The 137,640-nt window shown below is 60.3% G+C and overlaps 6 protein-coding genes and 2 long non-coding RNA genes across 11 annotated transcripts; 3 read left to right on the plus strand and 5 right to left on the minus strand.

Moving 5' to 3' along the window:
- Window positions 1-22: 22 nt before the first annotated feature.
- NAT16 (N-acetyltransferase 16 (putative)) lies at window positions 23-10,955 on the plus strand. Of its 2 annotated transcripts, XM_084616161.1 has the most exons (5): window positions 25-201; window positions 3,966-4,172; window positions 4,253-4,459; window positions 7,583-7,807; window positions 9,345-10,955. In XM_084616161.1, the coding sequence occupies exons 3-5, from the start codon at window positions 4,268-4,270 to the stop codon at window positions 9,897-9,899; spliced, it is 972 nt and encodes a 323-aa protein (XP_084472287.1). In that variant the 5' UTR covers window positions 25-201; window positions 3,966-4,172; window positions 4,253-4,267; the 3' UTR covers window positions 9,900-10,955. The 2 variants fall into 2 exon arrangements, with proteins under 2 accessions (XP_084472288.1, XP_084472287.1); XM_084616162.1 differs by lacking the exon at window positions 3,966-4,172 and having other exon boundaries at window positions 23-201.
- Window positions 10,956-29,087: 18,132 nt separating this feature from the next.
- On the plus strand, window positions 29,088-36,121 carry VGF (VGF nerve growth factor inducible). Its single transcript, XM_084616622.1, has 2 exons — window positions 29,088-29,155; window positions 32,910-36,121. The coding sequence occupies exon 2, from the start codon at window positions 32,917-32,919 to the stop codon at window positions 34,351-34,353; it is 1,437 nt and encodes a 478-aa protein (XP_084472748.1). The 5' UTR covers window positions 29,088-29,155; window positions 32,910-32,916; the 3' UTR covers window positions 34,354-36,121.
- A 2,917-nt stretch (window positions 36,122-39,038) lies between these two features.
- On the minus strand, window positions 39,039-50,410 carry AP1S1 (adaptor related protein complex 1 subunit sigma 1). The gene is made up of 5 exons (XM_084616227.1): window positions 50,259-50,410; window positions 48,119-48,297; window positions 41,950-42,058; window positions 40,787-40,924; window positions 39,039-39,638 (listed from the first exon to the last, which is right to left on the minus strand). The coding sequence occupies exons 1-5, from the start codon at window positions 50,259-50,261 to the stop codon at window positions 39,591-39,593; spliced, it is 477 nt and encodes a 158-aa protein (XP_084472353.1). The 5' UTR covers window positions 50,262-50,410; the 3' UTR covers window positions 39,039-39,590.
- Window positions 50,411-52,296: 1,886 nt separating this feature from the next.
- LOC311513937 lies at window positions 52,297-84,347 on the plus strand. 2 transcript variants are annotated; one of them, XR_014709800.1, is made up of 3 exons: window positions 52,297-52,423; window positions 55,005-55,117; window positions 84,279-84,347. It is a non-coding gene; the product is annotated as an uncharacterized lncRNA (long non-coding RNA). The 2 variants fall into 2 exon arrangements; XR_014709801.1 differs by lacking the exon at window positions 84,279-84,347 and adding an exon at window positions 55,856-55,923.
- On the minus strand, window positions 52,807-58,050 carry SERPINE1 (serpin family E member 1). The gene is made up of 9 exons (XM_084616140.1): window positions 57,959-58,050; window positions 56,730-56,992; window positions 56,203-56,436; window positions 55,870-56,064; window positions 55,550-55,748; window positions 55,172-55,272; window positions 54,947-55,033; window positions 54,602-54,685; window positions 52,807-54,100 (listed from the first exon to the last, which is right to left on the minus strand). The coding sequence occupies exons 2-9, from the start codon at window positions 56,989-56,991 to the stop codon at window positions 54,063-54,065; spliced, it is 1,200 nt and encodes a 399-aa protein (XP_084472266.1). The 5' UTR covers window position 56,992; window positions 57,959-58,050; the 3' UTR covers window positions 52,807-54,062.
- On the minus strand, window positions 69,464-75,876 carry TRIM56 (tripartite motif containing 56; the record flags this gene model as incomplete). Its single annotated transcript, XM_084616620.1, is given in 5 exon segments — window positions 69,464-70,605; window positions 71,353-71,952; window positions 71,954-72,321; window positions 72,555-72,681; window positions 75,847-75,876. Coding segments are annotated over 5 exon segments (1,869 nt in total). The 3' UTR covers window positions 69,464-69,861.
- Window positions 76,342-105,801, minus strand: LOC311513935 (uncharacterized protein). Of its 2 annotated transcripts, XM_084616139.1 has the most exons (11): window positions 105,470-105,801; window positions 97,410-97,499; window positions 85,460-87,304; window positions 84,400-84,597; window positions 82,610-82,725; window positions 82,264-82,322; window positions 81,715-81,863; window positions 81,194-81,262; window positions 80,919-81,081; window positions 77,579-77,705; window positions 76,342-77,021 (listed from the first exon to the last, which is right to left on the minus strand). In XM_084616139.1, exons 2-11 carry the CDS (start codon window positions 97,441-97,443, stop codon window positions 76,971-76,973), a joined length of 2,811 nt encoding a protein of 936 aa, XP_084472265.1. In that variant the 5' UTR covers window positions 97,444-97,499; window positions 105,470-105,801; the 3' UTR covers window positions 76,342-76,970. The 2 variants fall into 2 exon arrangements, with proteins under 2 accessions (XP_084472265.1, XP_084472264.1); XM_084616138.1 differs by lacking the exons at window positions 97,410-97,499; window positions 105,470-105,801 and adding an exon at window positions 90,042-91,956.
- A 298-nt stretch (window positions 105,802-106,099) lies between these two features.
- LOC311514007 lies at window positions 106,100-112,065 on the minus strand. The gene is made up of 3 exons (XR_014709806.1): window positions 111,826-112,065; window positions 109,320-109,701; window positions 106,100-107,102 (listed from the first exon to the last, which is right to left on the minus strand). It is a non-coding gene; the product is annotated as an uncharacterized lncRNA (long non-coding RNA).
- Between the last annotated feature and the right edge of the window lie 25,575 nt (window positions 112,066-137,640).

Raw genomic sequence — 137,640 nt, forward strand, 5'->3', positions numbered from 1 at the left:
CGCGGGTGGGGGGGATTAGCCGGGCTCATGTGATGCCAGCGGCCCCCCCCCCGCACCTTGTCCCCTCCAGCCTGGGGGGGCGGTCGGGGGCGGGGCTTAGCGCCCCCCTTTATAGCAGCCGCGCCGCGCGGAGCGATGCTGGCGGGGAGAGGGACCGTCACAGCCCGGCCCCAGCCACCCACCCGCCGCCGGCTGCTCCCGGTAGGGACCCCCCCCACACACATGGGGGGGGCACCGTGACCTTTAGGGGTCAGGGCATGGCCTGGGGGGGATTTATTGGGGAGGGGGCGGCGCAGGGAAAGAGCGGGGAGGGGAGGGGATATTGGGGGATGTTTGAAGGAGAGGATGTGTGGGGAGGGGGTTTCTGGGAGAAGGGGGGTCTCTGGGGGGATTAGAGGGGGGCTGCTGGGGGAGGGGGTCTCTGGGGGTTACAGGGGGATGCTGGGGGAGGGGGTGTCTCTGAAGGGGAGTGGGTCTCGGGGGGCTGCTGAGGGGAGGGGGTGGCTTTGAACAGGAGGGGGGTCTCTGGGGGGGCTGCTGAGGGAGGGGGGTGTCTCTGGCTCTTTTAGTACATCCCCACTTCGTGCTAAGACCCCCCCACCAGGCTGCTGCCCCCCCTCTCCGCACCCCCGGTGTGTGTGTGGGGGATGCTCGCGACCCCTCCCCCATTGTTACCAGGGAGCCGTCGCCATTACCCGGACACCTGGGTCCCTGAGGATGCGCCCGGCCTCGACGGGGAGGGGGCGGGCGGGGCCCGATCCTCCCTCTTCCCCCCCGCCCCGTTTTCCCCTGGGGACAAAGGCTGGGGGGGAGGGGAGATTGTCACCCCCCCCCCCGCCCCGAGCCCCTGCCATGGGGAGCGGGGGGCGCATGGTAGGTGCCCCGGGGAGGGTCGCAGGGACGGATCCCGGGGTCCCTGCGCTCTCCATCAGCCTGTCCCCCTGACTCCCCCCCCCGTCCCCCCCAGCCTATGGCTGTGCCCCCCCGTTCCCTTTCCCCACCACCTTTATTATGTAACCCCGGGGTCGGGGGGGGGGGGGCTGGCCTTGTTCCTTCCCCATTTCAGCCTCTTTCCCCCCCCCCCATTCCTGCCCCTCCTGGCTGCTTCTCGGGCCCCAGGCGTGACCAGCTCGCCCCCGGAACCAGGGCACTTTCCCTGTGCCCCCCAAATTGGGCAGGGAGGGGGGGCTAGGCAGAGGGACCTGATGCAATCTGAGGTTACCCAGTGTCCCCTGCTCTGCTACTATCCCCCTCCCCCTCTCCCTGCCCCCCATCCATCCCCCTCCCCTGCAGGCAATCCTCTCCCCCCACCCTCTCCCTTCGCTGCCCCACAGTAGTGGCCAGCCCGGACCCATGTGGGGCACCCAAGGGTAACCCGCTGACGAGACCGACTTCAGGCGCGTGGGCCGCCCCCAGGGGCAGCCGTGGGGCAGCTTTTCTCTCCCCCATCACGTTTCAGCCGTGGTGGGTGCCCGGTCGCCGCACAGAGACCCACAGGGGCAGAGAGCGCCGGTGGCCGGTGCCCCACGGGGCTCTCCCTGGCGCCGGCTGGGAGCCATTCGGGCCCCTCATCCCCTGCCTGCCACCGCACCCGAGACAGCTGGGCTGGGGCGTCCGTGTGCCCAGGGCAGGCCAGGGGGACCACGGGGGGGGCCCATTTGGGGCCATGGCCAAAGGGCTCCCGTCCGGCAAGAGCAGCATCACCCCTTCCCCCCGACTGGCTGGGACCCCGGGCCGAGGGGCCTGGGGGCAGCAGACCCGGGGAGCCACGCGAGAGCCACGTCGGCACCCATGGCCCCGTTTCCGGCGCCCCTGCCATGCCCCCAACCTGGCTCCGGCCGTTTGGCGGGCTGGAGACCCTGGTTTACACTTGGCTCTGTCCTGGCAGCAGCCCCTTTGACGTAACTATTCACAGGGCCTCCCCTAACAGAGGGGATAGAGCGGGGTGCTACCTGGGGTCCCCCCCCAGCAGGGTCACAGGAGTGGACGGGGGGGTCCCCATTCAAAACCTGCTTACGGGCAGAGCTGGGGTGCACCCGGACCTCCAACTGCCCATGCGCGTGGCTAAGCCCCTGGCCTGGCTCCTGGGAACAGTGAATTAAAGGGGAGCAGGAGGGACCCCCCACTCCTCAGGGTTGAACCAGGGTTTCTACCGGCCCTGGCCAGCACCTGCCCCACTGGGCTGCAGCCGACTTCTCGCAGGGGCCCCGACCCCCTTAATATTGAATGCGAGCGGACCAGCGTCGCCAGGCCAGGTTACAGGAGCTGCCCCAGGGACCCCCAGGGACAGGCGGGGACCCCGACCCCCAGGGACAAACACCACATGGGGGACAGCGCCTGGCTCGGGGGCCCGGCCTCATCACACGTAAAAGAGCCGATGGGAAAACGCCTCCATCCTGCCAATCACCCCAAATGCGTGGCTACCGCCCAGGTCGGGCGGCCGCGGGCCCCCAGCTCGGCCCTAACCGAAGGCAAGAAAAGGCAGAACATGCCTGGCCCCACGGCAGCGAGGCCTGGGGGTCCCCGTGCCACGGCCTGGACGCCGCGGTCACCCCGGAAGCCGTTCGAACGCGACGTGACACAGGGGAAGCCCGGCAGCTCTGTCCGCCCCCCCCCCCAGATACGCCCCGGTGGGGTTTTCGAGCTGGGGGGGGCTGGCCCCCCGCATTAATAAGACCTGACGCATCCCCCTCCTCCTCATGCCCCCCCCCCCACAAGCAGATTAACACGGTCTGTTTTCAGCTGGGCGCTGAGAGATGCCGAACGCCGACTCTTCCAAAACCGACCCCCTCCCGCACGGTGTGGGGGGGGGGGCGGGGCGGGGGGGCAGGCAGGGATGCAGGGGGGGGGGTCACAGCATCTTCCCAGCTCGCCTCTCCCCCCATGTGACCCTAAGGGGCAGGCCAGGCGAAGAGGGGTACAGATTGGGCCCATCCAGCCTCGTACCCCTTCTCTCCACCCCAGTTCAGCCCCACCTGCCTGGCCTCCTCCGTATCCGCCCCCCAGCCCAAACCAGACCGGTGGGCCCAGATCCAGTGGAGTCTATGGGGCGGGGGGGTGCACAGGGGCTCTGTGAGTGTTCGCTGGGGGCTGGGCGTTTGAGGGGGGACAGGGAGGGTGAGGGGAGCTGGGTGGGAAGGAGTTTTTCCATGGAGCCCTGGGATCGCAGGCGCCAGACGCCAGGGGGTGGGCCCGGGCTAGGGTGGGGGAGGGGAACTGGCCCAACCTGTCTGTCCATGACAAGGGGACCAATGGGGAGAGGGGGTGAGCCCCCCCATCCGTCCCCCCCAGCCCTGGGGATAGGGGGAGGGAGGTCCCAGAAATGAGACCCTGCAGCAGCCCCTGCCCCGCACATGTCACACCCCCCCTCCCCCCCTCCCCCGGGTCTGCAGCCACCCCAGGGCATACGAACCCTGGGGTAGAGCAGGGACCAGCGCTGGGCCCCGGCCCCGCCCGGGCAGAACAGAGACAGGGGTGGGGACGGCTGGATACAGGGGTGAGGGGCTGGCTGGAGGGGGTGCACCAGCATGGACGTGGGCCCTGCCCCCCAAGACTCTGTCCCTCCTTAGGGGATGAATATTTCAGGGGGGGCAGTGGGTCGGGTTCCCGGGCCAGACGTTTCCGTCTCACATGGCGCAGCTGCACACCCGCCTCCCCCCGCAGGCCGCCTCGGGTTCCCTTGAATATTCATGGCCAGCTCCCGGCGCGGTGAAACCAGAGACCCCCAACCTGCCCAGGCAAGGTCCGCTCAGGGGAGACGCCTGCTCCGAGGGGGGAGGCCAGGGCTGTGGGTTGGGAGTGAGGGGCACTGGCAGAGCTGGGGGGGGGGCCAGGGCTGGGACAACACGGGGAGCTGTGGCTGACGACACACACCCAGCTTCCCTTCAGTCCCCACCCCAGTGTGTCCCCCATCAAACCTCTCTTGGACACAAAATTAATCTTCACTTCCTCTCACTGCATCTCAGCGCCGGGCAAGGGATCCCGGGGTCACCCGCTGCCCCGCCCCAGAGGTGGGCGCGTCTCAGCACCGGGCGAGGGGTCCCCGTCTCACCGGCTGCCCCGCCCCAGAGGTGGCTGTATCTCGGCGCCGGGCGAGGGGTCCCCGTGTCACCGGCCGCCCCGCCCCAGAGGTAGCCGCATCTCAGAGACTCACCTGGCTGTTAGCGGCACTGGTGAGTGCGGGGTGGGTGGGGCATCCGTGGCTGGCCCCCCCCAGCTGCGGCTGTTTCACGGCTTTGCTTTCTCCCCACAGCCCCGCTAGCCAGGCATGAAGTTGGAGCCAGGGCTGAGCAGCGACCCCCAGCTGCAGTTCGTGGTGGCAACGGAGAAGGAGTTTGAGGAGATCCTGGCCATGTCGAAGGGCATCTACGGGGGCCTGGATTATCTCCCCAGCCGCTACCACGCCTGGATCCGTGAGCCCAACCGCACCGTGGTGCTGGCCAAGAAGAACGGAGCCGTGGTGAGTGGGAAGTTGGACCCGGCGGTGCCTGCAGGGGGCAGCACCTGGGCCTGAGGGTTACTTGCTCCTGGGGCTCAGTGAGCCAGGTTAGGGGCGTCCCCCATGTAAAAAGACCCCAGCTGCCCCGCCCCAGAGGTGGCCGCATCTCAGAGCCGGGCGAGGGGTCCCCATGTAACCAGCTGCCTCGCCCCAGAGGTGGCCGCATCTCAGAGCCAGGCGAGGGGTCTCCGTGTCACCAGCCGCCCTGCCCCAGAGGTGGCCGCATCTCAGCGCTGAGCGAGGGGTCCCTGTGTCACCAGCCGCCCCGCCCCAGAGGTGGCCGCATCTCAGCGCCGAGCGAGGGGTCCCTGTGTCACCAGCCGCCCCGCCCCAGAGGTGGCCGCATTGCAGTGCTGGGTGAGGGGTCCCTGTGTAAATAGCCCCGACTGTCTACTCAGAAGTGGCTGCATGTGAAGTCTGTATTTCTGCCATCCCCGCTCACCGTGTGGTTTGCAATAGCCCCCCCACCCCGGCTGTCTGCATCCCAGCGACCCACCCCCACACCTTCCCCAGCACGGCCCCTCCCGCTGCCCCATTTCTCGTCTCCCGGCGGGCTCCCCGCTCTGACCTGCTTTGAGCTGCGGCGGGATCGACCCGTGTCCCTGGCTGTTATAGATCCGCATCACGCCTGCGTCAGAGCCAGAGGTGGGCGCATCGCCTGTGAACCCTGCTCCCTGCCCTGGGTTCGGGTCTCGCCTCCAGCCAGGGCAGCCCCCGAACTGTGAGAAACCTGAGCTGACGAGCTGGGCCCGGCTGGTCCGGGTGCAGGAACCACTTGTAATGACTCCAGGGGTCCACCAGATAAAAAGACCCCCACACCCCCATGCTACACCTCAGAGGTGGCTGCATCTCAGCATGGGCCAAGGGGTCCCTGTATAACCAGCTGCTCTGCCCCAGAGGTGGGCGCATCTCAGCGCCGGGCGAGGGGGTCCCCGTGTCACCCACCACCCCGCCCCAGAGGTGGCTGCATCTCAGCACCAGGCAAGGGGTCCCCGTGTCACCCGCCGCCCCGCCCCAGAGGTGGCTGCATCTCAGCACCAGGCAAGGGGTCCCCGTGTCACCCGCCGCCCCGCCCCAGAGGTGGCTGCATCTCAGCACCAGGCAAGGGGTCCCCGTGTCACCCGCCGCCCCGCCCCAGAGGGGGCTGCATCTCAGCGCCGGGCGAGGGGTCCCCATGTCACCCGCCGCCCCGCCCCAGAGGTGGCTGCATCTCAGCGGGTGGGGGGGGGGCAAGGGGTCCCTGTATAACCAGCTGCTCTGCCCCAGAGGGGGCTGCATCTCAGCGCCGGGCGAGGGGTCCCTGTGTATCCCGCCGCCCCGCCCCAGAGGTGGCTGAATCCTGTGACTGGGGGAAATTCATCTTCTGGTCACATATAACCTGGTAATGCCTAAAAGCCTGGCCCTGCCCAACCTATGAGTGAGATCAGGGCTCTGCCGGAAACTGGTTCTGGGGTGGGAGGCCTAGCGGTTGGGGCAGCAGCAGGAGGGAGGGAGGGAGGGTTGGGCTGGGAGCCAAGCCGGCCTGGTGCAGGATATGGGCCTGGTACCCCCTGCAGGCAGGGGAGACTCCCAGGGCCAAGTCTCCTGTGAGGCCTTTATACCTGCCCCGGGCGTCGCCAGCCCAGCCCCTGGCTGGTGGATTGGCTGGAGCCTAGCGCAGGAATGAGTCATCCCCGCATGTGGCTTAATCAGGCTGTAATTAAGGGATGACTCACCCCCTCCCCCCAGCCCCTCTTGTGCAGGTTCCACACAGACCCCTCCTGCCCCCCCCCCGAGGTCAGGGTCCCCTGTCATGCCGGGCGCTGCATAGACCCTCCGGCTGCAAGGCGGGTGGGGGGATTGATTTAAATCATCAGTTTGAACCGGCTTTTCCGTTTGGCCTGCTGGTCTTTTTCCAACGCAAGGTGCGTTCGCACGGGGTGGCTCTAGCCCAGTGGCCCTGTCCCCCTTTCAGGGGTCGGATTTGTCTTGCGTACCCCCCAGTTGCCCCTCACCGAAAAGCGACGTGCTTACGAACACCAGGCACCAAAATACAGAAGCGAGGACTGAAAAATGGCTGATTTCCTCCTTGTTACCTTCTAATTCCAGAGTAAATCAGCTGGGAATATAAATATTGTGTCGTACGCAGAGCAGCATAAAGCAGGTCTTGCTGGGAGGCCGCGAGTTACATCGGCCATTGTCCAGCAAAGTTTTCAAATTCGCCCAGGAGACAGTGAGCAGAGCGCGAGTTCCTACTCACCGGCCTCGCTTGCCAATCAGCGGTTCTCAAGCAGGGGTAAGCGTACCCCTGGGGTGCACAGAGGGCTTCCAGGGGGTCCGCCAACTCCTCTAGCGATTCGCCTAGCTTTACAACGGCGACAGAGGAAACCTTCGCGAAGTCAGGTTTCACACAGGCAAGGCCTGGTTTCTGCTGCTCTGCGGACGACACCCCGAGCGGTGAGTACAATATTTATATTCCAGCTGATTTATTTTGTAATTACAGGGTAAAGGCAATTTGTCACGAACACCGCGCTGTGACACGTCTGTGTTTTGGTGTCCGATGTTTGTAAGCATGTCGTTTTTAAGTGAGGTGAAGCTTGGGGGTAGGCAAGACAAATCAGACCCCTGGAAGGGGCACAGCTGTCGGGAAAGGCTGAGAGCTGCTGGCCCGAAATCCCGTAGGCTGATCAGCCAGGCCCTGTCCATAAAGCGTCACCTCCCCGGTGTGAGGTTTCCCCCCGATTCTCTCTTTATAGGGGAGCCGCCTTTAATGCCAAGCGTTTGCGAGAGGCTCCTGGATTCTGCCCGGCTATGTTTCATTTCAGTGTTTGAAGAGAGAATAAATAAGTTTTAGGCCTTAAAAAGATGGGGTATTAAAGTCAAATGACATTTTAAATAAGTTTTTTTTTATTTTTTTACACAAGGAAATTAATACACAGCTGAAATAATTAATTCACTAATTCCAGCAGTGGGTCTGTTCCCGCCCTGCCCACGCTCCAGCCGGTGCTAACCCGCTTCCCCCCGCCCTCGTTAGCGCCAGCGGTGGGTGGGTTCCCGCCCGGCCGGTGCTAACCCCCTGCCCCCCCCCTCCGCTTTCCTCCCCAGATCGGGCTGCAGTCGGTCTGCGTGGTGGACGCCGGAGAGACGGTGCTCGTGGAGGGGCTGCGTGTGGCCCCCTGGGAGCGGGGCAAGGGCGTGGCCGGCGTCCTGCAGCGCTTCTGCACCGAGCTGGTCAAGCAACAGCACCCCGGCGTCAAGGTGTCGCGGCTGACGCGGGACGACAAGCTGGGCCCCAAGGACTTCAAGAAATACCGTCTGATCACCAAGCAGGTAGACGCAGGAGGAGGGGATATTAAGTGAATTACGGTAGTGCCCTGGGGGCGGGTAGCGGGGGACTGAGATCGGGGCACCACAAACCCCCACACAGCGGGAGACCGGCTGACTAGGTGAAGAAACATCCTCCCCACTGATGGGGAAACTGAGGCCCAGAGCCTTGCTGTCACTTGCCAGAGGTCACACAGAGCTGGGAAAAGAACCCAGGAGTCCTAGAACCAGGAAAAGAACCCAGGGGCCCCAGAACCTGGCACAGAACCAGGCTCCCAGGTGTCACGGAGCGTGGGGGGATCAGGGCCCTGCACCCCTCCACACTTCCTGCGATTCACCGTGACTCTTGGCCAGCCAGTAAAACAGAAGGTTTATTAGACGACAGGAACAGGGTCTAACACAGAGCTTGTAGGTGCAGAGAACAGGACCCCTCAGCCGAGTCCATGTTGGGGGGCAGGGGACCTCCCTCTGTTTCCCCAGCCAGCCCCAAACCTGAAACTCCCTCCAGCCCCTCCTCGCCTTTGTCTCTTTCTGGGGCCAGGAGGCCACCTGATCTCTTTGTTCTCCAACCCCTTCAACTTGCACCTTGCAAGGGAGGGGCCCAGGCCATCAGTCCCCAGGAGACAGGGTGTCGGCCATTCTCTGTGCAGACACCATCCCACTGGCCCTCTAGGGCTCTGACACAATCACGCCCACCCCCGATCTCCCCACCTAGAGACTTAAGAATTGCCTAGGGGAAACTGAGGCACTCACACAGTATCCAGAGAACATATTAAGAACATTCCCACTTTGTGACACAAGGCACAGATCCCAGGGGCCCCAGAACCGGGCACAGATCCCAGGGGCCCCGACTCCTAGCCCAACGCATTCGCCCCCAGCCCAGCCACCCTCTCGTGAGGGGCCTGTGGTGGGCCTGCTGCACTTGGCTCTGGGCCCACCTTGGGACGCCTGGGAGGTGATGGGGGAAGGGGGGGTGATGGGGGAAGGACCCCCAGAGGGCTCAGGGCTGCAGAGCCCAGTGGGAACCCACTGCAGCAGTGCTGTCTAATTCCCCCAGAGCAGGGCGAGCCGTGGGGGTCCAGAAGCCCCTGCCTGGGGGTGGAGATGGGGGGATCTCTGTCACCCGGGGCGGGGGGTCTCTGGCAGATTTGGCTGCGCTCGGCGGCGGATGGGTCGGCTCTGGGCTGCCAGGCCTCTCTGCCTCGGGTCAGTCTGGCCATCACCCTGGTATCTGGCTCCCGGGAAGGTCGTGGCTGCTGACCCACTTTCCCCAGCCATGCGAGCCAGCTGAGCGGTGCCTGGCGGGCGCGGCGGGGGGGGGGGGGGGGAATGGGACGGTTAGTTCAATTAGTGGAAATCAGTCGTGTCATGAAATGGAGCAGCAGCCAGGGGGGCAGGCGGGGGCAGGGGGAGGAGCCAGGACTCCTGGGTTCTCTGTCCTGGAGGGGACAGGGCCCGTGCCCCATTCCCCGCCCCCCTGAGCCAGCCCATGGGGAGCTCCCCCTGTCCCCCGGCCAGCTTACCTGCGCCTCTCCCCCTCCAGGGCATCCTGCTGGTGCGGTTCAATGCGGCGGAGCTGCTGGCCCGGCTGGACACGGCGGTGGCCCAGCTGCGGGCGGGCGGCTTCCAGCCGCTGCCCACGGAGGCCCTGGAGCCGGGCGAGGTGCGGGCCCTGGTGCTGAGCCCGGCCTTCCAGAGCGAGGTCCTGCCCGGCCGCACCATCATCCAGGACTGGCAGCCCTACCGGCCCAGCGAGCCCAACCTGGCCCTGCTGCAGCAGAAGCAGCTGCACTGGGTGGTGGATTGCAAGGCCCGGCCCACGGCCGCCTCGCTCTGCACCCAGCCCTTCCCCATCCCGCTGGGCGAGGACTGGGTCTACCTCAACATCGACGCCTTCGGCCGCCAGCCCGCCCACCTCAAGAGCCAGCTGCTGCACCACCTCCGGGCCCACCTGCCGGCCCTGCGGGGCTGCGTCATGTGCCAGCTCTTCCTGGAGCCCAGCCTCTGGGGGGAGCTGGCCGAGTTCTGCCGGGCCGGCCTGCGGCTGGAGCTGGCCAAGGGCTACACCGAGCAGTACCTGCTGGAGGCCGATATCTAGGGGGAGCGAGACCCGCCCCCCTGCCCGCCCACTTCCTGGTCCCGCAGACGCACTTTCTGAGCCTTGGTCGCCCCCCCCGCCCCCCACCCCCTTCCTGGCCCGCTAGAGGGACTCCCCTAGGAGACGTGCCCCCCCCCCCACATGCTTGGCAAGCCCTTGCGACGGTCAGTGGAGCTGAGCCACCGTCGGCGTGGCGAGGGGTCCGGCGACAGCCCAGGGATGGAGGAGGGAGCCTAGCAACCGTTGACATGGCGACGGGGCCCAGTGATGGTGGGCACGGTGATGGAGCCCAGCGACGGTTGACACGGCGACGGGGCCCAGTGATGGTGGGCACGGTGATGGAGCCCAGCGACGGTTGAGGGAGCCTAGCAACCGTTGACATGACAACAGCACCCTGCACCGGTTGACAGACCCTCCCACAGGCTGCCGGATCCCTCGAGGGGTCGCCATGGCTGATGGAAACCCTTGTACAGGGCTCAGCTCTCCCCTCCCCCCGCAAAAAAAAACCCACCTAGAAGCTGGGCCTAGAGCCCCCCCCCCCGCCCCTCTAGTGATGCCTCGACACGAGTGACGTGCAATATAGAGTCTCATAAACGGAGATATATTTATAAAGTCGCCTGCAACAAGAGTGTGTCCCCCCCCCGCACTAGCGCCAGAGCCCATCCCCTCCCCCCCCGCACTACACACTAACTCCCCCCCCCGGGGCTAGGTTGCACCTCCCTGTCCATAGCTGCTCCCCCCGCCCAGTGCATTCTCCCCCCGGGAGGTCAGGAGCAGGGATCCCGCCTCCCTCCCTTGGGGCAGTCACGTGCAGGGTGTCCCTCCACCCCCTGCTTTGGCTTTGCTGTCCCGGGCCGGGCCAAGCCCACGGTATTATTAACGGGAGTCTCTGATCCAGGTTAGATCAGCGATCCCCCCACCCCCACTCCGGGGCTGGCACAGAATGGGGGGGCTGGGGGCCCTGGTTTCTTTCTGTAACTAACCCCCCCCCGGTTACCCCCCAAGCTGTGATTCCCTCCCCCCATCCCCATGTGGCAATAAACCCCTCTCCCCTCAGCCCCTGTCTCGCCTCTCATTTCTGCCCAGCACCCAGACGCTCCCCCCGCAGGAGTGGGGCGCCACCGTGGGGCATGGGGGGGTCACGGTGCAGGGAGGGGGGGGTCGTCCAGCAGCTGCTTTGTCCGGTGTCTGAACCTGGGGTCAGCCCAGACCAGGGGAACGTGGGTAACTGTAGGGAGCTATCAGCCGCACCCCCCATGTGTCCCGTTCCCCGGTGCCCCCCGCCCCGTGTCCCCCCCCTCCGAGTCAGCAAGTCCCTGCCCTGGGGCCGGGTAGGCGCCCGCGCCCCCTAGGCGGGTCAGGCCCTGTGTCCCATTCCCTGCTCTCCTCCCCCAAGCTGGCTGCAGTAGTTAGCCCTTTGTCTGCCATGGGGATCAGATGGGGGCGCACCCGGGGCACCCTGCTCACACCAGCACCGGCTGATTTAACCCCCCAGGATGGGGACAGGGATGTCTGGGGATATGGGGAGAGGGGTGCGTGTGATATTTTCCCCAAGCCATGCAGACAAGGGGGCGCTCGCTCTGTGCTGTTAAATTAACCCTCAGATTGCCCCCTGCAATGCTGCAGAGCGGGAAACTGAGGCACCAGCGTGCCCAGAAGTCATGGGCACACACTGGGGGGTACACACACTCACACACGGGTGCTGTTGTGCACACACAAAGACACAGTTCCCAGACCGACAGACGCACGGACACAGACTCCCTCCCACGCTTCGGTCAACTCACCACAAGGGGGCACTCGGGTCTGGCTTTCGCGGCTGCCTCCATCCATCTCTGGCTCCTGCTGGTTCTGCACTTTTACCACCAGGGCCTCCCTGGGAGCTGGGCTTCAGGAGGTGAGATGCGGCCACCTCTGGGGCGGGGCAGCCGGTGACCCGGGGACCCCTCACCCGGCCCTGAGATGCGGCCACCTCTGGGGCGGGGCAGCTGGTGACACGGGGACTCCTCACCCGGTGCGGAGACGTGGCCACCTCTGGGGTAGGGCGGCTGGTTACACAGGGACCCCTCGCCCGGCCCTGAGATGTGGCCACCTCTGGTGTGGGGCAGTTGTTTGTACAGGGACCCCTCTGTCTCCACCCATGGCTTTGGGAGCCACTGTCTCAGGCTTCAGGAGGACTAAAAGGTCAATTGGCTCCTCGACAGCACCAGATGCTGGTTGGAGGGTTCCCTCCGGAGAGAACCCAGGAATCCTGGCTCCCCCCTCCCCCTGCTCTAACCCACCAGCCCCCACTCCCCTCCCAGAGCCGGGAAGAGAACCCAGGCGTCCTGGCTCCCAACCTCCCCTGCTCTAACCCACCAACCCCCACCCCCCTCCCAGAGCTGGGGAGAGAACCCAGGTGTCCTGGCTCCCAGCCCCTCTTTCTCTAGCCCACTGGACCCCACTCTCCCATGTGGGGCCAGACAGACAGACATGGCAGCCAGGCAGGGGAGTGGGGGGTAAATCTAGTTTCTTTCCGGGAGATGCTTTCCTGCCGGGATGCTGTGGCTTTGAGCCCATTCCAGGCGCTCGTTTGCCAGCCAAACTCACTGCCGAGAAACTGGCCTGCCGCAGCGGGATGGGGGGTGGGGACGCTGCCCCTCACACTCTGACTTGGGGGGTCACTGACCCATGCAGCTCCCGGCTTTGAGTCCAGATGGAACTTCATGAGTCTTTTCTGGATTTTCTAATGTTTCCTTGGTGGAAAACCCATCGGTGCCAGCAGCCAGCCGTCCTGCACCCCTACAGGTGCCCTCCATGGCCCGCAGCGCTCCTCCCTTGGGCACGCAGGCCAGGGGGCAGAGACAAGGTCATGCAGGTGACTCAAACTGGTGTCTCCTAAATCTGCAGCTTTGTTAAAGGCTAGGGACTTTGTCCCGGCTCTGGGAGGGGGTCTGGTGTGTTAGAGCAGGGGGGCGGGGAGCCAGGACTCCTGGGTTCCCTCCCCAGTTCTGGGAGGGGAGTGGGGGCTGGTAGGTGAGAGCAGGGTGGGGCTGGGAGGAAGAGAGAGGAAAGCACCTTCTAACACACAGCCTCCCCCCTCACCCCGTTCTAACCCACCAGGCCCCACTCCCCTCCCAGAGCCGGGGAGAGAACCCAGGAGTCCTGGCTCCCCAGCCCCCCCTGCTCTCACCCACCAGCCCCCACTCCCCTCCCAGATCCGGGGAGAGAACCCAGGAGTCCTGGCTCCCAGCCCCCCCCACTCCCGTCCCAGAGCTGGGGAGAGAACCCAGGAATCCTGGCTACCAGCCCCCCCGCTCTAACCCACCAGGTCCCACTCCCCTCCCAGAGCTGGGGAGAGAACCCAGGAGTCCTGGCTCCCAGCCCCCCCGCTCCAGCCCCCACTCCCCTCCCAGAGCTGGGATAGATTCCCCCACCCCCAGCTTTCCCCAGCTCTTCCTCAGCCTGCAAACACGAGTCATCGCTGCAGAGAGCAGGGCTGTCCCCAGCCCCCCCATATCTCCTCACCCAGGCGTGACCCCCCCGCCCCCCATGCCTGCCCCCCCTTAGCCTCTCCCCGGCCGCCCTCCACACTGCCTGGCTCCCGGCCTCTTATCACAGCTTGCTGTGGGGCTGGTTGTGTTGACCTGCTCCTGGGCCAGCAATTCTGGGAATCCCCCCCTATCAGGGCAGCTCCCCCCCCCACCCCCGCAGCACTGCTGGGAAGGCCGGCGGGGGATCCATTAGTGAAGGCAACTGCACGGCTGCTGGCAGCAAGGAGCGTGTGGGTGTGCAATTGTGCATGTGAATGCCCGAGTGTGTGTGTGTGTGTGAGTGTGTGTGTGTGAGAGATTTGTGTGTGTGCTCATGGGTGTGTGGACGTGTGGACGTGTGCACGTGCGTGTGTGCGGGGGTGTGTGAGACCCAGAAGCCCCCATCCTCGCCACGCACCCCCGTCACCCCATCCCTCCACACCAACCGCACGGCTCCCCCGTCCCCCCCCAGCTGCTGGGAAGGAGCTGGGGGGGAGGCAGGGGGGGTTGCTGGGTCCCAGATCGAATTGGCCTTTTCTCTCTCCCTTCTCCCACCGGGCTCCTGTCCCCCCAGCTCCTGTCCCCCAGGGGCCTGGTGAGCTTCGCTGCAAGGTCCGGGGCGGGGCCGGCGCCTCCTACCCCCCCCCGAGGAGACCCTGCAGGAGCCGTTCCCGGGTCGCCTGGGGCCCCCTCCTGCTGCTCCACGGCCTGGCCCCCGGCTCGCTGGGCCCCGTCTGCCGGCCCGCGCAGGCTTTCTCCCCTTTCCCCCGGAGCCCCGACTCGGTTTCCCGCTCGGGCCAGGGGCTCTGATCCTGGCCAAGCCCCGAAAGAGGCACCGGGGAACCCCCCCGGGGGCGTTTTTCCAGGACCCCAGGACTAGCTGCATGGTTCATTGTGCCGCTCCAGTGGGCCTTGCCCGGGTAGCGCGATCCGGCTCCCCCACCTGGTGCTGGGGAGGGGGAACGAAGCCTGCCCACCCCCCCGCCTCTCCATGTGCCGACCCCCAGCTGCCCCCCGCCCCCGCACTAGCCCCTCAGCCGCAGCCCCGCTCAGGTGGTGGATCGTTGGGGGGGCTCCGAGCCTGATGCCGCGCACCCTGCCATGGGGGGTCGCTGGTGAGACGCGGGAAGGGGGGTCGCCCCGCTCTGATGGCGCGGCTGAGCCCCCCCCAGCTGGGGGGGCCAGCTCTGTGCGCATTAGGGGAGCTGGGGGCAAACTGGGAAGGGCTAGAAACCCTTCCACCCTGAGCACTGTATCCATGCGCCCATCCCCGTCCACCTGGGACCCAGTGGGACATGTCTATTCCCAGGAGCCCCTGGGTGTGCCTCAGTTTCCCCTATAGGTTGCGTTGGGACCCAGCTTCCCAGCAGTCCCCTCCCTCCTGCGCCCCTCCCCCTCCCTGTTTGCCCCTGCCAGCCCCTCCCTCCTGTGCCCTTCCCCCTTCCTGTGTGCCCCCCCGTCCCCTCCCTCCTGTGCCCCTCCCCCTTCCTGTGTGCCCCCCGTCCCCTCCCTCCTGCGTCCCTCCCCCTCCCGTGTGCCCCCGCCAGCCCCTCCCTCCTGTGCCCCTCCCCCTTCCTGTGTGTCCCCGCCAGCCCCTCCCTCCTGCGCCCCTCCCCCTCCCTGTGTGCCCCCCGTCCCCTCCCTCCTGCGTCCCTCCCCCTCCCGTGTGCCCCCGCCAGCCCCTCCCTCCTGCGCCCCTCCCCCTCCCTGTGTGTCCCCGCCAGCCCCTCCCTCCTGCGCCCCTCCCCCTCCCTGTGTGCCCCCCGTCCCCTCCCTCCTGCGTCCCTCCCCCTCCCGTGTGCCCCCGCCAGCCCCTCCCTCCTGTGCCCCTCCCCCTCCCTGTGTGCCCCCCGTCCCCTCCTTCCTGTGCCCCTCCCCCCTCCCTGTGTGCCCCCCGTCCCCTCCTTCCTGTGCCCCTCCCCCCTTCCTGTGTGGCCCCTCCCCCGCTCCCTCCCCCCACCCGAGTGCCTCCCGCCTCCCTCCTGCGCCCCTCCCCCCTTTGCACCCCCCCCAGGCACGCGCTATATTTAGCGCCCCTCGCGCCGCTCCCGGAGCCGGGGGTGACTCATTCGCTGCCGCCGCTTCTTGCGTCAGAGCCGAGGGGGCGGCGACGGGGGGGGCTCAGTTGTCTGCAAGCCCCCCCCCCCGTGCGTGAGGGAGATGGTGGAGGGGCCCTGCAGCGCTGGGTGTGCAAACGAGTGTGTAAAACCATCACAGAGCATTGGACTAAAGACCCCGGCCAAGGGTGCAGGCGGGGTGCGGTGCAAATCAGTGTGCAAATCCCCTCTACGCGTGCAAAAAACCCACCCCCGGTCCCGGCTGGGTCTGAGCCGCGCCCGTCCAACGGGGCCCCGATCTCGGCTGGGTCTGGGCCGCACCTGGCGTGACAGGGCCCCGATCTCGGCTGGGTCTGAGCCGCGCCCGCCCGACGGGGCCCCGATCTCGGCTGGGTCTGAGCCGCGCCCGCCCGACGGGGCCCCGATCTCGGCTGGGTCTGAGCCGCGCCCGCCCGACGGGGCCCCGATCTCGGCTGGGTCTGGGCCGCGTCCGCCCGACGGGGCCCCGATCTCGGCTGGGTCTGGCCAGCGCCCGGCGTGACAGGGCCCCGATCTCGGCTTGGTCTGGGCCGCGCCCGCCCGACGGGGCCCCGATCTCAGCTGGGTCTGGGCCGCGCCCGCCCGACGGGGCCCCGATCCCGGCTGGGTCTGGCCAGCGCCCGCCCAACGGGGCCCCGATCTCAGCTGGGTCTGGGCCGCGCCCGCCCGACGGGGCCCCGATCTCAGCTGGGTCTGGGCCGCGTCTGCCCGATGGGGCCCCGATCCCAGCTGGGTCTGGGCCGCGCCCGCCCGACGGGGCCCCGATCCCGGCTGGGTCTGGGCAGTGGCTGGCCCGACGCGGGGCGCTGATTCCTTACTGGGGTTCTTAGCTGTGCCTGTAATGTGGCTAATTTCAGCATCGATCCATCCACCCTGCTCTCGGCCTGCCCGCGCCCCACAGTGCTGGGGGTGTGCGTGTATGATAGTGCGTTGCTCACTAGACTTTCTGAGCAGTGACTCATCCCCATGCAGCGTGTCCCCCCCACCCCCGTGGGGCAGCCCCGCTCCGCTGCAGAGAACACAGCTTCCACTTGAACCAAGTCAGGCCTGTGCCCCCCTTCCCGAGTCCGCGGCCCCCTCTGCCCCTCGCCATATGGCTGCTTCCCGCCCGCCCCCCACTGCCCAGCAGGGCTGCATCTGCCGGTCATTGCAGCTTTGAGTGGCCATGAAATTGTCCTTCGTGATTCATCCTCTAAAAGCCATAAGCAGGGATTAGCTCCGGTGTGACGTGCGCACAGAGACAGAGAGACACAGAGACAGAGACACGGAAACACACATAAACACACAGACACAGAGACACGGAAACACGGACACAGACAGAGACACGGAGAGACACACATGGGCAGAGACACACACACACAGACAGGCGGACGTATCTTGTCAGACTTGGGGAACTGTTCTGTGTCTATTGCCCCATTGCCCCCCATTGCCCCCATCTGTCTCCTGGGTGTCAAGGTGCTGCACCCCCTGCCCCTCCCCTGCCGTCAGGCGCTGCTGGCCGTGTTGCTGCACTGGTGCGGGGGGGGACACACACACTCGCGTGTAGGGTGAAGGGGCGAGGCCTGACCCCCCTTCACTGGCCGGGTAAGGTCCTGGTGCTCGCCCCGGCATTGGGAGCATGACTCCGTGTGGGTGCGAGTCCTGGGCTTCCCCATGCAAAAGCCATTGGGGCGCTACAGGGAGGGGTCGGCTATTCCAGCAGGGGGGCCCCCCCGCCACCATCCCCTGGCTTTGCGGGAGGACGTGGGGCATAGGGAGGAGACCCCCCCCGCAGCTCCCTCGGATTCCCGCAGCTTGTCAACAGAATGGGGGTCAGGACCCCTGGGTTCTCTTCCTGGTTCTAGGGCTCAGGACTCCTGGGTTCTACGCCTGGCTCTAGGGCTCAGGACCCCTAGGTTCTACGCCTGGTTCGAGGGCTCAGGACTCCTGGGTTCTACGCCTGGTTCTAGGGCTCAGGGCTCCTGGGTTCTACGCCTGGTTCGAGGGCTCAGGACTCCTGGGTTCTACGCCTGGTTCGAGGGCTCAGGACTCCTGGGTTCTACGCCTGGTTCGAGGGCTCAGGACTCCTGGGTTTTACGCCTGGTTCGAGGGCTCAGGGCTCCTGGGTTTTACGCCTGGTTCGAGGGCTCAGGACTCCTGGGTTCTACGCCTGGTTCGAGGGCTCAGGACTCCTGGGTTTTACGCCTGGTTCTAGGGCTCAGGACTCCTGGGTTCTACGCCTGGTTCGAGGGCTCAGGACTCCTGGGTTCTACGCCTGGTTCGAGGGCTCAGGACTCCTGGGTTCTATGCCTGGTTCGAGGGCTCAGGACTCCTGGGTTTTACGCCTGGTTCGAGGGCTCAGGGCTCCTGGGTTCTACGCCTGGTTCGAGGGCTCAGGACTCCTGGGTTCTACGCCTGGTTCTCGGGCTCAGGACTCCTGGGTTTTACGCCTGGTTCGAGGGCTCCTGGGTTTTACGCCTGGTTCGAGGGCTCAGGGCTCCTGGGTTCTACGCCTGGTTCTCGGGCTCAGGACTCCTGGGTTCTACGCCTGGTTCAAGGGCTCAGGACTCCTGGGTTCTACGCCTGGTTCAAGGGCTCAGGACTCCTGGGTTCTACGCCTGGTTCTAGGGCTCAGGGCTCCTGGGTTCTACGCCTGGTTCTCGGGCTCAGGACTCCTGGGTTCTACGCCTGGTTCTCGGGCTCAGGACTCCTGGGTTCTACGCCTGGTTCTCGGGCTCAGGACTCCTGGGTTCTACGCCTGGTTCTCGGGCTCAGGACTCCTGGGTTTTACGCCTGGTTCGAGGGCTCAGGGCTCCTGGGTTCTACGCCTGGTTCGAGGGCTCAGGACTCCTGGGTTCTACGCCTGGTTCGAGGGCTCAGGACTCCTGGGTTCTACGCCTGGTTCGAGGGCTCAGGACTCCTGGGTTCTACGCCTGATTCGAGGGCTCAGGGCTCCTGGGTTCTACGCCTGGTTCGAGGGCTCAGGGCTCCTGGGTTCTACGCCTGGTTCTCGGGCTCAGGACTCCTGGGTTTTACGCCTGGTTCGAGGGCTCAGGACTCCTGGGTTTTACTCCTGCTTCGAGGGCTCAGGACTCCTGGGTTCTACGCCTGGTTCTAGGGCTCAGGACTCCTGGGTTCTACGCCTGGTTCGAGGGCTCAGAACTCCTAGGTTCTACGCCTGGTTCTAGGGCTCAGGACTCCCGGGTTCTACGCCTGATTCGAGGGCTCAGGACTCCTGGGTTTTACGCCTGGTTTGAGGGCTCAGGACTCCTGGGTTCTACGCCTGGTTCGAGGGCTCAGGACTCCTGGGTTTTACGCCTGGTTCGAGGGCTCAGGACTCCTGGGTTCTACGCCTGATTCGAGGGCTCACGGCTCCTGGGTTCTACGCCTGGTTCGAGGGCTCAGGACTCCTGGGTTCTACGCCTGGTTCTCGGGCTCAGGACTCCTGGGTTCTACGCCTGGTTCTAGGGCTCAGGACTCCTGGGTTCTACACCTGATTCGAGGGCTCAGGACTCCTGGGTTTTATGCCTGGTTCGAGGGCTCAGGACTCCTGGGTTCTACGCCTGGTTCGAGGGCTCAGGACTCCTGGGTTTTACGCCTGGTTCGAGGGCTCAGGACTCCTGGGTTCAATGCCTGGTTCTAGATCACTTGGGTTCTATTCGTGGTTCCAAGGCTCAGGGATCCTGGGTGCTGCAGAACCACTGTGGCAAAGTCCCTTCCCTTCCCTGGGTCTCAGTTTCCCCAGCAGTAAAATGGGAAGACTCACTCTGTCTGGGTAGGAAGCAGCAGAGCCCCGATCTCGGCTGGGTCTGGGCAGTGCCCGGCCCGATGGGGCCCCGATCTTGGCTGGGTCTGGGCAGTGCCCGGTATGACAGGACCATGCACGTAAATACACACAAGCCCATAGTGCTTGTACGGACACCGCGGGCTGCGAGCCGCTGAGCTGACGCCAGGGGGTGAATCCCTCTCGCAGTCTCTCACCTGCACCATTTATCTTCTCGGGGTGCAAAGCCTCCATTCAGGGGGAAACTTGGTTGCAGTCGGGGAGAGACGCTGCCCCAGCGCTCCCCAGCTGCCCCCTTCTATTCGGGGAGCCGACACCCGACACCCTGGCATATGCAGACCGAGGGCACATGGTGCAGGGGGTATGGGGGTGTCGCATCCACCTCCCCCGCTCAGCACTCACCGTGAATCACACCCAGCCAGGTGTGCCACTGGGCTGGCAGGTGACAGCCGGGCTCCTTGGGGTCCAGAAACCTCAGGGGCCATGCATGGAACCTGCCACCGCGGATCAGAGAGAGAGTGAGAGCGTGTACGGGGCCGGCAGATAGATAGATAGATAGATAGATAGATAGAGGGGGTGGGTGGGGATAGATAGATAGATAGAGGGGGTGGATGGGGATAGGTAGATAGATAGATAGATAGATAGAGGGGGTGGGTGGGGATAGATAGATAGATGATAGAAGGGGTGGATGGGGATAGATAGACAGACAGACAGAGACAGAATTACGGCCTTGCACCCCCAGAGGGTGGGAGAGAGCCCAGCAGCACGGAGAAAAGCAAAGAAAATCAAAGCAAAGAAAGGACGTTGCTGACTGTCAGTGCCCAGCACACGCCCCCACCCCCCGCCCGGCGCCATCAGCTGCCCACGTCCTCTCTGCCAGGGCTGTCCAAGCATGAAATTAAATCCAGCCGCCCACCTGGAGCAGCAGCTGAGCCTCCTTCCTGGGAGACGCAGAGCGAGCAGGGACTGACCCCACCGGGACAGGAGCCTGGCCCAGCTACGCCAGCTGGGATTTACTGACCCCCAGCTGGGATCCGGCCCCCTTGACCCCCATGGAGCGACGGCCCATTGACCCCAGCTGGGATCCGGCCTCATCGACCCCATGGAACGACGGCCCATTGACCCCCAGCTGGGATCCGGCCCCATTGACCCCCATGGAGTGATGGCCCATTGATCCCAGCTGGGATCCGGCCCCACTGACCCCCCATGGAGTGACGGCCCATTGACCCCCAGCTGGGATCCGGCCCCATTGACCCCCATGGAGCGACGGCCCATTGACCCCAGCTGGGATCCGGCCCCATCGACCCCATGGAACGACGGCCCATTGACCCCCCAGCTGGGATCCGGCCCCATCGACCCCACGGAGCGAAGGCCCATTGACCCCCAGCTGGGGGGCGGGAATTGGTCTCCATTGACTCTGATGCTGGGATCCAGCCCCATGGACCCCACAGAGCGACAGCCCGGCATCGGGCCTCATTGATGCGGATGGCGCGATGCTGGTTTACCCCAGTTGGGATCGGGCCCCACTGAGTCACACACACGCTCTGGCCCCTCGGCGGCCGCCGCCGCTTGGGTGACTCACACGCGACGCGTCATTGGCTGCTCCAGAGCCCAGAACTCGCCATTCGCGCTGGGCCGGGCTGGCAGCGGGCCAGGGAAGGGGGCAGAGGCGGCTGAGAGGCGAGCTCAGGGGTGGGGTGGGGGGAGTGTGAAAGGAGCTGGGGGAGGGGGGCAGAGGTATGGGTGTGTCGGGGGGAGAGTGTCGGACACTGCAGCGTTGGAGAGAGATAGATAGATAGAGGGGTTGTATGGGGACAGATAGAAAGGCGCCCCGATCTTGGCTGGCTCTGGGCAGCGCCCGGCGCGACGGGGCCCCAATCTCGGCTGGGTCTGGGCCACGCCTGGCCCAACGGGGCCCCGATCTCGGCTGGGTCTGGGCAGCACCCGGCCCAACGGGGCCCTGGTCTTGGCTGGGTCTGGGCAGTGCCCGGCCCAACGGGGCCCTGGTCTTGGTTGGGTCTGGGCAGTGCCCGGCGCGATGGGGCCCCGATCTCGGCTGGGTCTGGGCCGTGCCCTACCAACGGGCCCCGATCTCGGCTGGGTCTGGGCCGCGCCCTACCAACGGGCCCCGATCTCGGCTGGGTCTGGGCAGTGCCCACCCGACGGGGCCCCGATCTCGGCTGGGTCTGGGCCGCGCCCGCCCGACAGGGCCCCGGTCTCGGCTGGGTCTGGGCAGTGCCTGGCCCAACGGGGCCCTGGTCTCGGCTGGGTCTGGGCCGCGCCCGCCTGACGGGGCCCAGGTCTTGACTGGGTCTGGGCAGCGCCCGGCCAGCGGGCAGGGGGACGCTGAAGCCCGGGCACAGGGACGGGGAGCCCTTGGCTCTAGACGATGGATTTTTTCCTGCGCTGGGTTTGGGCGGGTGCCCGCTCTTGGCAGGCGCTGCAGGGAGATCCCCAGCCCGGCCCATGGAGGGATGGGCGGGGAAGGTGGTGGTGGGGAGGGGCAGTCAGTGGTGGGTGCCTTGGAGCGGGTGGGGGGCTGGATGCAGAGCCGGGGGGGCGGACATGGGGGAAGGTAGAAAAAAAACCCACAGGAGAGAAAGAAACTATTAAAATTCTCCCGTCTCTGCTTTCAAGCCCCACCCCTCACTTACTGCCCCCCCCTTCTCAGACCCCCCCCGCAGCAGCACCCACGGGCTGTGGAGGAATTTTTGCCTTAAAGCGATTTATCTCCCCCCCTCCAGTGGGAGGAATGTGCTGGGGGGGGGGGGGGGAGGTGAGTCCAGCACCAAGGACAGGGGCGGGGGGGGATCCTTCCCCTGCAGTGGGAGACCCTCCCCTCGCCCCAGCTGGACCCACGTGCGACACTGCTGTCGTCAGCTCCCTCCCCATGCCGGCTCCCTCCCGCCCCCCCCCGCTCCGTGGGATCCTTCTACTGCAGGGTGAATCATCCAGGGACCTGGTGGAGCCGTGGGGGGTGGGGGGGGGGAGAGCTGGGGAAGGGGGAGGGGATGCTGGCTGTATCCAGCCCCTCAGCTCCTGGATTAGCTGCCTCTGCAGAGCTCCCCCCAGCCCTTGCCCCCAGCCATCAGCTGCCTCTGCCCCCCAGCCCCTGCTCCCCCCAGCCCCTGCTCCCCCCAGCCCCTGCCCCCCGGATTAGCTGTGTGTGCAGGGCCCCCTCCCAGGAGCTCTGAGCCTGTTTCCACGTCTCTTTGCCTTTTAATAGCAATAAACCTGGCGGGGCGAGAGACGCTCAGTAGGAGAGCTGGGCTGGGCGGGGGGGGGGCTGCTGCAATTAGTGACTCATCTTGCCTGCCCCCCTCCCCGCCTGAAAATGCCCTAGAAAGATCCCTTCCCCCCCCCCGGGATGCGGGGCGTGGGGGGTTTTATAGCCACAAAACGGGGAGCTGTCATCTCATGATGGATGGCGTGAGATAGATAGATAGATGGGTGGATGGGGATAGATAGATAGATAGAGGGGGTGGGTGGGGATAGATAGATTAGATAGAGGGGGTGGGTGGGGGTAGATAGAGGGGGTGGGTGGGGATAGATAGATAGATGGGGTGGATGGGGTGTGTGGGGATAGATAGATAGATAGACAGAGGGGTGGATGGGGTGGATGGGGATAGATAGATAGATGGGGTGGATGGGGTGTGTGGGGATAGATAGATAGATAGATAGATAGATAGATAGATAGAGGGGTGGATGGGGTGGGTGGGGATAGATAGGTAGGTAGATAGATAGATGGGCTGGGTGGGGATAGATAGATAGATAGAGGGGGTGGATGGGGATGGATAGATAGAGGGGGTGGGTGGGGATAGATAGATAGATGGGCTGGGTGGGGATAGATAGATAGATAGATAGATAGAGGGGGTGGGTGGGGATAGATAGATAGATGGGGTGGATGGGGTGTGTGGGGATAGATAGGTAGGTAGATAGATAGATGGGCTGGGTGGGGATAGATAGATAGATAGAGGGGGTGGATGGGGATGGATAGATAGAGGGGGTGGGTGGGGATAGAGAGATAGATAGATAGAGGGGGTGGATGGGGATAGAGAGATAGATAGATAGAGGGGGTGGGTGGGGATAGATAGATAGATGGGGTGGGTGGGGATAGATAGATAGATAGATAGAGGGGGTGGATGGGGATAGAGAGATAGATAGATAGAGGGGGTGGGTGGGGATAGATAGATAGATGGGGTGGGTGGGGATAGATAGATAGATAGATAGAGGGGGTGGATGGGGATAGATAGATAGATAGATAGATAGATAGATAGATAGAGGGGGTGGGTGGGGATAGATAGAGGGGGTGGATGGGGATAGAGAGATAGATAGATAGATGGGGTGGGTGGGGATAGATAGATAGATAGATAGATAGATAGATAGATAGATAGATAGATAGATAGAGGGGATGGATGGGGATAGAGAGATAGATGGGGTGGGTGGGGATAGATAGATAGATAGATAGATAGATAGAGGGGATGGATGGGGATAGAGAGATAGATGGGGTGGGTGGGGATAGATAGATAGATAGATAGATAGAGGAGATGGATGGGGATAGAGAGATAGATGGGGTGGGTGGGGATAGATAGATAGACAGATAGATAGATAGATAGAGGGGATGGATGGGGATAGAGAGATAGATGGGGTGGGTGGGGATAGATAGATAGATAGATAGATAGATAGATGGGGTGGGTGGGGATAGATAGATAGATAGATAGATAGATAGATAGATAGATAGATAGAGGGGATGGATGGGGATAGAGAGATAGATAGATAGAGGGGTGGATGGGGATGGATAGATACAGGGGGTGGATGGGGATAGATAGATAGATGGGGTGGGTGGGGATAGATAGATAGTTAGAAGGGGTGGGTGGGGATAGAGAGATAATTGTGTGCATGGGGACAGACAGACAGGTGTGTGTGGTGGGGACCGATGGTTGGGACGGGGGGGACCACAATCACACACACCGAGATCTATACCCACCACACGATCTCCTGGCTGGGGCCCTGCAGCCCCCCACCCCGCACAGACACCGGCGGGCAAAGGCAGCCGCACAAGGCACAGGCCCAAAGACAAAGACACATCTGTGCTGCTCTCACAAAACATGCAGGGAGACAACTGTAATGTCCCCCCCACCCCCACCTAGCCAGCCAGACCCAGTGCAGGGACACACACCCCATCACACACACACACACTCAGACATCAGCAGCCACGCAACCCCACCCAGCACACAGCCACACACCCCAGCACACAGCCACACACAGCACGCCCACCCGCACATACAACCCCACCCAGCACACAGAGCAGATACACCCCCCCCAGGCAGAGTCTCACTCAGCACACACACACACACACACACACAACAATCGTACACACAATTGCAGTCAGCACCCCCCCCCACAATCCCACCCAGGACAAACACAGATTCCTACGCACACAGACACAAACACACAATCCCACCCAGCACAAACGCATTTCTACACACACACAATCCCCCCCAGCACAAACGCATTTCTACACACACACAATCCCCCCCAGCACAAACACATTTCTACACACACACAATCCCCCCAATGCAAACACATTTCTACACACACAACCCCCCCAGCACAAACGCATTTCTACACACACACAACCCCCCCAGCACAAACACATTTCTACACACACACAACCCCCCCAGCACAGACACATTTCTACACACACAACCCCCCCAGCACAAACACATTTCTACACACACACAACCCCCCCAGCACAAACGCATTTCTACACACACACAATCCCACCCAGCACAAACGCATTTCTACACACACACAATCCCCCCAGCACAGACACATTTCTACACACACACAATCCCCCCAAAGCAAACACATTTCTACACACACAACCCCCCCAGCACAAACGCATTTCTACACACACACAATCCCACCCAGCACAAACGCATTTCTACACACACACAACCCCCCCAGCACAAACACATTTCTACACACACACAATCCCCCCCAGCACAAACACATTTCTACACACACACAATCCCCCCCAGCACAGACACATTTCTACACACACACAACCCCCCCAGCACAAACGCATTTCTACACACACACAATCCCCCCCAGCACAGACACATTTCTACACACACACAATCCCCCCCAGCACAGACACATTTCTACACACACACAATCCCCCCAACGCAAACACATTTCTACACACACACAATCCCACCCAGCACAAACGCATTTCTACACACACACAATCCCACCCAGCACAAACACATTTCTACACACACACAATCCCACCCAGCACAAACGCATTTCTACACACACAAAATCACACCCAGCACAAACGCATTTCTACACACACACAACCCCCCCAGCACAAACGCATTTCTACACACACACAACCCCCCCAGCACAAACACATTTCTACACACACACAACCCCCCCAGCACAAACGCATTTCTACACACACACAATCCCACCCAGCACAAACACATTTCTACACACACAACCCCCCCAGCACAGACACATTTCTACACACACACAATCCCACCCAGCACAGACACATTTCTACACACACACAACCCCCCAGCACAAACGCATTTCTACACACACAACCCCCCCAGCACAGACACATTTCTACACACACACAATCCCCACCAGCACAGACACATTTCTAGACACACACAACCCCCCCAGCACAAACGCATTTCTACACACACACAACCCCCCCAGCACAAACACATTTCTACACACACACAACCCCCCAGCACAGACACATTTCTACACACACACAATCCCCCCCAGCACAGACACATTTCTACACACACACAATCCCCCCCAGCACAAACACATTTCTACACACACAGAACCCCCCCAGCACAAACGCATTTCTACACACACAACCCCCCCAGCACAAACACATTTCTACACACACACAACCCCCCCAGCACAGACACATTTCTACACACACAACCCCCCCAGCACAGACACATTTCTACACACACACAATCCCCCCCAGCACAAACGCATTTCTACACACACACAATCCCACCCAGCACAAACACATTTCTACACACACAACCCCCCCAGCACAGACACATTTCTACACACACAACCCCCCCAGCACAAACGCATTTCTACACACACACAATCCCCCCCAGCACAGAAACATTTCTACACACACAACCCCACCCAGCACAAACGCATTTCTACACACACACAACCCCCCCAGCACAAACACATTTCTACACACACACAATCCCCCCAGCACAGACACATTTCTACACACACAACCCCACCCAGCACAAACGCATTTCTACACACACAACCCCCCCAGCACAAACACATTTCTACACACACACAATCCCCCACAGCACAGACACATTTCTACACACACACAACCCCACCCAGCACAAACACATTTCTACACACACAACCCCCCCAGCACAAACACATTTCTACACACACACAATCCCCCCCAGCACAGACACATTTCTACACACACACAATCCCCCCCAGCACAGACACATTTCTACACACACACAATCCCCCCCAGCACAGACACATTTCTACACACACACAACCCCCCCAGCACAGACACATTTCTACACACACACAACCCCCCCAGCACAGACACATTTCTACACACACAACCCCCCCAGCACAGACACATTTCTACACACACACAACCCCCCCAGCACAGACACATTTCTACACACACACAACCCCCCCAGCACAGACACATTTCTACACACACACAATCCCCCCCAGCACAGACACATTTCTACACACACACAATCCCCCCCAGCACAGACACATTTCTACACACACACAACCCCCCCAGCACAGACACATTTCTACACACACACAATCCCCCCAGCACAGACACATTTCTACACACACACAATCCCCCCAGCACAAACGCATTTCTACACACACACAACCCCCCCAGCACAGACGCATTTCTACACACACACAACCCCACCCAGCACAGACGCATTTCTACACACACACAATCCCCCCAGCACAGACGCATTTCTACACACACACAACCCCCCCAGCACAGACGCATTTCTACACACACACAACCCCCCCAGCACAGACGCATTTCTACACACACACAATCCCCCCAACGCAAACACATTTCTACACACACACAATCCCCCCAGCACAGACACATTTCTACACACACACAATCCCCCCCAGCACAGACACATTTCTACACACACACAATCCCCCCAGCACAGACACATTTCTACACACACACAATCCCCCCAGCACAGACACATTTCTACACACACACAACCCCCCCAGCACAAACACATTTCTACACACACACAACCCCCCCAGCACAGACACATTTCTACACACACAACCCCCCCAGCACAAACACATTTCTACACACACACAATCCCCCCCAGCACAGACACATTTCTACACACACACAATCCCCCCCAGCACAAACGCATTTCTACACACACACAATCCCACCCAGCACAAACACATTTCTACACACACAACCCCCCCAGCACAGACACATTTCTACACACACAACCCCCCCAGCACAAACGCATTTCTACACACACACAATCCCCCCCAGCACAGACACATTTCTACACACACAACCCCACCCAGCACAAACGCATTTCTACACACACACAACCCCCCCAGCACAAACACATTTCTACACACACACAATCCCCCCAGCACAGACACATTTCTACACACACAACCCCACCCAGCACAAACGCATTTCTACACACACAACCCCCCCAGCACAAACACATTTCTACACACACACAATCCCCCCAGCACAGACACATTTCTACACACACACAACCCCCCCAGCACAGACACATTTCTACACACACACAATCCCCCCAGCACAGACACATTTCTACACACACACAATCCCCCCAGCACAAACGCATTTCTACACACACACAACCCCCCCAGCACAGACACATTTCTACGCACACACAACCCCACCCAGCACAGACACATTTCTACACACACACAATCCCCCCCAGCACAGACACATTTCTACACACACACAACCCCCCCAGCACAGACACATTTCTACACACACACAATCCCCCCAGCACAGACACATTTCTACACACACACAACCCCCCCAGCACAGACACATTTCTACACACACACAACCCCCCCAGCACAAACACATTTCTACACACACACAACCCCCCCAGCACAAACACATTTCTACACACACACAACCCCCCCAGCACAAACACATTTCTACACACACACAATCCCCCCCAGCACAGACACATTTCTACACACACACAATCCCCCCCAGCACAGACACATTTCTACACACACAACCCCCCCAGCACAAACACATTTCTACACACACACAACCCCCCCAGCACAGACACACACACACTGCAGCAGCTGCGCCGCACCCATGGCACGAAGCCGGCCCTAAAATTCATGGGGGGGGGTCCCACTAACCAGCCCCTCCCCGCTCTCCCCCGGGATGGGAGGATACATTATCTCCACGGCTCATTGATCCCCCCCCCCGGGGGGCGAGGCCTCCCTCCCGCTAGTAAAAGCTCCCCCCCCCCTCCGCCCCATTCATCCTTTCATTCATCGCTCCCCCATTGAGCCCCTCCCGGCTTCCTCTCGTTCATTCATTCATTCCGAAGCAGCGTCCCCTCGCGGCTCCGCGCATGTGTGAGGCTCCCCCCTCCCCTTTCCTCCAATCCCGGTCGGATTTTATGAATGGGCCATTGACGTCAATGGGGCCCCCTCCCTACCCCACGTGGGCTCGCGCCTGTCTATAAAGGCGGCCCCTGTCCAGGGTGCTGAAGGCAGATCGCGCCCAGCTCTGGGGAGGGGGACGGACACAGCCCTGCCGCACGGCCGGTAAACAGCCCCCCCATACCCGGGCGTGGGGGGGGGTGTCAGTGGGGATCCCCCTCCCTTTGCTGCATGTGTGGGGTGGATCCCCGGGAAAGGAGCGCTGGGAATCGGTACCCCGCTGGGGGAATGGGGGGGGTCCCTAATACAGCGGCGCTAGGAAAGGGGGACTCCGCTGGAGGAATTGGGGATCCCTGACATATAGGGACGCTAGAAAAGGGGGACCCCTCTGCGGGAATGGGGGGTCCCTAATACAAGGGCGCTAGGAAAGGGGGACCCCGCTGGAGGAATTGGGGGTCCCTGACATATAGGGATGCTAGGAAAGGGAGACTCCGCTGGAGGAATTGGGGGTCCCTGACATATAGGGACGCTAGGAAAGGGGGACCCCGCTGGGGGAATTGGGAGTCCCTGATACAGAGGCGCTGGGAACGGGTACCCGGTCGGGAGAAATTGGGGGGGTCCCTGATATAGAGGGGCGCTGGGAAGGGGGAATGCGGTGGAGGAGATGTGGTTGCAGGTAGCCAGGGTGGGGATTCCCTCATGCCGGGAAGCGGCTCTCCCAGCAGACCCGCATGCGGGGGCGGGAGGGTGGGGGAAAGGGAAGCGGGCTGGAGGCAGGGCGGAGAGAAAGACCGGGAGGAGGGGGGGGGGTTTCTCCCTTCCCGTGGGGAGAGAGGAGGGGCAGCCGCTCCCCCTCAAGTCTTCCGCCACCCCCTTTCCCCTGCACTCCTCCCCTCTGCACCCCTGCCTCTAATCCCCTCCCCATCGCACTCCCCCTCCGCTCCGCACCGCCATACCTCCCTCCCCACCTCCTGTCTGCAGCCCCCCCAGCCCCCCTTCCCTATTTCCCCTCCGCAGTCCCTCCCCCCCCCCAAGATCTTCCCCATCCCTGCTAGGGCGGGGCGAGCCCCAGGCGGCAGGGACGGGAAATCCTGCAGGCTGAGTGGAGGGATGGGGGTGAAAAGATAGACGTGCAATTGTGTGAGCGTGGGCTATTGCGTGTGTGTGTTCGTGCCCCCCCGTGAGCGGTGCTGGGCGTGTCATTGTGTGAGCCTGGGCTATTGCGTGTGTGTGTTTGTGCCCCCCCGTGAGAGGTGCTGGGCGTGTCATCGTGTGAGCATGGGCTATTGCGTGTGTGTGCTTGTGCCCCCCCCGTGAGCAGTGCTGGGCGTGTAATTGTGTGAGCGTGGGCTATTGCATGTTCCCCCCCGTGAGCGGTGCTGGGCGTGTAATTGTGTGAGCGTGGGCTATTGCGTGTGTGTGTTCGTGCCCCCCCCCGTGAGAGGTGCTGGGCGTGTCATCGTGTGAGCGTGGGCTATTGCGTGTGTGTGTTCGTGCCCCCCCCGTGAGCGGTGCTGGGCGTGTCACCGTGTGAGCATGGGCTATTGCGTGTGTGTGCTTGTGCCCCCCCCGTGAGCGGTGCTGGGCGTGTAACTGTGTGAGCGTGGGCTATTGCATGTTCCCCCCCCGTGAGCGGTGCTGGGCGTGTAATTGTGTGAGCGTGGGCTATTGCGTGTGTGTGCTCGTGCCCCCCCCCGTGAGAGGTGCTGGGCGTGTCATCGTGTGAGCGTGGGCTATTGCGTGTGTGTGTTCGTGCCCCCCCCGTGAGCGGTGCTGGGCGTGTCACCGTGTGAGCGTGGGCTATTGCGTGTGTGTGCTTGTGCCCCCCCCGTGAGCGGTGCTGGGCGTGTCACCGTGTGAGCGTGGGCTATTGCATGTTCCCCCCCCGTGAGCGGTGCTGGGCGTGTAATTGTGTGAGCGTGGGCTATTGCGTGTGTGTGTTCGTGCCCCCCCCCCGTGAGCGGTGCTGGGCATGTAATTGTGTGAGCCTGGGCTATTGCATGTTCCCCCCCCGTGAGCGGTGCTGGGCGTGTAATTGTGTGAGCCTGGGCTATTGCATGTGTGTGTTCGTGCCCCCCTGTGAGCGGTGCTGGGCGTGTCACCGTGTGAGCCTGGGCTATTGCGTGTGTGTGTTCGTGCCCCCCCGTGAGCGGTGCTGGGTGTGTCACCGTGTGAGCCTGGGCTATTGCGTGTGTGTGTTCGTGCCCCCCCCGTGAGCGGTGCTGGGCGTGTAATTGTGTGAGCATGGGCTATTGCGTGTGTGTGCTCGTGCCCCCCCGTGAGCGGTGCTGGGCATGTAATTGTGTGAGCGTGGGCTATTGCGTGTGTGTGCTCGTGCCCCCCCCCGTGAGCGGTGCTGGGTGTGTAATTGTGTGTGCGTGGGCTATTGCGTGTGTGTGCTCGTGCCCCCCCGTGAGCGGTGCTGGGCGTGTCACCGTGTGAGCGTGGGCTATTGCGTGTGTGTGTTCGTGCCCCCCCGTGAGCGGTGCTGGGCGTGTCACCGTGTGAGCCTGGGCTATTGCATGTGTGTGTTCGTGCCCCCCCGTGAGCGGTGCTGGGCGTGTAATTGTGTGAGCGTGGGCTATTGCGTGTGTGTGCTCGTGCCCCCCCCGTGAGCGGTGCTGGGCGTGTAATTGTGTGAGCCTGGGCTATTGCGTGTGTGTGCTCGTGGCCCCCCACCGTGAGCGGTGCTGGGCGTGTAATTGTGTGAGCGTGGGCTATTGCGTGTGTGTGCTCGTGCCCCCCCCGTGAGCGGTGCTGGGCGTGTAATTGTGTGAGCCTGGGCTATTGCGTGTGTGTGTTCGTGCCCCCACCCCCGTGAGCGGTGCTGGGCGTGTCACCGTGTGAGCCTGGGCTATTGCGTGTGTGTGTTCGTGCCCCCCGTGAGCGGTGCTGGGCGTGTAATTGTGTGAGCGTGGGCTATTGCGTGTGTGTGTTCGTGCCCCTCCGTGAGCGGTGCTGGGCGTGTCACCGTGTGAGCCTGGGCTATTGCGTGTGTGTGCTCGTGCCCCCCCGTGAGAGGTGCTGGGCGTGTCACCGTGTGAGCGTGGGCTATTGCGTGTGTGTGTTCGTGCCCCCCCGTGAGCGGTGCTGGGCGTGTCACCGTGTGAGCGTGGGCTATTGCGTGTGTGTGTTCGTGCCCCCCCGTGAGCGGTGCTGGGCGTGTCACCGTGTGAGCGTGGGCTATTGCGTGTGTGTGCTCGTGCCCCCCCGTGAGAGGTGCTGGGCGTGTCACCGTGTGAGCCTGGGCTATTGCGTGTGTGTGTTCGTGCCCCCCCGTGAGAGGTGCTGGGCGTGTCACCGTGTGAGCGTGGGCTATTGCGTGTGTGTGTTCGTGCCCCCCTGTGAGAGGTGCTGGGCGTGTCACCGTGTGAGCCTGGGCTATTGCGTGTGTGTGTTCGTGCCCCCCCGTGAGAGGTGCTGGGCGTGTCACCGTGTGAGCCTGGGCTATTGCGTGTGTGCGCACATGCCCCCCCTCCCGGTGACGGTGTTGGGCGTGCAACTGCCAGGGTACCACTAACGTGTCCTGGCGATTGCGCACGCAACGGCTGTTGAGCGTGCAAAAGGAACGAGAGGATGCGACTGTGGGCGTGCCCCCGTGCGAGGGGCTGGGGATGGGGGGGCGCATCTCCGCTGCCAACGAACCCGGGGTGGGGGGTTCCCGACTCTGGTTACCTTAGCAGGGAAGATTCGGCACCTCCGTGACGCCGGGGAAAGGCCACGCCCTTTTCTCTGCAGGGAAAGCAGATCCCTGGCTGGCGTGGGAGATTGCCTCCGGCTGGGGTGAATCCCTGGGGCTCTCCCTTTGGGGTGTCGGCAGGCCCGACCCCCCCTCCAGCTGGGCTGGAGAGGGGGCATGGCTCTGAGCCCGCGGGGGACTGACCCTGGCTGCACCCCCCATTCTCTGTCTCCCCTGCAGAAGCACCATGCTGGGCTCACACGCCCCTCTCCGTGGAGCCGCCCTGCTCCTCTCCATCAGCCTCCTGACACAGAGCCGCCTGCATGCTGCCCCCCTGCCCCTGGGGGAGGATGCCCGCCCCGAGGAGCCCCGCCAGCCCAGCCCCGCGCCTCCCGCCAAGGAGGTCCGGGCGAGAGCCCTGCCCGCCCCCAGCCGGGAAGGCGGGGACGCCAAGGAGGAGGAAGATGAGGACGAGCTCTTCCGAGACGTGGACCCCAAGGTCTTGGCCGCCGCGCTGCTTCAGGCCCTGGGCAACGGGGGCCACAACTCTCCGGACAAGCGCCGGGCTCCGGACGAGGAGCGGGTGCAGAGCCAGAGCCGGAGCACCAGCCTGGGGTCGGGCCGGGCCCGGGAGCAGCAGCTGGAGGAAGAGGAAGAGGAGGAAGGCAGAGACAGCAGCTCCCAGGAGCTGGAGAGCCTGCAGGCCCTGCTGCGGGAGCTGCGGCCGCTCAGCCCCGCGGCCAAGCGGGAGGGCGACCAGGGGGACGCCAGCCACAACGCGGTGCTGAAGGAGCTGGAGGAGTACGAGCGGCTGCGGGCTGGCACCAAGCGCCGGGCCCCGCCGGCCGAGCCCTGGGCCGGCGCCAGGAAACTGAGGCAGCAGCAGCAGCTGGAGCACCAGCTCCTGCAGCGGCGCTATGAGGAGCTGGCCGAGAGCCGGCGGCAGGCCGAGGAGGCCCGCAAGGCGGCCGCCGAGGAGGAGCGGCTGGCCGACATGGCCTCTGACCTGCTGCTGCAGTACCTGCTGAAGGGCCGGGAGGACGAGGGCGAGCCAGGGGCCAACGCCCGCGAGGAGGAGGAGGAGGAGGAAGAAGAGGGCAGGTTCCGGGGCGGCCGGGCTAAGGGCAGCCCCTTGCTCTTCGAGGACGAGGAAGGCAACGTGGCGGAGGACAAGCGCTCTGACGAGGAGGAGGAGGAGGAGGACGACGACGTCATCGACCCGAACACCATCGACCAGCTGATCGAGCTCTCCACCAAGCTGCACCTGCCAGCCGAGGACGTCATCGACATCATCAACGACGTGGAGAAGAAGAAGAAGGAGGCGGCAGCGGCACTGCCGGTGGTGGCCAAGCACCAGGCCAAGCCGGCCCCCTATGCCCCGGCCCGGCCCTACTATCCTGCTGCCCCCTGGCGCCGCCCCAAGCCGGACGAGCGGGACTGGAACGAGGTGCTGCACGGGGACGACTACCCCAAGAGGTACCTGGCCAAGCAGAACGACTTCTCCAACTACATCCAGCCCAGGGCGTTCCAGCTGCCTCCGCCGCCATCCTTCCACCGCAGCCGCCACCTGCCGGGCTCTCTGGCGCCCAGGGACGAGGCCGCCGCCGCCAGCCGGGCCCGAGAAGACGAGATGGAGAACTACATCGAGCAGGTGCTGATGGACCATGGCCAGGCGTTCCAGTGAATCGGGTCCACCCCCGCACCCCGAAATCTCAATCCCCCCAGCCCCATCTCCCCATGGAGAAGTGTGGTCATTCTGAGTGTCCCAAGCATTTCAGGTTGTGCATGAGTCAGGAGAACAAACCCCCTCCCTCCCCGCGCCCGCGCCGCCCCCCCCCGGACTTTAGGATTCCCAGGGCCCCACCAAACCTGCCGCGCTTGAAGGAACGGGGGGGGGGGGGTGTTGTGGAAGGCGTGGGCCTGCCCGGCCATCGAAGGAACACGCCTCCCCCCTCCTTCCGAGGAGACGCTCTGTGCAGGTGACAGGAGGTGCCAGCCCAGGGAGAACCCGATCCCGACTCTCTTCTCCAAGCCCCCAGGGACAAGACCCCAGTGTGTCGTCAGCTCTCAGGCGCGTCAGAATCCTCCAAAGCCAGTGGCCCCAGCCCCTTCTAGTGTGGACATGAAGAATGTCCCCAAACCCCAGTCGGATGGGCAAACGGAGGCAACTTGCTCACTTCCCCTCTTACGATCCTGGACAGCAGCCAGTGAGGGGAGTCCAAAAAAATCTAGACCAGGTCACTGAAAACAGAGCAAAGACCCAATTGGCTCCAAAATTACCATCCCACCAGGACGATCTCTCGGCTTCAGGGTGTTTTTCCTTCTCTCATCTCAGCACTTTCCCACCCTCCTCCCTTCTGTACAATTTTCAAACACGAACGCAGGGAAGGGACGCGCAATATGTGGAAGTGAAAAAACGGAGAGGGTTGGTTTCAACATGAACTTCTGGCCATTCCTCGCGGGAGGAGAAAGCCAGAGAGTCCTGAGGCGGCGGGGGGATTTATAGACTCGGGGGAAACTCTGCCCCGCGGGTGGGTAAAATCGGCACCACTCCGTTGACTTTAAGGAACTGGTGACTTGACTTCAGGGGTGCCGATCCTAACACTTACAGGGGCCACAAACAGGTTTCAATGCCATCCTGTCTGAGCTCTTACCTAACTCAGGTGGAGCACAGACCCCCAGCCCATATCTGGTGGTTGAGCCAGAGTCTCTTTGCGAGAGACTCTCGAGATGAAGACTCTGAATTCTGGAGAAGGGCGTCCAATAGGGGCGGTCATCAGAAGAGCTCCAGGGTAGCAGGTTTACATGCCCGGATCTAGGTCACCAACACACCTTCTCTCTTGGACGATCCCACACTGATCCTTCCTGTTGCCCCAGAATTAAGCTTTGCAGGTGGCCGCCCTCCAGAGAAGGAATGAGGGGAGAACAGAGTGAGATATTCCATACCAAACTGCCTTATCAAGCTATCTTTCCACCGGGTTGTTTCTTCCATCAACTGACACCGAAGCTCGAGGTTAAATATTGTGACTCTGCCAGTGTTACGCAACCCAAAAACATGCCCCCCCAACCCCTGCCAGGCATGCCGCGTGCTGTGTCTTGCTGCGAATTCACCACCACCCGAACACTCAGAACCAGCTTCCTAAGGAAACTACCAGCATTTCCAGCCAAGCAACTGATCAGTTCTAACCCACGAAGAGGCTGCCGTTGACGGCGGGGGAGCGCGCGGCTTGGGGATGGGCGTTGTACTGAGGGCGTTTGCGCGTGTATTTTCACCTGCATCCAGTTTCCGAGTGTGTGAGATTCTTGGCTTTGTGGCGTCCGGTTCCCGGTCCTGTGCCGTTTGTTTCGATGTCCTGACCTCTGTGTCGTACTTAATAAAACACATTTGGCCTGTTGTAAATAGCATGTGGAATTACTAGTTTTGCTAAGAAATAAAAGCAACTATTTTATTACGAGTTACTCTCATTATTTACAGATGGCACTGGGGTCCCCGAGGAGACATTACGGAGATCCTATGCCAGTGGGCCCGTCTGGTTCAGAACCTGCCTCGCCTCCACCCCAGGCCAATGGGGCCACCCAGGCTGGCATCCCCCCATCATATCAAACCAAGGGCGCATCTAGCCCAGATCCCACCACACCCACCAACGCTTCAGATCATACCAAGGGCATATCTAGCCTGGATCCCAGCGCCCCCGCCCACCCCTCAGGTCAGACCAATGGGTCTATCTAGCCCGGATCCCACCGCACCCACAACCTCAGGTCAGATCAATGGGCGTATCCAGCCCAGATCCCACCGCACCCACCCAGAACCTCAGGTCAGATCAATGGGTATATATGCAACCTGGATCCCCGGTGAAACCACCTTCCTTTTATCTTACTGGTGCATAGCCATTTGCCCCTGCAGGCCAGTCTCCCCCACAGTGCAGCAGCCAGCACCCGGGGCTCGAGAGAATGCCACCTCACCATCTACCTAGGGAGTGGTATGATCTTCACCCAGCTGTGCATAAGCCCCCTACCAACTGATCCACACTGCTCTTAGCCTTGTCTCCACTGCCTGGGATTGGCGTTACTGCTGAGAGCTCACAGACCCCAGCCGAGAGCGGGGACCCCACAGGCCCTCAAAGCAACTGGCCTAAGCTGCCTGTTACAGGCAGGATGCAGGCGTGTCTGGCTGAGATTCCCTGGTCTGGAGTCCACAGGACAGATGGCGGTACGAAAACCTAGTAAGCTATTACACATATCATGGTAGCATCTAAGGCATTAACTTGGCTCATCATCCAGAAATGCCCCTTGTGCCAGGTGCCGCACAGACCACTCCCCCTGACTGAGATCAGGGTCCCCCCTTGTTCTGGGCACCTCACAGACTCCCGACCAAAATTGGGGTTCTCCCCTCTTGTGCTGGGCACTGCACAGACAAAGTGAATGACAGTCTCTGCCCTACAGAGTTTATAGTGTAAATAGAAAAGGAGGACTTGTGGCACCTTAGAGACTAACCAATTTATTTGAGCATAAGCTTTCGTGAGCTACAGCTCACTTCATCGGATGCATACTGTGGAAAGTGTAGAAGATCTTTTTATATACAAACAAAGCATGAAAAAATACCTCCCCCACCCCACTCTCCTGCTGGTAATAGCTTATCTAAAGTGACCACTCTCCTTACAATGTGTATGATAATCAAGTTGGGCTATTTCCAGCACAAATGGCCCAACCTGATTATCATACACATTGTAAGGAGAGTGATCACTTTAGATAAGCTATTACCAGCAGGAGAGTGGGGTGGGGGGAGGTATTTTTCCATGCTGTGTGTATAAAAAGATCTTCTACACTTTCCACAGTATGCATCCGATGAAGTGAGCTGTAGCTCACGAAAGCTCATGCTCAAATAAATTGGTTAGTCTCTAAGGTGCCACAAGTCCTCCTTTTCTTTTTGCGAATACAGACTAACACGGCTGTTACTCTGAAACCTGTCATTATGTAAATAGACAAATTCTCCCCATTCACACACAGGGAAACCAAGGCTGGAGAGATGCAGTGACTCACCCAAGGTCAAAACATCCACTCAATGTGCAGCGGCAGCCGGAAAAGTGAACAGAATGTTGGGAATCATTCAGAAAGGGAGAGATAATAAGACAGAAAATCTCATGTTGCCTCTCTATAAATCCGTGGGACACCCACACCTTGAATACCGTGTGCAGATGTGGTCGCCCCATCTCATAAAAGATACATTGGAATTGGAAAGGATACAGAAAAGGGCAACCAAAATGATTAGGGGTGTAGAACGGTGGCCGTACGAGGAGAGATTAATAATACTGGGACTTTTCAGCTTAGAAAAGAGACAACTAAGGGGGGGTATGACAGAGGGCTATAAAATCATGACGGGTGTGGAGAAAGCAAAGAAGGAAGTGTTACTGACTCCTTCTCATAACACACGAACTAGGGGCCACCCAATGAAACGAACAGGCAGAGGGTTTAAACAAACCAAAGGAAGTATTTCTTCACACAACGCACAGTCAGTCTATGGAACTCCTTGCCAGAGGACGTGGTGAAGGCCAAGACTATAACAGCGTTCAAAGAAGAACTAGAGATGTTCCTGGAGGACGGTCCAGCAATGGCTATTAGCAGGGCTGGTGTCCCTAGCCCCTGTTTGCCAGGAGCTGGGGATGGGCGACAGGGGACGGATCACTGGATGATTCATTCCCTCTGGGGCCCCTGGCCCTGGCCGCTGTCGGCAGACAGGACACTGGGCTGGATGGACTGTCGGGCTGACCCGGTACGGCCGTTCTTGAGGCCACACAGAGGGACTATGTCAGAGCAGGAGCCCTGAGTTCCAGCACCGGGAGCCGGGCCCAGATCTTTCACCTCGACGCCAGCCGGGCTGGCTCTGAGGGGCTGCGTTCTCACAGCAGGAGAGGAGGGGCCGAGCAGCGCTGTGGGCCTGCTGCCGGGAGAGGAGCCGAGTTAAACAGCAACAATTTCCCGGAGGGGACTGAGGGCGGGAGAACTATCCGGACTGGCAGAATTTGGGCCTGACCCGAGTTCCACGCAGCAGCCCCAGGAACGGGAGAACTGTCCCCCCTTCCAGGCAGGCCCAGGCTTCAGCGCCAGGCTGCCCACCACCTGCTGTCCTGGCATCCTGCAGGCCGCCCAGCCTGTTCCAGGGAGCGGGTCCAGGCGGCCCCAGCCGCAGGGGGGTTGGTTGTTCTAGGCACGGGGGGTGGGGTGGGGACAGACCCTCGAGAGCGACCCCGGCTGCAGAGCCATATAAAACTTACTGCACACAGCAGACGGGGGGAGGGAGGCAGGTGCAGACGCACCCATTGGGGTTAGCTAGAACCCCCCCCCCCACAAAACTCACTCTACACGGCCAAGTTCTCCACACACACTTTATTCCAAAGGGGGGGACCCCGTTTCCCGAAGGGGGGGGCACACGCACTCCCCCACGCCCTGAGCTCCCCGCCCACGAAGACGCCGGGGGAAATGGAACCCCGGGATCGGCCTGCAGCCCCCGGCCCAGCGGTACCCAGCTGTGGTGTCGCAATTGCTCCGGGCGGCAGCAGGATCAGTGTGTCGGGGCGATCGCTCTGCATAGGCCCCCCCTGGCCAGGCAGTGAACAGCCGCTCCCCTCTCCACCCTCTCCCTACTCTGAGAGGCCATCAGCAGGAAGGAGAACGCCTGGGAGCAGGGAAGGAGATGGACCCGGGTGGGGGGCTCTGGCAGGGTCTCGTGGACCCCCCGAGTGGTATATATATCTTTACACACAGTTCATGGGGCTCACCCCCCCGTCGGCTCCAGGGAGAACTGGTCCCACGTCTGGCTGCTGCCCCACGGGGCGAGGGAGACGGAGATGCAGCCCCTGCAGTGTCCGACGAAGCCGGGACGGACTGGGGGGGGGCGGGGGGGGAGGCACAGCGAACCACTCGCTACGCCAGCCCCATCTCCTCCAGCACGCTGCGGGGTGACTCATCCTCCTGCAGCACAGAGATAAGGGGGGAGGGAGGGGACGTCAGGGGGCGGGAGACAGAGTCCCTCCGTCCTCCCCACACATCGTGAGCAGGTTCGAGCCCCGTGGCAGAGACGCTGCAGGGGGCTGGGATTCAGGGACAGCCCCAGAGAGGGCAGCGACCCCCGTTGTGGGCAGAGTGGGGGGTGCTGAGAACTCTCTTTCCCCCTCCCCCCAATACTGGGCTGGTCTCAGCCTCGCCGGCCTGTCCCCAGACCCCGGGCCACACCTCTGCCCCCTGAGCTAGGCCTGTCTAGCGCCCCCCAGCCTAGTGCCCCCAGGATGGCTGGGACCCTGGGAATGTCTCTCACCACCCTGGCATTAACCCCCAGGGTGCCGGAGAGGGGCTGGATTGAGTTACCACCCTGGCCTGGCATTAGCCCCGCCACGCTGGCCCCACAGCGCCCTCCGGGGACGGGCGAGGGACCCAATCGCCCCCACGCCCCAAGCCCGGGCGTTAACCCCTCGGGCGCCGGGCGGGGCGGTTGCTGGAGTTTGCGAGCGAGAAGTGGCTGCTGGCAGCCCGGTCGCCCACGCTGAGCACAGCAGAGAGCTGCAGAGCCGGTGACTCATCCCCCTGCACCACAGACCAGGCAATGAAACAGCACCTGCAGTAGGAGCTGGGGACCCCCCCACCCCACCCCCCGCACTGCGACACAGCTGGGGCTGGAGACACTGCGGGGGGGGGGGGGGGCGCACAGGTTCCCAGCCCCCTCACCCCAGCCACTAGTGTATGTATGTGTGGGGGGATGACCTGGCTGGGGGGTCTGAATGGATGTGGTCATGGAAGCAGCACCCAGGGGACAACATGGGGGGCTGCTCAGGGAGGGGGCGGCTGGGCTCTGATCCCCATCCCCGGGAGCGCGGTGGCACCACAGGGGTTCATGCCCAGCTGGAGGGCGGCCCTGTGTCCGGGGGTGCCAGCAGGGGTTAATTCCTGTCTCGGGATGCAGACGGGAGCAGGCCATGCCCAGCCCCGCGGCATGAACCCAGCGCTCTGGGGCTCGCGGCTGGTGCTGCAACTCCTGGCTCTGCTCCAGCTGGGGGGGAAGCATTGGCAGGTTACCCCCGCTCCCCCGTTGAGAGGCCCAACCCACCCCCCCCAGCTCCCCCTACCTCCTGCAGCAGGTCAGCCTGCTCGATGGCCTTCAGCACGCTCTTCTTGGAGGTGTCTTGGATCTCCCCGCCCATGAGGAACTCGTCCAGGATGAAATAGGCCTTCTCGAAGTTGAAGATGATATCCAGCTCGCATACCTGGGGCGGAAGGGAAGGAGAGGGGAGAATCAGGGCTGCCCGGAGCGGGGTGGGGGGGAGAACCCAGGAGTCCTGGCTCCAAGCCCTGCCTGCCTGCGACGCGCAGGACGGTGTAACTTACGCCGCTCCGGGGGGCGTGGGGTGGAACATCCCCACCCCGGAGTGACACGACTTACTCCTGCCCGCGTGGCAGCGTTGACGAAGCCTCTGCTCCCACCGGGTGGGCTGAACGGGTCATTGAAAGGACTGGCCGCGGCCAGCCCAGATCAGCGGCAAACCCGGTGGCCCGGACATTAACGCCTGGCGGCAGATTCCCCGGCTCTCCGCAGGGAAGCTGGGCATGACCCCGGCTGGAGACCACAGGACGGAGAGTCGCGAGGCGGGGGACGCGCAGCGTGGGCTTTGGAAGACGCTAGCCGCTCTCTGCTGGCCTGCCTGGGGAAGGACATCCGAGAGCGCGAGCCGGGAAACAGGGGTCACCTCAGCTGGGCGGCGTGAGCTGGGCTGCGTCCCAGTGACCGAGACACCCCTGTTCCGGAACGGCGCCCGGGCTGGGGAGTCCCGGGAGGCTGGAGCCCGGAGGCTCAGTCTAGGAGGTGTTGAGGCCACGGGACCTGCCCTGGCGGCAGAGTGGGGCCCTGGGGTCGCTCCGAAAGCCTGCGGCTCCGTGACAGGGAATTAGCTGGATTAGACCAGGCCCCGCTAAGCCCAATTAGCGTTTCTATCCCCCGCGGCTCAGCGGGCAGGGCTCCTGGGGGGATTAAGGAGGCAGAGTTAATGCGCAGGGGATTAGCTGGGATTTGACACCACGTGCCAGCGTCCATCCACCCACGGGGCCCTCCGCACGGATCAAAGGATCCCAGGGTCACCCAGGCCCCTCGCCTAGGATCAGCAAGTCCCGCTGCCCGTCTCCAGGGCACCACACCCACCCTAGGGTCACTGCCTGCCCCATGCCCCCGGGACCCCAGACCCACGTGCCCGGCTGCAGGGTGCACGTGGGGGGTGGGCCAGGGGGCCGCACTCACGCTGCCGAAGTATTTGTCCAGCAGCTCCACGTATCGGTGGATCAGCTCCAGCGTGATCAACTCGTTGTCCTGGCCTTCGATGGCACAGCAGAAGTACAGGCTGGCGTACCTGGGGGTGCACGGCAGAGAGCTCAGCTGGGGGGGGCGGCGGGGGCCACATGGGAGGCTGCACGTTCCCCATAACCGGCTCCAATCCCAGGGCCCCACAGTACGTGCAGAGTCAGAGACCCCTGACTCTCCCTGTTCCCTCCCGTTATGCCCCCTGCTCCTCCTGGGCCCAGAGCAGGGCAGTGCAAGGGGAAACTGCCCCCCACCCCCAGGTTCCCCATGGCCCGTTCAGCCCTCCAGTGCTTCTGCTTGGGCCGCCAGTGTGGCACGTGGCAGGTGCTGACAATGCCGTGTGGCGGGGCAGCTGGGCCCTGGCTCCCAGCCCGGCAACGGGTCTGCAAGGATGACGACAGACTGCAGGCTACGGGCCAGCGAGTGGCCTGGAGACGGGGTAAGACTGGGGCACTGACTTCCACCTGGCCCCCAGGGCGGGGACTGGCTGGCTCGGGGGGGGGCAGGGAATTGGGCCTTTTGCTTCTAGGGGGCACCGACCCCCATCCAGCCCCAGGGCGGGGACTAGCTGGCTCAGGGCGCCGGGGAACGGGACATGGGGCCTGTCCCCTCTAGGGGGGGCTGGCACCAGGAAAATTCCTTTCTCCCCTAGGGTGGTGGTGGTGGGAAAGGATCTGTGTCTGGAGGGGATTATGGGGGGTCTATGCATGTGAGGGGGGAGCTGTGTGTGGAGGGGATTAAGGGGGGTCTGTGCGTGCGAGGGGGAGCTGTGTGTGGGAGGGATTATGGGGAGTCTGTGTGTCCGAGGGGGGAGCTGTGTGTGGGAGGGATTATGGGGAGTCTGTGCGTGTGAGGGGGGAGCTGTGTGTGGGAGGGATTATGGGGAGTCTGTGCGTGCGAGGGGGAGCTGTGTGTGGGAGGGATTATGGGGAGTCTGTGTGTCCGAGGGGGGAGCTGTGTGTGGGAGGGATTATGGGGAGTCTGTGCGTGTGAGGGGGGAGCTGTGTGTGGGAGGGATTATGGGGAGTCTGTGCGTGTGAGGGGGAGCTGTGTGTGGGAGGGATTATGGGGAGTCTGTGCGTGTGAGGGGGAGCTGTGTGTGGGAGGGATTATGGGGAGTCTGTGCGTGTGAGGGGGGAGCTGTGTGTGGGAGGGATTATGGGGAGTCTGTGCGTGTGAGGGGGAGCTGTGTGTGGAGGGGATTATGGGGGGTCTGTGCGTGTGAGGGAGGAGCTGTGTGTGGGAGGGATTATGGGGAGTCTGTGCGTGCGAGGGGGAGCTGTGTGTGCAGGGATTATGGGGGGTGTGTGCGTGCGAGGGGGGAGCTGTGTGTGGGAGGGATTATGGGGGGGTCTGTGCGTGCGAGGGGTGAGCTGTGTGTGGGAGGGATTATGGGGGGGTCTGTGCGTGCGAGGGGTGAGCTGTGCGTGGAGGGGATTATGGGGGGGTCTGTGCGTGCGAGGGGGGAGCTTTGTGTGGAGGGGATTATGGGGGGGTCTGTGTGTCCGAGGGGGGAGCTGGGTGTGGGAGGGATTATGGGTATCTGTGCGTGCGAGGGGGGAGCTGTGTGTGGAGGGGATTATGGGGAGTCTGTGCGTGTGAGAAGGAGCTGTGTGTGGGAGGGATTATGGGGAGTCTGTGCGTGCGAGGGGGGAGCTGTGTGTGGAGGGGATTATGGGGGGTCTGTGCGTGCGAGGGGGAGCTGTGTGTGGTGGGGATTATGGGGGGGTCTGTGCGTGCGAGGGGGAGCTGTGTGTGGAGGGGATTATGGGGTGGTCTGTGCGTGCGAGGGGGGAGCTGTGTGTGGAGGGGATTATGGGGGGTCTGTGCGTGCGAGGGGGGAGCTGTGTGTGGAGGGGATTATGGGGAGTCTGTGCGTGCGAGGGGGAGCTGTGTGTGGAGGGGATTATGGGGGGGTCTGTGCGTACGAGGGGGGAGCTGTGTGTGGACGGGAATATGGGGGGTCTGTGCGTGTGAGGGGGAGCTGTGTGTGGGAGGAGCTGTGTGTGGAGGGGATTATGGGGGGTCTGTGCGTGCGAGGGAGGAGCTGTGTGTCGGAGGGATTATGGGGAGTCTGTGCGTGCGAGGGGGAGCTGTGTGTGGAGGGGATTATGGGGAGTCTGTGCGTGTGAGAAGGAGCTGTGTGCGGGAGGGATTATGGGGAGTCTGTGCGTGCGAGGGGGGAGCTGTGTGTGGGAGGGATTATGGGGGGTCTGTGCGTGCGAGGGGTGAGCTGTGCGTGGAGGGGATTATGGGGGAGTCTGTGCGTGTGAGGGGGAGCTGTGTGTGGGAGGGATCATGGGGGGTCTGTGCGTGTGAGGGGGAGCTGTGTGTGGAGGGGATTATGGGGTTTCTGTGCGTGCGAGGGGGAGCTGTGCGTGGGAGGGATTATGGGGGGTCTGTGCGTGTGAGAAGGAGCTGAGTGTGTGAGGGATTATGGGGGGGTCTGTGCGTGCGAGGGGGAGCTGTGTGTGGGAGGGATTATGGGGGGGTCTGTGCGTGTGAGGGGGAGCTGTGTGTGGGAGGGATTATGGGGGGGTCTGTGCGTGTGAGGGGGAGCTGTGTGTGGGAGGGATCATGGGGGGGTCTGTGCGTGTGAGGGGGAGCTGTGTGTGGGAGGGATTATGGGGGGGTCTGTGCGTGTGAGGGGGAGCTGTGTGTGGAGGGGATTATGGGGTTTCTGTGCGTGCGAGGGGGAGCTGTGTGTGGGAGGGATTATGGGGAGTCTGTGAATGTGAGGAGGAGCTGTGTGTGGGAGGGATTATGGGGAGTCTGTGTGTCCGAGGGGGGAGCTGTGTGTGGGAGGGATTATGGGGAGTCTGTGCGTGTGAGGGGGAGCTGTGTGTGGAGGGGATTATGGGGGGTCTGTGCGTGTGAGGGAGGAGCTGTGTGTGGGAGGGATTATGGGGAGTCTGTGCGTGCGAGGGGGAGCTGTGTGTGCAGGGATTATGGGGGGTGTGTGCGTGCGAGGGGGGAGCTTTGTGTGGGAGGGATTATGGGGGGTCTGTGCGTGCGAGGGGTGAGCTGTGCGTGGAGGGGATTATGAGGGGGTCTGTGCGTGCGAGGGGGAGCTGTGTGTGGGAGGAGCTGTGTGTGGAGGGGATTATGGGGGGGTCTGTGCGTGCGAGGGAGGAGCTGTGTGTCGGAGGGATTATGGGGAGTCTGTGCGTGCGAGGGGGAGCTGTGTGTGCAGGGATTATGGGGGGTGTGTGCGTGCGAGGGGGGAGCTGTGTGTGGGAGGGATTATGGGGGGTCTGTGCGTGCGAGGGGTGAGCTGTGCGTGGAGGGGATTATGGGGGGGTCTGTGCGTGCGAGGGGGGAGCTGTGTGTGGAGGGGATTATGGGGGGGTCTGGGCGTGCGAGGGGGAGCTGTGTGTGGGAGGGATTATGGGGAGTCTGTGCGTGCGAGGGGGGAGCTGTGTGTGGAGGGGATTATGGGGGGTCTGTGCGTGCGAGGGGGGAGCTGTGTGTGGACGGTAATATGGGGGGTCTGTGCGTGTGAGGGGGAGCTGTGTGTGGGAGGAGCTGTGTGTGGAGGGGATTATGGGGTGGTCTGTGCGTGCGAGGGAGGAGCTGTGTGTCGGAGGGATTATGGGGAGTCTGTGCGTGCGAGGGGGAGCTGTGTGTGCAGGGATTATGGGGGGTGTGTGCGTGCGAGGGGGGAGCTGTGTGTGGGAGGGATTATGGGGGGTCTGTGCGTGCGAGGGGTGAGCTGTGCGTGGAGGGGATTATGGGGGGGTCTGTGCGTGCGAGGGGGTAGCTTTGTGTGGAGGGGATTATGGGGGGGTCTGTGTGTCCGAGGGGGGAGCTGGGTGTGGGAGGGATTATGGGTATCTGTGCGTGCGAGGGGGGAGCTGTGTGTGGGAGGGATTATGGGGGGTCTGTGCATGTGAGAAGGAGCTGGGTGTGGGGGGGATTATGGGGAGTCAGTGCGTGCAAGGGGGGAGCTGTGTGTGGGAGGGATTATGGGGAGTCTGTGCGTGCGAGGGGGTGCTGTGTGTGGGAGGGATTATGGCGGGGTCTGTGCGTGAGAGGGGGAACTGTGTGTGGAGGGGATTATGGGGGGGTCTGTGCGTGCGAGGGGGGAGCTGTGTGTGGGAGGGATTATGGGGGGTCTGTGCGTGTGAGAAGGAGCTGTGTGTGGGAGGGATTATGGGGGGTCTGTGCGTGAGAGGGGGAGCTGTGTGTGGAGGGGATTATGGGGGGTCAGTGCGTGTGAGAAGGAGCTGTGTGTGGGAGGGATTATGGGGGGGTCTGTGCGTGTGAGGGGGAGCTGTGTGTGGGAGGGATTATGGGGGGTCTGTGCGTGTGAGGGGGAGCTGTGTGTGGGAGGGATTATGGGGGGGTCTGTGCGTGTGAGGGGGAGCTGTGTGTGGGAGGGATTATGGGGGGGTCTGTGCGTGTGAGGGGGAGCTGTGTGTGGAGGGGATTATGGGGGGGTCTGTGCGTGTGAGGGGGAGCTGTGTGTGGACGGGATTATGGGGGGGTCTGTGTGTGTGAGAAGGAGCTGTGTGTGGGAGGGATTATGGGGAGTCTGTGCGTGCGAGGGGGAGCTGTGTGTGGGAGGGATTATGGGGAGTCTGTGCGTGCGAGGGGGAGCTGTGTGTGCAGGGATTATGGGGGGGTCTGTGCGTGTGAGGGGGAGCTGTGTGTGGGAGGGATTATGGGGGGGTCTGTGCGTGAGAGGGGGAGCTGTGTGTGGGAGGGATTATGGGGGGGTCTGTGCGTGTGAGAAGGAGCTGTGTGTGGGAGGGATTATGGGGGGGTCTGTGCGTGTGAGGGGGAGCTGTGTGTGGGAGGGATTATGGGGGGGTCTGTGCGTGCGAGGGGGGAGCTGTGTGTGGACGGGACTATGGGGGGTCTGTGTGTGTGAGAAGGAGCTGTGTGTGGGAGGGATTATGGGGGGGTCTGTGCGTGAGAGGGGGAGCTGTGTGTGGGAGGGATTATGGGGGGGTCTGTGCGTGTGAGAAGGAGCTGTGTGTGGGAGGGATTATGGGGGGGTCTGTGCGTGTGAGGGGGAGCTGTGTGTGGGAGGGATTATGGGGGGGTCTGTGCGTGCGAGGGGGGAGCTGTGTGTGGACGGGACTATGGGGGGTCTGTGTGTGTGAGAAGGAGCTGTGTGTGGGAGGGATTATGGGGAGTCTGTGCGTGCGAGGGGGAGCTGTGTGTGGGAGGGATTATGGGGAGTCTGTGCGTGCGAGGGGGAGCTGTGTGTGGGAGGGATTATGGGGAGTCTGTGCGTGCGAGGGGGAGCTGTGTGTGGAGGGGATTATGGGGGGGTCTGTGCGTGCGAGGGGGGAGCTGTGTGTGGACGGGAATATGGGGGGTCTGTGCGTGTGAGAAGGAGCTGTGTGTGGGAGGGATTATGGGGGGGTCTGTGTGTGTGAGAAGGAGCTGTGTGTGGGAGGGATTATGGGGAGTCTGTGCGTGCGAGGGGGAGCTGTGTGTGGGAGGGATTATGGGGAGTCTGTGCGTGAGAGGGGGAGCTGTGTGTGGGAGGGATTATGGGGAGTCTGTACGTGCGAGGGGGGAGCTGTGTGTGGGAGGGATTATGGGGAATCTGTGCGTGCGAGGGGGGAGCTGTGTGTGGGAGGGATTATGGGGAGTCTGTGCGTGCGAGGGGGAGCTCTCTGCTGGGCTGCCCCCCGCCGCTGGGACCCTCACCGCTAGACGAGCCGTTAATGGGCTCCTGGCGCCCCCTGAAGGGCCCTGGCACGCACCAGCCAAGGACTCCGAGGGGTGACTGGCAGGGGGAAGGGGGGGCACCTGGACACAGCCTTCAGTGGCCAGATTTTCAAAACGGGGCGGGGGAGGGCCCTCCCTCAAAGTCCCCCACCCCATTAGGGCCCCTGGCCGCTGCCTGTCCGGACGGGGCTACGACCGCTCCCCACGGGTCCTTCCCTGGCCCCCTCTGCTTCACGCCACCCCCGGGCCTCGCCCTGGCAGGGGGCAGGGCGGGGAGGCAGCTGCAGGTGCTGACTCACGGCGGGAGCCTCACCTGGCGGCGGGGTGGGGCCGCCGCTGCTCCCAGCCAGGGGGGCGGGGCCGCCAGGTGAGCGGAAGGGCGGGGTGGGGGCGGGGTGTGTGTGGGGTGGGGGGCGGGAATCACCTTTTGTAGACCACCTTGAGGTCCCTCCACTCCAGGAAGCTGCACATCTTGGGCTTGCGGGCGAGGACCACCTGCATCAGCTCCCGCACCATCTTCTTCTTCTCCTTGTCCGAGGTGGCCAGGTACCACTTCTGCAGCCGCAGCTTCCCCTGCCGGCTGAACAGGAGCATGAACCGCATCTGCCGGGGGTGGGGGGGGAGACCGGCTCAGACCGGACGCCTGGGTCCCACCCCCCGCTCCGCGCCTCAGTTTCCCCACCCTGTGACACAGCGCGCGGCGGGTGGCAGGCTGGGGCAGCGAGGGCCCTAGCAGGCTGGCTGCGACCCCCATCCCCTCGGGCTGTCACGCAGAAGCAGCTGCTGCAGACCCCAGCCCCCGGCGGAGGGGGGTCCCGCAGCCCTGCCCCCCCCCCCAGGCCCCACGTGAGGCCCCAGCCCCGGAGGGGCTAGCGAGGCGGCCAAGGATCGAGATGCCCGTGGCTGGGCGAGCCGGAAGCCACCCGCTCCGGGCCCGCCAGGGAGCCGGATGGAGACGTCATCGCCGGGCCCGGACCCGTCCCGGGCCCCGCCATTAGTCACGATGCACTGCCGTAGCCCTGCCCGGGCTGTTCGCTGGGGCAGGCCCGGCGACCCCAGGCAGCCCCACTCCTTTCAAAGGGGCTCCAAGGAGGAGCCGCTCGGACCCTGCGCCGGGCCCGGCCGGACGCACAGCTCCTGTCTACACTAAGGGTTGCAACAGCGTAGTCCCATCACAGCCGTTCGACTGCTTCTCCCCCCCACCCCCAACACACACGATCCCCGTACGGGCCACACAGGCCCTAGCTCCACCCGGGACAGCTCCGGGGTGTGACACCTCTCCTCGGCACGTCCGCACCACCCCGTGACAACTGTGCTGCCACACAGCACCCCAAGCGGGGCCCCATCACCCACCACGCAAATCGCACAGCGCCTGACACGTGGCGCGCAGGTCCTGTCTACACTAGGGGCGGCAACAAGCTGGCCCCTCGGGGTTGCAAACGTCACACGCAGCCCCCGCGTGTTGCCGCAGCTCAGGGGTTCGGCCCTGCCTCCGGCACCCAGGTCCTGTCTACACTAGGGGTGGCAACAGTGTTCGAAGCCGTTTCCCAGCAGGGACACAAGCCACGTGGCAGGCGGGTTCAGATCGCAGAGCTGGGGGCGGGTGGGGGGGGGCACCGTTCACGTGGCTGTTCACGAGACAGTGCGTGGGGCAGATGCGCCCTGGGCCCCGACCCCCGAAATGTAACGGATTCTACGCCAACCCAGCCCCACTGGCCACCTCCGCTCCCTGCTGCCCGGACTCCTGGGTCCGTGAGCGCCCAGCGGCCCCAGCCGAGGGTGCCCCCCCGCCCCCAGCCCAGCCCCCACCCTGAGCTGCCACCTGTGGGCTGCCCCCCAGCTCAGCCTCCGCCCTTCTCCCCTAGCCCCCCTCCCCAGGGGCACAGTGCCCCACGGCCCCCCTCCCGCATCGCCAGGTGCTCCAGCCCCCCCATGGGCTCAGCCCCCCCCAGGTTCCCCCCACGGCCCCCCCAACCCCCCTCCCGCATCGCCAGGTGCTCCAGCCCCCCCCACGGGCCCAGCCCCCCCCAGGTTCCCCCCACGGCCCCCCTCCCGCATCGCCAGGTGCTCTGGCCCCCCCCACGGGCCCAGCCCCCCCCAGGTTCCCCCCACGGCCCCCCCAACTCCCCTCCCGCACCGCCAGGTGCTCTGGCCCCCCCACGGGCCCAGCCCCCCCCGGCTCCCCCCGGCCCCCCCAGTCCCCCTCCCGCATCGCCAGGTGCTCTGGCCCCCCCACGGGCCCAGCCCCCCCCCAGGCTCCCCCCACGACCCCCCCAGTCCCCCTCCCGCATCGCCAGGTGCTCCGGCCCCCCCACGGGCCAGCCCCCCCCAGGTTCCCCCCACAGCCCCCCCAGTCCCCGTCCCGCACCGCCAGGTGCTCTGGCCCCCCCACGGGCCCAGCCCCCCCAGGCTCCCCCCGGCCCCCCCAGTCCCCCTCCCGCATCGCCAGGTGCTCCGGCCCCCCCACGGGCCAGCCCCCCCCAGGTTCCCCCCAACCCCCCCACATTGCCACGTGCTCCTGCCCCCCCCACCGGCCCGGCCCGGCCCGGCCCCCCCGTGCTCACCATGGCGCCGCCTCCCCCCACCGGCCCGTCCGGTCCGGTCCGGTCGCCTCGCTCAACCTGGCCAGGTACCGAGCCCGGGCCCGGCCTCGCCGCGCATGCGCCGGGGAACGCGGGGCAGGAGCCACTTCCGGGAGGGGGGAAGGGGGGAGCCGTCTCCCTGGCAACGGGGGCAAGAGGGCGGGGGAAGCCGTTTCCATGGCAACGGGGGCAGGGGTGGCGGGGGGATCTGTAACTATGGCAACGGGGGTAGAATGGAGGGGGCGAGGGACCCATAACCAGGGGCAGGAGCCGCTTCCGGAAAGAGGAGGGGGGAGCTGTTTCCATGGCAACGGGGGCAGGAGGGAGGAGGCGGGTGACCTGTAACCCTGGCAACGGGGGCAAGAGGGGACTGTTTCCATGGCAACAAGGGCAAGGTGGGTGGGTGGGTAACCTGTAACCATGGCAGCAGGGGCAGGGGGGGGCGGGTGACCTGTAACCCTGGCAACGGGGGCAAGAGGGGACTGTTTCCATGGCAACAAGGGCAAGGTGGGTGGGTGGGTAACCTGCAACCATGGCAGCGGGGGCAGGTGACCTGTAACCGCGGCAATGGGAGCCGTGTCCATGGCAACGGGGGGCACGATAGGTGTGTGGGGGGCGGGTTGGGGGGCCCTGCCTCCTTTGCAAGGTGGAGGGAAGTGGGGCCCAGGGGAGGGGCTGGGTGTGTCTCCATGGCAACGCAGGGAGGTGGTTGCTGGGGCAGAGGAAGGGAGTGTCAGGGGGCAGGGATCCTGGGGGGCCTGAAGGCAGGGGGGGATGGGGCAGGAGGGGCCCAGGACAAAAATGGAGGGGGTCCATGGGGGAATGGGGGCCATGGCAGAGTGGAGGGGGGCCATGCGGGATGGGAGCATGGTGGAGTTGAGGGGGTCCATGGGGGAATGGGGGCCATGGCAGAGTGGAGGGGGGCCATGCGGGATGGGAGCATGGTGGAGTTGAGGGGGTCCATGGGGGAATGGGGGCCATGGCAGAGTGGAGGGGGGCCATGCGGGATGGGAGCATGGTGGAGTTGAGGGGGGCCACGGGGGAATGGGGGCCATGGCAGAGTGGACGGGGCCATGCGGGATGGGAGCATGGTGGAGTTGAGGGGGGCCACGGGGGAATGGGGGCCATGGCAGAGTGGAGGGGGGCCATGCGGGATGGGAGCATGGTGGAGTTGAGGGGGGCCACGGGGGAATGGGGGCCATGGCAGAGTGGACGGGGCCATGCGGGATGGGAGCATGGTGGAGTTGAGGGGGTCCATGGGGGAATGGGGGCCATGGCAGAGTGGACGGGGCCATGCGGGATGGGAGCATGGTGGAGTTGAGGGGGGCCACGGGGGAATGGGGGCCATGGCAGAGTGGAGGGGGGCCATGCGGGATGGGAGCATGGTGGAGTTGAGGGGGGCCACGGGGGAATGGGGGCCATGGCAGAGTGGACGGGGCCATGCGGGATGGGAGCATGGTGGAGTTGAGGGGGGCCACGGGGGAATGGGGGCCATGGCAGAGTGGACGGGGCCATGCGGGATGGGAGCATGGTGGAGTTGAGGGGGGCCATGGGGGAATGGGGGCCATGGCAGAGTGGAGGGGGGCCATGCGGGATGGGAGCATGGTGGAGTTGAGGGGGGCCACGGGGGAATGGGGGCCATGGCAGAGTGGACGGGGCCATGCGGGATGGGAGCATGGTGGAGTTGAGGGGGGCCACGGGGGAATGGGGGCCATGGCAGAGTGGACGGGGCCATGCGGGATGGGAGCATGGTGGAGTTGAGGGGGGCCACGGGGGAATGGGGGCCATGGCAGAGTGGACGGGGCCATGCGGGATGGGAGCATGGTGGAGTTGAGGGGGGCCATGCGGGATGGGGGCCATGGCTAAGTCGAGAGGGAACATGAGGGGGAGGGATGGGGCCCAAGGCTGAGTAGAGGGGGGCACAGCCAAGGGGAGGGGGGCCATAGGGGAGGGTGGGGCACAGCTAGGCCTGGGGTTCTGCCCCCTCTCCCCCGGGGCATCTCATCCCCCCCGCACCACGCAGCCGTGCAGCGGAGCTCGCCGACCACGCACAGGACCGAGCGAAGGGGGTGCCGCAGGCCGAACTGAGCCCCGCACCCAGAGGGAAGCCACCCCCTGCCACTCGGAGGCCGCCACCCTGCCAGCAGGTAAGAAGGCCGAGGGCCTGCCCCACAGAGGAAGGAATGGGTGGATGGCACACCCCTGCAATCAGGGCTGACCCCACTGCTGCGCGAGGGGGCGTGTGCTGCGGGGAGCAGGGCTTGGAGGGTAGTGGTGGGGGGGTTCCCCTTGCAGCAAGTGCTGCCCCCCAATGCCATGGGGCAGGGCTGACCCTACACCCCATTTATCAGCCCCCGCTACAGCCTGTGCCCCCACCCCAGCCCCTTCCCACAGCCAGCGGGCAGGGATCGGGGCTCAGAGCACAGCATGGGTGCGGGGGGGTGGGCCCGTGGATCCGGAGAACGCAGGGTACCAGGGCCAGGGATGGGGGCAGCGAGCAAGGCTGGGGCCATACCAAGCCGACACCGTGTTTCCATAGAGATTTTTTTATTGCTTTTCTTACATCTCAAAAGTGTAATAGAAACCATTTCATTCAAAAATCCATACACACCCCCACACGCGAACACATCCCATACAAGTACAGAAATCCTGCCTCGCCGCAAAGGGGAGAGGGGGGTCCGGGCAAGGAGAGGGGGTCCCCACGCACCAAAGGCCCCGGGTGGGTATAGGAAAATGGATGGTGCCTCAGGGCGGCTGAGGTCACAGCCCTTTAAGGCACTGCTGTTAACTGGGATGCCTGGGGTCAGTGGTGGGGTATTTAAATCCCCACCCTGCGTGCTGTTCCTTTCACACCGAGGAGGAAGCTGTGGGCGGTGAGGGGGTGGGAAAACATGACTGTCCAAGGCCCACACCACCTCAGTTATTTTTAAACAGCTGCTGATATTTTTGGGGGGCTGCGTGCGGCTGGTGAGGGTGACTCACCACCGGCCCTTATCTGCACGCGCAGCCCTGCCGGCCGCATGTGCCGATTGCTTCACCCGGCTTCCTGTGCGGCGGGGAGCGACACAGGCTGAGAAAAGGAGGGCTGCCCGCCCGCCCTAAGGCGCCCGCCGAACTGTCAGAAGAGCAGCTCTTGGGGGAGAAACGGGGAGTTTGTGCTTCCACAGTGGACAAAAGGTTAGAGCGGCATCGCTCTGGCAGCCCCTTTGGGGCACCCCCCTCGCCCACCCACCCCATGCAGGCCCCTCAAGTGCAAACAAAGCTAGGAATATATTAGGTCCTCTACAATATATTACTCTCCCATACATTCATGCCCAGCCCATGGGGGGCCCTCCAGCCCCCCTGACCGAGAAGAGGGTTCCTGACACCCCCCCAGAGGAGAGGGTGAGGTAGCAGCCTCCAGTGCAAACCCCCTGGAATCCATGCAAATCCTGGGGCCTGGGCACGGTAGGACCAAGGGAACTGAGTCGCTGTGGGGTAGATGCAAGCCCCAGGCTGGGCCCCACAGGGCAACAGCATACCTGGGATTTCCAGCCATCAGGGACAGCCCAGCGACTGCCGTCCGACATGGTGCCAACACTGAGTGGCATGGGCCCCCTTGAGGGGCCTGCTGCCCTGAAATCCATGGTGGGGAGCGGGGGGGGGGGCAGGGACACCCCCAGAGAGTCAAACTGAACAGGACAGGCACCTTCTCCTCACACTGGGAGGGGTGGGTGGGGCAGAGTCCCTGCCCCCAGAGATGGGCTCGCTTCCCAGTCTGCTCCTAGCGCAGGGGGGTCCCCGCGCTCAGGGCTCCATCACCTGTCCCATGAAGAGGATGGCACCTGGGGGGCAGAGAACAGGGGGGTGAGTGGGTGGGGGAGTCAAGATGGTCACAGCTGGCCTCCTCCCAACCTTGCCCGCTCCACTGCTCCCCCTCCCCACACCACTCTCTCCTTCCCTCACCGTAGGCCAGAGGGCACAGGCCCACACCAAGCTGTATGGTGCTGAGCCCCTGCCCCGTCCTCTGACAGCTGGGACGGGCAGCAGGGTGCCAAGGTAGGTGGGCCCCATGGCTGAGCCCTTCCTGGCATTCCTCAAGCCTTAGGGAAGAGGCTGGGCACTGTGGGTTCTCTCCCTGGCTCTGGGAGGGGAGAGGGGGCTGGTGGATGAGAGCAGGGGGGCAGGGAGCCCGGACTCCTGGGTTCTCTCCCTGGCTCTGGGAGGAGAGAGGGGTCTGGTGGGTTAGACCGGGGGTGGGGCAGGGAGCCCGGACTCCTGGGTTCTCTCCCTGGCTTTGGGAGGGAACAGGGTCCAGCTGTTCAGGACACGGGACTGATCCTCACCTGTGGGGTTATGCCGCACCATGAAGAGGAAGGGCCTGTCCATGATGATCTCCAGGGGGGCCATCCGGGCGTAGAGGATGGCGGCTGGAAGAAAGGAACCAGACGTCACCCCCGGGAGTCGGCTGGGCTGTCCCGCTAACAGAGCTGCGAGATGTTGGCTCCACCCACCTGGGGCCACAGCGCTCAATGCCCCCGTGGGATGGGCCATGGCAGACTAGAGAAGCTCTCTGGCTGGGCCCCTCTGTACCCCCAGCCCGGCCAGCTGAGGCGAAGCTGTGGGATGGGGAGCTCCCAGGCCAGCCCCCAGTGCACCCCTGGGAGCCGTCAGGCCAGTGACCCGCTCACCTGTAGCGGAGGAGGCTTTGGTGCCGCTCTCATTCACCTCGATCTTCACCTTCTGCAGGGCCTGGGCCACATACAGAGACTCCTCAGCTGCGAGAGAGACAGAGCCGTGAGCTGGGGTCCCGGCCCCAGCACCTCCCCCCTCCCAGCACCCGAGGGACGAAGCACAGGCAGGTAGGAGACAGAGTGGGCGGAAGGGGCATCCCCATGCAGGGGTGAGGCTCTCACCTGAGAGGCTGGTGAAGTCCGCGGCGCTGGGGTTGAAGACGTCCCTCACGCCCAGCTGCTGCAGGGGCCGGCGCAGGTCGGATTCACTCTCCAGGGAGAACCTGTAGGGGGGCGAAGTAGGGGCTCAGCACCAGGAGTGGGGTGGTGGAAACAGCTGCAGCCCCCCCAGTGTCTGACCCGGGAGTGTGGGCACAGAAAACCCCATGAAGTACCACATCGGCACCAGGGCTTCACCTAGTGCCCTGGTGCAGAAATAGAACCCAGGAGTCCTGGCTTCCAGCCCCCCCTGCTCTCACCCACCAGCCCCCACTCCCCTCCCAGAGCCAGGGAGAGAACCCAGGCATCCTGGCTTGAGGACAAGGTGGGGCGGGTTCTCACTTGGGAAGCACGAGCAGCCGGGGCACTCGGGTCATGTTCGCCTTCCACTCGCCCACCAGCCGGGCGTCGAGGACTCGGGTCAGGGCGGCCAGGGGCACCTCTCGGCGGTACGGGGCGGCGATGAGCATGCTGAGCGTTTCCCCGTGGTACGGCAGCTCCAGCACATCGTAGTCCACTTGGTCCGGGGTGGAGAACTCGCCTGGGTGGAGCGGGAAGAGACGGGTTAACAGGGCAGGGCCGCCACCCCCCACTCCCTGCCCGGGCTGGGGAGGGTCAGACCCGCCAACCGCCCCCCACCCCCGCCAGGGGCCGCCACTGACCGTAGTTGAACTTGGCCGTCTGCTCCATCATGGGCACCACCACACTGCTCCCGTCCGACTTGTGGAAGACACGCCAGCGTGTGGCCGCCTCCGGGAAGGGCAGCTTCCAGAGCCCCTTGAAATACACCGCGTTCACCAGCACCAGGCGGGTCAGGTCGTCCACAGTGCCCGGCCCCAGTAAGTCACTGATCATCCCTGCAACCACGGGCGGGGGTTGGGGTCAGAGGGCAATGGAACCCAGGAGTCCTGGCTCCCAGCCCCCCTGCTCTGACCCACCAGCCCCCACTCCCCTCCCAGAGCGCGGGAGGGAACCCAGGAGTCCCAGCCACTCACCGTGGGTGCTGTCCTGGACCCAGGCGTTGATGATGAAGCGAGCCCGCTCGCCCTCCGTGAAGTTGACCTGTTTGACGGTCTGGCGGAAGGCATGGGTGAACGTCTTCATGAACCCGGGGGCCAGCCCCAGGTCCCGCTGCACGAAGAGCGCGTCGGCAACGTCCACCTTGTCCTGGTTCTTCGGGGCCGTCAGCTCCTTGCGGAGCCACCGCAGGGCCTGGGGGACGCCCCGCTCTGCAGGGGAGGCATGGCTTGTCAGGGCAATGAAGGGTTAACGCTATGAAGGGTATCTCACAGTGTGGAGACGGGGCAGGGCAGCTGGTTATATGGGGACCCCTCGCCCGGCGCTGAGATGCGCCCATGTCTGGGGCAGGGTGTCTGGTTATCCAGGGACCCCTTGCCCGGCGCTGAGATGCAGCCACCTCTGGGGCGGGGCGGCTGGTTACACAGGGGCCCACTCGCACCATGCTGGGGCATTAGGACCAGCACTGACTGGTGGGGAGAGCGCCCCTTCCCCAGCCCCTTACCATTGACCCCGTACTCCATGGCTGCCTTGATCTGACTCCGGCTCTCCCCAGCAGCTGCCATCTGCAGCATGGCCAGCACAGAGGCCACCCCGAAAGGGGAGAAGGCCACGTTACGATCCGGGGATGCCTTGGCCACCTCCCGGAAAACCTTCACCCCAAAGTCGGCAGAGAGATGGGCCACACGGGAGCCGGTGGGGTGGCGCAGCGGGTCGGCCACGCACAGGAGGGCCATGCCGGCCAGAACCACTAGTGGGAGCTGCATCCTAGAGGGAGAAAGCAGGAAGGGTTAGAAGAGAACTCAGGAGTCCTGGCTCCCAGCCACTCACGGTGCTCTAACCCACCAGCCTCCACTCCCCTCCCAGGGCCGGGGAGAGAACCCAGGAGTCCTGGCTCCCAGCCCCCCTGCTGTAACCCCCAGCCCCCACTCCCCTCCCAGAGCCAGGGAGAGAACCCAGGCGTCCCGGCTCCCAGCCCCCCCTGCTCCAACCCACCAGCCCACACTCCCTTCCCAGAGCTGGGGAGAGAACCCAGGAGTCCTGGCTCCCAGCCCCCCTGCTGTAACCCCCAGCCCCCACTCCCCTCCCAGAGCCAGGGAGAGAACCCAGGCGTCCCGGCTCCCAGCCCACCCTGCTCCAACCCACCAGCCCACACTCCCTTCCCAGAGCTGGGGAGAGAACCCAGGAGTCCTGGCTCCCAGCCCCCCCTGCTCTGACCCACCAGCCCACACTCCCCTCCCAGAGCCGGGGAGAGAACCCAGGAGTCCTGGTTCCCAGCCCCCCCTGCTCTGACCCACCAGCCCACACTCCCCTCCCAGAGCCGGGGAGAGAACCCAGGAGTCCTGGCTCCCAGCCCCCCCTGCTCTGACCCACCAGCCCACACTCCCCTCCCAGAGCCGGGGAGAGAACCCAGGAGTCCTGGCTCCCAGCCCCCCCTGCTCTCACCCACCAGCCCCCGCTCCCCTCCCGGAGCCGCGTGGAACATCAGCGCTTAGTGGCACCTCTACTCGCCCCCTCTACAAACAGCCACGGCTCCCCGTAAGCCCCCCGCTGCGATGGGGCAGCTCCCTCCCCCAGCCAGGGAGCCCCAACCCCAGGCCGATTCCAGCCTGGACACCCCGCCATCCCCTAAGCAGGGGCTGTCCAAGGGCGCACGCCCCGGGCCGGCTCCAGGGAGCCGAGAGCCCAACCCCCGGTGTGTGTGCGCGCCCCCACCCCAGCCGCTGTGCTCACCTGGAGACGTGCCGGGACCCAGAGGCAGTGCCAAGCGCCCCAGTCCCTCCGCCTTATATGCGCTCTCCGTGCGCCCAGGGCGCAGGAAGCCGGGTGAACTCATCCCGCCCCGCCCCGCCTCCCCTTCTCCTCCCCCCCTCTGCGTGGGGGACGGGACACCCCTCCACGGCTGCAGTGCCCAGGTCCTAGCGCCTGGCTTGGTGTGTGTGTGTGTGTGTGGGGGGAAGCCAGCAGGGCGGGGGGTTGGGGTTCCTGTCCTGTCCCGACTCCCCTCTCCAAGGGCTGCTGGCATCGGGGACCCCAGAGGGCAGGCGTGGCCCTGTGCCCTGATGCGCTCACTGTGGGCCCCAGCCCCCCCCCGCCGTCCTCACCAGGGGGGTGCGATACCCCCAAGATAAAGGGGGGGCTGAGTCCCTTTTGCTGCCCCAGTGCACAGTGACCCCCCCCAGGGGACAGCATCCTCTGCTGTCCCCCCCCCCCCCCCGCCAGTGCATCTCCCCCTTGCTGCCAGGTCTGGCCCTGGGGGGATGAGGGGGGCAGAGCTGGGTCAGACTGGTGGGGCTGTGTTGGGGGGCAGAGCTGGGGGACGTTGCTATGGGAAAGCTCTGGAACAAAATAAACAAGAAGCCTGTCTTGGCAGGGTGTGTGTGTGTGTGCGGGTGCGTCAGACAGGCCTGTCTTGGCAGGGTGTGTGTGTGTGTGTGTGTGTGTCAGACAGGCCTGTCTTGGCAGGGTGTGTGTCAGACAGGCCTGTCTTGGCAGGGGGTGTGTGTGTGTGCGGGTGTGTCAGACAGGCCTGTCTTGGCAGGGGGGGTGTCAGACAGCCGTGCGTGTGAGGGGTTTGTGCTGGGACAGATGCAGTGTCTGCCTGGGGAAGTAGTGTGCGAGGGGCGAACGCCTGTTTCTACAGGGAGGAGGTTCTCAGCATGTGAACTTGGGTGTGGAGGTGTGTGTCAGACAGACCTGTGTGTGTGTGTGTGTCTGGTTGTCTCTGTGTGTGTTTGCGGCTGGGTGCCTCTATGTGTTTGGCTGGCTGTCTCCTTGTGTGTGTGTGTGGGGGGGGAGGGCTGGGTGTCTCCTTGTGTGTGTGCATGTGTGGCTGAGTGTGGCTGGGTGTCTCTATGTGTGTGCGATTGGGTGTCTCCCTGTGTGTCTGGGTGTCTCCGTGTGTGTGCCTGGCTGGGGGTGCCCGTGTGTGGCTGCATGTCTCCGTGTGTGTGTGTGGCTGGGTGTCTCCGTGTGTGTCTGGGTGTCTCCGTGTGTGTGCCTGGCTGGGGGTGCCCGTGTGTGGCTGCATGTCTCCGTGTGTGTGTGGCTGGGTGTCTCCGTGTGTGGCTGGGTGTCTCCGTGTGTGTGTGTGGCTGGGTGTCTCCGTGTGTGTGGCTGCATGTGGTCGGGTGTCTCCGTGTGCGTGTGCGTGTGTGTGTGTCTCTGGGGGCTCTGGGTGTCCCAGCCCAGGGGCAGGGGGACACAGGGTCCAGAGGAAGGGGGGGTTCATGGGAACATCCCCACATCCTTCCCCCCCAGCCCTGATGACCCACTGCCCCACAACCTCATCCTGCATGGCCCCCTGCCCCCAGTCCAGAGTCACTCTGAGCTCCCCGGGGCCCCCTTTCTGGACCACGGCCTCCCAGCTCTCCCCCTCCAGCTTGGGACCCTGCCCCACCCTGAACTGCTGGGGGGAGGGAGGGCTGTGAGCTTCGGGGGGCTTCCCCCCAAGGGAGCGTTTCTCCCCCCCCCCCGGGCTGAGCCACATCTTTCCAGAGTGGCCTGTCATGGGTGAAACCACTGTCCCCTTGATGACTGCCCCGGGATTCCCCCCCCAGCGGGGCTGATGTCAGCCCCCTTCCTGTGGGGTAACAGGAAGGCCGCCTGTGGGGAAGTTTCACAAAGGGGCTGGAATGTTGGCAAAGACTGGGGGAAACACACTGGGGTGGGGGGGGGGGGGACGGCCAGCGGTTGGTGGGGTCATGAACCGGGTGGGGAACTGGGGGGGCGGGGGGGTGACTCCCAGCTTCTATTTTTGCCCTTGGCTACAGCCCACTTCCAAAAATAGCCCTTGGCTTTCACTTCCCTGGATGAGAAACTCACAACCCAGCCCCCCACCCCCCAGGACGCCTGGGTTCAACCCCACCCCAGCTGGGCAGGGAGTGGGGTCTAGGGGTTAGAGGTGGGAGGGTGGGGGCTGGGATCCAGGACTCCTGGGTTCTCTCCCCAGCTGTGGGAGGGGAGTGGAGGCTGGTGGGTTAGAGCGGGGGGGCTGGGAGCCAGGACTCCTGGGTTCTCTCCCTCTGGTGGGACATGTACCTAGAATCGCCCTGATCATTTGCCCTCCCCGCGCCCAGATCCCATCACAGGCCTGGCTGGGGGGGGGGCAGGAGCAAGGGGCAGGTGTGTGTGGGGGTCTGGCAGGCTGAGAGAATGGGAAGCACCAGGTTTGCTGCGGGGCAGGGGCAGCTGGGGGCAGTTAGCTCCATGCCCCAGGCTGCCCCTGGGCCTGTGTCCTCAGCTCCTGAGTCAGAGCCGGCCCCGCACAGCCTCAAATTCCTGGCTGCCCTGCCAAGGCTCTGACTCCGGGGGGGTCCCCAGCTCCAGCCTTATTGCAGGGGGTTGGAATCAGAAGGGATGGACCCCTCCCTTCCACACTGGGGCAGCAGCCTGAGGTCCCCATTTAGCCCCCGCAGAGCCCTGGGGACTGGCTCCCCCATGGGCCCGCTGAGAAATAGGAGGCACAGGGCCCCCTTCTGTCTCCTGAGCTGAGCCGGAGCGGGCAGGGCCATGTACAGACATTGGGTGGGGGGCAGAGACTGTGGTTTGGGGGTCTCTGACCCCAGCCTCGCCCCACAGCTGTGACTCAGGCCTGCGAGCCCACGCCGGCCCTGGTCCACTCACATCTGGTCCCCATCTCGCTGTGGCCGGGGCCGGCTGCCAAGGGGAGCTTTGAATCCCTGCTGGTTCCCCAAGACTCCAGCAGCCCCCGCAAACTGGGATCTGACTCCGGAGTGCTGAGAAACAGGGACAGGGCTGCCGTTGCCCCGCCCCTACAGCCCCCCGCTGCTGCCAGTGACCCCCAGCCCCCGGTCACCTCCCAGAGCCAGGAGGAGAACCCAGGAGTCCTGGCTCCCAGCCCCACCTGCTCTAACCCACCAACCCTCACTCCCCTCCCAGAGCCAAGGAGAGAACCCAGGAGTCCTGGTTCCCAGGCCCCTGTGTCTGCTGGTGACTGGACGAGGGGGCGACCGGCAGAACATTCCATCCCAGCCACTCATCATCCAGAGCCGACGGCCAGGGTCTCCCCACAGTGACCAGGGGCTGAGCCGGCATTCCTGACCCACTCGCTCAGAGCCTGGGCCTGGACGGGGGTCTAGTGGTTAGAGCCAGGGGGCTGGGAGCTGGGACTCCTAGGTTCTCTCCCCAGCTCTGGGAGGGGAGTGGGGGCTGGGGTTAGAGCCGGGGGGCTGGGAGCTGGGACTCCTGGGTTCTCTCTCCGGCTCTGGGAGGGGAGTGGGGGCTGGTGGGTGAGAGCAGGGGGGCTGGGAGCCAGGACTCCTGGGTTCTCTCTCCGGCTCTGGGAGGGGAGTGGGGGCTGGTGGGTGAGAGCAGGGGGGCTGGGAGCCAGGACTCCTGGGTTCTCTCTCCGGCTCTGGGAGGGGAGTGGGGGCTGGTGGGTGAGAGCAGGGGGGCTGGGAGCCGGGACTCCTGGGTTCTCTCTCCGGCTCTGGGAGGGGAGTGGGGGCTGGTGGGTGAGAGCAGGGGGGCTGGGAGCCAGGACTCCTGGGTTCTCTCCCCAGCTCTGGGAGGGCAGTGGGGGCCAGTGGTTAGAGCCAGGAGCAGGTCTGGGGCTGGGCTGGATCCAAACCCCAAAACCCAGAGCTATTTCCGCCTCTGACGGCACTGCGGGGGTGGCGGGGGCCGTGGAATCCCTCGGACTCCAGGACTTTCCATGTGCCCGGGGAACGTTTTGGGAGCTAAAAATAGCCAGCGAGCCCCCCCGCCCCCCCCCACCGGGCCAGCACCTTCTGAGTGACGCCCTGCAGGGCCAGGGGCAGAGGGCAGGGTGGGAGGAGGCTGGCCTGTGACCCATTCCCTGCCTTCCCGAGTCCCCCAGCCCGGGGCAGATCAGAGCTGGCGCCCCCAATCCCACTCTGTGGGGTTCCCCTTTGGAGGCAGCCGCAAAACACCCTGGAAGTGTCCAGGAAGTGCCCGGGGGGAGGGAGGAAACAGGTGGTGTGGGGCGTGCGCTGGGGGGAGGACGCCGACCCGGAAAAAACAGCTCCCGCGGCTCCCAGCCCCCAGCAGCTGTCCCAGTGTGGGGATCCCCAGCCTGTCATTCCCTCCAAGCATGGGGCGGGGGAAAGCCTGGTGCCAGCTTCTGGGAAACCACTGAGCGGTTTGCGGGGGCGGGCGTGAGGGCAAGGGGGTCACTGGGGGAAGAGCCGGGTCAGGGTGGAGCTGGGAGGGCTGCTGCCGTAGGGCTCACCTGCTGGGGAGCTGGGGGGGTGCTAGGGCCAACCGGGACACTCCTGGGGGGCCAGGAGGCTCTGCAAAGACGTGGCTCCCCACTGCCCTGACACCCCCCCATTCCCAGACACCCCGTGTCCCCACAACTCCCAGCTGGGGTGCTGGCTCCCAGAGGGGATCCCTCCCCCCCCCCCCCCCCGCACCAGGGCGTGGGGCAGCCAGATCCCTGAGGCTGTTTACCCAGCTGGCTCTGGGGGAAGGGCTGGAGGGTCAATATTGACCCAGAGGGAGAGCCTGGCGCCCCAGCGGGGCTTGGGGCAGGGCCCCAGACACCCACACTTGGAGCCGGGGGGGGGGAGCAATGTGGGGGCTCCTTTGGCAGGGAGGGGGGGGCCAGGACTCAGCCCGGCACTTTCCCTGAGTGCTCTCAGCCGGATGAGCCATGGCTTCATCACAGCTGCTCCGGGCGCCTGCGGCTACCGGCCCGTGTTCTCGACTTGACTCACGGCCACATCACCCTGGCTGCCAGACCGAGCCTGGGGGCGCCACAGGCCGGGGGGGTGGGTGTCTGCACCCCCATTCCTCCCCCCGGGTCTGGGCTGCGCCTGCCCGACGGCACCCCAATCTCGGCTGGGTCTGGCCAGTGGCCGCCCGACGGGGCCCCAGTCTCGGCTGGGTCTGGGCCGCGCCCGCCCGACGGGGCCCCGATCTCGGCTGGGTCTGGGCCGCGCCCGCCTGACGGGGCCCCGATCTCGGCTGGGTCTGGGCAGCGCCCGCCCGACGGGGCCCCGATCTCGGCTGGGTCTGGGCAGCGCCCGCCCGACGGGGCCCCGATCTCGGCTGGGTCTGAGCCGCGCCCGCCCGACGGGGCCCCGGTCTCGGCTGGGTCTGGGCCGCGCCCGCCCGACAGGGCCCCGGTCTCGGCTGGGTCTGGGCAGCGCCCGCCCGACGGGGCCCCGATCCTGGCTGGGTCTGGGCCGCGCCTGCCCGACGGGGCCCCGGTCCCGGCTGTGTCTGGGCCGCGCCCGCCCGACGGGGCCCCGATCTCGGCTGGGTCTGGGCCGCGCCCGCCCGATGGGGCCCCGATCCCGGCTGGGTCTGGGCAGCGCCCGCCCGATGGGGCCCCGGTCCCGGCTGGGTCTGGGCAGCGCCCGCCCGACGGGGCTCAGGTCTCGGCGGGGTCTGGGCCGCGCCCGCCCAACGGGGCCCCGATCTCGGCTGGGTCTGGGCAGCGCCCGCCCGACGGGGCTCAGGTCTCGGCTGGGTCTGGGCCGCGCCTGCCCAATGGGGCCCCGAGCCCTAGGGCCGGGTGGGAGCCGGCGCCCCCTCGAGGGCATAGGCCCCGCGCCCCATTGGGGCTGTATTGGGGCAGCTCCCTGGGCCTCCCCCATGGGGCAGGCTGGGAATTCCCGGCACAGGCATGGGTCCCGTCACAGCGCCCCCCTGGCCCCCGGGAGCAGCTCTCCCAGCCCAGACGGTGACCCTGGTTTCCTCTCCCGGTGCAGACGCTTCCTTCCTGGCACTGGTCCAATGTCTGCCGAGCCAGGGGCTGGGAGCTGCCAGCCGCCTTTCCCAGAACCCAGGTGTCCGGGGGGCACCGCAGCCCCCCTGGGGTTCGCACGTGCAGGCTCCTGCTGCGGCGTCTCCGCCCCTCCTGGTCCTGGGCACTTGCCCAAAATCTCCAGCTCCCGGAGTCACGGGAGCCCGGCCTCGGCCCCGCGGTCAGACAGACAGCGCGGGGAAAAGCTGGGGGACGTGGCTCTGAAAACGGGGGCCGGGGCAGGGGGTCACCTCCCAAATCCTTCAGCAGGGGCGGGCGTTGGGGTAAGAAATTGCCCTTAAAATTGCTGGGGTCCCGTCCCCCAATCCCTGATCTTTGGGGTTTGGCCACGAGGAAAGCTCAGCGCCCCCCAATTCTGCCCTCGCTCCCCGCCCCTTGAGTAGGGGCCAGGCCCCCCTGGAGTCACGGTGCAGGGGGCCCGGGGCCGGCGTCTGACGCAGCCGCATCCCTGGGGCTTGGGGGCATCTGGTGGGGCCTGGCATGGGGCTGGGGGGCAGGCGTGGTGTGGGGAGGGGCCTGTCCGGGAGCCCTGGGGCTGTGGGGGCATTGGCCAGTCGCAGATGGATGGACACCAAGATGGCCCCCGGCACAGAGCCCCACACGCCTCCACCCCCCATCTCCCCACACTTCTTCCCCTGCCCCATCCCTCCTCCACCCCCTATGTTCCCACCCTTCTTCCCCTGCCCCATCCCTCCTCCACCCCCCATCTCCCCACCCTTCCCCTGCCCCACATCCCTCCTCCACCCCCCATCTCCCCACCCTTCTTCCCCTGCCCCACATCTCTCCTCCACCCCCCATCTCCCCACCCTTCCCCTGCCCCACATCCCTCCTCCACCCCCCATGTCCCCACCCTTCCCCTGCCCCACATCCCTCCTCCACCCCCCATCTCCCCACCCTTCCCCTGCCCCACATCCCTCCTCCACCCCCCATCTCCCCACCCTTCTTCCCCTGCCCCACATCTCTCCTCCACTCCCCATCTCCCCACCCTTCTTCCCCTGCCCCACATCCCTCCTCCACCCCCCATCTTCCCACCCTTCTTCCCCTGCCCCACATCCCTCCTCCACCCCCATCTCCCCACCCTTCCCCACATCCCTCCTCCACCCCTCATCTTCACACCCTTCTTCCCCTGCTCCACATCCCTCCTCCACCCCCCATCTTCCCATCTTTCTTCCCCTGCCCCACATCCCTCCTCCCCATCTCCCCACCCTTCCCCTGCCCCACATCCCTCCTCCACCCCCCATCTCCCCACCCTTCCCCTGCCCCACATCCCTCCTCCACCCCCATCTTCCCACCCTTCTTCCCCTGCCCCACATCCCTCCTCCACCCCCATCTTCCCACCCTTCTTCCCCTGCCCCACATCCCTCCTCCACCCCCATCTCCCCACCCTTCCCCACATCCCTCCTCCACCCCCATCTCCCCACCCTTCCCCTGCCCCACATCCCTCCTCCACCCCCATCTTCCCCTGCCCCACATCCCTCCTCCACCCCCATCTCCCCACCCTTCCCCTGCCCCACATCCCTCCTCCACCCCCATCTCCCCACCCTTCCCCTGCCCCACATCCCTCCTCCACCCCATCTTCCCCTGCCCCACATCCCTCCTCCACCCCCATCTCCCCACCCTTCCCCTGCCCCACATCCCTCCTCCACCCCCATCTTCCCCTGCCCCACATCCCTCCTCCACCCCCATCTCCCCACCCTTCCCCTGCCCCACATCCCTCCTCCAGCCCCATCTCCCCAGCCCCTTCCCTGTGGCCCCTGCTCCCCCCTCCTGAGGCCCCGTAAGCCCCATGCCCCTTCCCGAGCCCCCTCCTGCCCCCCTGAGCTCCCCTCCTGAGCCCCCCCAAGCCCTTTCCCCCCTCCTGAGCCCCCCACCCCTCCTGAGCCCCCTGCTCCTCCTCCTGAGCTCCCCCAAGCCCCCGCCCCTCCTGAGCCCCCTGCCCCCTCCTGAACCCCCTGCTTCCCCCTCATAAGTCCCATGGTCTCCGCTCCTGAGCCCCCCTAAGTGTCCTGCCCCCCGCTCCCCCTATAACCCCTCCTAAACCTGCGCCCCCTCCTGAGTCCCCTGCTCCCCCCTCCTGAGGCCCCCCAAGCCCCGTGCCCCCTCCTGAGTCCCCTGCTCTCCCCTCCTGAGCCCCCCAATCCCCCTGCCCTCCAATCCCCCTGCTCTCCCCTCCTGAGCCCCCCCAAGCCCTCTGCCCCCTCCTGAGACCCCCTCCTGAGTCTCCTTGTCCCCCTCCTGCTCCTCCCTGCTTGAGCCCCCTCCTGAGCCCCGATAAGCGCCTGGCCCCCCGAGCCCCGTGCCCCTCCTGAGCCTCCTGTTCCCCCTCCTGAGCCCCCCGTTCCACTCCCTGCAGCGCAGCCCCCCAATTGCCCCCAACCCCTCCTAAGCCCCACCCCACTCCCTGTAGCCCATCACCCCTGATGAGCCCCTGCCCCCTTGTGGACTGATCCCAGCCCCCCAACTGATCTCCTGCCCCCTCCTGGCTCCCCCACCCGCCCCCCAGTGCAGCGCCCCCTGCTGGTCCCCCCCCAGGACAGAGTCAGCAGCCGCTAGATAAAATCCATCTCTGTTTATTGGCGGGTCGTTCTGGTTTTACACCTTGAGACGCAGGGCGGGTCGGACAGACAGCCCCCCACCGGGCCCCTACCGACGCCATCGGTGCCCCCCTCCCACACTCAGCCCACGGCGGCTCCTGGGCGAGCCCAGTGCAGTGGGCCATGAGGCCGGGGCCCCATATCGCTTGGCTGGGTGCCCGCCCATTGGCACAAAGTGCGGGGAGGCAGTTTGGGTCTGGTGCCTTCGGGGGCCGTTCTCCCACCGTCCCACAAACCAGTGCCCCCCCCCAGCCCAGCATGCCCACAATAGGGCAATCCCTTGCACCCTCAGCCACAACCCCTGCGCACACAGGCTCATGCTCAGCGCACATTCACCCGGGCATGCTCACATTGCTCACAGTGACACTAACGTGCTCATTGCACACACACGCCTCAAATACTCCCACTCAGAGATCACAGACACACTAATGCACACCCAAATGTGCGCACCAACACACGCTAATGCATGTACTCACTGTGACGAAGAGAGACTGTTCTTAATGTTTCCTCTGAATAGTGTGGGGGTGCCTCAGTTTCCCCTAGGCAGTTCTTAAGTCTCTAGGGGGTGGGGTAAGGGTGTATGATCCTTGCAGAGCCCTAGAGGGCAGGTGTGTGCAGGGGTCTGGACACAGAGAATGGCCGACACCCTGTTTCCTGGCCACGGATGGCCTGGGCCCTTCCCCCCTGCGCGGTGAGAGCTGAAGGGTTGGAGAACAAAGGAATCAGGTGACCTCCTGGCCCGGGAAAGGGACAAAGCCCAGAGGAGGGGGTGGGCTGGGGGGAGTTTTCAGTTTGGGGCTGGCTGGGGACATGGAGTGAAGGGCAGACGGGGTTGCCTGGCTCACTGATCCCCAAAATGGACCCAGCTGAGGGGTCCTGTTCTCTGCACCTACAAGCTCTGTGTCAGACCATGTTCCTGTCGTCTAATAAACCTTCTGTGTTACTGGCTGGCTGAGAGTCCCGTCTGACTGCGGAGTTGGGGGGCAGGACCCTCTGGCTTCCCCAGGACCCCGCCTGGGCGGACTCGCTGGGGGAAGCGCACGGAGGGGCAGAGGAGGCTGAATGCTCCGAGGTCAGACCCAGGAAGGTGGTAGACGGGTGAGCTGTGTGTCCTGCAGACAGGCTGCTCCCCGAGAGATTACCGAAAGAAACGACACTGTTTGCTCAAGAAACTCCCTGAAAAAACACAAGATCAAATCCGCACAGACACACCCCTGGAACCCTGACCTGGGATATTCTATCTACTACCCAAGATCCATAAACCTGGAACTCCTGGGCGCCCCGTCATCTCAGGCATTGGCACCCTGACAGCAGGATTGTCTGGCTATGTAGACTCCCTCCTCAGGCCCTACGCTACCAGCACTCCCAGCTACCTTCGAGACACCACTGACTTCCTGAGGAAACGACAATCCATCGGTGATCTTCCTGATAACACCATCCTGGCCACTATGGATGTAGAAGCCCTCTACACCAACATCCCACACAAAGATGGACTACAAGCCGTCAAGAACACTATCCCCAGTAATGTCACGGCTAACCTGGTGGCTGGACTTTGTCCTTACCCATAACTATTTCACATTTGGGGACAATGTATACCTTCAAGTCAGCGGCACTGCTATGGGTACCCGCATGGCCCCACAGTATGCCAACATTTTTATGGCTGACTTAGAACAAGGCTTTCTCAGCTCTCGTCCCCTAATGCCCCTACTCTACTTCCGCTATATTGATGACATCTTCATCATCTGGACCCATGGAGAAGAAGCCCTTGAGGAATTCCACCATGATTTCAACAATTTCCATCCCACCATCAACCTCAGCCTGGTCCAGTCCACACAAGAGATCCACTTCCTGGACACTACAGTGCTAATAAACGATGGTCACATAAACACCACCCTATACCGGAAACCTACTGACCGCTATTCCTACCTGCATGCCTCCAGCTTTCACCCTGACCACACCACACGATCCATCGTCTACAGCCAAGCTCTGCGATACAACCGCATTTGCTCCAACCTCTCAGACAGAGACAAACACCTATAAGATCTCTGTCAAGCTTTCTTACAACTACAATACCCACCTGCGGAAGTGAAGAAACAGATTGATAGAGCCAGAAGAGTACCCAGAAGCCACCTACTAGAGGACAGGCCTAACAAAGAAAATAACAGAACGCCACTAGCCATCACCTTCATCCCCCAACTAAAACCCCTCCAACGCATTATTAAGGATCTACAACCTATCCTGAAGGATGACCCATCACTCTCACAAATCTTGGGAGACAGGCCAGTCCTTGCCTACAGACAGCCCCGCAACCTGAAGCAAATACTCACCAGCAACCACACACCACACAACAGGAACCTATCCTTGCAACAAAGCCCGTTGCCAACTGTGTCCACATATCTATTCAGGGGACACCATCATAGGGCCTAATCACATCAGCCACACTATCAGAGGCTCGTTCACCTGCACATCCACCAATGTGATATATGCCATCATGGGCCAGCAATGCCCCTCTGCCATGTACACTGGCCAAACTGGACGGTCTCTATGTAAAAGAATAAATGGACACAAATCAGATGTCAAGAATGACAACATTCAAATCCAGTCGGAGAACACTTCAGTCTCTCTGGTCACTCGATTACAGACCTAAAAGTGGCAATTCTTCAACAAAAAGCCTTCAAAAACAGACTCCAGCAAGAGACTGCTGAATTGGAATTAATTTGCAAACTGGACACCATTAACTTAGGCTTGAATAAAGACTGGGAGAGGATGGGTCATTACACAAAGTAAAACTATTTCCCCATGTTTATTCCCCCCCCCCCGCACCCCCCACTGTTCCTCAGATGTTCTTGTCAACTGCTGGAAATGGCCCACCTTGATTAGCACTACAAAAGGTCCCCCCCCACCCCCGCCGCTCTCCTACTGGTAATAGCTCACCTTACCCGATCACTCTGGTTACAGTGTGTATGGTCACACCCATTGTTTCATGTTCTCTGCGTATATAAATCTCCCCACTGTATCTTCCACCGAATGCATCCGATGAAGTGAGCTGTAGCTCACGAAAGCTCATGCTCAAATAAATTGGTTAGTCTCTAAGGTGCCACAAGTCCTCCTGTTCTTTTCACAGAGAGGAGACTCCCCCAGAGTCCTGCCTGGCTTCGTAGGGAGCAGGTCCAGAGCATCGCCCAGGGACTCCGGGACACTCACACACACACGCACACAGGAATGCACACACACACGCACACCCACAGTCTTCTCAGCTCTCCCCTGCCTGTGTGTCCCACTCCGGCTCAGTGACGCAGGTACTGGATGTGAAAGACATGGACGGTGCCGTCACTCAGCGCCACGGCGAAGTGCCCGTCCCCGGTGACGGTGGCCACCCGGGCTCTCTCGATGCCGTGCCGGGCGGTGAGGAAGGGCCCCAGCGCTTCCCCGCCTGGCCCGAACGCCATCACCTTGTTCGGCTCCCGCAGGGCCACATAGAAATGGCCCCTGTCGTCGGCGCAGACGGCCCCCGGCTGGCACCCCTCCAGCCGCTCCTCGCCCAGCTCCGCCAGCAGCTGCCCGTGGCCGTCAAACGCCACCAGGCTGCGCCCATGCCAGTCCGAGGCCACGTAGCGGCCGCCCCGGCCGGCCACGAACACCATGGCCAGACGGTCGTGCCCGTCCGGGAAAATCTTCTCCACCAGCTCCCCCCGGGCGTCGCAGACCTCCAGGTGCCCCGCCACGCTCACAGCCACGGCGGCGCCCCCCTCCGCTGCCGCCGTGATGGCGTGGCTGGCCTGGGTGGGGGGCAGGGCCTTCTGCCAGACCAGGGCGCCGTCCTGCTCCACCAGGTAGAGCCGGGAGCCGGCGGTGTAGGCCACCCGGCTGCCCACGGCCGCCACGCTGCAGGGGGCCGCGCCCCCGTGGACCGGGATGGCATCCCGGAAGTCCACCTGCAGCGAGAAGCACTTGAGGCTGCGGTTCTCCTCGTCGGCCAGGAGCAGCTCCCTAGGGCCCAGGGGGCAAATCCCCGTGATCCGGGGCCGGTGCTGGTGTCACGGAGTCTGGGCGATGCTCTGGAACTGCTCCCCATGAAGCCAGTCAGGACTCTGGGGCAGTCGCCTTTCGGTGAGCAGCCTGTCTTCAGGACACACAGCTCCCCCGGCTTCCCCCTTCCTGGGTCTGACCTCGGAGCATTCAGCCTCCTCTGCCCCTCCGTGTGCTTCCCCCCAGCGAGTCCGCTCAGGCGGGGCTCCTGGGGAAGCCAGAGGGTCCTGCCCCCCAACTCCGCAGTCAGACGGGACTCTCAGCCAGCCAGTAAAACAGAAGGTTTATTAGATGACAGGAACATGGTCTAACACAGAGCTTGCAGGTGCAGAGAACGGGACCCCTCAGCTGGGTCCATTTTGGGGGCAGTGAGCCAGACAACCCCGTCTGCACTTCACTCCATGTCCCAGCCAGCCCCAAACTGAAAAACCCCCTCCAGCCCCCCCTCCTCTGGGCTTTGTTCCTTTCCCGGGCCAGGTGGTCACCTGATTCCTTTGTTCTCCAACCCTTCAGCTCTCACCTCGCAGGGGGGAAGGGCCCAGGCCATCCGTGGCCAGGAAACAGGGTGTCGGCCCTTCTCTGTGTCCAGACTCCTGCACACACCTGCCCTCTAGGGCTCCGCAACGACCACACACCCCCATCCCACCACCCAGACACCCAAGAACTGCCCAGGGGAAACCGAGGCACCCCCACACCACCCAGAGGAAACATCAAGAACAGTCCCACTTCGTCACAGCTGGTCATCGGGGACCCGCCCCGAGAAGCTGCAGGAGAATCGGGCGGTGGGGAGCGGCCGGCACAGCGGAGGCTGCGGGGCAGGGGGCCGGCGGCCGCGGGGCAGGGGCGTCATGTTGGCCACTCTCCTCCCCTTGGCCGTCCGGCTTGGCCTCGCCCAGGTCCAGCTGGAAGAGGCCACTCAGGCTCTGGAGTTCGGCGCGGATGACCAGCCGGGGGCGCGGCCCCCCAAGGGGCTCCCAGCGGAAGCCCCGGAGCCGGCCGAGCCGCTGGCTGATCAAGGCCTCCAGCGAGACGATCTCCACCGGCCGGCCCAGGGCCAGCACCTTGCGGGTGACGTCGGCCGTGCCGCGGGCCAGCTGGTCCTGCAGCTCCAGTTTGGTCCGGAGCAGGCCGGCCGCCTTCTCGCGCCCTTCCACGTGGCGCCGCAGGGCGGCCAGCACCTCCTCCAGCGCCGCCCGCCCCCGGGCCACCCGCCCCGCCGTCTCCTCCACGCCGGCCAGCAGCTCGGCCACCCGGGGCCGCCTCCTCGCACGTCTGGCAGGGGTGCTCCAGGTGCGGGCCCAGCCGGCACTCCCGGCAGATGGGGCCGGCGCAGGGCTCCTGGGCCGGGTGCTCGGGGCACCGCACGGCCTGGCGCTGCCGGATCTCCTCGTCGTGCTCCCCGGAGAGGTAGCCCTGCAGGCTCGCCAGCCGGTGGGCCTGGGTGAGCCGGGAGCAGCGGTGGCCGGCGGCGCAGGTCTGGCACAGGCTGTCGGTGCAGCCCAGGCAGCGGGAGACGGCCGGGCGGCCGTCCTCCTGCCCGATCAGCGGGCACAGGGCGCAGGTCAGCCCCGCCTCGCCCACCGGCCGCAGCAGCTCCAGCAGCCCGTTGACGAAGAAGTTGGTCTTGAGGCCGGCCACCCCCTGCGCCAGGGGCACGTCCTCCCGGCACTCGGGGCACCGCAGCCCCGGCCCCTCGCCCAGCAGCCCCTCCAGGCAGCCTTCATAGAATCATAGAATCATAGAATATCAGGGTTGGAAGGGACCCCAGAAGGTCATCTAGTCCAACCCCCCGCTCAAAGCAGGACCAATTCCCAGTTAAATCATCCCAGCCAGGGCTTTGTCAAGCCTGACCTTAAAAACCTCTAAGGAAGGAGATTCCACCACCTCCCTAGGTAACGCATTCCAGTGTTTCACCACCCTCCTAGTGAAAAAGTTTTTCCTAATATCCAACCTAAACCTCCCCCACTGCAACTTGACAGTTGGCCTTGGCAGTAGGTATACAGGCAGGGCAGGATCTTGGGCCCGCGCAGCCGCTCCAGGCAGATGGGGCAGGTCAGGAAGTCGGTGGCTAACACGTCCTAGAAGGATGGGGCGTCCGCGACCATGACGCCACGGCAAAGGGCGGGGGGGGGGGGGCGGGGGTCGTACCCACGGGGCCCGGGCACCGGCAGAGACACAGCGGCAGGGAGTCTGCTGGAAGCACCTAGGACGGGTATGGAGAGGTTACAGGACCCGGAGCCAGGACGCCTGGGTTCTCTCCCGAGCACTGGGAGGGGAGGGAGGGCTGGTGGGTGAGAGCAGGGAAGGCTGGGAGCCAGGACGCCTGGGTTCTCTCCCCGGCTCTGGGACGGCAGCTGGGGGCTGGTGGTTACAGCTGCGGGGCCTGGGAGCCAGAACTCCTGGGTTCTCTCCCCGGCTCTGGGAGGGGAGCGGGGGCTGGTGGGTTAGAGCAGGGGGGGCTGGGAGCCAGGACGCCTGGGTTCTCTCCCCAGCGCTGGGAGGGGAGGGGAGCGGGGGCTCCAGCTCTGTTTGCAGTGGGGTGCGGGGTGCCGGGGGGAGCCCTAGGGGAGACGCAGCTGGGCCTGTGGGGGGCGGGGGGGGGAGTTACCTCAGCCCCGGGGGGGGCGGTTCAGGCCTCTCGACTCCCCGCAGTGCAGGCTCCAGCGTAAGGGTGGAGAAACGAAAGTGAAAGTGGGGCCCAGGGGCCGGGTGTTTCCGAGCCTTCGGTCCCCCAAACCCAGATGGGAGAGTGACCCCCAGGCTGCCAAACACCAGCCCGCAGCCCCACAGGGCCCTGCCCACCTCCCAGCCCCCCCGCACAGCCCAAAGCCCTCGCGCCACCGTGGCAAGCTCCGCCCCCAGGCCCCCACACAAATCCACAGCCCCTAGCCCCACAGGGCTGCGTGCACCTATCATTTTGCCCCCATCCCCGGGCCTCAGTTTCCCCATTTGGGCAATGGGGGTGGCCCTGCTGGTCCCAGCTGGTGGTCTCTGTGCTGGAAGGGCTTTGAGATTAACGTGGGGGGGGGGGTGGCTGCAGCTCTGGGCACCCGGCCTCTGGCTGAAGGGGGTGAGCCCGGCTGTCCTCCCCGCGCCCCAAAACCGCAACCCTCTGCCCCGCCTCTGCACCCCCCGCTGGTGCTGGAGGGGAGAGTGCAGTGCGCAGGGCCGTGTCTGGGGGGGGGGGGGACGCGTTTGCACGGCCGCATTCGTGTCTTCTTGTGCACGCATGTGCGGGCGTGTGTCCGTGGCCAGGTGCATTGTGCGTTGCTCTGCGCGGATGTTTCTGCACACGGGGCTCTGTGGTGTGTGTCACGGGCTCCGTGGGGGTGCAGGCGGGTGGCTAACTTCTGTGTGCAGGGGTTGCGTGTCTGCGGGTGGTTGTTAGCCTGTCTGCACCTCCGTACGCCTCACTGCGTGATGTTGCCACGCGCACTTGTGAGCACGTGGCTCTAGGTTTCCTGTAATGTGCGTGGGTGTGCAACAGTTTCATGTGTGGGTGCGGCTAGTGTGTCCGTGTGTGCGTGCGGGTGTGTGTGCGGGTGTGCGCGTGGGTGTGTGTGCGTGTGTGTGTGCGTGCGGGTGTGTGTCTGTGTGTGTGTGCGGGTGTGTGTCCGTGCGTGCGGGTGTGTGCATGCGGGTGTGTGTGTCCGTGCGGGTGTGTGTCCGTGCGGGTGTGTGTCCGTGCGGGTGTGTGCGTTCGTGCCAATGTGTCCCTGTGTCTGCGTGTGCACAGATATGTGGGTTAGTGTCCGTGTGTCTGCAGACGTGGGTGTGTGAGTGTCCCGGAGTCCCTGGGCGATGCTCGGGACCTGCTCCCCGCGAAGCCAGGCAGGACTCTGGGGGAGTCTCCTCTCTGGGAGCAGCCTGTCTGCAGGACACACAGCTCCCCCGGCTTCCCCCTTCCTGGGTCTGACCTCGGAGCCTCCAGCCTCCTCTGCCCCTCCGTGCGCTTCCCCCAGCGAGTCCACCCAGGCGGGGTCCTGGGGCAGCCAGAGGGTCCTGCCCCCCAACTCCGCAGTCAGACGGGACTCTCAGCCAGCCAGTAACACAGAAGGTTTATTAGACGACAGGAACATGGTCTAACACAGAGCTTGTAGGTGCAGAGACCGGGACCCCTCAGCCGGGTCCATTTTGGGGGGCAGGGAGGCCAGCGCCCCATCTGGGCCCCCCTCCATTTCCCCAGCCAGCTCCAAACTGAAACTCTCCAGGCCCCGTCCTCTGGCCTTTGTCTCTTTCCCGGCCCCTGATCTCTTTGTTCTCCAACCCTTCAGCTGGCACCTTGCAGGGGGGAAGGCCCAGGCCATCAGGAGCCAGGGTGTCGGCCATTCTCTACACCATCACACTGGCTCCCTAGGGCTCTGCCACAATCCCACCCCCTTATCCCCCCACCTAGAGACTTAAGAACTGCCTGGGGGAAACTGAGGCACCCCAACAGTATTCAGAGAACACATTAAGAACAGTCCCGCTTCGTCACAGTTACTATCAGTGTGGGCGTGGAGGTGTTGGCCTGCGTCCATGCAGCTCTGTGCGTGCGGCCGTGCGAGGTCTCTGGGTGCGGCTGTGTGTCTCCACGTTCGCACTGGGTCGCCGTGTGAGCCAGATTCCCCGGCTCCGTGCTTGCGTTGCTTGGGGGTGGGTGGCTGGCTCCTCGGGGCCACAGGGGTGGGGCCCGCGCCGTGGCTTCTCTGCGTCCCTCCGTGCGCGCAGGGCTCGGGGCGGGGGTTTCTCTCCGGGACGCTGTCGTGCCGCGTTGCACGTGTCCAGTGCAGAGTGTGCGAGTTTGCACACCCAGGTGGGCCGCAACATCTGTCTCTCAGGGCAGCGCTGTCGACCCACCGGGTCTGTGCTGTGACCCTCAAGGGGTCCCGCTCTTCCGTCCTCCGCGGCCTCCAAACCCTCGGGGCGGGACCTCCAGGGTCCCGCCCACCTGCTCCTGCTGGGGAGTTGAGCGCAGCTGGCCTGGCCCACGGGCAGTGCCCTCGGGGGCTTGGCGTGCGGATCCGGCTTGAAGAAGAGCCACGAGAAGGGTCTGAAAGCCGGCCGGAGCGCGGGGGAGCCTCCCGGAGCTTAACCCAGAGCCAGTCCAGGGGCGATGCAAGGCCGGGGCGAACATCGCCGTGGTGGGGGAGCCAATATTTAATCGCGGGTGCTGGCGTCCGGCACAGACAGCGTAAGCCCGGCCAGGGGTGCGGGACACGTTTGGCCAGGCAATGAGACGGCTCTCAGCGACCGTAACTCACCCCGGGACGGCCCCCCTCCGTCAGCCACATCTGGGCTGTGTTTCTACCCGCTCGGTGCTGGGGAGGACTTAGGGGGCAGGTCTGCGGCCCTGGGCGCTACCAGGGGGGTGGGGGTCAGAGCAGTGGGTCACAAAGGTGACGGCAGGATTCAGAGGGGCCAGAGCCAGGGTTCTGCCGGCACGATCCGCTGGCTCACCGTGCCGGTCTCTCTGCCCCCTTTTCCTTGGGGTCCCATATGAGCCCCCCCCGTGGGTCCTAATGCCCCATTTAATACTGGTTCCCTCCACCCGCATCATGCCTCTGGCTGCCCTGCCCATGAACTTGCTCCTGTTCCATTGACCCCAAACCTACCCCAGCTCCCCCCGTAACCCCAAACCTACCCCAGCTCCCCCCCGTAACCCCAAACCTACCCCAGCTCCCCCCCGTAACCCCAAATCCACCCGCAGCCCCTGTCGTAATCCCAAACCCACCCCAGGCCCCGCCGTTAGCCCCCAACCTCCCCCATCTCCTGTCACTAACCTGAGCCTGTCCCCTGGTCTCACCCCTTCCTCCCCTACTGATGGACGGGGCCGTGCCTAGCTTTTCTCCGAGAGGGGCGGTGGTGCAGCCCCCTGCTTGGGGTGCCCTGAAGCCTCCGCCAGCCCCGAGATGGGGCAGGACCGTGAGGGCTGGATCCCTCGGCGAATCGCCCTGGTCTGTCCGCTCCCCGCGAAGCACCGGGGGCTGTCAGGCGGGAGCTGGGGCCGGGGGCGGGGGTCCCTGCACGGCCAGGGTTATGCTCCGTCTGCGTCCCGGGGGCGACGGTCCCAGGGCGCGGGGTCCGGCTGAGACGCGTCGAGCACCCACCAAAACCCCCCTGCCCAGAAGCCCCTGCTGTCGGCCTAGACCGTGGGCTGCGGCTTCCTGGGCTCTCGGCAGATCCTAGCGGCACCGGCTGGGACCCGGGGGGCCCCCGTCGCGCCAGGCGCTGCACAGACCCCAAATACGATGTGGGTTCCCCCCACGCTCACCGCGGTCCTGGGTGGCCCGGCCCAGGGTTCAAGTCAGCATCGGTCGGCTGCACAGTGCTCCCCTCCCCCTGCTGGGCCCGTTGGCCCCTGGGGGCCAGGCGGGGGGAGGTGAGGTCAGCGCCCCCACCAGCAGCGTAGGCACTCCGTGACCTTTGACCTGTCGGTCTGCAGCCAAAAGTGTGGGGGGGGGAGAGAGAAGAGTTGTGAGACCTTGCAAGGAAGGTGCATTAACAGAAAAGTCGTCCCCCCCCGCCTCCTCGGCGGGGGGCAGCCGCAGGATCCCCACCTCCCACACACACACCTCCCCGGGGGTCCAGCCTCAGGGTCCCCCCACACATCGCCCCGGGGGGGGCAGCTGCAGGGTCCCCCCCACACCTCCCCAGGGGTCCAGCCTCAGGGTCCCCCCACACATCGCCCCGGGGGGGGCAGCTGCAGGGTCCCCCCCACACCTCCCCGGGGGTCCAGCCTCAGGGTCCCCCCACACATCGCCCGGGGGGGCAGCTGCAGGGTCCCCCCCACACCTCCCTGGAGATCCAGCCTCAGAGTCCCCCCACACATCGCCCCGGGGGGGCAGCTGCAGGGTCCCCCCCACACCTCCCTGGAGATCGAGCCTCAGGGTCCCCCCACACATCGCCCTGGGGGGGCAGCTGCAGGTCCCCCCCCCGCACCGCCCCGGGGGTCCAGCCGCAGGCCCCTGCCCAGCGCCGGGCGGATTCTCTCACCAGCAGGAGGGCGCCGCTGAGCAGCACAAAGGCTGTGAGGGCGACGATGCTGAGGGTGCCGCCGACCCGGTCGATTTGCACCTCGCAGCTGGCGCCCAGGTACCAGAACCGGCCGCTCTCCGGGCAGCTACGGGGGGCAGATGCCGCGGGTGAGAACGGCCCCGAGCCCCTTCCTCGGGCGTCCCCCCCGCCCCTGGGAGGGGCTCGAGGCAGGGCTTGGGGCCTGGGCGAGACTTCCCCGGCCAAGGGAGAAGCAGGGTGAGGGCTAAGGGTTACAATTCAGGGGTCAGGAGTTAGAGTTCAAGGCCAGGGTCGGGGTTAGGATCTGAGGTCAGGGTCGGGGCTTAGGGTTCGAGACCAGGGTCGGGGTCGGGGTTAGGAGCAGACTCGGAGTTCGAGGCCAGGGTCGGGGGTTAGGGTTCGAGGTCAGGAGTTAGGGTTCGAGGCCAGGGTCGGAGTCGGGGTTAGGATCAGGGGTAAGGGGTTGGGGGTTAGGGTTCGAGGTCAGGGTCAGCGTCGGGGTTAAGGTCAGGGTTGGGGTTAGAGTTAGGGGTCAGGGGTTAGGGTTCGAGGTCAGGGGTTAGGGTTCGAGGCCAGGGTCGGAGTTGGGGTTAGAGTCAGGGGTTGGGGGTTAGGGTTCAAAGTCAGGGTCAGAGTTGGGGTTAAGGTCAGGGTTGGGGTTAGAGTTAGGGGTCAGGGGTTAGGGTTCAAGGCCAGGGTCGGGGGTTAGGGTTCGAGGCCAGGGTCAGAGTCGGGGTTAGGAGCAGAGTCGGGGTTGAGGCCAGAGTCAGGGTTCAAGGTCAGGGGTTAGGGTTTGAGGTCAGAGTCAGGGTAAGGGGTCAGGGGTTAGGATTAGAGGCCGGGGGTTAGGGTTCGAGGTCAGGGGTTAGGGTTGGAGGCCAGGGTCGGAGTTGGGGTTAGGGTCAGGGGTAAGGGGTTAGGGTTCGAGGTCAGGGTCAGAGTCGGGGTTAAGGTCAGGGTTGGGGTTAGAGTTAGAGGTCAGGGTTAGGGGTTAGGATTGGAGGTCAGGGGTTAGGGTTCGAGGTCAGAGTCAGGGTAAGGGGTCAGGGGTTAGGATTAGAGGCCGGGGGTTAGGGTAAGGGGTCAGGGGTTAGGATTAGAGGCCGGGGGTTAGGGTTCGAGGTCAGGGGTTAGGGTTGGAGGCCAGGGTCGGAGTTGGGGTTAGGGTCAGGGGTAAGGGGTTAGGGTTCGAGGTCAGGGTCAGAGTCGGGGTTAAGGTCAGGGTTGGGGTTAGAGTTAGAGGTCAGGGTTAGGGGTTAGGATTGGAGGTCAGGGGTTAGGGTTCGAGGTCAGAGTCAGGGTAAGGGGTCAGGGGTTAGGATTAGAGGCTGGGGGTTAGGGTTGGAGGTCAGGGGTTAGGGTTCGAGGCCAGGGTCGGAGTCGGGGTTAGGATCAGGGGTAAGGGGTTGGGGGTTAGGGTTCGAGGTCAGGGTCAGAGTCGGGGTTAAGGTCAGGGTTGGGGTTAGAGTTAGGGGTCAGGGGTTAGGGTTCGAGGTCAGGGGTTAGGGTTCGAGGCCAGGGTCGGAGTTGGGGTTAGAGTCAGGGGTTGGGGGTTAGGGTTCAAAGTCAGGGTCAGAGTTGGGGTTAAGGTCAGGGTTGGGGTTAGAGTTAGGGGTCAGGGGTTAGGGTTCAAGGCCAGGGTCGGGGGTTAGGGTTCGAGGCCAGGGTCGGGGGTTAGGGTTCGAGGCCAGGGTCAGAGTCGGGGTTAGGAGCAGAGTCGGGGTTGAGGCCAGAGTCAGGGTTCAAGGTCAGGGGTTAGGGTTCGAGGCCAGGGTCAGAGTCGGGGTTAGGAGCAGAGTCGGGGTTGAGGCCAGAGTCAGGGTTCAAGGTCAGGGGTTAGGGTTCAAGGCCAGGGTCGGGGGTTAGGGTTCGAGGCCAGGGTCAGGGGTTAGGGTTCGAGGCCAGGGTCAGAGTCGGGGTTAGGAGCAGAGTCGGGGTTGAGGCCAGAGTCAGGGTTCAAGGTCAGGGGTTAGGGTTCAAGGCCAGGGTCGGGGGTTAGGGTTCGAGGCCAGGGTCAGAGTTGGGGTTAAGGTCAGGGTTGGGGTTAGAGTTAGGGGTCAGGGGTTAGGGTTCAAGGCCAGGGTCGGGGGTTAGGGTTCGAGGCCAGGGTCAGAGTCGGGGTTAAGGTCAGGGTTGGGGTTAGAGTTAGAGGTCAGGGTCAGGGGTTAGGGTTGGAGGTCAGGGGTTAGGGTTCGAGGTCAGAGTCAGGGTAAGGGGTCAGGGGTTAGGATTAGAGGCCGGGGGTTAGGGTTGGAGGTCAGGGGTTAGGGTTGGAGGCCAGGGTCGGAGTCAGGGTTAGGGTCAGGGGTAAGGGGTCGGGGGTTAGGGGCAGGGATCAGGACATAGGCAGGCTTGGAAGGATGCGAGTTTTCAATCGGTCAAGGCCCGTTTCACGGGCCCCCTGCGACGTTCCCCTAGACACGGTGCAGACGGGCCAAGCCCGCAGGACGCCGGCCGAGGGTCGAGGCGATAAGGCCGGGGGCCGTGTGGCTTTTGACCAGCTGTGACCCTGACAGTGGGTGGTTTTTGACGGCTCTGCACCTCAGCGTCTATTCTCATTAAAACAGTGGCTTTGTCACCCTGCCGTGGTCTGATCCCCGAAATTTCAGGGATTCAATTCCAAGGCCGGACGGGACCATTATGATCCTCTGGCCTAGGATGGCCGGACATCCCGATATTAGGGGCTTTGTCTTATATGGGCAACCATCCCTGCTCCCCTGAAAAAACATGTCCCGAATTTTCACACTTGCTGTCTGGTCACCCTAATTTAGTCACCCCCCCACCCCCGTATCACACGGGCCAGAGACCTGCCCCCCAAATAATCCCTGCAGCAGATCTGTTAGAAACAGCCGGTCTTGGAGACTCCAGCCTGTCCCCGGGGAGAAATTGTTCCCGTGGTTAATAACCCTCCCGGTTGGAAATTTGGTGTCTTATTTCTAGCCTGAATTTGTCAAGCTTCAGCCTCCAGCGGTAGGGAGGGACCGGGCTATAGACCTCTGTTTGCTAGCGACCGAGAGCCCGTGAACGGATCCAAACAGAAAGAGAAAACGCTTACAAAGAGACATGGCTTGCCGCTGTCAACCTTGTACGTTTGGCCAGGCCTAGGTATGGAGCAAGGGTCGGGGAGGGTCCCCTCTGAGAGGGGAATGGGGGTTAGGGCACAGGGCCAGGGTGGGGAAGTCACCTCCCAAGGAAGGATACAGGTTGGGGTCATGGATAGGGCACAGGGCCGTGAAGGGGGAGTTCTCCAGCCAGGGCGGGACCCAGGCTGTGTGTGTCATTTCCCCGCTGTACGTGGGGGTGGGTGGGTGACACTTACCGGCAGTGGGCGCCGGCACGGGACACCCGGCACTGCCCTGCGTTGCAGCCGAGGGCGCCCGGCGCCCCCCCGGTGCACAGGGAGGTGCAAGTGAAGCCGTCGGGCGTCGGGTGGGGGAAGAAGTGGGCGCTGAATTCGGGGGGCAGCGTCTGCCTGCAGATCTCTGGGGAGGGGAGAGGGGGGCCGGTGAGAGACCCGCTGGTGAGAGACCCGCCGGCCCCACCCCAGTTCTGGGGGTGCGACACCCCACAAGGGAGCGGGGTGGGGGGGCTCACCTGCACCGTTGAACTCTGCTGTCGTCCGGCTGGTCACCTCGGTGGAGGAAGGATTGAAACACAGAGCGCCTGCGGCCGGAGAGAGATGCCCTGGGTGCCCGGCCGCTGGGGACGTCCCGGGCAGCGAGGGGGCAAACTGCCCCCCTCCCGGCTTTGCCAGAGCGTCCGTCTGCCCGTCCTGCCCCGATACGCCCCGCTGTCCGTCCAGCTGCCCAGCCGCCCAGCCACCCCCTCCCCAGATACGTTCCTCTGGCCGTCCATCCGCCCCCACCATCCTCCCTCCCCAAATATCCTCCCTCCCTCCCTCGCTCCCTCCCCAGATATGTCCCTCTGTCCGTCCATCCGCCTAGCCACCCCCTTCCATCCCCCCTCCTCCGATACATCCCTCTGGCCGTCCATCCGCCCCCGCCATCCTCCCTCCCCAATCAGTGCCACGCTGGTGCGGTCCGAAGCGTTGCCCCACCCAGGACAGGAGGGGGTCCCCTGCCCAGGCTCCCCCCACCCCACCGCTGGGGACTCACGCGAGTTGCTGGTGCAGACGACCTGGTTGCGGGCTGCCAGCCTGATCTCTTCCGCCAGCCGCCAGGGCAGGTCCTCCAGCGTGGCGTTGAGCCGGGCGGTGACTGGGACGGCCAGGGCCACCCTATGGGCCACCACGACACTGCCCGGCCTGGGGGAGCAAACGCCCGGGGCCCCGTCAGCCTGTGCCCACCTCCCCTGCCCCGCCTGTGGGGACCTGCCAGGAGAGAGTCTCGGGGGACCCGGGGGCTGCTCCCGCGGCGGGGGGGTCCCCCCATCCCCGGCCCGGGTCAGCCTCTGCCACCACCCTGCATGTGGTGCAGCCGGGATAGCAAGGGAGCAGCACACACGTGTGCAAGGACACACACACATCCCTCCCTCTCTGAGCCAGCAGCCCGCTACCCCCTCCCTCTGAGGTTTTTTTCGACATGTTGGTGCTGGCGGGGGGTGAGGGGGACGGGACCTCAGCAGGAACATCTGCCACCCACCTAGGGGCGCCAGCGATCGCGGCCCGCGAGTGGTGCCGGGGGTCCCAGGTTTCTGACACTCACGTGAGCTCCAGGATCTCCAGGTCCTGAAAGCCCGGGATCTGGCTATAAACCGGCTTGATCTGGAAGGAAGGGAAAAGGGACATGTGTCACCGGCCAGGACTGCCCTGGCCCACGCTCACCGAGCTGGGGTGGGGGGAGCCCAGTGCCCGCAGCTCGGCCCTCACCAGCAAACCAGCGCTGGGAATCCCCCCGTCCCCGACTCAGGTCCATTCGTCCCCATTATACAGCTGAGAAAACAGAGGCAGAGCATGGCTCTGGCCCCAGCCGGAGGCCTCTCACCCTGACAGCCCCCCCACCCCCCCCGTGGGGGTTTCCCTCTCATCCCGGTTTCTCCCCCGGGGCTCACCTGCTGTGTGAACAAGCTGTTGAACCCTCGCCAGGCCGGAGAGGAGGCGTTCGCCAGGGCAGCGGTGAACTTGCGGTTAGTCACCTGCAGCGTCACGGCCATTGTCACGTTCACCTCTTGGCAGGGGAGAGACCAGAGACCCCAGTGAGAACCCCCAGGAGCCAGGCGCCCACTTTGCACCCTGTGGGACCGGGACCCCCCACTACAGAAGGGATGTGGACAAATGGGAGAGGGTCCAGCGGAGGGCAACAAAAATGATGAGGGGGCTGGAACGCATGAGTTATGAGGAGAGGCTGAGGGAACTGGGATTGTTTGGTCTGTGGAAGAGAAGAATGAGGGGGGGATTTGATAGCTGCTTTCAACTACCTGAAAGGGGGTTCCAAAGGGGATGGATCTAGACTGTTCTCAGTGGTGGCAGATGACAGAACAAGGAGCAATGGTCTCACGTTGCAGTGGGGAAGGTCTAGGCTGGATATTAGGAAACACTATTTCACTAGGAGGGTGATGAAGCACTGGAATGGGTCACCTAGGGAGGTGGTGGAATCTCCTTCCTTAGAAGTTTTTAAGGTCAGGTTTGACAAAGCCCTGGCTGGGATGATTTAGTTGGGATTGGTCCTGCTTTGAGCAGGATACCTGATACTAGATACCTCCTGAGGTCCCTTCCAACCCTCATCTTCTATGAGTCTATAATCCCATAGGCTGGTCGGGCTGGCGTCTCCATCACGGGCGATGGTTAAGTCACGGTGGGAGGCTTTTCTGACCTCTAGGCTCTGGGAATTACTCAGGGGCTGGGCACTATGGGGCTCACAGCTGCTCCCTCCGGCCTTGGGGTCTAGGGAAACCAGCCCCGGGCGTAACTGGAGCATCCGGGGTCCTGCCTGCAGCGGGAAGTCGGTGACTGGGGGGCTCCACCCTGAACTGGACGGAGCAGAAGGGCCCTGGGGTGACTTGAAATATCACTGACATTTCACAGCCACCTGAAGTCTTTCTTGTCTGACCTTCTTGGGTGAGGGGGTGGGGATGTTTTTTCTCTTTGTTTTGTGGGTTTTCGTTTTGATTTTTTTGGTTCAAAAATTGGAACTTCTGGAGACAAGTGTTTTGAGTTTGGAAAACCAAAACTGGCCCTATTGGAAAACGTTTTCCCGCTGCGTGGTTAAAAACAAACAAAAAAAACCAAACAAACCAACCATCGACCCCGGCACTGGGGATTGCGGGGGGAGCGGGGAGGCCTGAATATGAAACACAAATGAAACGTACGTGGCAACTTCGTGGAAAATGGGGAATTTGGGGAGGAGGGGGAATCAAAACGTTCCTGTGAATTATTTTTGTTTCCAGAAAAAAAGCCCTTTTTGGGGCCAAGGAAAACATTGGTTTTATGAAGGAGCCAATGGGGGCCCTGAATTGGGAGGGGGGGGTCCCAGCTATTATAAGCAGTTACCTGTCTACCTACTCACCCTCCATGCTGTCCCCATCCTTAGCAGACCAGGAATTAAACTGGTTTATCCAACACAGACAGGCCTGGGGTGACCAGAGCACAAGTGTGCGAAATCGGGGGAAAAAGGGGATTAGTTGTGTGTATAAGACAAAGCTTCTAATAATGGGATGGTCCCGGTAATATCAGGACGTCTGGTCACCCTAGGATCCAGGGACCAAACCTTTATTTTCGCAGGTGGGGGAGGACGGGCCTGGCTCGTGGCCTGGCTGGGATGCTCCAGTCTGGACTTCACTGGGCGCTCAGAGGGTGCGGAGCCGGGCCAGTTTAATCTGGATACAGAGGCAGACCTTCCTACCGACTTCGAGTGTGATGGTGCCCACGGCGAATTCGCATTCCAGCCCGTGGAAGAAGCGGGGGCATTTGCATTCTGCCCCGGTCCAGACCCCCCCGTTCTGGCAGAACCTGGTGTCCGGTAACTCACAGCGGGGGCCGAAGTAGCCAGCCGGGCAAAGGCACTCGGTGCCATTTGGCGTGCCACCATTCTGGCAGGGCGCTGAAAGAGACAAGCCATCATCCAGCAGCTCAGCGCCAGGTGGGACAGGGGCTGCACCTGACCACCCCAGCGCCCCCTCCCAGCACCCCCAGCCACAGATAGCAAAGCACCGTACGGAGGCTGGTCACCGTCATTAGCACTGGTACACGGGGGAGAGAACAGAGAAAGGAAGAGGCCTTCCACCAAGAGACCATGCTAAAGCTGGGGAGAGAAGTAGGAGTCCTGGCTCCCAGCCCCCCCCTGCTCTAACCCACCAGCCCCCACTGCCCTCCCAGAGCCGGGGAGAGAACCCAGAAGTCCTGGCTCCCAGCCCCCTGCTCTAACCACCAGCCCCCACTGCCCTCCCAGAGCCGGGGAGAGAACCCAGGAGTCCTGGCTCCGAGCCCCCCCCGGCTCTAACCCACCAGCCCCCACTGCCCTCCCAGAGCCGGGGAGAGAACCCAGGAGTCCTGGCTCCGAGCCCCCCCCGGCTCTAACCCACCAGCCCCCACTGCCCTCCCAGAGCTGGGGAGAGAACCCAGGAGTCCTGGCTCCCAGTCCCCCCCCGCTCTAACCCACCAGCCCCCACTGCCCTCCCAGAGCTGGGGAGAGAACCCAGGAGTCCTGGCTCCCAGTCCCCCTGCTCTCACCCACCAGCCCCCACCTCCTCCCAGAGCCAGGGAGAGAACCCAGGAATTCTGACAGGAGTTAGGATTTACACCACAGAGGAGTCACTCTGATGTCACTCCAATCTGAATCTGCCCTGGGGCATTTGTTCTTAATGCACAACATAAAAATACATGGTATAAACGTGTAAGAGCAAAGGGTCCATATATGGCTATACGGCTCATCACAACCTTCACCGTATGAGACAGTCACCCACCTGCTGTCGTGGTGCTCCAGGATAGGGTGGGCGAGGACACAACAGTGCTTGTGCTCGTAGTGGGAGTGGGGGTGGTATCAGTAAGGGGTGGAGTCTCAGGTGTAGCTGTGGAGGTGGCGGGTGGAGTTGTCGATGGTGTAGCGGTGGTGTTGGTGGGGGGTGTAGCGTCAGGTGTGGCTGTGGGGGTGGTGGTGATGTCAGTCAGGGGTGAAGCGTCAGGTGTTGTTGTTGGTGTCGTTGTGGAGATAGCTGAGGTGTTGGTGGCGAGTGTAGCGTCAGGTGTAGCTGTGGGGGTGGTGGTGATGTCAGTCAGGGGTGAAGCGTCAGGTGTTGTTGTTGGTGTCGTTGTGGAGATAGCTGAGGTGTTGGTGGCGAGTGTAGCGTCAGGTGTAGCTGTGGGGGTGGTGGTGATGTCAGTCAGGGGTGGAGTGTCAGGTGCAGCCATTGGTGTCGTTGTGGAGATAGCTGAGGTGTTGGTGGCGGGTGTAGTGTCAGGTGTAGCTGTGGTAGGTGAAGTTGGGATGGAAGCGGCAAGTGTACTGTTAGGTGTAGCGGTGGGGGTGTCAGTCAGGGCTGAAGTCTCAGGTGTAGCGGTGGGGGTAGCCAAGGTGGCGGTGGTGGGCACAGGGTCAGTTGTAGCTGTGGCGGGTGGAGTTGTCGATGGTGTAGTTGTGTTGGTGGCGAGTGTAGCGTTAGGTGTAACTGTGGTTGGTGTAGCTGGGATGGAGGCGGCGAGTGTACTGCTAGGTGTAGTGGTGATGGTATCAGTAAGGGATGGAGTGTCAGGTGTAGTTGTCGATGGTGTAGTGTTGTTGGTGGGTGTAGTATCAGGTGTAGCTGTGAAGGTGGCAGGTGGAGTTGTCAATGGTGTAGTTGTGTTGGTGGCAAGTGTACTGTTAGGTGTAGTGGTGATGGTATCAGTAAGGGGTGTAGCGGCAGGTGTAGCTGTGGGGGTGGTGGTGATGTCAGTCAGGGGTGAAGCGTCAGGTGTTGTTGTTGGTGTAGTTGTGGAGATAGCTGAGGTGTTGGTGGCGGGTGTAGTGTCAGGTGTAGCTGTGGTTGGTGTAGTTGGGATGGAGGCGGCGAGTGTACTGTTAGGTGTAGCGGTGATGGTGTCAGTAAGGGGTGAAGTCTCAGGTGTAGCGGTGGGGGTAGCCAAGGTGGCGGTGGTGGGCACAGGGTCAGTTGTAGCTGTGGCGGGTGTAGTTGTCGATGGTGTAGCGGTGGTGTTGGTGGCGGGTGTAGCGTCAGGTGTAGCTGTGGGGGTGGTGGTGATGTCAGTCAGGGGTGGAGCGTCAGGTGTTGTTGTTGGTGTAGTTTTGGGGGTAGCTGAAGTGGTGATGGGTGTAATACTGGGTGTAGCTGTGAGGATGCGGGTAGCAGCGGTTGTACTTGAGGTAGCGGTAGGGCTCGTGGCAGTGACGGGTGTCACGGTGGTTACAGCTGTGGCGGGTGTAGCCGTGGAGGTGGTGGTGATGGGTGTCACGGTCACGGCAGTGGTGGTGGGCGTAGCCGTGATTACGGAAGGGGCGGTGGCCGAGGCCCTGGGGCCGGCAGCCGGGATGGGTGTGGCCCGGGGGACGGGAGGCGGCCTGGCCGCAGCGGGGCTGCTGGCGGATCCCGTGAAGTCGCTGGTGTTGCGTCTCTGTCCCGGCGCCAGAGTCCTGCCCTCAGTCTCCTCATGCTTCGCTGGGTGCCGGGGGTTCCCGGCCCCTACTCTCACGTCGGGTGTGAGATCACCCCAAATGCCTGCTCTGGCACCCGTGGGCGCCCCGGCACCCCAGCCCCTGGCCGGTGCGTCTCCTCCTTCCTGCAGCGTTTCCCTCTCCGGTCGCCATGGGCGTCCTGCAGGAAGAACATTGTACGGGTGGGTTTGGGGCTCTCCTAGGCCAAGACCCGGGAGGTGGGGCCGGCCTGGGGCTCCAGGCTGGCCTCTTAGCCCCCTAGCTGAGCGGTAGCCAGTTTTGCAGCCTGGCAGGTCACTTTCCCCTCGGAGGAGAAACAGGTGATGCGGACCCGGGGCATGGAGATTTAGTTGGGGTTGGTCCTGCTTTGAGCAGGGGGTTGGACTAGATACCTCCTGAGGTCCCTTCCAACCCTGATATTCTGTGATTCTGTGATTTTCTTATTTCCGGGGCGCTGAATAATTGGAGCCGAAGGAGAGCCATCAGAACGACCCGGGGGCGGGGGGAAATTCTCAGCCCATGTGCGACCCGGAGCTCGGTCTGTCCAGCTCAATGCAGAGGACGAGCGGAGACGCGATCCCTGCGAGAGCTACGACAAAATCCCGCACAAATGGGGTGGGCTGCGGGGGGGGGGGGGGAAGAGGAGCCTCGTTAAACCACATCGAATGATGTGCGTGATGCCTTTGGGGGGCCGGTGTGGTCACCACTGCGTTTTGCTGGGGAATTGTTGGCGCTAGGAGGGTCAGGGAGAATAGATCAAAGGATTTCCGGGGGACAACGCGAGTGACGGGAGCAAACGACCCATCTCCGAGCCTGTCCTTTCCAAGCTGTGCCATGGGAGCCCCGTTTCCTGCTAAGGACCTGCTCCCGGGAACTCCAGGTCAAAGACCTACCGCAGCTCTGTGGCAACTTGTAACTGTTGGCAAGTTACTGGGCTCACGCAGGGGGAAGCGGGTGCAATCGTCTGACCTGGGCCAGACAGGCAAAATGTCCCCCAGTCCTGGATCCTGGCAGCAGAGGATTCACCGGCCCCCTCGCCCAGGGGGAGCGTGCAGAACAGGGCAGGGACAGAGAGATCCCCCCGCCCTCCGTCTTCCCCGCCCGCCCACGACACACGACCAAAACTTTCCCCCATTTCACAGCTTCAACCGCCACCCACCCCCTCCATCAAACTCTCTCTGGAGCGCGCCCGCCCCAGCGTCCGCTTCCTGGACACGATGATGGGCTTTAATAGTGGCATCTGACAGATGACCATCGCCAAGAGACCCCCAGATCGCCCCGCCTACCTTCCCAGACCCCGTCACTGCCCCGAACGCGCCAAGACACCGGTGACCTGCAGCCCGGCTCCCCGAGGGCGCAGAATCAGCTGCGAGGAGACAGTCCGGGGTACGCACCGTCACACACTCAATCCCACCTTCACCAAACAGGGCCACTCACCCGGAGAAGTAGATCGCAGCACAGAACGGGCCATCCACATACCCCAAGAGAAATAACCCCCCACCTCCGACTGCACACCCCTAGTGTCACCCACCGCCCAGACGGGGTGTCAAACAATTACAACCCAGACCCCGCCCTGGAAGAAATCTGTCCTGAACCCCCTCTTCTGGCCTTCGAACAACCCCGAGCCTCTCCAGGCTCATCATCAGGAGCAAGCTCCCCGCAGACCAGGACCCACTAACTCCAAGCGACACCAGCCCCTGCCAGAACAAGGGGCACAAAACCTGCAGCAGGCGATGATCAACCCCCCTTTCATTTCCAGATCTAGGGGTCCTACACCCACCTGGGGAACCCCCTCCAGGGTGCTAAATACCCCACCTGCAATGACATGGGGGGGAACCAGGCAATCGCCCCCAGGATTGAACACACGCAGGAAAACCATAAAAGACAAAACTGCCCCATCACCGGTGGGCGAACCCTTCTCACAAAGCAGGGAGCTGAAATTCATCACTTTGCCAGACACCAGAGACCAGGGACTCGAGAGACAAGATGGATGTGTGGCTTATTACAGCACTAACCCCTCTGTATTGTCCTATGACGGCTGCAGCATTAACAGGCCACTTCTCCTTGAATGGTCCCTTACAAAACATGCTAAACAATCGGTCCCACCTTGCATTTCGCTGTGGTGCTGGGAGTCCCTTTCCCAGGCCTGGAGCAGAGCTCTGTGTGAGCTCGAAAGCTCGTCTCTCTCCCCAACAGAAGTTGGTCCAATAAAAGCGATTACCTCCCCCATCTTGTCTCTCTCATATCCTGGGACTGACACGGCACCGACCACACGGCAAACTCCCAGCTTCTAGTAGTCAGAGGTTTCGGGTCGCCTTGAGCATGGGGTTGCGTCCCTGACCCTCTTGGCCATCTGCCATCGATGGTCTGATCCTCCGTGAACTTATCTATTTCTCTTCCGACCCCAGTTATGCTTTTGGCCATCACAATATCCGGTGGCAGGGAGTGCCACAGACGAGTTACGTGCTGGGCGAAAAATTACTCCCTCGTTTGTATGAAAACTTTCCACCCTCCCCCCCGCCCCCGGCAGCTCTCCTGGCCTCTGTTCCCTGGACCCCATCTCACGGGGACCCTAGAGGGGGCAGAGGGGTATCTGGATCTGGGATGGTAAACGACGAGGGGACCCAGAGGTCCCGCAGAGACCCCACAGCTGCATCCCCGGTGTGGGAACTTCCGGATAACTTAACGAACTGCATCCGATGGAGCGGGCCGTAGCCCACGAAAGCTTCTGCTCAAATAAATTTGTTCGTCTCTAAGGCGCCACAAGTCCTTCTGTTCTTTTTGCAGATACAGACTAACACGGCTGCGGCTCTGAAACTCAACGAACGCAGTAAACACCAGGTGCCCCTGAGACAGAAGCGGGGGCCGGCTGGTTTCTCACTACCTGCTCCACTCACCTCCTGGCCAGTGCGAAGAAGCCGAGCGGCCGAGGAAAAGGAGGAGGACGAGGGCCAGAAGTTTCTTCATCCTTTACCACGAGAGCCAGGGGAGCGATGCCCAGCGGCGCTGCCCTCTCCCGTCCCCGCGCCAATCCTCACCTGCCTGTGCCGGGAACCTTTGCCTTGCGCCTTGGCAAGCAATTAAGGGGAAATTGAGCCCTGCCGCCTTTCGCTTTCACGGGCCGAAGGGCGACGGAAGGGCAATAAACCAGCCTCCTGGATGCAGGACGGCTCCCCGCCGCACATGGGGCTAGAGATCACAGTGCCGGAGCCAGGCACTCCGCCCGCCCCGTCGGATTAGACGGGTACGCCGTGGTCCCTGCTAAAACCCTCCTCATCTCACTCTCTGGCCTTGATAGACGTGCCCTGGCTCTGCCCAGAGCCAGCCGAGCCTCCCGAGGCAAAAACGGGGTGTGTCTCTGACCCGCGGTCTCATTCCTTCGCAGCCTTCTTCCCGCAAGGAGCGACGCAGCTCATCCCTCGTCCCCCGGTGAAGGCTTCGGCGGCTTATCTGTACAGCCGACAAGGGCTCCTTTGTTACCTGACTTCCCCATCAAGCCGGCCAATGCAGATAGCGGTTTATTGCTCCGGGCACCGGCTGCCTGCGCCAATCAGCTGCACACCAGCTATCTGGAGAGGGCGGTGGATGTCACCCGTGCTGGCAAATGTACATCACTCCCCAAGGCCAACAGAGTGGCTGAACTTGGCAAAGTTTCAAGAGCCCTTTGAGGGTTCAGTCCCAGCCGGAGCTGCTGGGAAACAGGGTTTGCGGCCGCAGCAAATCCACGGCCACGCGCGTCCTTCTCCACCGAAACCAGCAGCGTCCCGTCGGAGGCACCCCTGCAAACCGGAACATGTCTCTGCTGGAGCCCCGGGGCAGGCGCCGTTTGGGTCCCATTCTCCTCTGCTGGCCAGGCTCCCCCCAGGCCACGCTACGTCTCCCACGGACGTCTCAGCCGGTGGGGCGACCCTGGTGTCACAGAGTCCCAGGGCCGAAGCTCCGGGGCTGCTCGGTATGAAGCCAGACAGGACTCTGGGCTGCCGTGACTCCCCTCGGGGCTCGCTGGCCAGAGCACCGGCTATGGCCATCCTGGGTCTGACCTCGGAGCATTCAGGCACCTGGATGGGACCCCTGGGGAAGCCAGAGGGGCCCTGCCCCCCAACTCCGCAGCCAGCCGGGTCTCCCGGTCAGCGAGTGACGCAGACGGGTCATTAGCCGCCGGGAACACGGCGCAGAACAGAGCTGGTTAGCAGCGGGAGCAGAGATCTGCAGCAACCACCCATCCTCCCCTGGCTCCCTACAGTGCCCCGAAGATCCCTGCCCCACATCTCCCCTGGCTGGGACCCACCTGAGCCCCTCCCCCAGAGTCCACCCCCGCAGCCGCTCCCCCTCTCAGCTGGCCTGGGTTCGCCCCCCCCATCCCGGGACCGCTCCAGACACCACCACTCTGGGAGCCGTTCCCAGCTGTCCAGCCCCCCGTGTGCCGCGCGCACCCCAGCGCCGGTCTCACCCACGGTCGGTTACAGCGCGATGGGCCGGGATGCTCGGTTCTCCCGTCGCCCAGCTGCGCCACCTCCCCGAGAGGCAGGAGAACTCCCCTGTCCCGTCCCCTGAGCGCTGTCTACACTAGGGTCAGATCGGTTTTAACGGCGCCACTCAGGGTTTTCACCCCTCTGAGTGAGGGGCGTTCTACCGACCCCACGTCCTAGTGGAGACCGGGCCGGGGAAGGGTTAGATTATCAGCCTGCATTGGTTTCACCCGTCATCTCCCGTCATCCGATATTGTCTGAGCCCCGCCCCCCCCCCGTTTGCCCCCACTGTAAAAACTTTGATCCATAAACATTGGGAAAAGTGTGAACCCCATAATTTTGCACCACTTTGAAAACAGATTAAAATTTTTTAAAAGTGCTTCACAATAAACATTGTTACAATCGAAATTATAAACAAAATTGAGTTCGGCCGAGCCTAATTATGGGGGGGCGGGGGGGGAAAGCATTTTCTCTCTCTCTCTGTCTATATTAGTTAACATTTTTGCCCAGGCCGGTTCAGAGACTCTGCCAGATTTTGTTCCAGGCTGTAAACACGTGTGGTTTGCCCTAGATGTGATTTACCCCAGTGAATGGGTCCGGCGTGAAACCCTGCTGCAGGCCCCAATCTGCAGGTAGAATGGTGTGAGCAGATTTACTCAGCACCCCTGCGGTAAAGCCGGAGCACGCCGGGTGGACAGCAGTGAAGAGCGACTCTGGATTTAGACAGTAACCGTGGGGTGTATCCGGAGTAGTTTTGCAATTCCCCCAAGGGGAACCCCTCCCCGTCTCAATCTGGTCTCAATCCGGAGTAAGCCCTGGAATGACTAAACCTACCAGTGAAATTCACTGTCACGGTCTCCTGCGGCCTTTGTCTTCCCGATCCCGAGAGATGCCCTGACCAGACCGGGCTGGAGAGCGGGACCCCGATGGCACGGCCGCCTTCCCCGACTCCAGCTGGCTCCCAGCCCCACCTGGGACGAGCCCGGGTCGGACTTTAACAATCGGAGCAGCAGGGGCCACTGCATCCTGTCCCAGCTCCTTGTGTCTCCAAAAGGACGGTTCGTACGTCTTCAGAGGCTGCCGGTTACAGGGGCTTTTCCTCCGAAGGCTCTGTCCAGGCACAGGGACCGGGGACAAGGGCCGGCGTCGTACCCAACGCTTTACTCAGGATTTGATGTTTCAAAGGCTTGACAAAGCCCTGGCTGGGATGATTTAGTTGGGGATTGGTCCCGCTTTGAGCAGGGGATTGGACTAGGTGACCTCCTGAGGTCCCTTCCAGCCCTGATCTTCTATGATTCTATGAAAGGCTCTGCCGGCTTTTCCCTCTTGTCTGTATCTTTAATACAAGGTGTACAGGGTTTTTAGTGGGGCGTTAGCCATAAGAACGGCCACACTGGGTCAGCCCAATGGCCCAGCTAGCCCAGTATCCGGTCTGCTGACAACGGCCGGCGCGCGGCTCTTCTGTAACCAACCCGTGTTTGACACTGGACAGTGACTGGGTTCCGCTAACCCCTTGGGCCCAGATCATACATCAGCATGAATACAGCCTTTCTGGGGTCCCAGCGTGGGGCGTAACGGGTTAAAACCCTCACATGCAGCAGCTCAGACCTGGGCAAACACGGAGCTCTTTTCAAAGTTAGTTTACAACAAACGTGTGATTTCAAAGTCTTGTTCGAGCTAGGCCTGCGAAGGGTTCAGCTTGGTTTGTGTTTGAAAGGAGAGGGGCTCACAATTGTTTTAAAGCTATTAATAGTCTTAAAAAAAATCTTTTCACACAGGCTTTGTTCTTGTTTCGTTTTCCTTGCTTTCCAAGGCATGAAAAAGTATTTGTAAGAGAGAACGGATGTGGTAAAAACCAAATGTTTTCTAACAGAGGTCGATCACATTGCTAAAGCAGACTTTGATGGAGCCACCAGCCCCGCTTGTTAATGAAACGCCAGCTTCATGCAGGGCTCCTGCTGCAAGAACTGTGAATTAAAGCTCAAACCACCAGAACCTACGTTCCCAGATTGCACGGCCAGAGGGACGGGGCCAGGTGACCATCTCGTCCGAACCCCCTGGACAACACAGCCCAGAGACCTGCCCCCACAAGTAATTCCCAGAGCAGAGCTTTACAGAAACAACCACCCCTGGATTTAAAAATTGTCACGGGTGGAGAATCCGCCCTGAGCCCTGGGAAACTGGTCCAATGGTTAGTGACGGTCACTGCTAAAGCTTGGTGCCGTATTTCCAGTCTGAATTTTTCTAGCTTCAACTTCCAGCCCTCGGACCGGGTTAGACCTGCCTCTGCTAGGCTGAAGGGCTGGTTATTAAATATTTGTCCCCCATGTAGCTGCTAATATTGACTGTGATCAAGTCACCCCTTCTTTGTGAAGCTCCTTGTGTCGAGCACGATCGGGCCTATTTTCCAATCCTTGAATCCTTCTCGGACCCCTCTCCAATTTATCCACATCCTTCTTGAATTGTGGGCACCAGGATTGGGCGCTGGATCCCAGCAGCGGTGGCAGCCGGGCCAGATACAGAGGGAAAAATCACCTCTCTGCCCCTACTTGAGATTCCCCTGTTTATATATCTGTCTTTTTGGTCACAGAGTCGCACTGGGAGCTCGTGTTCAGCTGATTACCCACCACGCCCCCCAAATCTGTTTCAGAGTCGCTGCTCCCCCGGGCCGGCCGGCGCGCGCGGTTCCTGGATCTGTACATTTACATTGAGCCGTATGAACACGCCTATTGGTGGCTTGCTCCCAGTTTACCCAGCGATCCAGATGCGTGCCCTGCCCCCCTTCCTTATTTCCCACTCCCCCCCTTTCTGGGTCATAGGCAAACTTTATTGGGGTGATTTTATGTTTCCTTCTGGCTCATCCTTCAAGAGCGCAGGGCCCAGAGCCGAGCCCTGTGGGATGCCACTTTACACACCCCTGCTCAGCCACGAGTCCCCACTCATAATTCTGTTTTGAGATCCCTCAGTGAGCCAGGTTTGAATCCAGTTCATGGGGGGCCCCGGTCATTTTATACTGTCTAAAGAAGCAGAGGATGCAGCAGAAACTTCTTGTCACTGTTTCGGTTTTTCAAATGTTGTTTTTCCCCCTGGTTGTTTTTGGTGTTGTTGTTACCGTGTGCGTGTTTGCCACGTTGTTGTCTCTGAGTGTGTTTGCAGTGTCTTTGCAATGCTGTTTCCTGTTCTGTTTCCGATATCAGTGGGGTTTGTTGTGGTTGTTCTGCGTGTGTCAGACAGCCCAGGGCCAGCCTTGCAGGTTGGTTCTCCGCGATGGGCTCAGCGGCCCCATTGGCCTCCCAGCTGCGGCTAGTAAAACAGGTGGGCAAAGGCCATCCTAGTCTAAAAACACCTGTGAATTCTGCCCCTCTTTGGGCCTTGCGAACGGCTCCTGAATGCCCAAGGGGATCCAAAGAAGGAGGGAGAAACGCGGCGAAAGCGAACATTTCCCCCTCCAGCCTCTTGGGCGTGACATGTTCCCGTGTAAACAGACAGGTTAAACTGGATAAGCAGCATGGGGGGGGGGATTCCCTCCCCCCCCCTTTCCCCATCCTGGGCCTGCAGCCAAGGAAGTCGCCCGAGGTGGTTTGTTCTCAAACATCTCACCGCCGCGAGTCAACCTTTGGTGGACCAAACGAGAGGGACGATGCCGTGACAGTCCCTTCCTTGGGAGCTCAACTGCGAAAGGGGACGGGATCGGGCGTCGGAGGCCACAGGAACCTGGAAACTGCCAGGGCCGATGGCCCGAAAGGGAGACAGACAGACTCAGCCCTGCTGAAAGGTGCCGCTCAGGGGCCGGGTGAAGCCCAGGCCTGGCGAAGCCCAGGCCTGGCAAATGAGGGGAGTGGGAAGCCGAAATGCGCTGACCTAAAGCGCGGGAAGAAGTATCGCAATCTGGGCCGAACTGAAGGATGAAGTAACGAGGGGATGGGCTGCTCAGCACACCACTTCGTGGGGCCTTGAAGAAAGGGACTTTGGGGAGAAAAACTGGCTACTGCTGTGAATGGCACTGTCATGTCCGCCACCTCCACCGTCTCCTGGGGCACCGGGGCTTCATCACCCCGATCCCGAGAGATGCCCTGACCAGACCGGGCTGGAGAGTGGGACCCAAATGACGCCTTCCCCAGCTCCAGCCCTCCCCCGCTCTAACCCACCAGCCCCCACTCCCCTCCCAGAGCTGGGGATAGAACCCAGGAGTCCTGACTCCCAGCCCCCCCTGCTCTAACCCACCAGCCCCCCCTGCCCTTCCAGAGCCAGGAGAGAACCCAGGAGTCCTGGCTCCCAGCCCCCCCTGCTCTAACCCACCAGCCCCCACTCCCCTTCCAGAGCCAGGAGAGAACCCAGGAGTCCTGGCTCCCAGCCCCCCCTGCTCTAACCGCTAGACCCCCTCTCCACTCTGGATCCCAAGAGATGTCCTGACCAGACTGGGCCGGAGAGCGGGACCCAGATTACACTGATACCACCTTCCCGGCTCCCGCTGGCTCCCAGCCCCACCTGGGACAAGCCAGGGTCGGAGGTTAACAGGAGCCGCAGGAGCGAGGCATCTCGGCTAACTTCTCCTCCGTCCCTCACTGTCCTCGATTGGCTCTGGAGCCTGCCGAGCGCAGGGCTTTTCTCCAGAGACCCGCAGGGAGCGAGGGGACGTTGCTCTGATGGAAGCCAGGCTGAATTCCCCACGTTTCGGAAGCGCCCAGTGATCTTCCTGCCGGGCTGCAGCGCTAATGGAAAGATGACGAGGGTGTTTAGTGCGGGGGGCTTTGCCATGAGCGGGCCGAGCGCTCTGGATACCAAGCCCCGGTCCTGGCTGAGCGTTGGCCCTTCGCCCCCGTATTCCAGCCACTTTCACTCAACCGCGCTAGCGGACGTCGCGTCTGATTTACCCCGGGGAAGAGTCACTATGGATTGGTGCAAGGATTCTGGCGTGACTCCGGTGTAAGCCAGCGGGCCCAGGACGGATCGACGCCTCCGCTGGCTCCGCAGCTGTACGCATGATGTGTGCACGTTGGGGGCATGGGGGGGCAGGCCAGGCGTAAAGGGCACTGGTCCGTACGAACGCTGACCCCATCCCAGGGGTGTGTTCACACGCAGGGCTGTCAGTCACCCAACACCCTGCGGGGGTCTTTGCACACAACTCAAGGCTGGAAGGGGATTCTGCCTTTGAAGGGTTAACCTGCCTACCGCCTCTCTCTGGCTCACCTATAGCGGCTGGGCAAATCTGCCCCTCCCTGGGCAGCCAGGTGATTTGCAGCCAGGTGATTTGCATCAACCCAGCATCCCACTGGGAATTCATGTCCATTTGGATTCCCCTACCAGCCTGTGACGTTATTGACATGAACTGTGACCATATAGGTCATTGTTGCAACCAGGGTCCTATAGAATCATAGACTCATAGACTATCAGGGTTGGAAAGGACCTCAGGAGGTCATCTAGTCCAACCCCCTGCTCAAAGCAGGACCAATCCCCAATTTTTGCCCCAGATCCCTAAATGGCCCCCTCAAGGATTGAACTCACAACCCTGGGTTTAGCAGGCCAATGCTCAAACCACTGAGCTATCCCTCCCCCCTATAGTGGCATCAAATCTTGTACAAAGTTGGTCAAGTAAGGTGTCTATCAAAAGGTTATAATTTACTGGTTATAATTATGCCATCTGTAGGTGTGTATCATTTTTGTAGTTGAAGTTTTGAATATTGGCTATGTACTTGTATCTCAATGTGTCTGATTCTAAGAAGCATCAGTGAAGCATTTGGCCAGCTTATTGAGAAGGAACTCTTCAGATTAATTGCCCAATCAAGAAACACTTAACTGACAATGGACGTTGGGAGACTCCAATCCACATATGAGGAAGTCTTCCTGGGGATGTTCAAGATAGCATGTGAGCAATGGCTGCTCTACCTGTAAAGAACAGAATCATGCATGAACATATGGCTTGCCCATGTGACTCCAAACTCCACCTTGCTGCTGTGATTTTCCACAGTAAGAACAAAGGGGTGTCCCTCCACAGGGCAGAGGATATAAAAGGCCCTGGAAACCCCTCCACGTTGTCTTCAATCCTGCTTCTGACCTCTGGAGGAACTTTGCTACAAACTGAAGCTCTGAACAAAGGACTGAAGGACCCATCCCAGCTGGGGATGATCTCCAGAGACTTGATTTGAGCCTGCAGTTTATTCCATCACTGCTGCAAGCCTGAACCGAGAACTTTGCTGTTACTGTATGTCACTGACTCCAGTTAACCAGTTCTAGCTCTCATCTATATTTCTTTTTTTTTTTTATGAATAAACCTTTAGATTTTAGATTCTAAAGGGTTGGCAACAGCGTGGTTTGTGGGTAAGATCTGACTTGTATATTGACCTGGGTCTGGGGCTTGGTCCTTTGGGATCGTGAGAACCTCTTTTTTCTTTTACTGGGATATTGGTTTTCATAACCATTCATCCCCATAACGAGTGGCCCTGGTTATGATACTGGGAAACTGGAATGTCTGAGGGAATTGCTTATGTGACTTCTGGTTGGCCAGCGGGGTGAAACCAAAGTCCTCTCTGTTTGGCTGGTTTGATGTGCCTTAGTAATAATGGACCCCCAGCCTTGGGCTGTGACTGCCCTGCTCCAAGCAATTTGTCCTGAATTGATACTCTCAGAAGCGTCCCACCAAAGGCAGCATCGTTAAAGAGCCTCAGTCCTTTTCATAATCAATGCGTCCCATGACTCTGTCTCCCCTCCTCTCGCTTTGCTGACCTGCATGCTTGGGGCCTTAATTTGGCTGTGCTAAACCCAGAGCACAGGGCCGTGTCCACGTGACCCCAGCTTACGTCATCAGCCGAATCCTCTGCATAGCTCAGCAGCTCTCAACCTTCCCAGACGACTGTACCCCATTCAGGAGTCTGACTTGTCCTACGTACCTCCAAGTATCAACTCACTGAAAAACGACTTGCTTACAAACTCAGGCATCAAAATACAACAGTGTCCCAGTATTACTGAACAGTGTGTGGAAGTGGGGGGAAAAGGGATAAAGGGAATTTGGATGCAGGCCTCTTAGTTCTCTCTGCAACGAGCAGGAGTCAGGCTAACTCTAACTGTCCCCACGCGAGACTTAAAGCAGGGCCTGGGCGAGTGGGAAAGAAGTGTAAGAGATGTTGTTTGACCTTGTGTAAGACAAGAATGGAACGCAGACTACAGCAGAAATTGTTGAGAAAAATAAGCTATCAGGACGGAAGGAATACGTATAGACAAAACGCAGCTGTTGATCATTCCTGTATGTAACGAAAGATATAAATTCTCTTGCCCTAATTGTTTATCTTTGAGAGAGACCTGCCTAGACAGGGGGAATTTTGAATCCAAAAGCAAATGGAAAGTTTCTGTGTTAATGCAAATCACCTAAATGATAAAGATAGAAGCCATTGAAAGATGACCTGCCTATAAAACAAACACAGGAAAATATGGGGGCAATTCCTCTGTTTTACCTGCAGTCAGCAAGGGCATTTGACTAAGAAAGAAATAGACAGGAGGGAATTAAGCAGTGAAACTCTGTAGAAATGTGAAAAGAGAAGAGGTGTTGTGAAAAGAAAATTCCTGGTTTCTTTGCAGCCATTCTGAAGGGGAAATTGGCCCCTTTCCAAAGGAATGTCTGTAAATAATACAGGCAAAGAGGTTATTTAAGTGGAATCATCTGACTATGAACAAGTTAGTCGAATTTGCTAAAAGAACACTCCTGGTGTGCACTATCTTTGTTTTATAAGTTTAAGATGAATTGGTGTTGTTTTAAAGCTGCAAAACCAAAAAATATGTAACCCTTCTGCCCGTCAGAGTTGGCAGCAACAAGGGCCGGGTTCAATATCTAGGGGTTCCATTCCAATAACACAATGCAAACCGGCTCGAGCCCCCACCCAGTGACCTGGGACCAATATATACCACCCCCGCTGGGCGCCTCCAAGAGGCAATACTTCCCCTCTCGCAAGCACATAGTCTGAGTGTATCAAAAGTCTTTTAATAACAGAGAGAAACAATGTGGCATTATGTTGGGGAAACACCACCAACAGGATTCATAACACAACCCATGAGCAAAAACAACCCCACCCCAGGCAAATTGGGGCATGCCCTTTTCCCTTTGGTTCTTGAGTCCAGCAACCCCAAATCACCCAAAGTCCCAAAAGTCCAATGCCCCAAAAGTCTCTGTCCCTGGTCAGGGCAGCCCCAGAGTTCGAAAGTTTATCGGCGGAGCTTTACCTCCCAACCTGGGTGGAAATGGGACAGGGGTAAGAGGCACCTTACGTGATCTGAAGCTGACCGCCCCATAGCTCCATAGCGGCGCTCCGCTCCGCCAGCCGCCCCACGAACTCCTTCGCTCAGCTGCGCTCCGCTCCGCCAGCCGCCCCACGAACTCCTTCGCTCAGCTGCGCTCCGCTCCGCCAGCCGCCCCACGAACTCCTTCACTCAGCTCCACGGCCCACAAGCAGCTCCTGCCATCCACACACTGCTCCGCGTCGAACTGCTTCACCAGCCGTCCCGCAAATTGCTCCACAATATATCTTCAGGCTCCCCCACTACTTAACACAACACTCAGTGATTTCAGCTCTTAGGTGAATTCAGCTTATAGTAGGGGAGCCCCAGTGCTGGTGCACTGTCAGCCCAAAGTGAGCTCAGCAGCCTATAACTAGACTTCTAATGAAATCAAAATTAGCTCTGATATTCCACAGTGGAGAGAGGAGGAAGTGCAATCAGCATGTAAGGCCCTCACCAAGGGGCCCATGCCACCAAGTATTAATACTTGTCCCCAGCCTCTCTCCATTCACACAGTTTTGGAACCCATGACCCTTGCCTAGCGAGTGCTACTTAGTTGATGGTGAATCCCTCCATCATAACAAAAGGCCACGTACAGTTCCAAGCACAGTTCCCATAATCAGGGTAATAGCAATTTATTCTTCCTGCCCCAATAACAGAGACACTGGGGATCCCACAGCAGCCAAAGTGACCATTTGGGCAGCTATGGTCTCATTCTAGGCGTGGTGGGTGTGCCTATGCAAATGAGATCGGCCCCTGAAGTTCTTTTCCACAACTTGCCACACCTCACCACCAGATGTCAGGGTGGAGCTCATCCTGACACTGCTTACAAATACTTTTGCCAGACACAGGAAGCTAGTGTTGTTTAATTTTGGTATTTAGCATTTAATCCTTAAGGTAACTTAATGCTTTACAAGATTTAAAATGTTTTTTAATAAAGACCAAAGTTGTGGCTGCAGCAGGGCAGTCAAAGCCAGGAGAATGAGAAAAGATTTTAAATCTTTTTTTGGTAACAAAATAGCGGATCAGAGTTGTAGTGAAAGAGAGAAAGACCGTGCCCCACACTGAGCCTTCAGGTGGCTCCATGTAATCAAACGGTCACTTTGCCAAAGGGGAGCCACAATAGGTTGTGTTTTCCTTTTCAACCCTGCCACTCGCTGGAACCCGGAGACTGGGTCTACATAAAGGTCCATCAGCGAAAGACTGCCCCGACCGGCACTGGAAAGGCGCTTACCAAGTCCTGATTAACTACCAACACTGCTGTGAAGTGCCAAGGACTGACTGCCTGGACCCATGCTTCTCACTGCAAGAAGGACCCTCCACCTCGAGGTGACCCTCCGACTGCTGATCAGCCTGTCCCTCCTTCTGGTACTTCTTTCCCTCCTTCTGGATAGCAGGAGAAAAGGAGAAGGTGAAGTGCTGATAACCTCTCCCTTGTCCACGAACCGAACCACCATACACTCACCATCCGCTGGAGAAACCCAGTTATTACAGGGTGACGTGCTGGTAACCTCTCCCCGTATGATGCTGAACCATGACTGTTCCAGGAAAGAAAGAAGAAGAAGGTCCACTGAAACTGCCAAAGTCCAGGGACTCTTGACTACAAAAGACATTAAAAACTGGCCCTGGTGGAAGAGATGGAGTACAAGATGTCCTGGCAGGGAGAAACTTGTGGGAACCGTGCTTGGGACTGTGGTATTGAGTGGCGGTTTGGGTTTATTCCAGGGTCTGAGCTTTGTGCTTACGGACACGTACCATCAGCATGCACTGCCCTCCCTAATTGGCTTCCCGATGACGAACACCAAAGACGCCTTGCTGCCACGAACATTACCCCCACCATCCCCTCCACCTTTGCCACCACCCCTCTAATTTACCCAAATACAGACAATACTGTATATTCTAATGAAACCCAATGGCCACGGCCTTCACCTCTTAGCGATTTACTGAAATTTTGTTCAGAAAGATCCTTTTTTAAGGTTCAGAATAGTTCATATGAGCGAACAATTGAGTGGAGAACAAATGGGTCGGTGGAAATAGTAAGAGAGGATATCACTACAGATGAGCCCCAGGAATCAGAAATTGAAATTAATGGATTCTATAGCGAGGTAGATGTGAACTACCCTGACAGGACACCAGCTCTTCCAAGCGAATGACAGCTGTGTGCGTGTTAAGGCCACCACTTTACAAGACATACATTTTAATTTCACCACTGCTGCAGGCAGCTATTTTACCATCAGCCCTTAGGTTTCCCATACCCTTTAATTGGACTGCCTTAGTACCCGACCACTTCCACAATCTGCTTTCGCTCCTACCAGAGGTTCAGAAAATCTCTGAATTACAAGGGCAAATTCATAGGCTCCAAAATACATATCCAGCTGAAAAGTATGCCATTGATACGGCCTATAAAGTGCCTATTGTATGTACTAAGTATGACGCATTGTGTTTTGTGACTAAGGCTGGGTGACAACCCCATTATATTATTACCAGGGGAATGTCAATGCTTTTATGGTTGTTGTTTAGTTTAGGGTTATGTTATTGTTGTTGTAAAGGACGTAATACTAACAACACCTTCCATGTTCCTACTAACCATGCGTTGTCGTTGTGTCCAATCAAAGCCCCTGAGGTTTGCAACATGGGATTTGGAACCTGGCAGACAAGGTTTGATGAATATAGAGGCTTAAGACGGACAGTTGTGTGCTAAAGCACAAAAGGGGGGACCGTGGAAGTGGGGGAAAAGGGATAAAGGGAATTTGGATGCATGCCTCTTAGCTCTCTCTGCAACGAGCAGGAGTCAGGCTAACTCTAACCGTCCCCACGCGAGACTTAAAGCAGGGCCTGGGCGAGTGGGAAAGAAGTGTAAGAGATGTTGTTTGACCTTGTGTAAGACAAGAATGGAACGCAGACTACAGCAGAAATTGCGGAGAAAAATAAGATATCAGGACAGAAGGAATATGTGTTCACAAAACGCAGGTGCTGATCATTCCTGTATGTAACAAAAGGTGTAAATCATAGAATCATAGAATATCAGGGTTGGAAGGGACCTCAGGAGGTCATCTAGTCCAACCCCCTGCTCAGAGCAGGACCAATCCCCAATTAAATCATCCCAGCCAGGGCTTTGTCAAGCTGGGCCATAAAAACTTCTAAAGAAGGAGATTCCACCACCTCCCTAGGCAACGCATTCCAGTGTTTCACCACCCTTCTAGTGAAAAAGTTTTTCCTAATATCCAATCTAAACCTCCCCCACTGCAACTTGAGACCATTACTCCTCGTTCTGTCATCTGCTACCATTGAGAACAGTCTAGAGCCATCCTCTTTGGAACCCCCTTTCAGGTAGTTGAAAGCAGCTATCAAATCCCCCCTCATTCTTCTCTTCTGCAGACTAAACAATCCCAGCTCCCTCAGCCTCTCCTCATAACTCATGTGTTCTAGACCCCTAATCATTTTTGTTGCCCTTCGCTGGACTCTCTCCAATTTATCCACATCCTTCTTGTAGTGTGGGGCCCAAAACTGGACACAGTACTCCAGATGAGGCCTCACCAATGTCGAATAGAGGAGGACGATCACGTCCCTCGATCTGCTCGCTATGCCCCCACTTATACATCCCAAAATGCCATTGGCCTTCTTGGCAACAAGGGCACACTGCTGACTCATATCCAGCTTCTCGTCCACTGTCACCCCAGGTCCTTTTCCGCAGAACTGCTGCCGAGCCATTCGGTCCCTAGTCTGTAGCTGTGCATGGGATTCTTCCGTCCTAAGTGCAGGACCCTGCACTTATCCTTATTGAACCTCATCAGATTCCTTTTGGCCCAATCCTCCAATTTGTCTAGGTCCTTCTGTATCCTATCCCTCCCCTCCAGCGTATCTACCACTCCTCCTAAATGCTCTTGCCCTAATCGTTTATCTTTTGAGAGAGACCTGCCCAGAGAGGGGGAATCCCTGTCCGTGCGCACGCTCTCCTCCTTGAAATTGCTTGAGAATAAAGACCGTCTCTGACTTGCTGCAACCAACCCAAGAGCGAAGGCTGCGTTTTCTTCCACAAATGGCTGACGTTCTCCTTTTTACCATGTCATTATAAAATAAACCACCTGGAATATAAACACAGCACTGACACCTCCGTGCAGTCGGCCAAACGGTATAACCCAGTCACTGCCCGTACGAAATGATAGTTTGTACGGACTTCGTTAGTGCTCTTCAGGTAGCCTGTTGCAAAACTAGGCAAGTATCTCGCTCCGTTGCTGTACCCCCTGGAAGACCTCAGTGTACCCCAGGGGCACACCTACCCCTTCTTGAGAACCCCTGCTCTAGCAGACCTGTCCCCATCGTTATGTCCTGCTCCACTAATTTCCGTCTCACCTGAAAATGTTACTAGGAATAATATTACACTGTCTTCCAGCCATTGGCTTGGAAGAGCATTGGGCCAAGAACAGGTCCCGGCGGGACCCCCCTGGACAAATCCCCCTGGGGTAACAATTCCCCATTCATGGTTACTATTGTGAGCTCTCCATTCACCGGCTGCGATGCCACGTGGCACAGCCGGCATTGACAGGGCAGGGCGCTTCTCCTGTCCCAGCCCCCAGCGCTGAGGGAGAGTGGGCGCAGGACCATGTACCGGCTTGGACGGGAATACTTTGTACCACAGCCTCGCACCGGGGACCTGGGAAAGAGGAGGGCCATCGGCACATGCCCCCCGACCAGACGCCCCCATTCTGCAGATAGACACCGTAGGAACGAGGTGGGCATATGCAGTTGGTACCATTGGGCGTGCCCCCGTTCTGGCAAGGGGCCGAAAGAGAAAATGCACCAGACCCTGCAAGTGTCACTATTCCCTCCCAGAGCCGGGGAGAGAACCCAGGAGTCCTGGCTCCCAGCACCCCCCCGTTCTAACCCACCAGCCCCCACTCCCCTCCCAGAACCGGGGAGAGAACCCAGGAGTCCTGGCTCCCAGCACCCCCCCGTTCTAACCCACCAGCCCCCACTCCCCTCCCAGAACCGGGGAGAGAACCCAGGAGTCCTGGCTCCCAGCACCCCCCCGTTCTAACCCACCAGCCCCCACTCCCCTCCCAGAACCGGGGAGAGAACCCAGGAGTCCTGGCTCCCAGCACCCCCCGTTCTAACCCACCAGCCCCCACTCCCCTCCCAGAACCGGGGAGAGAACCCAGGAGTCCTGGCTCCCAGCCCCCCCGTTCTAACCCACCAGCCCCCACTCCCTGATTAATCTGCTCCAAGGTTCTCCTTCGCTCGGGACATGAGAACTGCCTCAGTCCTGGCCCGTCGGCTTCTCCTCAGGCTGGGGGGGCTAATGCCAGGATAAGGGAAGGGCGGGGGGGGGGGGAAGAGTCATTTTCCCTGGTGCCTTCAGCCACGTGCTTGGGGAGGCAAAGATTGCCCCACCCCCACCTCGTTCACTCCTCCCCGTGCCCCGCCCGGAGAATGGTGGGGGCTGCCTGGCCTGCGAGGGGGGCAGGGGCGACGCAGAGGGCAGATGGGTGGGGGGAGGCAGCCGCCTGGAGGGGGCACCAGTAAACACCCTGGGAGGATCTCAAGAGACCGGGGCACCCCGAAATAGGAAGGGAGCCTGGGTATTAACTCACCAGCCAGCTAACACGGGGGGAGCCTCCCGACGCACAGCATAAGAAGAGCACCAGAGGGGCCAGGAGTTTCTTCATCCTTCAGCAGGCAAGTCTCCCGTTCAGCCCAGCCAAAGGGGGGGGGTGTCCCAGAGGCACCTCCGCGACGGTGCAGGGCGCGACTGCACCCAGCCGCCGGCTCAACGACACTGAGCGGGGCAGCGACCTTTGCCCCTCGGAATGCACCGGGGGCGGGGTGGAAAAACGAGTCAAGAATTAACGAGAGATCGTTCCGTGCGTTTCGGGGTGCAGGGCCAAGGCGCGATGAAATGGGGTGCCATAAAACCTTGGCTGTGAAGTGCACCCTAACAAGGTGTGAATTCCCCCCCCCCCGAGTCCCAGCCCTGGGCCCCCTCCTGCACCCAAACTCCCTCCCAGAGCTTGCACCCCACACCCCCTCCTGCACTCCAGTCCCCTGCTCCAACCCAGAGCCCCCTCCTGCACCCCAAACCCCTCATCCCAGGCCCCAGCCCAGAGCCCTCATCCCTCCCACACCCCAGCCTGGAGCCCCCTCCCAAACCCTGAGCCCCCTCATTTCTGGCCCCACCCCAGAGCCCACACCCCCATTAGAGCCCTCGCCCCTCCCGCACCCCAACCCCCTGCCACAGCCCAGCGAAAGTGAGTGAGGGTGGGGGAGAGCGAGCGACGGGGCAGGGGGGTGGTGACGTTCCCTGCTGGTGTTATCTGGACTGGTGATCTGCTAGGCCACCCCAATCCTTGACTCCAGGAGCCAGCCTGTCCCTGCTCTGCTGTGAGGACCCCCACTCCTGGGTTGGTCACACACAGCCTCTGGCATGTGAGCTGCTCCTTGGATTGTGCAACCGAATGACACCAGCCAATATCTCCGGTCCCAGACACAACCCTGGGAACCCCCGCCTTGCAGCGTCCCGTTCTGCCCGCTGGACGCTGCCAGCGTGTAGGAGTCCGTCAATGGACCAAAGACATGGCTAGGTACCCGGCTTGTTCTCCCAAGGGGAGCCTCGGACACACTGCAAACCAACCGCACGGCTTCGGGGAGAACACACACACACATTTATTAGCTACAAAGATAGATTTTAAGTGATATTACGTGGTTAGCAAAATAAAATATCAGCACGCCGTCTAAACTCTCAACCCTATTAGACGGGGCAACATCTAGACAAAGCCGTTTTTCTCACCTCACTGTCTATTGCAGTCCTTTGGCCCAGGTTTAAGGAACAAACCTGTATATTAACTCCCGTGTCGGAGTCTTGTCTTCTTCTCAGTCTCTTGGTGGCTTGCTGCGAAGGTGGGGGCAGGAAAAGGGCCCAGTATGCGTCCCCTCTGTCCGTGTTATACCCTCAGTCCGTGTGATTGGGGAGCACAATTCCAGGCATGTCTGGGGGGCATTGCTGAGTCTCCAGGCCAGGTTGAGCAATTCCCCTGGTGGGGCCTCATGCAGGCGAGTCATTGCATCGTAGCTCCCTGGCTGGACAATGGCTGTTGATGGGCTGTTTGACACCCCGCCCGGGCACTGGTCACTTTCCTTGCTGGTGCCGCTGGGGAGCTAAGATCTGGCTGATTCCCCGCCAACTTACAGCATAATTCTCATAACTTTACATGCATCAATGATCCACATCTATGGACAGAGAAATGACTCTCAGCAGATCATAACCTTTCCCCTGATACCTTACAAGGCCTGCTTTATATGTGAGATCACGAGGATACGAAAATGAGGAATATGGGGGTTACAGCACGCTCCCCCGAGGTATAGAATGTCACAGAAGTGCACCCTGAAAAGGTGTGAATTCCCCCCCGGCCCCAGGATTCCCAGTGCAGCGTAACTTCCTTGCTACCAAACCCAGCTTCCTCACCATGAGCCGCACCATCGCTGTCCCCTGGCCTCCCAGCCGACCTTGCCCCGGGGGGGCGTTGACGAGAAAAGCAGCAGCTTTATCCCTTTATGGCCACTTGGATTGGGATTTTACAGCGAGATAACCCCCGAGGATTGGGTGTCGCGCTGTAACCCACACCCTTGTGTCAGGGAAAACTCCCTCCCAGATCCCCCACCCCCTGCCCTGAGCTCCCTCCAGAGCCCATACCCCAACCCTCTACCCCCAGCCCTGAGCCCCCTCCAGAGCCCGCACCCCAAACCTCCCCCCACACCTCAACCCCTACCCCCGGCCCCCTCTGGAGCCTACACTCCACACCCCTCCTGCACCCCAACCCCTTACCCCAGCCCTGAGCTCCCTCCAGAACCTGCACCCCAAACCCCATCCCATGCCCCAATCCCCTACCCCAGCCCTGAGCCCCCTCCAGAGCCCACCCCAAACTCCCTCCCACACCCTTGCCCTGAGCCCCCTCCAGAGCCCACACCCCAAACCTCCTCCCACACCCCAACTCCTTACTCCAGCCCTGAGCCCCCTCCACAGCCTGCACTCCTCACCCCTACCCCCTACCCCATCCCTGAGTCCCCTCCAGAGCCCCCTCCCATGCCCTTATCCCAGGCCTGAGCCCCCTTCAGAGCCTGCACTCCGCAACCCTCCTGCACCCAACCCCAGACCCTTCTCCTAAACCCCAAACCCCTGATCCCCAGCCAAACAACAGAGCCCACACCCCCCAGCCAAAGTCCTCACCCCTCTGGCACCCCAACCCCCTGCCCCTGCCCAGTGAAAGTGAGTGAGGGTGGAGAGTGAGTGAGCGACAGAGGGAGGGATGGAGGCAGGAGTAGGGGCGGGGCCTGGGATAAGGGGCGGGGCAAGGGTGTTCGGATTTGTGCAATTAGAAAGTTGGCAACCCTAAACTGCCCCTGATCTGGCAGCAAAACATCCCGTCTTCATGGAAAAATTGTCACTGATGGAGAATCTGCCGCAACCCTGCAAAAGTTATTCCCATGGCTCATTACCCCATTGTTAAAACTTGCACCCGATTTCCAATCTGAATTAGTCCCCAGTGCCAAACACAGAGAGAAAATCACCTCTCCCCCCATTCCTCTCCGCACCCGGGAGCTGACACAGATCCAGCCATCGCAATCCAAGTGTACAGGATGTGTTGGAGTCAGACCGCAGGGACTGAGGCTTGTTCCACGGGGACCAGCCAGAAATGAACAATAAAAACACGGGTGATTTGGCGATTCGGGGCCGTTTGCTTTGTGTGTTTCGACAGGGGATGGTGACAAATTGCGTGTGAACAATTCCACAGATTTAACTCAATCTTGACGGATATTAAACAGTAACACCCCTTCGCCTCTCCGCATTTCCCACACCCATGAACATTTCAATCAATACAAAAATCTTAAAGATGCTTCAAAGAACCAATATTCTCCATCGAAATTCTATACGTACAGATGTAAAATCGGACCAGTTTTGTCCCGCCCTGTTAACCAGCAAAGTGCCCCAGTTCAGCAGCCCCCCGGCCCAGCGAGGCTGGATTGCCTCTCACTCCATGGCCCACCTGAGGGTGTGTGTGTGTGTTCCTAAAACAGCTGGATTCCTCCCCCAGAGCCAGGGAGAGAACCCAGGTATCCTGGGCTCCCAACCCCCCTGCTCTCACCCACCAGCCCCCACTCCCCTCCCAGAGCCGGGGAGAGAACCCAGGAGTCCTGGCTCCCAGCCCCCTTCTCTCACCCACCAGCCCCCACTCCCCTGCCAGAGCCAGGGAGAGAACCCAGGAGTCCTGGCTCCCAGGACCCCTGCTCTCACCCACCAGCCCCCACTCCCCTCCCAGAACCAGGGAGAGAACCCTGGAGTCCTGGCTCCCAGGACCCCTGCTCTCACCCACCAGCCCCCCCTCCCCTCCCAGAGCCAGGGAGAGAACCCAGGAGTCCTGGCTGCCAGCCCCCCCTGCTCTCACCCACCAGCCCCCACTCCCCTCCCAGAGCCAGGGAGAGCAGTGGGTCCGTGAGGAGCCAGCCCCAGTGCCGTGGTGAAGGGCTGAGTCCTGGCTGCTTGGAAGCTGCTCCCACACGCCACCACGTCCCCGGGCCGGCTCTGGGGGAGTTTAGCAATCGCCCCCTCCGCAGTCGTCGCCGTGGTCACCGCCATGGGGACTGTCCCAGCCTCCGCCGTGGTCACCGCCGTGGGGACTGTCCCAGCCTCCGCCGTGGTCACCGCCGTGGGGACTGTCCCAGCATCCGCCGTGGTCACCGCCGCCGGGAGCCGTCCTGCGCCAAGAGCTCTTCCTGACATCATCCCCGTCACCGCCGCTGAAGCACGAACCCATTTCTCAGAGCTGTATCACTGGGGGGGGGGAAGGGGGGGGAGGACCCATGAGATCTCTCCGCCTCATGGCGGAGCCCCCCAACCCCTCCACCAGCCTGCCCCAGCCCCCGCCTCCAAACCACCTACAACCCTGCCAGCTGGGTGGTCTCTGCACTCGTTTTATGTGCATCCTCCACCCCGCCACCCAGCTCTCTAGCGATAGCTGTGACTGGCCCCAGAGCCAGGACTGAGCCCCCAACCTCCGTGGGACCCCATTGCACCTGCCCGCCCACCGAGAGCTGCTCTGGGAGAACGGCCCGTCAACCCCGGTCATGCTCCCGCCTTACGGCGGGTGTTCACCTCGACCCCAGCTCCCTCTGAGACCATCCTGCAGCGCGGCGTCAAACGCCAGACTGTGACGAAGTGGGACTGTTCTTCATGTTTCCTCTGAATACTGTAGGGGTGCCTCAGTTTCCCCTAGGCAGTTCTTAAGTCTCCAGGTGATGGGATAAGGGTGTATGATCCTTGCAGAGCCCTAGAGGCCAGGTGTGTGCAGGGGTCTGGACACAGAGAATGGCCGACACCCTGTTTCCTGGCCACTGATGGCCTGGGCCCTTCCACCCCTGCCAGGTGAGAGCTAAAGGGTTGGAGAACAAAGGGATCCGGTGACCTCCGGCCAGGGAAAGGGACAAAGCCCAGAGGAGGAGGGGCTGGAGAGAGTTTCAGGTTGGAGCTGGCTGGGGCAATAGAGGGAGGCCCAGAACTGGGGCCTGGGCTCCCCACCCCCCAAGACAGACCTGACTGAGGGGTCCTGGTTGTACCTACGCGCTCTGTGTCAGACCATGTTCCTGTCGTCTAATAAACCTTCTGTGTTACTGGCTGGCCGAGAGTCCCGGGGGATGGCAGGAATGGGGGGTGCAAGGCCCAAGATCTAGCAAGTCTGCCGCTTCCCACCCCCCATCCATCAGGCCAGTCGCTAGGAGGGGCAAAGAGCCCCACTGAGGTGGGACCACGTAATAACTAGCCCACCCCTGACAAGCGTCTGTCTAACCTGCTCTAAGAACCTCCCATGCCAGAGATACCACAGCCTCCCTGGGCAACTTGCTCCAGTGATTAAGCACCCGGACAGTTGGGAAGTTTTTCCTGATCTCCAACCCAAACTGCCCTGTTGCGTTCACGTCTTCCGGCCCCCAGAGAGCGGCTGGGGCTGCCCGGCCTGAGACAGTGCAGAGGGGTGGGGGAGGCTGCCTGGGGGAGGTGGGGGCATGGTGGATTGACCTGGAGTTTCTTCTTCCATCCCTAGGCAAGTCTCTGATTCAGCCCAGCCAAGGGGCGCCCCGGGGGAGCCTGCCCTCAACCGCTGGCTCACTGACACTGAGCAGGGCAGCGAGGATCCAGGACCTTTGCCCCTCAGAGGGCAGGTTCTCGGCATGCACCGGGGGTTGGGGGCGGAAAAACAAGTCAGGAATTAATGGGAGATCGTTCTGGGTGTTTTTTCAGTGTGCCGGGCCAAGGCGAGAAGAGAGAACGGATTATATCTGCGCAATCTCCAGTGCGAGCGGCCTACTAAGGAGCTGTTTGTGGCTTTTAGAAGTGAGAGGGAAGTAAAATCTGGCTTCTGGCAGGCTGGATAGACCGAACTTCTCATCTCCCCTCGCGGCAGCTCGGCCCGGACCTTTGTCACTCAGGGGCAGGAGGCGGTTTATGGTATAAATGCATATGGAGCGTGTGAGATAAACCCTGGGGAATATGAGTCACCTTGAGCTAATGATCAAATGGTCCCTGCTGGCCTTGGCATCTCTGACTTAACCCACAATCTCCTGGGGCACCTATTTCCTGCTCATCGCCGTGTTGCCAACTCTTATAGTGTTTGGTATTTTGCCTTAAAGCCCCAGTTCCTGGAGTCATGGAACAGTGTAAGGATTTTAACTTTCATTTTTAAGTGTCATGCAATGAAAGGTGCAGAGACCCCACTCCCCTCCCAGAGCCAGGGAGAGAATCCAGGAGTCCTGGCTCCCAGCTCTAATCACCAGACCCCACTCCCCTCCAAGAAAGAACCCAGGAGTCCTGGCTCCCAGCCCGCCCTGCTCTAACCCACCAGCCCCCACGAGAGAACCCAGGCGTCCTGGCTCCCAGCCCCCACCCCTCAGGACGCCGCGGTACCTGTTGAGTCTCCGGTGGCTGGACGGATCGGGAAGCTCCGGCAGGGGAATTTTCCAGCGACTTCGCTCCCCGTTTCGGTTTCGGTTTCGCTTTCGCTTGCCAGGGGCCCCAGAGCCTCGCTGGGCGGGTCGGCGTGTGACCCCGCCCGAGCTTACGCCACGAGAGCAGAGGTGCGCGGTCAGACGGGCCTGTGCAGCGTTCACACCGGCAGAACCAATCCGATTCGGAGCGTGGTTCTGAATCTTATACCAGCACCAGCCCTGGCTCCGGCACAAGAAGAGAACCCAGGAATTCCAGCTCCCAGCCCCTCCCAGAGCCAGGGAGGGAACCCAGGAGTCCTGGATCCCAGCTTCCCCCCTGAGACAGGGAGAGAACCCAGGTGTCCTGGCTCCCAGCCCCCCCTGCTTTAACTCACCAGCCCCCACTCCCCTCCCAGAGCCAGGGGGAGAACCCAGGAGTCCTGGCTCCCAGCCCCCACCCCCAGTCTAACCCTCCCCCCTGAGCCAGGGAGGGAACCCAGGAGTCCTGGATCCCAGCTTCCCCCCTGAGCCAGGGAGAGAACCCAGGTGTCCTGGCCCCCAGCCCCCCCTGCTTTAACTCACCAGCCCCCACTTCCCTCCCCGAGCCAGGGAGAGAACGAGAGGGAGACATCAAAAAACCCGACTTATATTCGGCTAATATCTTGTATTCGTCGAGTCTAAGGGCAGAGGGGAAATTGAGAAATTGCAGAGTCAGGTGTTGATCCCACTTTGGCTTGGTGTGAAACACACTCAAGAGACCAAATAAGCAACGCCAGCCAGGTTTATCACTCCGAGCCAATCCCACAGCGCAGGGTGACCGTTCTCGACGGTACCCGTCTCCGGGAAGCCGGCCTGTGCAGTATCGAAGGTACGTTCCCCGCGTGACATTTATTTATACCACGATTTCACAAGCGACCCATCGCTACTCCCTCGCCCAGCCGCGTGGCCCCGTTCCCTCGCTGGTTCTGTTCCTTCCTTCGCTGGGTTTTGGATCCCAGCGCTCCAGGGGCCGGGCAACAGAGGGGCTTCCCCGGCCGGCACGAAGCTGTAGGATGAATCTAGTTCGATTTCGAACCATTAACGATCGACTCGGGCCAGATGCTTCTGTGAACGCCGGGTGTGATGGATCACTTTAGCACAGGTGAGCAGAGTTGTATAAAACCCACAGGCCAATTTAGGGTACGCACCTCCCATTAGATCTCTGTTGTGTGCTCAGTGCATCCCGACACATGTCTGCCGCATCCCATGCACATCGGGAACGGGATATACACGGGCTAGCCCCCCGGCATACATCATTCAACATAATCGCCGAGTCTGACACCCTAACAACAGAGAGTTCCCCCCGCCCGCAGGTAATCCCTGTGTGAACCAGAGCAGATCTGTGAGAACAGCCACCCGTCTCGCTTTAAGAGTTACCAGGGATGGAGAATTAGCTAATTACACACGTGGGGACAAATTGATGCCTTATTTCCAGCTTCAACTCCCAGGCGTTGGGTGACATTATTTTGTCTGTTACGTCAGAGAGTGTGTATCAAACGTGTGCTCCGGGAATCTCTCACTCGAGGGCAGGGTTTCAAATCCTTCTCTGGCCCCTCTCCGATTTAACCGCCACCCTGCTGGAACTGCAGGGGCCAGACCGGGGCACGGGATTCCCCTGGGCCAAAGAGCAGGAGTTCATTGCCGCGGGCTGGAGCCATTCAAATCTGATTCCCGCTTCCTCCCAGCTGGTGGCCGGGACGCAGCCAGAGCCGCTGGAGGCCCCGGCCCTGGCCCGGGCTGGTGGGAAAATCTCTTGGCTCCGGGGGACCAAAGCCCAGGGTCCCCGAACATAGCAGCAGCAGTAGCCACACGGCGAAGCTGATGGCAGGAGCTGATTTGTCTCCCAGAGTCTTTTCCAAGGACCCCAAAAGGGACAGGTGGGCAGGAGGGTCCGTCCCTTCGTCCCCTGCTTGTTGGCACAAAGATATTCCTGGCTCACAGCTGGGGCTGGCTCCTTCCCTTGCCCAGCAGTCGTTGCCTCTTCTTGATGTTGCACCGGGGGACCTTGTACCCACAGTAACCCACTTTCAGGCACCGGAAGCAGAAGGAGCATGGGCACTCGGCACACCACACCGTGGGGCAGCCCTTCTGGGTGTGGCTCACCAGAGCACTGCAGCCGGGGCAGGCCCGCAGCGCCGGGCACCCGTGCACCGTCGAGCTGCAGTTGCTGATTTTGGGTGCCTCATCCAGGGCGGTCTGCAGCAGGCACCTGAGGTCGGTGTCGGGGGAGGAGCCCATCCAGGTGGTCGGGCAGGGTCCAAACAGGCCAGGCAGGGCCCCTTGGACACTGGATCAGACGCTGGGGGAACGGGGGAGACGGAGCATTAGCCACCGGCAACACTCAGAGGTTCCCACCCAGCCCTCTTTCTTCGTAGGTCCCCAGTAGGGCGTCCCCCAGGCCGGGAGATAAACTGAGCTCTGTGGCCAGAGGCCCCAGATAACGCCCGGCCCTAGGACAAGACCCAACCCCTCCCCGAGGGCTCACCAAGTGACTGAGCTGCCTGTCTGGGCATCCCCAGCGCACCTGCCCCTTCCCGTCCCGCCCCAGTTCTTCTTGCCACAGCATCCCCCGGCACAGGCCACCTGCCGACATTGCCCTGCAGAGCCAAACACCGGCTGTGCCCGTCAGTGCTGGGGTGGAGCCAAAGCGGGCACCCTCCAACTCCGGCTCTCCATGAGGCCTCTGCAGAAGCAGCTGGAGTAACCCAAGAGCCAACGAATGAACCTGGGTGTCCCAGTGCCTCTGCCCCCCCATTAAACTCCCCTCTTCCCCCAGAGCCGGGGAGAGAACCCAGGAGTCCTGGCTCCCAGCCCCCCCTGCTCTAACCCACTAGCCCCCACTCCCCTCCCAGAGCCGGGGAGAGAACCCAGGAGTCCTGGCTCCCAGCCCCCCCTGCTCTAACCCACTAGCCCCCACTCCCCTCCCAGAGCCGGGGAGAGAACCCAGGAGTCCTGGCTCCCAGCCCCCCCTGCTCTAACCCACTAGCCCCCACTCCCCTCCCAGAGCTGGGGAGAGAACCCAGGAGTCCTGGCTCCCAGCCCCCCCTGCTCTAACCCACTAGCCCCCCACTCCCCTCCCAGAGCCGGGGAGAGAACCCAGGAGTCCTGGCTACCAGCCCCCCCTGCTCTAACCCACCAGCCCCCACTCCCCTCCCAGAGCCGGGGAGAGAACCCAGGAGTCCTGGCTCCCACCCCCCAAGAGGACGCAGCGCTACCTGTCTAGCTGTGGGAGGTCGCCCCCCGAGACTTCCGTTGGGAATTTCCGAGCGACTCGGCTCTGCGTTTCACTTTCACTTGCCAAGAGCATAGCAGGGGAGGCGTCCCCGGGTCAGGTGCCGAGTGGCTGGGTGGGAGGGCTGAGCTGCTGGGCGGGTCAACATGTGCCCCACCCACTGAGCACACGCCAGGGGCGTGGAGGGGCGCGGTCAGACGGGATTGTGGAGCGTTCACACTGGTTTGGAGCGTGGTCTCGACGGTTATACCAGCGAGGCCATGCCGGGCACAGGGAGAGAACCCAGGAGTCCTGGCCCTCATCCCCCCCCTGCTCTAACCCACCAGATCCCACTGCCCTCCCGGAGCCGGGGAGAGAACCCAGGAGTCCTGGCCCCCAGTCCCCTCTGCTCTAACCCCCACAGTCCCCACTCCCCTCCCAGAGCCGGGCAGAGAACCCAGGAGTCCTGGCCCTCATCCCCCCCCTGCTCTAACCCACCAGATCCCACTGCCCTCCCAGAGCCGGGGAGAGAACCCAGGAGTCCTGGCTCCCAGCCCCCTCTGCTCTAACCCCCCAGTCCCCACTCCCCTCCCAGAGCCGGGCAGAGAACCCAGGAGTCCTGGCCCCCAGTCCCCTCTGCTCTAACCCCCCAGTCCCCACTCCCCTCCCAGAGCCAGGCAGAGAACCCAGGAGTCCTGGCCCCCAGTCCCCTCTGCTCTAACCCCCCAGTCCCCACTCCCCTCCCAGAGCCGGGCAGAGAACCCAGGAGTCCTGGCCCCCAGTCCCCTCTGCTCTAACCCACCACATCCCACTGCCCTCCCAGAGCCGGGCAGAGAACCCAGGAGTCCTGGCCCCCAGTCGCCTCTGCTCTAACTCCCCAGCCCCCACTCCCCTCCCAGAGCCGGAGAGAGAACCCAGGAGTCCTGGCCCCCAGTCCCCTCTGCTCTAACCCACCACATCCCACTGCCCTCCCAGAGCCGGGCAGAGAACCCAGGAGTCCTGGCCCCCAGTCCCCTCTGCTCTAACCCACCACATCCCACTGCCCTCCCAGAGCCGGGCAGAGAACCCAGGAGTCCTGGCCCCCAGTCGCCTCTGCTCTAACTCCCCAGCCCCCACTCCCCTCCCAGAGCCGGAGAGAGAACCCAGGAGTCCTGGCCCCCAATCGCCTCTGCTCTAACCCACCAGACCCGCCTTGCAGAGCTGGGGACACAGACTGTATGTTCTCTCCCTGTGCTTGTGTCTCCTGAGGGCTCCTGCTGTATCAGAGGCTTGTCGGACCAGAAGGGATCTCAGTTGCCCATCTTGTCCAGTCCCCTACAGAGAGGCAGGACTCTAGTGCTGGAGATCTCACAGTCTGGCTGGGCGGTGTATTCGAGTGCCAGACATGAAGTTGTCTGGATTTCTGTCAAGAGTTGCGGTGCTTGAAGGGCTATCCCTGGGCTCCTGCCTCAGTTTCCCCAGCAGCGCTGCCCCCTTGCCCGGCGGGGCCCAGTCAGCAGCAGCGCCCAGGCATGCGACCATCAAACCGAATTCTTAACATGCGTGACAACGAACAGGTTTCAGCACCACTTTGGGTGGCAACTGGTTGTGTTACCGGCAACTCACGGAAGTTACTAGATCGCAGGCCCTGGTTCTCCTGGGAGACTTCCATCACCCCGATATCTGCTGGGAGAGCAATACAGCGGTGCACAGACAATCCAGGAAGTTTTTGGAAAGTGTAGGGGACAATTTCCTGGTGCAAGTGCTGGGGGAACCAACTAGGGCCAGAGCTCTTCTTGACCTGCTGCTCACAAACCGGGAAGAATTAGTAGGGGAAGCTAAAGTGGATGGGAATCTGGGAGGCAGTGACCATGAGACGGTCGAGTTCAGGATCCTGACACAGGGAAGAAAGGAGAGCAGCAGAATACGGACCCTGGACTTCAGAAAAGCAGACTTTGACTCCCTCAGGGAACTGATGAGCAGGATCCCCTGGGAGAATAACATGAGGGGGAAAGGAGTCCAGGAGAGCTGGCTGTATTTTAAAGAATCCTTATTGAGGTTACAGGGACAAACCATCCCGATGCATAGAAAGAATAGTAAATATTCAGGCGACCAGCTTGGCTTAACAGTGAAATCCTTGCTGATCTTAAACACAAAAAAGAAGCTTACAAGAAGTGGAAGATTGGACAAATGACCAGGGAAGAGTATAAAACTATTGCTCGGGCATGCAGGAGTGAAATCAGGAAGGCCAAATCACACTGGAGTTGCAGCTAGCAAGAGATGTTAAGAGTAACAAGAAGGGTTTCTTCAGGTATGTTGGCAACAAGAAGAAAGTCAAGGAAAGTTTGGGCCCCTTACTGAATGAGGGAGGCAACCTAGTGACAGAGGATGTGGAAAAAGCTAATGTACTCAATGCTTTTTTTGCCTCTGTCTTCACGAACAAGGTCAGCTCCCAGACTGCTGCACTGGGCAGCACAGCATGGGGAGGAGGTGACCAGACCACTGTGGAGAAAGAAGTGGTTCGGGACTATTTAGAAAAGCTGGACGAACACAAGTCCATGGGGCCGGATGCGCTGCATCCGAGAGTGCTAAAGGAGTTGGCGGATGTGATTGCAGAGCCATTGGCCATTATCTTTGAAAACTCATGGCGATCGGGGGAAGTCCCGGAGGACTGGAAAAAGGCTAATGTAGTGCCCATCTTTAAAAAAGGGAAGAAGGAGGATCCAGGGAACTACAGGCCAGTCAGCCTCACCTCAGTCCCTGGAAAAATCATGGAGCAGGTCCTCAAAGAATCAATCCTGAAGCACTTAGAGGAGAGGAAAGTGATCAGGAACAGTTAGCATGGATTCACCAAGGGCAAGGCATGCCTGACTAATCTAATTGCCTTCTATGACGAGATAACTGGCTCTGTGGATGAGGGGAAAGCAGTGGACGTGTTGTTCCTTGACTTTAGCAAAGCTTTTGACACGGTCTCCCACAGTATTCTTGTCAGCAAGTTAAAGAAGTATGGGCTGGATGAATGGACTAGAAGGTGGTGTGACGAAACAGGACTGTTCTTAATGTTTCCTCTGAATAGTGTGGGGGTGCCTCAGTTTCCCCTAGGCAGTTCTTAAGTCTCTAGGGGGTGGGGTAAGGGTGTATGATCATTGCAGAGCCCTAGAGGGCAGGTGTGTGCAGGGGTCTGGACACAGAGAATGGCCGACACCCTGTTTCCTGGCAATTGATGGCCTGGCCCTTCCCCCCTGCAAGGTGAGAGCTAAAGGGTTGGAGAACAAAGGAATCAGGTGACCTCCTGGCCCGGGAAAGGGACAAAGCCCAGGGGAGGAGGGGCTGGAGGGAGTTTCAGTTTGGGGCTGGCTGGGGACATGGAGTGACGGAGCAGACGGGGTTGTCTGGCTCACCGCCCCCCAAAATGGACCCAGCTGAGGTGTCCTGTTCTCTGCACCTACAAGCTCTGTTTTAGACCATGTTCCTGTCGTCTAATAAACCTCTGTTTTACTGGCTGGCTGAGAGTCACGTCTGACTGTGGAGTTGGGGGGCAGGACCCTCTGGCTTCCGGAGGATCCCGCCTGGGCGGACTCGCTGGGGGAAGCGCACGGAGGGGCAGAGGATGCTGAATGCTCCGAGGTCAGACCCAGGAAGGTGGAAGCCGGGTGAGCTGTGTGTCCTGCAGACAGGCTGCTCCCAGAGAGGAGACTCCCCCAGAGTCCTGCCTGGCTTCATGGGGAGCAATTCCAGAGCATCACCCAGTGACTCCGTGACAACTGGTGGCAGCGGTGGGATGTACTGCACCCCGTGGATGGCGCTTCCTGCAGTAAGTGACGGGGGAGCAGTAAAACGAAGGAGGATTGATGAGGACCAGGCATGCTGAAGGCTCAGAGAGGAGCGGTTTCAGGGGGCGGTTAACCCCTGGGAGTGTGTGACCAGCGAGAAGGACTGTGCAGTAATGGGGTCCCCCTGGGGACTGCGATGAGTAGACCCAGAGGCGGAGGAGCCTGCGGCTCGGCCCTGGGAGAGAGAAGGACTTTTGCAGTAACAGTGTTCCCCTGGGGATTGCAGCGAGCGGTCCCAGGGCGGAGGAGTCTGCAGCTCGACCCTGACAAAGAGGGGGTGACCTCGAGAAGGGCTGGCACACTAGGGGTTCTCCCTGGAAACCGTGGGGAGCTGAGAGCACACAGGCCTGTGAGTCCACAACACCTTGGGAGGAGCGGAGTGATGGCCTGTCACCGTCTCCTTAAGAAGGACATTGTAACCCTGTGCAGAAAGAGAGGGTTGAGCATTGGAAAGTTCACCAAAGCACAGTTAATCGCGCAGCTGGAGGAGGATGATCGCTCTAAGGAGCAGATTCCTGACCCCAAATGGGGCTATAGCAGGATCTGGGAGCAGCTGGAGTGGGAGCCAGGCATCCCCAAGACTCCTGTCCCCGACCAGACGAGGGTCTTCACGATCGGGTTCCCCATCCGGGGATCGGAGACGGACGGGATTGGAGCTGAGTCCGAGGGAGCAAGAGGACTGTGAGAGACAGCGAGAGCCTGAGAAAGAGCTGCAGAAGCAACAGCAGCATGAACTGGCGGTGGTGGGGCGGAGAGGCCTAGGGGACCTCCCCGGGGTGAGTGGGGATAGACCCCGGGGGGCCAGTTCCGCAGGGAACCTCGAGAGTAAATTGCTGTCCCTGGTTAAGGAGTGGGGGGATGTGGATGCCACCTCACTGCCTTTGAGCAGGCTGGAGATTTGAACCAGGGGGACCCTGCGGAAAAGCCCCGGTGTCTAGCTCCCTTGCTGGGTCCCAAGGCCACAGACTCCATCAGCCCAATGGGTGGGGAGGTGGACAGGCTCCCACTCCTGACCCCAGCCTATATGTCTGTGTGGAGTCTCCTGGGGCCAGGCCCCTCAGACCCCCAGTGGGAGCGGAAGGTGATGGTCAATGGGGAGACATTCCTGGGGTGGCGAGATCCTGGGACAGAGAGAACTGGTGTCAGGCCCCTGGTGGTGCAGCCTCAGATGCTGAGGGGCTGTGTGAGCTGTGTGAGGGTCCCAGGGACGAAGCCCCTCGCCCTGCCTATGGCCCAGATCCCTGTGCAGACCCAGGAGGGGTCGGGCTGGCTGGCCGTTGGGGTGCTCCAGGATACCAGCTGCAAGACCCTGTTGGGGGGCGACTGTGTCTCTTTGGGACAGGATCCAGATCCTGCTCCGGTAACTGCCGAGGGTTTGAATTTGAATCCAGGGAACCAATCGGTGGAGAGGGAAATGGTCAGTGAAAATGCAGATGACCTGGCTGGTAGCAGGGAGGAGCTGCTAAGCTCAGGATACCTGCCTGCCTGTAACCAGACCCCTGGGGCTGGGTGAGACAGAGAGATGCTCCCCGCCCCCTTGCACACCGGAGAAGGGGCTCAGGCTGGCTCTGATGCAGTGAGGAAAGCAGCGAGCTCGCTGCCTGCCCCCATTGGGACAGCAAGGGCAGCGCTGAGCACAGTGAGAGCTGAGACCCCAGCTGAGTGGGGGAGACACAGGCAGGGCAGGGGATATGTGGGGAGTGGCAAGGTGCTTGGTAAGGAAAGTCTGGATGAGCCTAGGCAGCCTTGTGAGCTGATGGCTCTGTCTAGTCAGCAGGGCGGGAAGGAGAGGAGAGTGGAAGATGAGTGTCCCTGGACTGCTGCGCTGGGCATCACAAAATGGGGAAGAGATGGCCAGCCCTCTGTGGAGATAGAGGTGGTTAGGGACTATTTAGAAAAGCTGGACGTGCACAAGTCCATGGGGCCGGACGAGTTGCATCCGAGAGTGCTGAAGGAATTGGCGGCTGTGATTGCAGAGCCATTGGCCATTATCTTTGAAAACTCGTGGCGAACCGGGGAGGTCCCGGATGACTGGACAAAGGCTAATGTAGTGCCCATCTTTAAAAAAGGGAAGAAGGAGGATCCTGGGAACTACAGGCCAGTCAGCCTCACCTCAGTCCCTGGAAAAATCATGGAGCAGGTCCTCAAAGAATCAATCCTGAAGCACTTGCATGAGAGGAAAGTGATCAGGAACAGCCAGCATGGATTCACCAAGGGAAGGTCATGCCTGACTAATCTAATCGCCTTTTATGATGAGATTACTGGTTCTGTGGATGAAGGGAAAGCAGTGGATGTATTGTTTCTTGACTTTAGCAAAGCTTTTGACACGGTCTCCCACAGTATTCTTGTCAGCAAGTTAAGGAAGTATGGGCTGGATGAATGCACTATAAGGTGGGTAGAAAGCTGGCTAGATTGTCGGGCTCAACGGGTAGTGATCAATGGCTCCATGTCTAGTTGGCAGCCGGTATCAAGTGGAGTGCCCCAAGGGTCGGTCCTGGGGCCGGTTTTGTTCAATATCTTCATAAATGATCTGGAGGATGGTGTGGATTGCACTCTCAGCAAATTTGCGGATGATACTAAACTGGGAGGAGTGGTAGATACGCTGGAGGGGAGGGATAGGATACAGAAGGACCTAGACAAATTGGAGGATTGGGCCAAAAGAAATCTGATGAGGTTCAATAAGGATAAGTGCAGGGTCCTGCGCTTAGGATGGAAGAATCCAATGCACCGCTACAGACTAGGGACCGAATGGCTAGGCAGCCATTCTGCGGAAAAGGACCTAGGGGTGACAGTGGACGAGAAGCTGGATATGAGTCAGCAGTGTGCCCTTGTTGCCAAGAAGGCCAATGGCATTTTGGGATGTATAAGTAGGGGCATAGCGAGCAGATCGAGGGACGTGATCGTTCCCCTCTATTCGACATTGGTGAGGCCTCATCTGGAGTACTGTGTCCAGTTTTGGGCCCCACACTTCAAGAAGGATGTGGATAAATTGGAGAGAGTCCAGCGAAGGGCAACAAAAATGATTAGGGGACTGGAACACATGAGTTATGAGGAGAGACTGAGGGAGCTGGGATTGTTTAGCCTGCAGAAGAGAAGAATGAGGGGGGATTTGATAGCTGCTTTCAACTACCTGAAAGGGGGTTCCAAAGAGGATGGCTCTAGACTGTTCTCAATGGTAGCAGATGACAGAACGAGGAGTAATGGTCTCAAGTTGCAGTGGGGGAGGTTTAGATTGGATATTAGGAAAAACTTTTTCACTAAGAGGGTGGTGAAACACTGGAATGCGTTACCTAGGGAGGTGGTAGAATCTCCTTCCTTAGAGGTTTTTAAGGTCAGGCTTGACAAAGCCCTGGCTGGGATGATTTAACTGGGAATTGGTCCTGCTTTGAGCAGGGGGTTGGACTAGATGACCTTCTGGGGTCCCTTCCAACCCTGATATTCTATGATTCTATGGACCTTACCTGTTAGCTGGGTGGAGAATTGGGACAGGGAAGGAAACGTGTCTGTGTCTGTCAGGGGTATTGACTTGCCTGTGGAGGGAGCTACCGCGATCTCCAAGCAGTTGTCTGTGACCAGCCTTGTGTGCTGGGACCAGGGGAAAGAGATCCCAAGCTGTGTGTCTGGTCAAGGAGAAAGTGTGTCCAGCTCTTCTTTCTCTGTGGAGCAGACAGAAGGGGCCTTTCAGCCTGTGATGGTTGAGGGTCGTGCAGTTGTCTCAGAGCTGGTTCTGGATTCAGCTAAAGCCCAGGAAGGGAAGGGTCCTAAGTTTGTGTCTGCTCGGGAGAATGGCCCTGTAACTAGGTCGCATCCACTTAGTGTCTATGTAAAATCCCAGAGCCCAGACAATTCTGGTGCTTGTATTTTGCCTGTTGCTAGTGTGTTGTTGGGAAAGGGTGCAGCAACTCTGTCTGATCAGGGTGAGATCCTAGCCAGGGCACAAGGAGAGCATGAAGGTGTGTGATTGTGTTACCTACTGAGGGTGTGGAAACCTGTAGCAAGAAAGAAAAGATTCCTGAACTTGTGTGTGGCAAAGGGAAGGAGAATGCTTCTAACCTTTTGTCTAGGAAGTCTGTCAGTTTGCCTGAAAGGGGATTGTGTAGGAATCCGCTGGATGGGCCAGAGGTAATTCTGGATGTAAGGGAGACCCAGAAAGAGTCTGTTGTTGCTCAGGAAAGTGTTCCTCCAGAGCAAGCCCTAGGTGAAGAGGGTAAGAGCAGAATTTCTGTGAGGGGTGAATTGTTGCATAGGGAAAGAAATCCTCATGGAGTCTTTGCAAGCAGTTTACTGCAACTGAAGGGTGTGAAAGTGATTTAATCAAGAAAGGTTCAGTTCCTAACAGCCAGAAATTTTCTGTTGTGAATGGATCCACTGACTTTCCTGTTGAAGGATCCAGCGTGGATAGCTTTGAGAAGGTCTCAGATGGAGTGAAAGCTGTTAAGAAAGTTAAACAGTCCTATAACCAAGTGGCTGTGTTTGGCCAGCTTGTTGGGGAGAAGACCCAATCCCAGTTTGACCTCCTGGGGTTTTGGGGTGACCAAAGGGCACAGGCTGCATAGACCTTCCCACATGCGGCCTGCGAGTGCTATCAACCACCCCTGACCTAAGGGAGGGCGTGAAACTGGAAGGGCCTGGTGTAACTCCTACCAAGGAATGGGAGAGATTCTGCGGCATCCATGGGAATGTTGGTGGCTTCAAACTTCCCCAGGTCACTGGCTAAAGTGACCCCGCTCAGTTCGATCTCGAAGGGGGGAGAGATGTGACGAAGCAGGACTGTTCTTAATGTTTCCTCTGAATAGTGTGGGGGTGCCTCAGTTTCCCCTAGGCAGTTCTTAAGTATCTCGGTGGTGGGATAAGGGCATATGATCATTGCAGAACCCTAAAGGGCAGGTGTGTGCAGGGGTCTGGACACAGAGAATGGCCGACACCCTATTTCCTGGCCACTGATGGCCTGGGCCCTTCCCCCCTGCAAGGTGAGAGCTAAAGGGTTGGAGAACAAAGGAATCCGGTGACCTCCTGGCCCAGGAAAGGGACAAAGCCCAGAGGAGGAGGGGCTGGAGGAAGTTTCAGTTTGGGGCTGGCTGGGATGTGGAGTGAAGGGCAGACGTGGTTGTCTGGCTCACTGCCCCCCAAAATGGACCCAGCTGAGGGGTCCTGTTCTCTGCACCTACAAGCTCTGTTTTAGACCATGCTCCTGTCGTCTAATAAACCTTCTGTTTTACTGGCTGGCTGAGAGTCACGTCTGACTGCGGAGTTGGGGGGCAGGACCCTCTGGCTTCCGGAGGATCCCGCCTGGGCGGACTCGCTGGGGGAAGCGCACGGAGGGGCAGAGGAGGCTGAATGCTCCGAGGTCAGACCCAGGAAGGTGGAAGCCGGGTGAGCTGTGTGTCCTGAAGACAGGCTGCTCACAGAAAGGAGATTTCCCCAGAGTCCTGACTGGCTTCGTAGGGAGCAGTTCCAGAGCATCGCCCAGGGACTCCGTGACAGGTGGATAGAAAGCTGGCTAGACTGTTGGACTCAGTAGGTAGTGATCAATGGCTCCATGTCTAGTTGGCAGCCGGTATCAAGTGGAGTGTCCCAAGGGTCGGTCCTGGGGCTGGTTTTGTTCAATATATTAATTAATGATCTGGAGGATGGCGTGGATTGCACCCTCAGCAAGTTTGCAGAGGACACTAAACTGGGAGGAGAGGTAGATACGCTGAAGGGTAGCAATAGAATCATAGAATCATAGAATATCAGGGTTGGAAGGGACCCCAGAAGGTCATCTAGTCCAACCCCCTGCTTGAAGCAGGACCAATTCCCAGTTAAATCATCCCAGCCAGGGCTTTGTCAAGCCTGACCTTAAAAACCTCTAAGGAAGGAGATTCTACCACCTCCCTAGGTAACACATTCCAGTGTTTCACCACCCTCTTAGTGAAAAAGTTTTTCCTAATATCCAATCTAAACCTCCCCCACTGCAACTTGAGACCATTACTCCTTGTCATAAAAATAAAGGGAAGGGTAAACCCCTTTGAAATCCCTCCTGGCCAGGGGAAAGCTCCTCTCACCTGTAAAGGGTTAAGAAGCTAAAGGTAACCTCGCTGGCACCTGACCAAAATGACCAATGAGGAGACAAGATACTTTCAAAAGCTGGGAGGAGGGAGAGAAACAAAGGGTCTGTGTCTGTCTGTAGTCGTCTTGGCCAGGGACAGAACAGGAATGGAGTCTTAGAACTTTTAGTAAGTAATCTAGCTAGGTATGTGTTAGATTATGATTTCTTTAAATGGCTGAGAAAAGAATTGTGCTGAATAGAATAACTATTTCTGTCTGTGTATCTTTTTTGTAACTTAAGGTTTTGCCTAGAGGGGTTCTCTATGTTTTTGAATCTAATTACCCTGTAAGATATCTACCATCCTGATCTTACAGGGGGGATTTCTTTATTTCTATTTACTTCTATTTTTTATTAAAAGTCTTCTTGTAAAACACTGAATGCTTTTCCATTGTTCTCAGATCCAAGGGTTTGGGTCTGTGGTCACCTATGCAAATTGGTGAGGCTTTTTATCCAACATTTCCCAGGAAAGGGGGGGTGCAAGTGTTGGGAGGATTGTTCATTGTTCTTAAGATCCAAGGGTCTGGGTCTGTAGTCACCTAGGCAAATTGGTGAGGCTTTTTACCAAACCTTGTCCAGGAAGTGGGGTGCAAGGTTTTGGGAAGTATTTTGGGGGGAAGGATGCGTCCAAACAGCTCTTCCCCAGTAACCAGTATTAGTTTGGTGGTGGTAGCGGCCAGTCCAAGGATAACGGGGGTAATATTTTGTACCTTGGGGAAGTTTTGACCTAAGCTGGTAAAGATAAGCTTAGGAGGTTTTTCATGCAGGTCCCCACATCTGTACCCTAGAGTTCAGAGTGGGGGAGGAACCGTGACATGGTGGCACAGTGGTGGGATTAACCTGAAATCATTTTGAGATCCAGTTGAGATTTTTTGAACTAGAAATACAGATTTTAAAAAGGAATTTTTAGGAAGTCCAGAAAGCAGCTTTGAAACTGAAAGCAGCTTGGTTTCTCTCTGCTTTGTGGCCAAGCAGAGACAAAAGGGGATTATCTTGTGAATTGCAGGTTTTCTTTGCCTGGAGGCAGGGTACTTAACTCCTGCAGGGAAATTCACAGTCTTCCAACCCAGAGGTTTTTTTTTTTTTCTTCCTAAAAGTAAATAGGGGGTGTGTGCTCTACCCATTTGCCTGGAGACAAAAGTGGCAGGGTTTTTTTTAGGATTTTGATTTTTTTTTGTTTTACAAGGAGCACAGGTTTGAAAAGAAATTTTTTTTTTCTTTGGGCTGGGTAAGCAGGTTTCCAAGTAGTTGGGGGTTTTTTGCTTTAATTTGGGCCCAGAGTAGAGACAAGGGAATTGTCTTTTTCTGTAGGCTGACAATCACTATCAGAGAATAGGTATTCTATTCCAGCACAGCAAAATTTTACAGCCAAGTTTTGTTTGTTTATTTCTAAACCTCGGGTGTAAAGTTAGTTAAAAACAGAGAGGTTAGAATGGCCAAATCCTCAGCTCGACTACAGCTGGAATTAGCCAAATTTCAGGCTGAGGAAAAACAAAGGGAACATGAAAGACAGATAGAACTCATGCGGCTGGAGAAGGAGGTACAGGAGGCTGCCCACAAGAGGGAAATGGAGGCAAGGAAGCATGTGGAGGAGATGGAGAGGATAAAGGCCCAGCAGAATATACCAACAAACCCTAGCAATCCTTCTCCAGGTACCACTTCCCATCCCAGAAAGTTCCCCACCTACAAGGCAGGTGATGATACTGAGGCCTTCTTAGAAAACTTCGAAAGGGCCTGCCTTGGGTACAACATCTCTACTGACCAATACATGGTAGAGCTGAGGCCGCAGCTCAGTGGACCCTTAGCTGAGGTGGCAGCTGAAATGCCTAAAGAATATATGAACAAGTATGAACTGTTTAAATCCAAGGCGAGAGTCAGAATGGGGATAACACCCGAGCAGTCTCGTCAGAGGTTCCGAGCCCTAAGGTGGAAACCAGACCTGTCATTTACCCGACATGCCTACCACATTGTGAAACATTGGGATGCCTGGATATCAGGAGCAAGTGTTGAATCTCCAGTAAATTTGCCCTTCCTAATGCAAATGGAACAATTCTTAGAGGGTGTTCCTGAGGAAATAGAAAGATACATCCTAGATGGGAAACCCAAAACTGTAATTGAGGCAGGAGAGATTGGAGCCAGATGGGTGGAGGTGGCAGAGAAGAAGAAAACTGGTCGCAGTTGGAGCGGAGACCAGAAGGGACCACCCCAGACCACAACCCATTACCGGGGGCCGCCCAAAGCCCCACCTACCTCCCAAAGAACCCTCCAGACCCCTTATCGTCCCACCACCCCGTTCTCCAGCAACCCACCTCGCCCCGGTGACCCGTCAGCTGGACGATGTTTTAAATGTAACGAGCTGGGGCATGTAAAGGCCAACTGCCCCAAGAACCCCAACAGATTACAGTTCATTGCACCGGAATCACACCAGAGGTCCACAGGCCCAGATACCTCCCAGATACCCTTGGAGCGGAGGGAAACTGTGAGTGTGGGCGGGAAGAAAGTCACCGCGTGGAGGGACACCGGAGCACAAGTGTCAGCTATCCATGCTTCCTTAGTGGACCCCAATTTAATCAACCCAGAGATCCAAGTGACGATTCAACCCTTCAAGTCCAACTCTTTCAATTTGCCTACAGCCAAGTTGCCTGTCCAGTACAAGGGCTGGTCAGGAATGTGGACTTTTGCAGTCTATGATGATTATCCCATCCCCATGCTGTTGGGGGAAGACTTGGCCAATCACGTGAAGCAGGCCAAGAGGGTGGGAACGGTCACCCGCAGCCAGGCTAAACAAGCCGTGGGGCCTAGCTCTGTTCCGGAAACTTCTATCAGGGCCCGGTCAGAGGTGATGGACCCGGACCCCAGGCCAATGTCTGCAACAGCAGTAGTGGATCCAGTCCCAGAGACCCAGACGGAACCAGTCCCAGAACCGGAACCAGCCAAACAACCAACACCAGACCCCGTGCCAGCACTGAATCCAGTACTTGCAACCTCAACACCAGAGGGCCCCACCGAACCTGAACTGGCAGCAGCCGATAACCCTACCCAAGAGGCTCAGCCGGAGCCTGAATCCCAACATAGTGCACCAGCGGAGAGCGGTTCACAGTCAACAGAAACAGCTCCATCCCCTATATCGCTTCCAGAGGGACCAAGCCTATGTCCCCAATCCAATGAGGAACTGATGTCTCCAGCATCAAGGGAACAGTTCCAGACCGAACAGGAAGCAGATGAAAGCCTCCAGAGAGCGTGGACGGCGGCACGGAGCAACCCACCGCCTCTCAGCTCTTCTAATCGATCCAGAGAATTAAAGGTTTGTCAGTTTACAGCCCAGGGAGGAGACGACGCTGAGTGGCCTGAAGGTGTCTATTACGAAGGGAAATGTGCTGGTGGTGTGGAAGAGGTGAACCTCTCCATGACCCTTGGGCGTATGCAGCGACAGCAGATCCAGGAGCTGTGCACTAGCTACGTGCCAACGTTCTCAGCCACCCCAGGACTGACTGAACGGGCATACCACTCCATTGACACAGGTAATGCTCACCCAATTAGGGTCCACCCTTACCGGGTGTCTCCTCAAGCTAAAACTGCTGTAGAACGGGAGATCCAGGATATGTTACAGATGGGTGTAATCCGCCCCTCTGAAAGTGCATGGGCATCTCCAGTGGTTCTAGTTCCCAAACCAGATGGGGAAATACGTTTTTGCGTGGACTACCGTAAGCTAAATGCTGTAACTCGCCCAGACAACTATCCAATGCCACGCACTGATGAACTATTAGAGAAACTGGGACGGGCCCAGTTCATCTCTACCTTGGACTTAACCAAGGGGTACTGGCAGGTACCGCTAGATGAATCTGCCAAGGAAAGGTCAGCCTTCACCACACATCTCGGGCTGTATGAATTTAAGGTACTCCCTTTCGGGCTGCGAAATGCACCCGCCACTTTCCAAAGACTTGTAGATGGTCTCCTAGCGGGATTAGGAGAATATGCAGTCGCCTACCTTGACGATGTGGCCATATTTTCGGATTCCTGGGCAGACCACCTGGAACATCTACAAAAAGTCCTTGAGCGCATAAGGGAGGCAGGACTAACTGTTAAGGCTAAGAAGTGTCAAATAGGCCTAAACAGAGTGACTTACCTTGGACACCAGGTGGGTCAAGGAACTATCAGCCCCCTACAGGCCAAAGTGGATGCTATCCAAAAGTGGCCTGTCCCAAAGTCAAAGAAACAGGTTCAATCCTTCTTAGGCTTGGCCGGTTATTACAGACGATTTGTACTGCACTACAGCCAAATCGCTGCCCCACTGACAGACCTAACCAAAAAGAAACAGCCAAATGCTGTTCAGTGGACCGGAAAGTGTCAGAAGGCCTTTAACAAGCTTAAAGCGACACTCATGTCTGACCCTGTACTCAGGGCCCCAGACTTTGACAAACCGTTCCTAGTAACCACAGATGCGTCCGAGCGTGGTGTGGGAGCAGTTTTAATGCAGAAAGGACCTGATCAAGAATTCCACCCTGTAGTGTTTCTCAGCAAAAAACTGTCTGAGAGGGAAAGCAACTGGTCAGTCACTGAAAAAGAATGTTACGCCATTGTCTATGCTCTGGAAAAGCTACGCCCATATGTTTGGGGACGGCGTTTCCACCTGCAAACCGACCATGCTGCACTGAAGTGGCTTCACACTGTCAAGGAAACTAACAAAAAACTTCTTCGGTGGAGTTTAGCTCTCCAAGATTTTGATTTCGACATCCAACACATCTCAGGAGCTTCTAACAAAGTGGCTGATGCACTCTCCCGTGAAAGTTTCCCAGAATCAACTGGTTAAAATCATCCTTGAGATGTGGAAAATATTGTTAGTCTTTATGTACTTGGTAGTATATTTAGAGATGCATGTGTCTTATTAACTCTGTTTTCCTAGAGCTCCAGGAAGAAATCCCAGCCAGTGTTTCACCCTAGCTGAGATTTGGGGGGCGTGTCATAAAAATAAAGGGAAGGGTAAACCCCTTTGAAATCCCTCCTGGCCAGGGGAAAGCTCCTCTCACCTGTAAAGGGTTAAGAAGCTAAAGGTAACCTCGCTGGCACCTGACCAAAATGACCAATGAGGAGACAAGATACTTTCAAAAGCTGGGAGGAGGGAGAGAAACAAAGGGTCTGTGTCTGTCTGTAGTCGTCTTGGCCAGGGACAGAACAGGAATGGAGTCTTAGAACTTTTAGTAAGTAATCTAGCTAGGTATGTGTTAGATTATGATTTCTTTAAATGGCTGAGAAAAGAATTGTGCTGAATAGAATAACTATTTCTGTCTGTGTATCTTTTTTGTAACTTAAGGTTTTGCCTAGAGGGGTTCTCTATGTTTTTGAATCTAATTACCCTGTAAGATATCTACCATCCTGATTTTACAGGGGGGATTTCTTTATTTCTATTTACTTCTATTTTTTATTAAAAGTCTTCTTGTAAAACACTGAATGCTTTTTCATTGTTCTCAGATCCAAGGGTTTGGGTCTGTGGTCACCTATGCAAATTGGTGAGGCTTTTTATCCAACATTTCCCAGGAAAGGGGGGGTGCAAGTGTTGGGAGGATTGTTCATTGTTCTTAAGATCCAAGGGTCTGGGTCTGTAGTCACCTAGGCAAATTGGTGAGGCTTTTTACCAAACCTTGTCCAGGAAGTGGGGTGCAAGGTTTTGGGAAGTATTTTGGGGGGAAGGACGCGTCCAAACAGCTCTTCCCCAGTAACCAGTATTAGTTTGGTGGTGGTAGCGGCCAGTCCAAGGATAACGGGGGTAATATTTTGTACCTTGGGGAAGTTTTGACCTAAGCTGGTAAAGATAAGCTTAGGAGGTTTTTCATGCAGGTCCCCACATCTGTACCCTAGAGTTCAGAGTGGGGGAGGAACCGTGACACTCCTCGTTCTGTCATCTGCTACCATTGAGAACAGTCTAGAGCCATCCTCTTTGGAACCCCCTTTCAGGTAGTTGAAAGCAGCTATCAAATCCCCCCTCATTCTTCTCTTCTGCAGGCTAAACAATCCCAGCTCCCTCAGCCTCTCCTCATAACTCATGTGTTCCAGTCCCCTAATCATTTTTGTTGCCCTTCGCTGGACTCTCTCCAATTTATCCACATCCTTCTTGTAGTGTGGGGCCCAAAACTGGACACAGTACTCCAGATGAGATTTTGGGATGTATAAGTAGGGGCATAGCGAGCAGATCGAGGGACGTGATCGTTCCCCTCTATTCGACATTGGTGAGGCCTCATCTGGAGTAGTGTGTCCAGTTTTGGGCCCCACACTTCAAGAAGGATGTGGATAAATTGGAGAGAGTCCAGCGAAGGGGAACAAAAATGACTGTTCTCAATGGTAGCAGATGACAGAACGAGGAGTAATGGTCTCAAGTTGCAGTGGGGGAGGTTTAGATTGGATATTAGGAAAAACTTTTTCACTAAGAGGGTGGTGAAACACTGGAATGCGTTACCTAGGGAGGTGGTAGAATCTCCTTCCTTAGAGGTTTTTAAGGTCAGGCTTGACAAAGCCCTGGCTGGGATTATTTAACTGGGAATTGGTCCTGCTTTGAGCAGGGGGTTGGACTAGATGACCTTCTGGGGTCCCTTCCAACCCTGATATTCTATGATTCTATGATTCTATGAGGCCTCACCAATGTCGAATAGAGGGGAACGATCACGTCTCTCGATCTGCTCGCTATGCCCCTACTTATACATCCCAAAATGCCATTGGCCTTCTTGGCAACAAGGGCACACTGCTGACTCATATCCAGCTTCTCGTCCACTGTCACCCCTAGGTCCTTTTCCGCAGAACGGCTGCCTAGCCATTCGGTCCCTAGTCTGTAGCGATGCATTGGATTCTTCCATCCTAAGTGCAGGACCCTGCACTTATCCTTATTGAACCTCATCAGATTCCTTTTGGCCCAATCCTCCAATTTGTCTAGGTCCTTCTGTATCCTATCCCTCCCCTCCAGCATATCTACCACTCCTCCCAGTTTAGTATCATCCGCAAATTTGCTGAGAGTGCAATCCACACCATCCTCCAGATCATTTATGAAGATATTGAACAAAACCGGCCCCAGGACCGACCCTTGGGGCACTCCACTTGATACCGGCTGCCAACTAGACATGGAGCCATTGATCACTACCCGTTGAGCCCGACAATCTAGCCAGCTTTTTACCCACCTTATAGTGCATTCATCCAGCCCATACTTCCTTAACTTGCTGACAAGAATACTGTGGGAGACCGTGTCAAAAGCTTTGCTAAAGTCAAGAAACAATACATCCACTGCTTTCCCTTCATCCACAGAACCAGTAATCTCATCATAAAAGGCGATTAGATTAGTCAGGCATGACCTTCCCTTGGTGAATCCATGCTGGCTGTTCCTGATCACTTTCCTCTCATGCAAGTGCTTCAGGATTGATTCTTTGAGGACCTGCTCCATGATTTTTCCAGGGACTGAGGTGAGGCTGACTGGCCTGTAGTTCCCAGGATCCTCCTTCTTCCCTTTTTTAAAGATTGGCACTACATTAGCCTTTGTCCAGTCATCCGGGACTTCCCCGGTTCGCCACGAGTTTTCAAAGATAATGGCCAATGGCTCTGCAATCACAGCCGCCAATTCCTTCAGCACTCTCGGATGCAACTCGTCCGGCTCCATGGACTTGTGCACGTCCAGCTTTTCTAAATAGTCCCATACCACCTCTTTCTCCACAGAGGGCTGGCCATCTCTTCCCCATTTTGTGATGCCCAGCGCAGCAGTCTGGGAGCTGACCTGGTTAGTGAAAACAGAGGCAAAAAAAGCATTGAGTACATTAGCTTTTTCCACATCCTCTGTCACTAGGTTGCCTCCCTCATTCAATAAGAGGCCCACACTTTCCTTGGTTTTCTTCTTGTTGCCAACATACCTGAAGAAACCCTTCTTGTTACTCTTGACATCTCTTGCTAGCTGCAGCTCCAGGTGTGATTTGGCCCTCCTGATTCCTACATGCCCGAGCAATATTTTTATACTCTTCCCTGGTCATATGTCCAGCCTTCCACTTCTTGTAAGCTTCTTTTTTATGTTTAAGATCCGCTAGGATTTCACCATTAAGCCAAGCTGGTCGCCTGCCATATTTACTATTCTTTCGACTCATCGGGATGGTATGTCCCTGTAACCTCAACAGGGATTCCTTGAAATACAGCCAGCTCTCCTGGACTCCTTTCCCCTTCAAGTTAACAGTGTGCCGAGTCAACAGTGTGCCGTTGTTGCCAAGAAGGCCAATGGCATTTTGGGATGTATAAGTAGGGGCATAGCGAGCAGATCGAGGGACGTGATCGTTCCCCTCTATTCGACATTGGTGAGGCCTCATCTGGAGTACTGTGTCCAGTTTTGGGCCCCACACTTCAAGAAGGATGTGGATAAATTGGAGAGAGTCCAGCGAAGGGCAACAAAAATGATTAGGGGTCTGGAACGCATGAGTTATGAGGAGAGGCTGAGGGAACTGGGATTGTTTAGTCTGCGGAAGAGAAGAATGAGGGGGGATTTGATAGCTGCTTTCAACTACCTGAGAGGTGGTTCCAGAGAGGATGGTTCTAGACTATTCTCAGTGGTAGAAGATGACAGGAGAAGGAGTAATGGTCTCAAGTTGCAGTGGGGGAGGTTTAGGTTGGATATTAGGAAAAACTTTTTCACTAGGAGGGTGGTGAAACACTGGAATGCGTTACCTAGGGAGGTGGTGGAATCTCCTTCCTTAGAACTTTTTAAGGTCAGGCTTGACAAAGCCCTGGCTGGGATGATTTAGTCGGGGATTGGTCCTGCTTTGAGCAGGGAGTGGGACTAGATACCTCCTGAGGTCCCTTCCAACCCTGATATTCTATGATTCTGTGGTACCCCCTGACTCTCCGATGATGCCACCTGGTGCTACAGATGGTGCTGACCTGGGCTGAGGTGTAGCCTCTAAAATCATAGCACCTAGATACACTCCTGAATAACTTTGCTTAACTCCAGTACTCATGAATAGCTTAAGGGCCACGTCAGTTCTTGGAGTCGAGGCAGGCATGGCAGAATTTGATTTTTGTATCAGAATTACAGCGGATGTTATCCATGTTCATTTTTAAACTCTGCTCCCCCCTGCTATTTTATCAAATTCAAATGCCAGTGGCGCAGAAGAGCGGGTTTTAAGCGTTGTGTTCCATTGTTAGGTATTTTAATTTGCACACTTGTGGGAGATGGGGTGTGAGTGGTCAGACAGTTAGTTAATGACCATAGATGTGGAGATATAAACTTAATCTTGATAACAGCGAAAGCACAAAGTTGTCACCACCCCGTGTTGAAATATCCTGGCGTGAACCTCCGATGGCTTCTCAAGGAGCATTTCTCCTGCTGTGCCTTTCCTGAAAATATTTCCATCAATAATCAACATGTACTCAATTTTTGTGTGTGCTGAAAGCACTGTTCACTGACACGTATGGATAAACAAACCTTTCCAAGCCCTGGTTAGCTTGCATGCAAGATTTTCAGTTACTTATAACCCCCTGGAGAGTTTTGAAGTCTCTGTGTTACTCTGTTAACGTCATTTGAGGCAACCAAGAGCGACACCTGCTGCTCCATTTCTTCAAGAATCATTTCTACGTAGGTGATGTTAGGAGGGTAATATAATATCTCATTGAAAGGTGACACAGGGCCAGAAAGCGTTTATTAACTCCCAGACTGACCTGACTCATGGCCAAACTTTAAAGACTCATTAGGAAGGTATGTAAATGAACAGAGCTGGGAAATGCAGCCAGCATTGTTAGAGAGGGAAGGGGAGCTGTTTGCTCAGGACTTGTGATGTGAGCAAACAAGTCTTGTCTATTCCCATGGCTTTGATTCAAAGATCAAAAAAGGAGTATTAACATTTAGGAAGACACCGGAGTGAAATAGTGTTATTGTCTGTATGTTTCTTTGACGGTTTTGGTAATCTGTATCTGAACTGTGTAATGGATAAATTACCCTGTGATAATTGCCAGGATGTTTGGGAGAAGGAAAGTCAAGCCGATTGTTTTCTCAGGCCAAAAGGCTGCTGGAAATTTATAAAGACCCTGGGACATGATCCTTCTTCATCTCAGATCTGCTTTGGGTTTCAAGAGGTGGAAACCCTGAGCCATAAGAATTGAGATCCCCAGTCACTGACTGGAGTCACCCTGAATGTGGACATTGGACTATGACTTGTGGACTATTTCTAAAAGAACTTTTGGCAACTACAAACTCACCATCTCTGCTAGGTGTGACGATGTGAGGCAGCAGGGAGGGGGAAGTGTTGACCTGGGAATGTGCCCTGGGGAGGGGAGACCTGAGAGCCTGTCACCTGAGCCAGGAAGGGGAAGGGGGAGGGGGAGGTGACACCTCTGCCGGGGAATGTGAAGACAGGCTGCAGGAGGGAGCCTGCTGGGGGGGTTTAGTTTCAGTTTGGGGCTGGGTGGAGGAACGCAGGGAACCCCAGGGCTGGGGTCTAAGCTCCCTGCTCCCCCAGAAGGACTTGACTGAGGGGTCCTGGGTGTACCCACAAGCTCTGTTTTGGACTGTGTTCCTGTTGTCCAATAAACCTTCTGTGTTACTGGCTGGCTGAGAGTCTCAGTGAATCCCTGGAAGAGGGGTGCAGGGCCTGGACTCCCCCACACTCCGTGACACGAGGTAACTGGACCTCAAGAAATTGAACTCAAGTCTGTATGTAGATTGATCTTTCAACCAACTCTCTCTCTCTTTTCTTTTTTAACAAATTTTAGTTAAGTTAAAAAGAATTGGCTATAAACGTGTATTTTGGATAAGATCTAAGTTATCATTTGACCTGGGTCTGGGGCTTGGTCCTTTGGGATCAGAAGAACCCTTTTTTTTCTTTTACTGGAGTATTGGTTTTCATAAACAGTCATCCCCATAAGGAGCGATGCTGGTGGCGGTACTGGGAAACTGGAGTGTCTAAGGAAATTGCTTGTGTGACTTATGGTTAGCCAGTGGGGTAAAACCAAAGTCCTCTCTGTCTGGCAGTAATAATAAAGGACACCCAGCTCTGGGCTGTAACTGCCCTGCGCTAAGCAATTTGTCCTGAATCGATACTCTCAGTTGTGTCCTAGCAAAGGCAGCCTCGTTACAGGGGCGTAGTCGGCAGGATCCACAGAACCAGGTCAATTAAGCTTTGGGTCAGAACCCCACGCCATCCGAATTTGAATTTTGGTTTTGAGAGTTTGGTTGGTTAAAGAGCAGTTGCAATGGGAGAGCAAAGAGCCTATGAGGGCCTTGGCAAAAAAGAGCCCTGGAAGATTTGTGATCAGAAAAGGGGAAGCTTTAAAAGGAAAGCTACAAATCAAGAACTGAGAGATCTGTTAGTGGCCAGTGCTCAGGAGGCAGGAGCACAGCCCAGAAGCTGCAGAAGCAATTAGAGTGCAAAAGGCAGCAAGTAAACTGCAATTTGAGCATGAACGGAAACTAGCAGACCTTCGATTGCTGGAAAAGCAAAAGAATGGCTGAATTAGAAAGAGACGCTGCTGAAAGAAAGAAGGAAGCTGAGCAAGGGGCTCCTAAGAGGCACATGGAGAGGGCTCACCAACTTCAGCTCCAGGTATTGGAAGAGCAGAGAAAGTCATCGCCACCTGGTGCTCCGTTTTCCTGCCATAACGAAAGAAATTGGGAAAGGATCTGTCCCCTTTACAAAGATAGTGAAGATCTAGAGGAGTTTTTGTCTACCTTCGAACATCTATGCACTCTGCATGGAATCCCTGATGGTCAGCAAATGCCTGTCCTGCTGACCAGATTGACGGGGAAAGCCAGGGAGGTATTTAATGAATTAAGGGAACAAGAAGCCTTGGATTATGAGCGGTTTAAGGATTCTGTGTTGAGGCGGTTCAGGGTTACTCCTGAGACTTACAGGGTTAAGTGTAGAAAGTTTAAGATGTCCAATGATGGTACTTTTGTAGAATGTGCTCATAAGCTGGTGGCTTTTGTTAAAAAGTGGATTATGGGAGCAAAGGCGCATGGGAGTTTTGAAAAATTGCTGGAGTTAATAACTTTGGAACAGTTCTTAGACCTTGTGCCTGACCGTGTGAGAGCCGCTGTGTGTGATAGGGACCCTGAGTCAGTCCTATGGGCTGCGGAGATTGCGGATGCCCATACCCAAAACAGGGCTCGGGAAGGGTATAAACCCCAGGGGAAAATTCATCACCGTTCTCCCCAGTTTAAGAGGCGAGAAGGCAGACACACACAACCTGCAGCAAAGCAGGCGTTCATGCAGTGAGCCATGCTCGGGGGAAAGGGGGGAGCATTTTGCACCAGAGCCGGGTGGACCACAGGCAGGTGGGGGGACGAAGTGGCAGTGGGTGTGAGCCACTAACCCATCACTCTGGTCTCGGGGCTCCGCTGGTCAGGGTGATACTTCTCTGGGGTGTCCCGTCACAGGAGGAGCGGGAACGCCCCTGATGTCCCCCAGTAACGTGGGAGCCATTATCCCCTCGCCGCCCCACTGACTTCCCCAGGGGATTTGGGCTCCCAGCTTACCTGGGCATGTTGGAAAATCCCAGCCCAGCTCCTGGAGCCATGAGAAAGACCATGGGATCCCCTGTCTGCTGCTCCCCCCAGCCAGATTCTCACCACCCCTCCCCCAACACCCACTCCATTCCCAGCTGGGCTTGATAATCATAGAATCATAGAATATCAGGGTT

The sequence above is a fragment of the Lepidochelys olivacea genome, assembly GCF_965140295.1.
Source record: "Lepidochelys olivacea isolate rLepOli2 genome assembly, chromosome: 28".
Classification (NCBI taxonomy): Eukaryota; Metazoa; Chordata; order Testudines; family Cheloniidae; genus Lepidochelys; species Lepidochelys olivacea.

Coding starts and splice junctions, on each gene's coding strand:
- NAT16 (XM_084616162.1), top strand. CDS start 4,268: ATGAAGTTGGAGCCAGGGCTGAGCAGCGACCCCCAGCTGCAGTTCGTG. Junction 4,460..7,582: donor CCAAGAAGAACGGAGCCGTG/GTGAGTGGGAAG, acceptor TTTCCTCCCCAG/ATCGGGCTGCAGTCGGTCTG. Junction 7,808..9,344: donor ACCGTCTGATCACCAAGCAG/GTAGACGCAGGA, acceptor CTCCCCCTCCAG/GGCATCCTGCTGGTGCGGTT.
- LOC311513935 (XM_084616138.1), bottom strand. CDS start 90,111: ATGAAGAAACTTCTGGCCCTCGTCCTCCTCCTTTTCCTCGGCCGCTCG. Junction 82,726..84,399: donor CACCATCACACTCGAAGTCG/GTAGGAAGGTCT, acceptor TCCCCTGCCAAG/AGGTGAACGTGACAATGGCC. Junction 77,706..80,918: donor CGTGCCGGCGCCCACTGCCG/GTAAGTGTCACC, acceptor TGCCCCCCGTAG/CTGCCCGGAGAGCGGCCGGT.
- VGF (XM_084616622.1), top strand. CDS start 32,917: ATGCTGGGCTCACACGCCCCTCTCCGTGGAGCCGCCCTGCTCCTCTCC.
- AP1S1 (XM_084616227.1), bottom strand. Junction 42,059..48,118: donor CTCAAGGTGGTCTACAAAAG/GTGATTCCCGCC, acceptor GTGCACCCCCAG/GTACGCCAGCCTGTACTTCT. Junction 39,639..40,786: donor AGGCTGACCTGCTGCAGGAG/GTAGGGGGAGCT, acceptor TCTGTGCTGCAG/GAGGATGAGTCACCCCGCAG.
- SERPINE1 (XM_084616140.1), bottom strand. CDS start 56,991: ATGCAGCTCCCACTAGTGGTTCTGGCCGGCATGGCCCTCCTGTGCGTG. Junction 55,749..55,869: donor GACGGCCAAGTTCAACTACG/GTCAGTGGCGGC, acceptor CGCTCCACCCAG/GCGAGTTCTCCACCCCGGAC. Junction 54,686..54,946: donor CAAAGCCTCCTCCGCTACAG/GTGAGCGGGTCA, acceptor CCTTTCTTCCAG/CCGCCATCCTCTACGCCCGG.